General features: G+C 37.2%; 2 protein-coding genes across 10 annotated transcripts in view; both read left to right on the top strand.

The window, feature by feature from the left end:
* The first annotated feature begins 29869 nt into the window (after window positions 1-29869).
* Window positions 29870-110233, top strand: PPM1B (protein phosphatase, Mg2+/Mn2+ dependent 1B). Of its 4 annotated transcripts, none has more exons than XM_060168944.1 (6): window positions 29870-30295; window positions 76727-77586; window positions 91873-91990; window positions 96862-96973; window positions 97367-97424; window positions 108480-110233. In XM_060168944.1, exons 2-6 carry the CDS (start codon window positions 76741-76743, stop codon window positions 108507-108509), a joined length of 1164 nt encoding a protein of 387 aa, XP_060024927.1. In that variant the 5' UTR covers window positions 29870-30295; window positions 76727-76740; the 3' UTR covers window positions 108510-110233. The 4 variants fall into 4 exon arrangements, with proteins under 4 accessions (XP_060024927.1, XP_060024928.1, XP_060024926.1 ...); XM_060168945.1 differs by lacking the exon at window positions 108480-110233 and adding an exon at window positions 106583-107635 and having other exon boundaries at window positions 76727-76869; XM_060168943.1 differs by lacking the exon at window positions 108480-110233 and adding an exon at window positions 106583-107635.
* Window positions 110234-134322: 24089 nt separating this feature from the next.
* SLC3A1 (solute carrier family 3 member 1) overlaps window positions 134323-144179 on the top strand; it is a 36462-nt gene continuing 26605 nt past the window's right edge. The window contains exons 1-6 of one of the 6 annotated variants that reach the window (XM_060169856.1): window positions 134323-134457; window positions 134670-134746; window positions 138121-138213; window positions 139162-139623; window positions 142356-142535; window positions 142673-142827. In XM_060169856.1, coding sequence (XP_060025839.1) covers window positions 139194-139623; window positions 142356-142535; window positions 142673-142827 — 765 coding nt within the window. In that variant the 5' untranslated portion in view covers window positions 134323-134457; window positions 134670-134746; window positions 138121-138213; window positions 139162-139193. Of the gene's footprint in view, window positions 134458-134639; window positions 134747-138120; window positions 138214-139161; window positions 139624-142355; window positions 142536-142672; window positions 142828-144179 lie in introns of those variants that run through there. The other 5 variants (XM_060169853.1, XM_060169849.1, XM_060169852.1 and 2 more) reach the window with 5 other exon arrangements.

Here is a 144179-nt window from a genome sequence, read left to right as displayed (position 1 = left end):
TAATCCAACAAGAGGATATAACATTTGTAAATGTTTATGCACCCAACATAGGTGTACCTAAATATTAAAGTAAATATTAACAGGCCTAAATGGAGAAATAGACAGCAATACAATAATAGTAGGGGACTTTAATATACCACTTACATCAATGGACAGATCACCTAGACAGAAAGTCAATAAGGAAGCATCGGCCTTAAGAAACATGGTAGAACAGAGTGACAACAAATATTTACAAAACATTCCATCCAAAAGCAACAGAATACACGTTATTCTCAAGTGCAATATGGAATATTTTCCAAGATAGACCATGTATTAGGTCACAAATCAAGGCTTTATAAGAGAATTGAAATGATATCAAGAATCTTTTCCAACAATGGTATGAAACTAGAAATTAATTACACAAAGAAAACTGGAAAATTCACAAATGTGTGTAGGTTAAACAACATGCTACTGAATTGCTAATTGGTCAAAGAAGAGAAACATTTAAAAAATACCTTGAGACAACTGAAAATGGAAATGTAACATACCAAAATGTATGGAATGCAGCAAAACACTTTTAAGAGAGAAGTTCTTAGTGATGAATGCATACCTCAAGAAATAAGAAAAGCCTCAAGTAAACAACATAACTTCACACCTCAAGGAACTAGAAAAACAAGAACAAATGAAGCCAAAAGTTACTAGAAGGAAAGACATAAAGATTAGAGCAGAAATAAATGAAGCAGAAACTAAAAAGACAAAGAGATCAATGAAACTACAAGCTGGTTCTTTGAAATGATAAACAAAATTGCTAAACCTTCAGGTTGACTCACCAAGAAAAAAAAAAGAGAGAGGATTCAAATAAATAAAATCAGAAATGAAAGAAGAGATATTACAACAGATAACACAGAAATATAAAGGATCATAATAAAATACTATTAAAAAGTACATGCCAACAAATTGGACAACCTAGAAGAAATGTGTAAATTTCTAGAAACATACAGTCTACCAAGAAGGAATCATTATGAAATATAAAATCTGAACAGATCAATTACTAGCAAGGAGCTTGAATCAGTAATCAAAAGCCTTCCAGCAAGCAAAAGTCCATGACCAGAGAGCTTCACTGGTGAATTCTACCAAAGATTCAAAGAAGGATTAATACCAATTCTTCTCAAACTCCTCCAAAAAATAGAAGAGGGGGAAAATCCTCCAAACACATTTTATGAGGCCAGCATTCCCCTGATACCAAAGCCAGACAAGGATACTATTAAAAAAGAAAATTACAGGCCAATATCTCTGGTGAACATAGATGTAAAAATCCTCAACAAAATATTAGCAAACCAAATTAAACAATACATTAAAAGGGTAATACACCATGATCCAGTGGGATTTATTCCAGGGATTGCTAGGATGGTTCAACATCCGCACATCAGTCCATGTGATATACCTCATTAGCACAATGAAAAATAAAAATCATGTCATCATCTCCATAGATGCAGAAGAAGCAGTTGACAAAATTCAACATCCATTTATGATTAAAAACTCTCAACAAAGTGCATATAGAGGGAATTTACTGCAACAAAATAATGGCCATATATAACAACCTAGAAGAAATGTATAAATTTCTAGAAATATACAATCTACCAAGAAGGAATCATTATGAAATATAAAATCTGAACAGATCAATTACTAGCAAGGAGCTTGAATCAATAATCAAAAACCTTCCAGCAAACAAAAGTCCAAGATCAGAGAGTTGACAGTTGACATTATACTCAATGGTGAAAGGCTGAAAGCATTTCCTCTAAGGTCAGGAACAAGACAAGGATATCCACTCTCTATGATTTTATTCAACATAGTAAGCCCTAGCCAGAGCAATTAGGTGAGAAAAAGAAATAAAAAGCATCCAAATTGGAAAGGAAGAAGTAAAACTTTCACTATTTGCAGATGACATGATGTTATATATAGAAAGACTATATAGACCTAGACTCCATCGAAAAACTGTTATAACTAATAACTTAGGTAAAGTTGCAGGATACAAATTTTTTTTTTTGGCTGTGTTGGGTCTTCCTTGCAGCACATGGGCTTTCTCTAGTTGCAGCAAGTGGAGGCTACTCTTCGTTGTGGTGTGCGGGCTTCTCATTGTGGTGGCTTCCCTTGTTGTGGAGCACAGGCTCTAGTTGCACAGACTTCAGTAGTTGCGGCATGCAGGCTCAGTAGCTGCGGCAGATGGGCCCTAGAGTATGCGGGCTTCAGTAGTTGTGGCACATGGGCTCAGTAGTTGCAGCGTGTGGGCTCTAGGGCATGCAGGCTTCAGTAGTTGTGGCACGTGGGCTCAGTAGTTGTGGCACATGGGTTTATTTGCTCCACAGCATGTGGGATATTCACGGACCAGGGACCGAACCCATGTCCCCTGTGTTGGCAGGCGAGTTCTTAACCACTGCGCCACCAGGGAAGTCCCAGGATACAAAAGTGATACACAAAAATCTGTTGTGTTTCTTTACACTAATAACAAACTATCAGAAGGAATTAAAACAATCTCATTTACAATTGCATCAAAATAATACAATACCTTGGAATAAGTTTACCCAAGGAGGTGAAAAATGTGTATTTTAAAACTACAAGACATTAATGAAAGGAATTGAAGAAGACACAAACAGAAAGATATTCCATGCTCATGGATTAGAAGAATTAATATTGTTAAAATGTCCATTACTACTCAAAGCAATATGCAGATTCGAGACAACCTCTAACAGAATTCCAGTGGCATTTTTCACAGAGATAGAACAATCCTAAAATTTGTACAGAACCACAAAAGACCCTGAATAGCCAAAGCAATCTTGAGAAAGAAGGACAAAGCTGGAGGCATCATGGACCCTGATTTCAAACTATATTACAAAACTATAGTAATTAAAGCAGTATGGCATCGGCATAAAAACAGACACACAGATCAGTGGAACAGAATGGAGACCCCAGAATTAAACCCACACATTTGTGGTCAATTAATTTACAACAGATGAGCCAAGAATATACAATGGTGAAAGGATAGTGTCTTCAACAAATGGTACGGGGAAAATTGGACAGCCAAATGCAAAAGAATGAAACTGGACCACTATCTTACACTATACCCCAAAACTAAATGAAAATAGATTAAAAATTTGAAAGTAAGAGCCTGAAGCCGTAAAACTCCTAGGAGAAAACATAGGTAGCAAACTCCTTGACATAGGTCTTGGCAATGATTTTTAAAATCTAACACCCAAAGCAAAAGCAATAAAAGCAAAAATAAACCAGTTGGGACTACATTAAACCAAAAAGCTTTTGCACAGCAAATAAACCAACAGAAAAATGAAAAGGCAACCTACTAAATGGGAGAAAATATTTGTAAATCATATATATGATAAGGGGCTAATATCAAAAATACACAAAGAACTCATACAAATCAATAGCAAAAAACCAAACAATCTACTTTAAAAATGGGCAGAACATCTGAATAGACATTTTTCCAAAGAAGACCTACAGATGGCCAACAGGTACATGAAAAAATGCTCAACAACATTAATCATCAGGGAAATGCAGATAAAAACCACAATGAGATATCACACCTGTTAGAATGGCTATTATCAAAAAGACAAGAAATAACAAATGTTGGCACAGATGTGGAGCAAAGGGAAACCTCATGCACCATTGATAGGAATGTAAATTGGTGCAACCACTGTGGAAAACAGTATGGAAGTTCCTCAAAAAATTAAAAATAGAACTACCGTATTATCCAACTATTCCATTTCTATATATTTATCTGAGAAAAACAAAAACACTAATTCAAAAAGATATATACACATCCATTTTCATTGCAGCATTATATACAATAGCCAAGATATGGAAACAACCTAAGTGTCCATTGATGGATGAATGGGTCAAGAAATTGGGTACACATATGCAATGGAATATTACTCAGCCATAAAAAGAATGCCATTTTTGATAACATGGATGGATCTCGAGGGCATTATGCTAAGTGAAATATGTCAGACAGAGAAAGACAAATACTGCATAATCTCTCTTATATGTGGAATCAAAAAACAAAGCAGGCTCATAACTACTGAGAACAGATTGGTGGTTGCAAGAGGTGAAGGGTAGGGAGTGGAAGAAATGGGTGAACTTTTTTTTTAGTTTAAATAAATTGAATAAAAATTTTAAAAAATAGGGCTTCCCTGGTGGTGCAGTGGTTGAGAGTCCGCCTGCTGATGCAGGGGACACGGGTTCGTGCCCCGGTCCGGGAGGATCCCATATGCTGCAGAGCGGCTGGACACGTGAGCCATGGACGCTGAGCCTGAGCATCCGGAGCGTGTGCTCCGCAACGGGAGAGGCCACAACAGTGAGAGGCCTGCGTACCGGAAAAAAAAAAAATTAAAAAAAATAAGTTGAAAACTCAGTAGATGAATTAAGCTTCAGAGTAGAAACAGCTGAGAAGAGAATTTGTAGAAGAGTCCAGTTCAAGCTTTTAATCTTGTAACTTCAGTTCCGTTGAGGGCAATTTCAAAATTCCAGATTTGTTCAAAGCTGAATCTTCTTTGCTTCTCTAGCGCAGGCCTGCTTCAGGCCTCAGAGCCTGAGGTCGGGGAGATGGCCTTGTCAGCTGCCTCTTTCCTCCCAAAATACCTCCCCCACTTCTGTGGGCTGTTTCTGACCTCTGCCACCCTGCGCCAGGGGAAAAAGTGATTAGGGGGAAAGGGAAACAGTTTTGTATGCCTGGTACTGTGTCATCTGGTGTCAGTGCCCTCTGGGTATGAAGACTATCCAAAGACAACACTTTTTCTCCAAAGATGACACTTTCTCTCCAAATTTTTTCCCAGAAGTACACCGTCTTCTTCCACATATTCTGACTATAGCTCCTTGTTGCAGACAGCACTTCTCTGGCTGTCAGCTTTTGATAACTCCCTCAAATCTGGACTTCTGGTGGTTTCTTTCCCAATTGGGGAGCAAGAAGACAAGATTCCTTTTCAGATGATCACAGGCCAGTGCTTTTTGTGGATTCCACTTTATTCCCTGAAACATACTACCCTTTGTCTCCTGTATGTGAAAGGCCATTTTACACCCAGTATGGCCCTGCATACAAGTGAAGCTTCAGCTGTGTCTGCAGCCTTCACATTGGCAAGGATCAGACCCAAGTCCTTCTTCCTGAGACTCCTGGAGACAAGTTCTGGGAGGTCTCCTTGAGGTACTTCTCATTTGGCTTGAAGTGAGGGGGGAGCACACTTCTCCCTGACCCCATGTGAAGGTGGGGGGAAGAGAAAGCCCTTTCCAAAGAAATCCTCACCTTCCCATCTTCTCTACCTCAATCTCCTTATACTGTCAAGGTCAATGGTGAGTTCATGAAAGACAGAGTATTTACACACTTAGCAGGTCCAGAGTGACTTGGGAGTACTGGTTACCCATTGTGTTGATTTCAGCTTTGGGAGCCTGGCCAAAAATGAAGAGAGAAGTGCCATTTGAATATCTTGTTTCATTGGATCTTATCCCAAATAATTAAAATAATTACATTTTTTTACTGAAGCAAAAAAATGCAAATAAGATGCTATAATTTCTTTGATGTCAAAAATTCAAGACTGAGGGCTTCCCTGGTGGCGCAGTGGTTGAGAATCCGCCTGCCAATACAGGGGACATGGTTCGAGCGCTGGTCCGGGAAGATTCCACATGCTGCGGAGCAGCTAAGGCCGTGCACCACAACGAAGAGTAGCCCCCGCTCGCCACAGCTAGGGAAAGCCTGCACGCAGCAACGAAGACCCACCGCAGCCAAAAATAAATAATAAAATAAAATAAATAAATGTATAAAAAATAAAATTCAAGACTGAAAATGCAAACCACATAAGGGCAGAAGATATTTGCAATGCATATTACAAAAGTTAATGCATATTATTCGGACTACATAAAGAATTCTTACAAAGAGATAGAAAAATGGACAAAAACTTGAACAGGCCCTTCAAAAAAGAGGATATCCAAATGACCAGTGAACATAAAAATGTGCTCAAGCTCAGGAGTTATCAAGGAAAAGCAAATTTAAAACACAATGAGATACACACACACACACACACACACACACACACACACCATTATGCACTCACCAGAAGAGTTAAAATAAAAAACGGAAAATACCAAGTATTGATGAGAATAAGGAGCAGCTAAATTTTTCCTACACCAGTGGGGTGAGGGTGTAAATTAATACACCCACACTGCAAAAATGCCTAGCAGTAACTATTAAATCTGAAGTTTTGACCCAGCAATTTTATTCCTTGGGTATTTACTCAATAGAGCATGCATGTTGTGCTCTAAAAGATATTCTCATGAATGCTTCTATCAGCGTCATTCATGACAGCACCAAACTGAAAACAATTCAAGTATCTGTAGATAATAGAATGGATACATAAATTGTGGTATATTCATGCAATGGAATACCATACAGGAGTAGAAATGAATGAACTACTGTTACAATAAAATAGATGAATCTCATTTATGTAAAGGAAGTTGAACACAAAAGTATTCATACTGCACAATTTCATTTATATAAAGTTTGAAAACAGGCAAATGTATGGTATTGAAAGTCAGAAGTGTGATTTCCTTTTGGGAAGAAGGAGGGAATAGTGATTGGGAGAGGACAGAAATGTCATATCCAATTTCATGCCCTATTGGTATTACATGGTGTGTTTGCTTTGTGATTACTCATTGAACTGTACCCGTATGATTTGTGCACTTTTCTGTACCCATTTTATACTTCAATAGAAAAGCAAGTTTTTTAAGGGGGGAAGAACATTCTATAAGAAGACAAAGATCAAATGTGGGTCAGAAATATTAATAAACACTGATTTTGAGTCTGTGTTGTTTCCTTCCTAGATTAATGACAACGAACTGATCTCTGTGAGGCTCAGTTTCTTCATTTATGAAATAGGAATGATGTAATTAATCCTTCCCCAGAGGATTGTTGTAAATGTCAAACGACAGGATATATATAAATGTGCTTTGAAAACTGTAACAAGCATCAGTTACAATAGCAGATATATATAAATGATAAAAATTTCAAGGCCAATTTTTCTTCACAAATTGTTCTCTTTCAAAAAATCATATAACACCCAACTGAGAATCAGGTAACGGAGCCCTCCCATACTATTTAATCCTCATGAGTCACAAACAGATGTACTATATGGCCACATAGATATGTGAGTCTACAAGATAAATTTAGAAGCTTTTCACGGTAACAAAATATTGGCATCTTAACACAACTGACTTGTCTCGGTGGACAAGTGTAGGAAAGACTCTTAATCTCGATATCTCAACTATTTGGTTGCAAATCACAGAAACCAACTCAAGCTAACTTAAGCAAAAAAGAATGTGGAGATGTCTCAAAGAACTCAAGGGTAGTAAAGCAGTTGGGCTTCTGGAATCAGAAACTATTCAGCCTTGAAGAACGTGGCAGAACTTGCTCTCCTGTCTCAGCCGCGCCTCTTTAAGGCTGTCTGCTTCATTCTTCCCTCACAACAGACTGGTTCTCTCTCCTTCCCTGTGCACAGAATGGGGAAGGATGGTCCTAAAACAGTTCTGAGGTGACAGCCTTTCCTCTCAAAAGACCAGCCTAGCCTGATGGGCAGTTTCTTGGCCTCAAAGAAAATTTCCTGGGAGAAAATCAGTTTAGCCTGGCTTGGGAAGAATGATCACTCTGGTTTGGTCAACTGGCCAGAAGTACAGTGTCATTTAGTACAAATGTGTTCAGTGCAAGTAGTCCACTAGGGGACTACTCCAGTGGGCAAGACGTAAGTTTTCAGTAAAAGGGAGTTATGAGCTGGGAAGACATCCATAAAAGCTTTTGTTGCAATTTCCTATAGATTTTAACTGTAGTAGTTGCATCAACCAAGTTGCCTGCTTTCTACCTTTCCTCTTCTTTGAGAGTTGTTCCCACAACCCTGCTGAGAATGGATATCAAACCACTTGACTCTTGCTATCCAGGTGACAGCTGACTGGGCCAGGGTTTAATATCTGACACATTACAGGCCAATCATAGTTTTTCTGTCTGAAATTTGGAAATGGGATGTGAAAGCTGGGTCAGTTACTCATGGGTCCTGGACTTGTAAAACCATGGAAGGTTGATATTGGAGTAGCCATGCTAAGGCACATTCAGGCAAGGGAAACTGACCTACAGATACACAGTGAGATAGAAGCAGCTGACTGGAGAAATGGAAGAAAGACCATGCTGGTTTTAAGAAAAAGACGCTGACTGGTTTCTGACCTTCCAATTCCCAGGTTCAGTCTCGTGCAGTCTTAATCACCAGTGTGCAGTTGGGTTCCATGAAATCATCTTGTCTGTTTATTGCAGATACCAAACTAGCTCAGTCAACTTGAGTAGATTTATATTTACTGTAACCAGGGCAATCTGAATGAATTTGAAAACATCAGGGCCCAGCAAGTGTCCTTTCTACCCCACACAGACATGAAGTTTTTTTGCTTTGAGCTCTGGCCACAGTTGTACAAAATCAATGGCTCTTTTTAGATTTTCCAGCAAGACATTATTTCATGCCTACCATGTTTAGCATAAAAAGCATTAACAAAGAAATAAGACACCTGGTCGTAGCCTCAGGGGCTACAATCTAGTTGAGACGAGAATACAAAACACACCTAAAACAATTAGAGACTAGGAAAAAACAGTATATAATTAAGTGTTAAATTTCAGGACACAGAAACATTACTATCATACAAGAGACAGATCAAGATCCTTGTGGCTTGAATGGGCAGAGCTGAGAGAGGAGGGGAAAGGGTTCCACAGTGAGCAAACTAGCAGGACTGGAGAAGAGGGTTCCCATGGCTAATTGGTAGGAAATTTGCTTAAGAATAGTTCTCTTATTTCTGATTACTAGCTTCTAGTTGGTGGAGAGTTCTCTTGTAATGTTGGGAAATTATGAAAGCACATTGCTTTAATTGATGTTGTTCTTCTCTGTAATCTCATAGCATTTTCAATGCTCAGTCTGCTTTCACTCACTTCAGCTTAATATAAGGAGATTAAATTTCCTGAGGCCAATCAGCTGTTTGTCCTACTCAATGAAGTATTTTGTAAAAAACATTAACAATTGTGTCTAAAAATCTTACTTTCTTTATTGTATGTTGTCCTGTATGATGATGATTAATCACAAATAAACCAAATACAGTCATCTAAATATGAACAAACATGTGAATATTCATGTAGCAATTAAAATTCACAAAGTGTTTTGCTTTATAAAATAATCACCCTACAGTAAGTACATCTGGGAGGATCCCACGTGCAGCGGAGAGGCTGGGCTTGTGAGCCATGGCCGCTGGCAAGGTTAACACCAAATAAAGGTCATTGTTCATTAATTATACAGGTCAATTCTGGAATTCTAATAATAGTTTCATAATAATGTCATAAAAGAATGTACATATATATATATTTTTTTTGCGGTACGTGGGCCTCTCACCGTGGTGGCCTCTCCCGTTGAGGAGCACAGGCTCCGGACGCGCAGGCTCAGCGGCCATGGCTCACGGGCCCAGCCGCTCCGCGGCATGTGGGATCTTCCCGGACTGGGGCATGAACCTGTGTCCCCTGCATCGGCAGGTGGGCTCTCAACCACTGCTCCACCAGGGAAGCCCAGCAGGCGGATTCTTAACCACTGTGCAGCCAAGGAAGTCCCATAATTTGTTATTTTTTAAATGTCATATTTTAAATTTATAATTCAGGCATAAATACTATCTAAACAAAATTTAAAACATATTTAGATTAAAATGTTAATTTAGAATAGTAACACTTTTGTCTTAAATTGTTTTTAGAAGTACTTTTTAGAAATCATTTTACATAAGAAACTCAAAACGAGGGTTCACAGATATTACTTTCAAAATATAACTCAGAAGCAAAGCAAGGTAAAATGTAGTGTAAAACTCCAGTCTGGACTTTCTTTTGCAATTCACTTGGCAACAAAATATTCAAAGAAAGAATCATACATAAGAAAGTTTACCAATCTTGAAATACCCCATTCTTAGACAAAAAATAGGGACTTAGGGGAAAGGAACCGGCATTTATTAAGCTTCTATGCTATGCTAGGCATTTGCATAATTATCTCATAGTAACCCTTACTTTACAAAGTAGATACGATCTCCTTCTTATGTAGTAGAAAATGAACCTCATAGCAGCTAAATAACTTCCTCAAGGAGTCCTGACTGGTGATTGCTGGAACCCAATTATTATCTTGTAAATTCACAGTTTTCTCTTTTCCCTTCAGTAGCTATTTTATTTGAAACTGTGTCAACCAATGATCAGGTTAAATTTCAAAATCTCAGAATCTCAGAACAGGAATTTCTTTTTCTGTAATCATGTGAAACTGAAAAATGTCTGTCTTACAGAACTATTTAACATTGTTAAAACTGTTTCTACAACTCCCTATCTCTTTTAAAAGTCGATGAAATAAAGAAAGAGGGAGGGAGTCAAGATAGCATACTAGGAGGACGCAGAATTCGCATCTCCTCACAACTAAGGCACGTACCAGGCACTGTGGGGGACCACAAACACCTAAAGGGACGGGAAGAACCCCCAGCAACTGGTTGTTTCCATTATAGTTTTACTCTTACTAATATATTCTTTATCTTTCTAATTTTATTTCCTTTTTTATTCTTTGATATTTTACTGTTCCTTTTTTCTTTCTTTCTTTCTTTTTTACTGCGCCACAAAGCTTGTGAGATCTTGGTTCCCAGGATGGAGGCTGGGCCCGAGCTCCTGTGGTGGGAGCTCTGAGTCCAAAGCGCTGGACTAACAGAGAACTTCAGACCCCAGGGAATATTAATTGGACTGAGGCATCCTGGAGGTCCTCATCTCAGCACCAAGACTCAGCTCTATCCAACTGCCTGCAAACTCCAGGGCTAGACGTCTTAGGCCAAACAACCGGTAAGACAGGAATACAGTACCACCCATCAAAAACAAGAAAAAAAAAAAAAGAAATGACAAAAAAATATGTTACAGATGAAGGAGCAAGGTAAAAACCTACAAGACCAAATAAATGAAGATGCAATAGGCAACCTACCTGAAAAAGAATTCAGAGTAATGATAGTAAAGATGATCCAAAATCTTGAACACAGTATGGAGAAAATACAAGAAACATTTTACAAGGATCTAGAAGAACTAAGGAGTAAACAACCAGTGACGAACAACACAATTACTGAAACTAAAAATACTCTAGAAGGAATGAATAGCAGAATAACTGAGACAGAAGAATGGATAAGTGAGCTGGAAGATAAAATGGTGGAAATAACTGCCAGGGAGCAGAATAAAGAAAAAAGAATGACAAGAATTGAGGACAGTCTCAGAGACCTCTGGGACAGCATTAAACACACCAACATTCAAATTATAAGGGTCCCAGAAGAAGAAGAGAAAAAGCGTCTGGGAAAATATTTGAAGAGATTATAGTTGAAAACTTCCCTAACATGGGAAAGGAAATAGTCAGTGAAGTCCAGGAAGCACAGAAAGTACCATACTGGAAAAACCCAAAGAGAAACACGCCAAGACACATATTATTCCAACTATCGAAAATTAAATAAAAAGAAAAAAATATTAAAAGCAGCAAGGGAAAAGCAACAAATAACATACAAGGCAATCCCCATAAGGTTAACAGCTGATTTTTCAGCAGAAACTCTGCAAGCCAGAAGGGAGTGGCAGGACATATTTCAAGTGATGAAAGAGAAAAACCTACAACCAAGATTACTCTACCCAGCAAGGATCTCATTCAGATTCAATGGAGAAATTAAAACATTTACAGGTAAGCAAAAGTTAAAGCACCACCAAACCAGCTTTACAACAAATGCTAAAGGAACTCTTCTAGGCAGGAAACACAAGAGAAGGAAAAGACCTACAATAACAAACCCAAAACAATTAAGAAAATGGTCATAGGAACATACATATCGATAATTACCTTAAATGTAAATGGATTAAATGCTCCCACCAAAAGACATAGACTGGTTGAATGGATACAAAAACAAGACCCGTACATATGCTGTCTACAAGAGACCCACTTCACACCTATGGACAGATACAGACTGAAAGTGAGGGGATGGAAAAAGATACACCATGCAAATGAAAATCAAAAGAAAGCTGGAGTAGCAATCCTCATATCAGACAAAGTAGACTTTAAAATAAAGACTGTTACAAGAGACAAAGAAGGACACTACATAATGATCAAGGGATAAATCCAAGAAGAAGATATAACAATTGTAAATATTTATGCACCCAACATAGAAGCACCTCAGTACATAGGGCAAATGCTAACAGCCATAAAAGGGGAAATCGACAATAACACAATCAGAGTAGGGGACTTCAACACCACACTTTCACCAATGGACAGATCATCCAAAATGAAAATAAGGAAACAGAAGCTTTAAATGACACATTAAACAAGATGGACTTAATTGATATTTATAGGGCATTCCATCCAGAAACAACAGAATACACTTTCTTCTCAAGTGAACATGGAACATTCTCCAGGATTGATCATATCTTGGGTCACAAATCAAGCCTTGGTGAATTTAGGAAAATTAAAATCATATCAAGTATCTTTTCTGACCACAATACTATGAGACTAGGTATCAATTATAGGAAAAAAACTGTAAAAAATACAAACACATGGAGGCTAAACAATATGCTACTAAATAGCCAAGAGATCACTGAACAAATCAAAGAGGAAATCAAAAAATACCTAGAGTCAAATGACAATGAAAACACAACAACCCAAAACCTATGGTATGCAGCAAAAGCAGTTCTAAGAGGGAAGTTCATAGCTATACAAGCCTACCTCAAGAAACAAGAAAAATCTCAAATAACAATCTAACCTTACAGCTAAAGGAACTAGAGAAAGAAGAACAAACAAAACCCAAAGTTAGCAGAAGGAAAGAAATTATAAAGACCAGAGCAGAAATAAATGAAATAGAAACAAAGAAAACAATAGCAAAGATCAATAAAACTAAAAGCTGTTTCTTTGAGAACAAAATTGATAAACCATTAGCCAGACTCATCAAGAAAAAGAGGGAGGGCTTCCCTGGTGGCGCAGTTGTTGAGAGTCTGCCTGCCGATGCAGGGGACATGGGTTCGTGCCCTGGTCTGGGAAGATCCACATGCTGCAGAGCAGCTGGACCCGTGAGCCATGGCCACTGGGCCTGCACATCCGGAGCCTGTGCTCCGCAACGGAAGAGGCCACAACAGTGAGAGGCCCGCGTACCGCAAAAATTAAAAAAAGAAAAAAGAAAAAGACGGAGACAACTCAAATTAATAAAATTAGAAATGAAAAAGAAGTTACAACAGACAACACACACAAAAAAAAGCATCCTAAGAGACTACTACAAGCAACTGTATGCCAATAAAATGGACAACCTGAAAGAAATGGACAAATTCTTAGAAAGGTATAACCTTCCGAGACTGAACCAGGAAGAAATAGAAAGTATGAACAGACCAATCACAAGTAATGAAATTGAAACTGTGATTAAAAATCTTGCAACGAACAAAAGTCCAGGACCAGATGGCTGCACAGGTGAATTCTATCAAACATTTAGAGAAGAGCTAACACCCATGCTTCTCAAACTCTTCCAAAAAATTGCAGAGGAAGGGACACTCCCAAACTCATTCTACGAGGCCACAATCACCCTGATACCAAAACCAGGCAAAGATACTACAAAAAAGAAAATACAGACCAATATCACTGATGAATATAGATGCAAAAGTCCTCAACAAAATACTAACAAACAATCAAACAACACATTAAAAGGATCATACACCATGAACAAGTGGGATTTATCCCAGGGATGCAAGGATTCTTTAATATGCAAATCAATCAATGTGATACACCATATTAACAAATTGAAGAATAAAAACCATATGATCATTTAGATAGATGCAGAAAAAGCTTTTGACAAAATTCAACACCCATTTATGATAAAAAACTCTCCAGAAAGTGGGCAGAGGGAACCTACCTCAACATAATAAAGGCCATATATGACAAACGCACAGCAAACATCATTCTCAATGGTGAAAAACTGAAAGCATTTCCTGTAAGATCAGGAACAAGATAAGTATGTCCACTCCTACCGCTATTATTTAACGTAGTTTTCGAAGTCCTAGCCACGACAATCAGAGAAGAAAAAGAAATAAAAGGAATACAAATTGGAAAAGAAGAAGTAAAACTGTCACTGTTTGCAGATGACATGATACTATATGTAGAGAATCCTAAAGATGCCACTAGAAAACTACTAGAGCTAATCAATGAATCTGGTAAAGTAACAGGATACAAAGTTAATGCACGGAAATCTCTTGCATTCCTATACACTAATGATGAAAAATCTGAAAGAGAAATTAAGGGAACACTCCCATTTACCCTTGCAACAAAAAGAATAAAAAACCTACCTAAGGAGACAAAAGACCTGTATGCAGAAAACTATAAGACACTGATGAAAGAAATTAAAGATGATACACACAAATGGAGAGATATACCATGTTCTTGGATTGGAAGAATCAATATTGTAAAAATAACTGTACTACCCAAAGCAATCTACAGATTCAATGCAATCCCTATCAAACTACCAATGGCATTTTTCACAGAACTAGAACAAAAACTTGCACAATTTGTATGGAAACAGAAAAGACCCTGAATAGCCAAAGCAATCTTGAGACAGAAACACAGAGCTGGAGGCATCAGGCTCCTGGACTTCAGACTCTACTACAAAGCTACAGTAATCAAGACAGTATGGTACTGGCACAAAAGCAGAAATATGGATCAATGGAACAGGACAGAAAGCCCAGAGATAAACCCACGCACATATGGTCAACTAATCTATGACAAAGGAGGCAAGGATATACAATGGAGAAAAGACAGCCTCTTCAATAAGTGGTGCTGGGAAAACTGGACAGCTATATGTAAAAGTATGAGATTAGATCACTCCCTAACACCATATACAAAAATAAATTCAGAATGGATTAAACACCTACATGTAAGGCCAGATACTATAAAACTCTTAGAGGACAACATAGGCAGAAGACTGGCAGAAGACCTAAATAGACATTTCTCCAAAGAAGATATACAGATTGCCCACAAACACATGAAAGAATGCTCAACATCACTAATCATTAGAGAAATGCAAATCAAAACTGCAATGAGGTATCACCTCACACCAGTCAGAATGGCCACCATCAAAAAAAATCTACAAACAATAAATGCTGGAGAGCGTGTGAAGAAAAGGGAACCCTCTTGCACTGTTGGTGGGAATGTAAATTGATACAGCCACTATGGAGAACAGTACAGAGGTTCCTCAAAAAACTAAAAATAGAACTACCATACGACCCAGCAATCCCACCATTGGGCATATACCCATATAGCACAATATTCATTGCAGCTCTGTTTACAATAGCCAGGGCATGGAAGTAACCTAAGTGTCCATCAACAGATGAATGGATAAAGAAGATGTGGCACATATATACAATGGAATATTACTCAGCCATAAAAAGAAACGAAATTTAGTTTTTTGTAGTCAGGTGGATGGACCTAGAGACTGTCATACACAGTGAAGTAAGTCAGAAAGACAAAGAAAATACTGTGTGCTAACACATATATATGGAATCTAAAAAAAAAGAAAAAAAGGTTCTGATGAACCTAGTGGCAGGACAGGAGTAAAGACACAGACGTAGGGAATGGTGAGGACACGGGGAGGGGGAAGGGTAAGCTGGCACGAAGTGAGAGAGTAACACTGACATATATACACTACCAAATGTAAAATAGGTAGTTAGTGGGAAGCAGCTGCATAGCACAGGGAAATCTGCTTGATGCTTTGCGACCACCTAGAGGGGTGGGATAAGGAGTGGAGGAGGGAGACCCAAGAGTGTGGGGATATGGGGATATACGTACGGCGTATAGCTGATTCACTTTGTTATACAGCAGAGACTAACACAACATTGTAAAGCAATTATACTCCAATAAAGATGTTAAAAAAAAAAAAGAAAGAAAGAGGGAGGACTCTTTTAGATTAAAAGCATGTAAAGAGGGCTTCCCTGGTGGCGCAGTGGTTGAGAGTCCGCCTGCTGATGCAGGGGACACGGGTTCGTGCCCCGGTCCGGGAAGATCCCACATGCCGCGGAGCGGCTGGGCCCGTGAGCCATGACCGCTGAGCCTGCGCGTCCAGAGCCTGTGCTCCGCAACGGGAGAGGCCACAACAGTGAGAGGCCCGTGTACCGCAAAATAAATAAATAAATAAATAAAAGCATGTAAAGAGATTGACGGGACCCAGGGCACACTACCCCAAAACATGGAAAACCATTTCCTCCTCTACAAGATATAACAAACAAATGCAATGCATACAACTTTATTGGATCCCGTTTAGGAAAAAAACAAATAGAAGAGATATTCTTGGGACAATGGGGGAAAATTGAATAAGAACTGGATATTGAATGACATAAGTGAATTAATTACTAATTTACATTGGGTAACATCTTCCGGAAAAACCCGAATGAACTTTTTGGCCAACCCGATATTTAAGAGGTAAGTGTTATGATACCTGCAATTTATTTTTAAATGATTCAGCGACAGTATAAAATATGTATAGATAGTTCTTTTGTGAGTGATGAAATAAATATGGTAAAATCATAAAAATTGTTTGATCTGGGTGGAGAGTATACAGATATTCATTGTAATTTTCTTAAATTTGTCTCCATGTATGAATAAGTTCATAATAAAAAGGTTAGAGAGATAAAAATCAAGTGTGTAAACTTCTGCTTAACCTCAGTTTTTTTTTTAAGGACACCACAAATTATGTAAATTAAATAGATGAACTTCGGTCAACTGTCCTACAAATTCAAATCAGTTTCATTCAAAAAGTGAGTTTTATTCATTTGTTGAGTATCTACTCAGTTGATAACATTGCATTCATGCAATGCTGATTCAAAAGTGATGGAGAAGACAAGAATACAGCGTTTGGGATTAGGATTAGCACATGTTAAGAAATTAGGATAATAACGAGTGTTGGAGAATTTAAGAGTAATGGGAGATCTCTGAGGACTGCACTAGTGGGATCTTGAGCCTATCCTTTAAAAATGGGGAGGATTTGAAAAGGAAGAATTAAAAGATTACAGTTGAGTGAATCAAAATGAGCAAAGACATGGAAGTGAGGAGGAGTTTACATGTTTTATAAATCAAAGATATAAAACTGTCATTCTAAACTTCAGATCTCTTGGAGAATACTGGTACTTCTTCATTGAGTTGGCATAATTCCAGACTAAAAGTAAGAAATGTGGTCAATGCCACAATATTACAAGTAAATGCATGATTTCCTTTAGGTTTTTTGAAATATTGAAAATAGCTATGTTAACCAAAATTTCAGAAATGGAGACCTAATTGAAATTAAAAGGTGCTTACTTGGGGCCTTTATAAGCCTCCCCCACTTTGTATTTGGGGTTTGTTAGGACTGCAGCCCAGGAGACACAGATTCAAAAAGCACTTGATTATACAAAGCGGAGGAGGCTTTTAAAGGCGAAAACAGCAACGGTACATTAATTACATGAATTGTTTATCAAGAATTATAATTGGAGCTGGCAAGAAGTACAGGTGCTTGTTACATAATGATTAGTTGGGGTCCAAAATGGTTGCAGAGTTACAAGGGGAAACTCTGAGACCCATAAGGTTGCAGTTGGCAGGTGCTATTCTGAATATGGCAGGTGGTGTCCTTGGGTCTGGTACAATTCAAAGAAAGTTCAAGGCCTCAGAGATGGTGCAGAGATGTGTCTAAGACTAGATCCTGAATGGCTGCCCAATGCTTTTTTGTATGCCTGAACTGTGAGCTCTTAGGTTCCTTTGATTAACTTTGCACACCATTAGAGGTGCTAGCTACTAATGCAGGGGCTGGTAACTTTCATTGCCAGTAGCTGTTAGGTTCTTTAGGTGTGAGGAGATGTTGGTCTGAGCTAATATGGTAGCCAGTAACTAGTGGCAGCTGGTAAAATAGGCCTCATGTAAAAGCTAATCTGGGCCCCTCCACGAGGGCCTCCAACATATAAGGGAGATGAACAGATGATCTCTCTGCACATTGTACGGAATTAGGCAGGCCATGAAGTCATTCTCAGAAGTATGGTCCCTGGTTCTTTTTTTTTTTTTTTTTTTTTTGGTGGTACGCGGGCCTCTCACTGCTGTGGCCTCTCCCGTTGCAGAGCACAGGCTCCGGACGCGCAGGCTCAGCGGCCATGGCTCACGGGCCCAGCCGCTTCGCGGCATGTGGGATCCTCCCGGACCGGGGCACAAACCCGCGTCCCCTGCATCGGCAGGCGGGCTCTCAATCACTGCGACACCAGGGAAGCTCGTCCCTGGTTCTTATAAGCATTATCTTAGCCAATTTTAATGACGTTCTTTTTCACATAAAACTAAGGCCTACTTGAAACCTGCTGAGTTATCGAGGGTTATGAGGTTCTGATATTCATAAGCTAAAATTAGTGATTTGTTAGAATTTAGTGAGGACTAATGCAGTGTTCTTCTAGGAAGATAGGGTGCATGCAAAGCTATAGCATATGCACATAAATGGTTGGCGGAAATTCCCACAATTTTCAGGAAGGACACTTTTGTTATCATTGCTTCATCAGTATTCTTTTAGGTTGGTTATGGTTTTCCAAGGTTGCTGTTCTTCCATTCCATGCTCAATTAAGCTTCAATAGGGGTTTTGATTAACTAACAACATGCAGTACTATATGTTTGCATCAGTAGTGTTTTAGCATGGAATTTTACAATATTTAGACTTCAGAATATGTACACATTGTTTAAATAATAAATAAGTCATACTAGAATTGCAGAAATAGATGCATACATAATCTCCCCCAACTTTCCCATTGAGTGCTACTTCCTTGTTATCTGTCTGCAACTCTTTTTCCATTGGGAAATGAGAATGAGTATATAGGAAAGCAAGTATAGGGTGTAGATTTTTCTAGAGTTTTCTCTACTGCCTAAAGCTGTCATTGGCAAAAACTGTTTGAGACCAACAGTTCTGTTCCTATTACCTGCTATTAATAAATGCCAGGGCTTTCTCTTTTTATGAACAAAACAGCAATCTAAATTATACAGGGTAAATTTGACAAATACTATGATCTATTAATATTAAAATATCCATCTGTTTACATTTCTTCTCTAGAGTATAAAATTGCTAATCTGAGAAACAAGACACTGATGGCATTCAGACAACAGAACTTTTCTAAAAGGATTGTTTTAATGGTCAACTGTTAAAAATCAACCCAATGAAGTGATGTAAGAATTATTTGCTGTAGTAGTAGTTAGAAGTGACAGCATGATCTACTTAGGATATAAATGATGGCTTAATTTTTCTGAGAAACTACTGTTTCAAAGTGTTAAATTGAAATTTTATATCTGTACATATGTTACATGAATATATAAAATGTATATGAATATTAACTATTAAGCTTATAATAGATAAAATGGTAAAATGTCTCTTTTTTTTTTCTTTCATCATGCACTTTAGGATACCTAAACTCCAGAAAATTCTTTGCTCTGTTAAAGATTAAGCCACAGAAATTTAGCATGAGTGATTGCTCACTGTTCTGTGTAATCTGAGTTTACAGGTGTTTTTTCAGTTATGAGGATGGACCATAAAAGATGCTGTTGATAGGCTGATTGGTCTAAAACTGACAGAGGTGTGTTTGGCCCAGGCAATTTTTAAAAAGGAATTGAATTAATTCTTAATATTGAAAAACTGGGAAATTTACATAAAAGTCCAGATGTGAGGTTTCTCTTGGGAAAAAAATAAAAAAGAGGAATGCTTTTGCCACTGGGCCTTTATTCACTACTTAGCCAGAGTGGTGAATTAGCTGGCCCATTAGCTGGATACCTGTTATTCCCTGACACGGATACTGAGGACCAACTGCCATTTAATATCATGCTAGTGCTGTATGTTTTCTTATACTCACGTGCTTCACTCAGTTACTTCTTGGCCTCTGTAGGCATTTGAGTATAGGATATCTGAGTTAACTTACAGAGACCTTGGGATATTTATGGAATTTCACCTACTGTATTATCATGTAGACTCAGTCCCATATAAAAGTGGGAGGCGGGTACCAATTTCAGAATGCTGCCCCTGTATTTTTAAGGAAAATCCAACTACAGTTGATTTCTATTCAAGTATAATTTCATTTGTTAGCTAATGTTATCGTGTTCATTAAAAATACACTGCCTTAAACATTTTTCCAGTTATGTTCTGTGGAACTCCAGAAAATGGTGACTGGAAAACAAATGCCTCTCTAGTCAATTAAGTTAGGGAAGCACTGAACAGTAGTGTCTCCTCTTGATTCTTAATGCATAGAAGCGTAGAGAAGGCTCTGAGAAGTCCTGGAGCAACTTTATTTAATGGTTAATCAAATAAACAAACTTATTTGGCAGAGGAAGATTTCTTTTTCTGAAAAATTATTCACTGAAAAATCTTCACTTGGAAAATGCCTCATCCATCCCTCCATTCATTCATTCAACAAATAGATATTGAATACCTACTATGTGCTAGACTCTGTGAATAAGACAGAGATGGCCATGACCAATATTTTTACATTATATGAGCCCCTCACTTCTCATGAAGGCATTAACTGCACTATTTTTTGTTTTGCCAGTAAGAGTAACTTTGTTAATGGAGAGAAAGAAAAAGTTGGAAAGAAACATTGACAAGGGCTTCCCTGGTGGCGCAGTGGTTAAGAATCTGCCTGCCAATGCAAGGGACACGGGTTCAAGCCCTGGCCTGGGAAGATCCCACATGCCGCAGAGCAGCTAAGCCTGTGCGCCACAACTACTGAGCCTGTGCTCTAGAACCCGCAAGCCACAACTGCTGAGCCCGTGTGCCACAACTACTGAAGCCTGCGCACCTAGAGCCTGGGCTCTGCAACAAGAGAAGCCACTGCCATGAGAAGCCCCCACACCACAACAAAGAGTAGCCCCCGCTCGCCACAACTAGAGAAAGCCTGTGCACAGCACCAAAGACCCAACACAGCTAAAAATAAATAAATAAATTTATAAAAAACCAAAAAAACACTATAAAAACATTGACAAAACTGGCTTGTTATGGGGAATTATATAGAAGACTGAATGGGGAAATCGCAGTGCCTTGAAAGAGGCAATAAACTTGAGCAAGCTTTGGGGAAAAGAAATCTTATTTGGGGCATATGTATCAATTAGGATGTTTTGGGCTATGAATAATAGAAAATTCAACCAAAGAGACACATATAATAAGGAAAATTATTCTCTCCCTTACTGAGAAATTCAGGGATAGAATGATTCCAAGGTTGTTTAATTCAGTAACTTGATTAAGGTCCTTTCTACATTTCCTCTCATGCGCAGTGAGCTGGTCTTTCTCCTCAAGCTTGCCCCTCCATAGTCACAAATGGCTGCCACAGCTCCAAGCATCACATCCTTATAAAATAATAATAATAGCTAAAATTTACTTCATACTTTTATTTATTTATGTATTTATTTATTTGGCTGCATTGGGTCTTTGTTGCTGCACGCTGGCTTTCTCTAATTGCGGTGAGCGGGGGCTCCTCTTTCATTGCTGTGTGCGGGCTTCTCATTGTGTTGGCTTCTCTTGTTGTGGAGCATGGGCTCTAGGCACACAGGCTTCAGTAGTTGTGGCTCGCGGGCTCTAGAGCGCAGGCTCAGGAGTTGTGGTGCACAGGCTTAGTTACTCCACGGCATGTGGGATCATCCTGGACCAGGGCTCGAACCCATGTCTCCTGCATTGGCAGGCAGATTCTTAACCACTGTGCCACCAGGGAAGTCCCTACTTCACACTTTTGATAGGCCAGATACTGTTCTAAACACTTTACATATATTAATTCCTTTGTTCCTTACAACAACAACGCCATGAATTGTTTCTGTCATCCTATTTTACAGATAAGAAAATTGAGGTGTGGAAGTTATGTAACTTGTTCAGAGTTACCCAGCTAGTGAGTGGCATCACTGAGATACAACTGCAGGCAGTTTGGCTCCAACAAAAGAGCATACCTTTTTCATGTTCCCTTATAAGGGTAAGAACAACTCTTTAGAACCTCCCGTTTCCTGCCTCTTGCCCCTCAAGTGTCACTAGCTAGCCTGATTTGCATCACATGCACATTCCTAAACCAAATCACCCTAAGGGGAATGAAATTATCATAGATAGTTTAGACTAACCAAGAGTAATCTCTGGGGCTGGAGGGTAACTAAACCTCCCCCTAGACATCAACTAAGTGAGGTTCTTCAAAGGAAGGGGCTTCCGCTCCACATTTGAGGCTCAGATTCACTGAGGCAGTAGCGGGAGTCACAAGAATGGGACAAATTTCTGAGGAAGATGGTATAGAAATCAGAGGGCTAAAAACTGAAACTTAAAGAAGTTCAGGGGAAGGATGGTTGAAGCAATATAGTCCAAATGTTGAGAACTGTTTAAGCTATGTGGTAGGTACATGGGGTTCGTTATGTAATATCACTGTCTATTTTTGTGTGTGTCTGAAAATTTCCCTAATGAAAAATTTTGAAAGACAAAGCAAAACAAAAACCAACCATGGAGACTCTGGAAACTCTCACTTGGAAGGGACTTCCTGTCCTTGCTTCCCCAGCCCCTCTGCGGCCTTGTACCTTCCGTAACCCTTGTCTAAGGTTTGAACCCACTCTGGGACTTTGAGACAAGTTCTGGTCCCAGGCAGGGAAAACATAAGAAACCCTAGTTTGGCCTCTCACTGGTTTGGTTTCCATTCATTTCTGCTGCTGATCTCCCCTCGCTGTTCTCCGATTCTCTGGCTTCCTCTTCTGTCGCCGTTTCTACTTGGCCTCAGAGCCTGAATTTCTCAACCCTGATCTTCAATCTTTCTGTGGCCAGGTCCCGATAAGATACCTGCCTCTGGACTAGTTATCTAACTGCTGGGGTCTCTGCTATTTTCCAGAAACATAAGGCCTTTATCTAAAGGACATTAAATGTGGGCCTTATGAAACATTTTAAACTAATAGCATTCAAGTCCGGCATGTCTCTTTCATCATGAATTTTTCATTTGAGAGTTTTCTTACAACTGTATCCCTCCATACTTGTCGCTAATATAACCAACCTGTGACTTTACTCCTGTGCTCATCACCTTGATGACTGCTTCATCCTGATAGTCTGCTTAGATTCTCAAGATCAGCACTCGTATCCAGCTTTAATAGCAGGAGATAAAGAGCTTTCAGACAAGGTAAACAGGAAAGGAGTACTTGCAGGTGTGGAAGAAAAATAAGGTGTAGCCCAATGTTTCCCTTTAGGTTTCTGAAACATGAGCAAACTACCAGATTGCATAAGCAAATGGAAGTGCTACCAAGAAGCAAAAGACGAAAAGTTGGCAGAAATGTACAGTTTACTGTAAAAAGAAAACAAAATATAACAAAGCAAATGAATAATGTAAATGAGTTTGGGCATAAATGCTCAACATAAATGCCTGATAGTAGTTTTATACAGCCAAGCATGTTTAAACATTTTGTAGTTTTGCAGAATTTATATCGCTGGGCTCCAAGTAAAAAGTGTTTCTGATAACACCCCCTGTGTTGTAACCATAATCTCAATGATCTCTTATGCATGACACTCACTTTAAAACACAGAGGCGCATCTAGCTCTGAGGCAGCCAGCTTTGGCCTCCAAGGCTGTGGGGATTGCATGCAGGATGGCGAGAGCTTGATCAACTTCCTCTCTTCAGAGGAAGCAGGGCAGGGCCTGCCCAGCCTTGGCAGAGTGGTGTTGAGGAAGGGGAAATCATCCAGTGAACCACTCGAGATCCCCCGAATTCAATTCAATAAGTGATTATTGAGCAGCCACTGTGTACGATGTACAACAAAAGAAGTAATGTCTTTGCTGAACTGGAGATTACTGTCTCACCAGGATTATTACTCCTCAGAGTTCTTTTCTTTTCTTTTCTTTTTTTTTGCAAAGGGTTCCTTTGGTGAATCCTGTGGATCCCTTCCCAGGATAATGTTTTAAAATACATAAAATAAAGTTCATAAGATTTCAAAGGAAACCAGTTATATTGAAATAGTCATCAAACTTATTAAAGAAGCAAATTTGTGATACAGTGGTATATATGTTTCTTCATGAATAAAAAGATCTAATGGTGAGTCTAATAATTCCTGTAATTTCAAAATAGTGTTGATTGTAAATATTTCGAGAGCTCTGTAACAACTCTAATGTGATATAAAGAGATCAGTAATCTATGATGATGATAAAGTCACAGTACAGTTACTGCTACTGTGGTATGTTGTCTACATTCATAAGAAAGAAAGGCTAAATTTCAGTTAGAGGTTAATAAAAATAAATGTGTAACTTTTTTCCCCTCCAAATTCATAAACTTGTGAATTCAATCCCCTTGGACTCTGTGGACCTCAGGTTAAGAACTTCTCATTGGGGGTGTGTGTGTGTGTGTGTGCACATGTGCTCATACACGTGTCCTTCAGACGGGGTAGCATGTTGGAATTATAAATTACCTAAATAATTAAAATATGAGGTAGGATAGGGTAAGTGCGGTAGGATTGCAGCAGCAAAGTGCTACAGGGATTCAATAGGGAGAGGAAATCTGAAAAGGCTTAAAAATAGGTAAAGGGGAAGAAAAGAGAGTGGAGAGAAGGGAGGCAGGTATATTAGCTTCTGGGTCATCCTTTTCTTCCCATCCTCCTACTCCTCAGCTCATTAAACTACCACTGGCTTACTTTTGGAGCTGGCCCTAGGTGGAGTATGATTTAGAGCAGTTCTCAAACAGTCTGATGTCAGTATCCCTTTGCACTCTTATAAATTATTGAGTATCCAAAGAGCTTTTGTCTGTGTGGGTTATATCTATAAATATTTATTATACTATAAATTAAAATTGAGAAATTTAAAAATATCAATTTATAGTATATGTTACATAAATAGCATTTTTTGGTGACACATCACTATTTTCTGTAATAACAAAAATATTAGTGAGGAAGGAGACATTGTCTTATATTTTTGCAAATCTCTTTAAACTCTGGCTTAATAAAAGACAGTTGGAGGGGTTTCCCTGTTGGCACCATGGATAAGAATCGGCCTGCCAATGCAGGGGACACAGGTTCGATCCCTGGTCCGGGAAGATCCCACATGCTGCGGAGCAACTAAGCCCATGCGCCACAACTACTGAGCCTGCACTCTAGAGCCCATGAGCCACAACTACTGAAGTCCGCCTGCCTAGAGCCCATGCTCTGCAACAAGAGAAGCCACTGCAATGAGAAGCTCATGCACCACAACAAAGAGTAGCCCCCACTCGCTGCAACTAGAGAAAGCCCACATGCAGCAACAAAGACCCAACACAGCCAAAAAAAAAAAAAAAAATCCTAGTTAAAAAAACAAAAAAAGACAGTTGGAATCTGTATTTGCTTTTGCATTCAGTATGTTGCAAAAGCAACATACTGTTATATAGCCCCTGGAAAGCTCCACTGTATTCTTGTGAAAGAACAGGAGTGAAACAGGTAAATAATGTCTTAATATCATTGTGAAAATAGTTTTGACCTTGTAGACCCTCAAGGGTCCTCAGACTTTGAGATCTTTGATTTAGGGATTTCTTCGAACATTTTTCTTCTTTGTTTTATGACTTGAATTTTCTTCAACTACGGAAAAAGACGAATTCTATAACTAGAAATAAATGATATGTGTGTGCTTGTTGTCTTCAAATATATGTGTGTTGGATATCTCTTGGTGTCCCTCTAGACATCCAGGTGTCCCTCCATTTCTCCATCTTGTTCTGTGACCTATATGGATAGCATCAACAGGCTCCAGTTGGGTTTGGCCAATGGGTAGCACCTGTGGGAGATCAAAGGGAGGGAGGAGAGTGAGGCTGGGGTATTTATCCCCTACTTGAAGAGGGCTTACTTTGTCCTTCACCACAGGTCAGAGTTCTTGTCACGGAACCCTCTGCATACAACGCTTTCCAGGTACAGGTTTCTGGAAGCCCTTCCTACTCTCATCCCTTCAGGAACAGAGGTGATACCATGCTTCCCTATTACTAGCCTGAGGGGATTAGACTTTATGATTTATCTCTACCCTGCCTGCATCTTTGAAAATAGTCCCTTTATTACACTCTCCTCAAAATTCCTAATTTGGTTGCACCAACTGTTTCTTGCCCAACTCTGATTCATGCAAGCTTTGAGAGTTACATGACCTTAGGGATAAACTTCAGTTCAAGTATCATCCATGGCACCAGATCCACTTAATCTTAATGGAAGTTAGAAAGCTGTGAAGCCCTGGTGTCTCAGAGCCTAAGGTCTTTAATGGCTTGGGAATGAAAGAGCTAGGTGCGTTGAGGACCTACTGGTATCTGCAAAGATTTCTTGGTTTTGCCTCTGCTTGATTTTACTTTCATCTGTGCGTGCATACATAAAACAGAAACATGGCTGCAAAACTATGTTTGGATGAAGACCAAATATATATTTCTTATTATACCACAATATCAGTTAATTAATTCCACAGGCAGCAATGCCTATCACCTACCATAATACCTGATTCACAGTGAACGCTTAATACATATTTGTAGAGTGGAGCTGGTGAAATTATTTTAAGAAAACAGGTTTATTAGTGGAACATTTCCAGTGGTTAAGAAGGGAGAGGATCATTCTGCTCAAATCAGACTACTTGAAGTTTGATTCTGAAGCTCCTTGTCAGAGAATATAGAGAATATAGTCATCTGCATATAACAGGCACGTAAATATGCTGAATGAATAAATGAAATTTCTTCTCTATGACATATATTCTGATTCAACTGTGACAGGCACTGTATTTGGTGCTATTATATACCATATCTCATTTAATCTTTAAAATAGTCACGTGAAGTAGGCAGCACTGGATTACCAAGTGTGGGCTTAGTGCCCCAGCAAAACTGGGGCACCCAAATTTGGAAAAAATTGATATCTGATGTCTTATTTAAAAAAGAACTTGAGAATACTATAGTCAACATTGGAAAAATTAGAACCTTTTCTACATTACGTTTAGTATTATTTCCATTTTAAATTATGTATTGGGGAGTGCTTTGTATTATTACTGAGAGTGTCTAAAGCTCTTCATCTGACTTTGGAAGATGTTGTGATTGCTATTTTACAGAAGGGCAAACCAAGGCTTGTTGACTAGCTGAAGATAGCTTAGTTACTAGCTGAAGCCACATAGCTAGTTTGTAGAAGAGCCCACTATGATGGTACTCAATGTTTCTGACACATTATATGTTATAATGGTACACAACAATTTTGTGAATCTTCTTGGACCTTCTCTATTGTTTTAGTGTTTTAATTAGATAAAGTATATAACAAAGTTAACCTAAAATCTTTTTGATCCCTGTTATATTCTCAGCACCTAGAACAGTATTCAAAACATCCTTATTTTTAGTGATTCAAAGAATGCATGATGAGCCCAACTAAATGATTGTGCTTTGTATTAATTTTGAGGTCAACCAAGGGAAAGTGAGAAGGACATCAAGCAGACCAAGAAAATTCTCTGATGCCCTTTGCGGTTGCTTGGATTCTCAAGACAAGGGTCCCTAGATGTCTCCATTTTTATGATCTTTAGCATGATTCCTGTTTTGGAAGCTGGGATCCTAGATTCCCTTACCCCTATATAAGGTGTGTCAGGCAAAGGAGTATGATTTAAAGAAACAGATTTTATAAGTCATTGAAGAAATATTTCCTGAGGACTGTATGATCCCATACTGATAATAAAGGGGACAAGGGAGAGGCAAAATCTAAATGGGTCTACTTCTTTTTCTTATTATCTGTCTTCCCAAGGTGCAGAAGTAGGGAAACTGAATTTTAGTTTATGGTGTCTTCATTACCTATGCTAGAAGGTCTTAATTTTTGGTGTTCATAAAAACCACCTTGGGGAATCGTTTAAAAATTCAACTAAGTCTTGTCCCCAGAGTCCCTGATATTATAGATGTGAGTGGACCCAGGAATCTGCACCCCAGGTGATTCTGATGCTGGTGGTCTAGCCACCATGCTGTAAGAAACACTATCCTTACACAAACTTGAGTAGATCAAGACATCTGAATTGCAATCAAGTCTTTATTTCTGCCATCCTCACCATGGCTAGGACAACTGCCCTATTCTTAAATTTGCCCTTCTCCCGCAAACACTGACAGCCCTTAAGCTGAACAGCACTCTGTTGGATCTTACCTTAAATTGTCTACCCAAACCAATTTACACCGAAGTATGAATAAGGTTTAAATTCTTTTTCAGGGAATTTTCATTAAAAAAAAAAGTGTCTTAAGGTACTAGAATGCCTTCATTACACTCTAGTTATCATTCTTTTGTTGGGGGTGGAGGAGGGGCAGATTAACCTGGCAGTACCTTTTAGTCTAATTCAGTTGCTGGAAGAATTAAGTCCACTTCCCTCACCCTCCTATTGAGTCATTCATTCTAGACTAACCCTGTATCTTTGTGAAGCCTTCCTCCGTAAACTTACTCACAGGAGATCCTTTACTTCACCGTCACCACGTTTCAGTTATAGCACCCATCATCTTATACCTAATTTTTGTACTTCAGCTCTCCGAACAGTGTCTGGCAAATAGCAGGCGTTCAATAACTGTGGAGCGAACGAATGTCAAAGACTAGGCCAAGAGTTTCTAAAATCAACGTTGACAAAGAAACAAAACACGGAAATGTCAAGGGCTGAATGCCAGGCAGTGCGAGCCGAGAAGGAATAAAAATAACCCCTAACAGCACAGAATCCTCCTGAAGGGATCGCCTGTCTCATTTTCTCACGTCGCTTTTTGTCCTCTCCTGACACCCCAATTTCCCGCTCTCTAACTCATTTTCTTCGCTTCTGGGGACAGGTTAGGCAGGTATCCCAGTTCAGCTGCTCTGATTGGTCGGCGATGATTTCATTGTTAGGGAGCATCCGGGCCTTTCCCCTCCCCGCAACACCCCCTCCAGAGCCCTGCCTCCCGAGGTTCCCTCTCCCGCGTGCGCCCCACCCGCTGGCTAAAGCAAAACAACCGCCTCTCCCTAGATCGCTTCTTGTCCTCGCCTGCGCCTTCCCTTCCCGTCTCGACGTCTAAGAGAGGCGTTTATATCCTCCAATGGGGGCCTAGTAGGACTTTGTTTGCCAATCAGCAGCCAACCCCCTGCAATTCCGGGTGGGACTAGGCCTCCACACCTATAATTGGACAGCCCGCTGGCTCCTTTATGGCGTTTGTTTTACGCGAGGCTTGGAGGTCAAAAATAAAGGGACATGGTCCTCACAGAACGAGAAGCCTCCGCAAAGACTCTGGGTTTGACCGTTTCCGAAGACTAGCCAATCGCTTTTCGAATACTTCCCCGCCTTTTGCGCGTTCATTTAAAAAAAGCCGGTGTGACGGACTTGGAAATTGGTTCCGTGACGGACATGTAGAGAAAGCCAATGATTGAGAGTTCGGGCCACCCTTTATACCAATAAGAAAAGACTATCGCTAGGACTCGGGCTTTGAGAGGCGGAGCGCAGGTGGGCGTTATTTGATTGACGACGGTCTCTACGTATGGCTGTTAGGGTGGGTTGGTCCCTGACGTCCGGAGGTACAGCAGAGGCGGGGCTGAATGAAGTAAAGGGTAATGAAGGGTTGGGTCTCACTCAGTGGGCGGTGTTTGATGGATAGTTGACCTTGCCAATTGAAGGTGGTCACTGATGCCCAATGGGAAATTAGGAACACAGAGGAGGGGCATTGTGGGCGGGGAAAACTAAGGACGGCGGCACAGGGGCTGCGGGACTGGGAAGGAGGGCGGTGATTGACGGGCCGTCCAGCAAACCGGGTACAGCGAGATACAGCGCGGCGTGCCAATGGGTGGGAGCTGGGGGTGGGGCTCTCCGAGGGGCGGGGAAGGACAGGGTGCGGGGAGGGGGGTTGCAGAAGGAGCCGAGCGGCTGCTGCTCAATGGCGGAAAAGCCGCCGGTGTTCTGACCGCTTCGTCCCCCTAGCAGTTGCGGGGGAGTTTCCTGCCGGCGCGGCTGGAGTCTCTGTTTCTCAGGGTTCGGTGGCTGGAAGATGCTCCAGAGAGACGAGGCTGCGGCGGAGGAGGTGGCGGCGGCCGAATCGGCAACGGCGCTAGGGTGGAGAGAAGGCGGCAGCGGCGGCGGCGGCGGCGTGCGGGGCCCAACGGTGTAAACAGCCCCGGAGGCGGCGGAGGCGGTGGCTAAGACCCCGAGGGGGAAGCGGCGGCTGAGCCAGGGTCGCGCCTCCGTTGGAAGCCTGGGCTGAGTGCAGCAGAGGGGTTCTGCGGCGGGCGCGAGCGGACGCTCTAGACCTCGCCTCCCTCCCTCGCCCCAGGTAAGGCCGCTGGGCGCCCCGCCGCAGGGGGAACGGCTCGCGGGCACCGCCGAGGCCCCGGACCGTTTTCGGGGTGCCGCCGAGCTGCGGCCGGGACCTCTCCCCGCTTAATCCTAGCCTCTTTCCCTCGGCCGCGGAGCCCAGAGGAGCGGAACGCCGGGCCTGGCTCCTGGCTAGGCCCCTTCCCCAGCCGCCGCCTCCGCGCTCGGCCGAGGCTGGGAGAGGTTCGGGGCAGGGAATTTTAGTTTGCTCGAAAGCCTGGAAGTAAACTGCTTGTCCCTGTTCTCTGCGAGCATCTCTTTCACCTGAAAGCACTGGGGCTACTCCAGGCCGTAACTCGTCCCTTCCTGGTGCATGCCTGTTTGAAAACACTACCTTTTCCCATTTGTTTCCTCATTAGCTTCTGCCTTCCTCTGCGCTCCATTTCACTTCCTCGTTAAATCTTCTTTCTCGCTCTTCTGTCTGCGCGTCTCACCACCTCCTTCCTCCTTAGCGACTTTATTTAAATCGTTTCTCTTTTTCTTCTCAGGAGACTCCGGTCTTCTCTTCCCTGTCTTCCCCAGCAATCCTTTTCGGGTGTCATTCTTTTTACTAGTGAAGTTCTTAAATGAAACTGCTATCGTCAGTATCCCAAATCTACCAGAGGCCCATTAAGAATAGACTCACCAGCTTTAAGTGGCAGATCAGTTTCTGATTTCACCGAGCCTAACATCCTTTTTAAAAAATTGTATTATTAAATGTAGAGTGTGGAAATAGCCCTGAAGTTATGTTTAAAATGAAGGGCTCAATGAGTGTTGGAAATAGTTATTTCATTTTTCAAGTTGCATGACCTCTAATGTCAGATTGAGCAGATCTAGAACATTTTTGCCCATCTTGTTTGGCAGAATGCTTCTTAAGCGTTTTGATAGCGGCTCACATTCATCACTATTCAAGTTGGCTTAAAAACAATTTGAAAACTTTAGAAAAAAGACATGAGAACAACTAGGAAGCTGTTTTGATGAAGTCACTGTTAAATACCTTTTAAAATAGGCTCCACATGTTTAATGTATCAAAATAAAGTTGGTGGGAGTCTTGTAAAAAGGATTATTTAGGAATTTGAGTAGTCTTAAGAGTTATGTAGCTATTTTGGGAAAAACATTCTTTTTCTGTTAACAAACGTTTACAACTCCTGTGATGTGAGAATTACCGAGATTTACTGTGGGATTAACACAGGAACTCATTTTATTTGAGCTACTGCATGGATGTGGAAGTGGTAAATTGTTCAGGTTAGCGTAGATCAGTATGTTTTAGGAGATGCAGAAACATGTTATCAACACTGAATGTTAATAGACATTATTTCATTTACTTTCTCTGTTGTGCAATAGCAAAGTTCCTATTGTTGGCCTGCTTTTAAATAGAGCATTTCTAAATAAATGGTGAGGCAAGTTGTTCTAATTATTATAGTAGTCTTTTCCAAGTGTATAGCCTTTTAAAAAGATACAGTTGCAGTTTTACTATTAAAATGGTAATTTCTTTTTTAAAAAAATTTATTTATTTAATTTATTTATTTTTGGCTGCATTGGGTCTTTGTTGCTGCCCACGGGCTTTCTCTAGTTGTGGCGAGTGGGGGCTACTCTTCGTTGCGGTGCGGGACTTCTCGTTGCGAGCAGGGGCTCTAGGCATGTGGACTTTAGTAATTGTGGCTCACGGGCTCAGTAGTTGTGGCTCGCGGGCTCTAGAGCTCAGGCTCAGTAGTTGTGGCACATGGGCTTAGTTGCTCCGCGGCATGTGGGATCCTCCCAGACCAGGGCTCGAACCCATGTCCCCTGCATTGGCAGGTGGATTCTTAACCACTCTGCCACTAGGGAAGCCCTGAAATGGTAATTTCTTAAAGGAATAATATTGTAGGTTTCTTGAATGGACAATGGGTTGTTTCATTAGAACTTTTATTTAGTATTTAGAACAGATTTTGTTAGTCAACAGATTTTCTTTCAGGGATAATCCTGATTTTTACTGTGCTTCTTACCTTCTCTCAGTGTCTTCTTTATCTTTTTTTTTTTAAATGGTTGTTTGTCTTTTTTCCTCTTCATTTATTTTTGCTCTCATAAAAAGTCTTACTACAGTTTCTGCAGTGTTTATGTTGCACTGTCAGCATGGAATAGTATTTTTATTTGATCTTTCATACCCATTAGTTAAGATTTCCCCAGTTTCTTGGACATTACCCTTTGGATTTGTTCATGTTGTGATTGTTCTCTGTGATGTGACCATCAGAGCTTTCAACACCTGTTTTCTTATACTGGGTGATTTCTATAAAGACTCCAGGAACAGGTGAAAGCCTTTTCAGTTTGTCTGATAGGTCAGTAAATATTAGCTTATGTTAGTAATTCACATGTAATTACCAAATCCCTTAAGATTACAGCATTTGAAGGAATAATATAGTGTCTAAAATATCTGTGCTTCTAAGAACGCCTCATTCACAAGTTGACGAGGTCAGAAAAAGTGGCTGTCGTTGAAAGTTTATTTTCTTATAACGTACATTTTTTTTTATGGAGTTTTTGAATTAAAATGTGACGCTGATACACTATCTCTTGGCATTCGTGGAGGAGTAGAATTTGCCATAGTATTGTTTAGCGATTGTGGAGTTTCATTGAAAACTGGCTGAGCCAGTAGTGGAAAGATTGCAAACATGTCCTTGTAGATGGATTGGTAAACATTTATTGCACGTGATACTGGGAGTGAATGTTCCCCCCCATACTCAGTGGTGGTAGTTACATGTATTATCTACATTATATGAATATTTGTATATTATACGTAATTATTTAAAAGTATTTTTTGACATTATCTAGCATAGAAGGTAAATAAAATAGAACTCTACAGTAGTCCTTCATAAGATATTAATAAGGTGAATAAAATTCACTTATTAAAATATACATGGCATTTTACTTTTTTGTGAAATATGCCTTTCACAGTTCACTGATTTAAGGAAAAATTAGTAGGGAAACAACTGAAGTATCAGAGTTCTAAGAGTTAAAATTTTTTTAAGTTCCAAAATTCTAATAGGAAAATTTATTTAAGTAATACTTAGGTTAAAATTACAATGAGTGGTAAGAGAATTTTGGGGAATATGGATTTTTGATGATTTTTCACACTGTGGATTAGGAGGATTGAGTAATTGGGGATATGAATAAGATTCCTAGAAATTGAGAAAACTACAAAAGTGTAATCTGGATTACTACCCATCTCACTATCCTGTACTCAAACTGAACGGTGAAGGTAAAATAGTGTCGATTTGGGGAGTATTGATTTTTATAGTTTTTGCTTGACTGTCATAAAATTTATAAAGTAACAGAGCTTGTCATCAGCTTCTAGCAGCTGATCTAACAAGTACAGGTGAAGAAAAAGATACATGGGGGCTTCCCTGGTTGCGCAGTCGTTGAGAGTCCGCCTGCCGATGCAGGGAACACAGGTTCGTGTCCCGGTCCGGGAAGATCCCACATGCCGTGGAGCGGCTGGGCCTGTGAGCCATGGCCGCTGAGCCTGCGCATCCGCAGCCTGTGCTCTGCAACGGGAGAGGCCACGGTAGTGGGAGGCCCGCGTACCGCAAAAAAAAAAAAAAAAAAAAAAAAGATACATGGGGTTCATAATCTGTTTTTTATTCTTGTCTTTGTTGGTGATACTTCTTTACATCAAAACATTGATTTAAAATAAAATAACTTTTGATCTTTCCAACTAATTTAAGTATGCTTATATCTCTGATTAGCCATTTTTGAATCTTTTTTTCAAATGAAACATTTCTAAGGTGATTTAACCTCCTTGTTTAGATTTGACTTGAGTTACACTTTTCAGCATTCTGTCTCTCTGGTTTGTCCCCAGACCAGACCACCACCATTTAGACTAGAGTGATTTGATTAGGTAGTTGAATCAGTGTTATAAAAATAAGTCTTCACTGAATTCTTGATAAAGGTATAAAGCTTTCCAAAAGTGTAGTCTATCTACTGTAGTTTCATTTCTCAGGTGTTATGAAGATTTTGAGATTTAGTTTTTAGTATCATCTAGCAACCTAGGAAACAAATACCATGTGGTAGCTCATACCTTTTTTTTTAAGTTTTCAAGTGTTTTATTTCTCCTCTTAAGTTTAATGTTAATGACAGACATAAACATTTTGCTCTGAATTATGGTAAGCCATGACACAGAATTTCTCAAGTAAATTTTTTTTTTCTTTTACTACAGCTAACTTCTGACCACATCTGCAATATCTTAACATGATACCCTTCGTAATAACTTACTGAAGAACCCAGTAGTTTAACAATCAATTGTAGTTTTAGCTTGTTCATATATTTAGACATTTAACATGATTTGTAACATTTAAAGCATAGTTTGCCAATTTCATGCTTTTATGACTTAATAAGTAGTTTAATAGTAACTTGCTAAAAATGGATTCATAGTTTTCTTTTGGAGTATGTTAAAATATCAAGATTATATTTATTGGCTTTAAATTGATTTATTTCTTGAAAATTAAAGATCTTAAAGTTAAGAAACATAATGCTAGTTGGAAAACTTGTTTTGCATCCTTTTGAATAAAAGAAGATCTACTAAAACATGGTCTGAAGTTTAGATGAGAGAGAAACATTGCAAGACTTGTATTTAATATTAAGGAACTTGTTTTACTTTTAGAGATGGGACCAATTACTGGTAGTGATATAGGGAGGGTAAGACCTGTGTCTGGTATTGCTGGTGCTTTTTGTCTATGTAGAATGATCTCCATTTCAAAATAGGCTGTGAATGAAAAGTGCATTTGTATGAAAGAAATATGAAAAACCTTTTCTTTCATGGAAAACTGTTGTCAAATGTGGTTATGTTATTAGGTATAATCAAGTTTGTTATATAAGAAAAAAGCCAAGTGTATAGAGTTTGTTTGATAGGTAGTACATACCTGAGAAGTAGGTTTGATAAATTTGTGAAGTTCTGAAGGATTTCAAAGAACTTTTAAAAGCTTGAGGGTAATGTCACTGATTCTTAAGTATAATTGCATTTTCTTGGTGTAGGTATGTATAAGTGCGCTCCTAACCTTGAAAAGGGATGGTTAATAGATGTTCTTATGAATAGGAGAATCTAGGAGTGTCCATATTACTCATGGGTGCTTAAGCTATTTTGGCAAAGAGTTTTTCTTTTTCCCTTTTCTGATTAAAGCAATCAACTCTGAGTTAAGGAACTGGTGCTATCTATTGAACACAGGTGGCCCTTCCTAGTCTCTTACAAAGAGCAAATAATTAAACTCAAAGCAACTCTAAATGATAGAATGTGTGGGAGATCAAGTTTAGATATGAGAGGCTTCTTGTTACTTTTACTTCTCTAGGCTACCAACCCATTGAGAAGTAAAAAAATTCAGTAGAGCTTAATAGTATTTAGTCTGTGGGCTACCCTCCTCTTACGCCCCAATTATTCTTGCATTCAGAGTGCCTTCTAATATGCAAGGTTCCATTCCAGGCAGGAGGCCCAACAAAATAGACACAATCCCTGCCCTCGGAGATCTTCTGTTCCGATAACAAACTCTTCCTTAATTTACATTACAACTCTGCTTCCTTTGTGGATGATTTAATTATGAGTGGGATTTGGCATGTATGGTGTTTTCTACACTTTGCTGAGAAGCTATGATTAGAGCTTTACTATTTTTGACAAGAGAGAGGGAAGAAGAGTTTTTCTGTAACTGGACAAAAACTGGAATATGAAAAGAGGAAGTAGGAAGGGGGAAATATTGTTGTACCTAAGATTAAAATGTGAGCCAAAGATAAAAAAAGAAATCCCTACATTAGGCATGAGGGAAGCTGGGGGAAACACCATGTACTGTCCAACTTTGGATAGAGGGGTTCTTGGACAGGAGAATGGGAGAAAAGATGGGAAAATGGGAGGAGGGTAAACAGGTCTTTTAACAAGTCTGGTTTAAATAACTTGGGATGTACCTATAAAATATATGTTATTATTTGTGTTTAGAAAAGACCCTGTTGTTTCTCTTCTTTTGCGAATATAGCTGAAAGATTAATGGTTGGCCAGTAGTGTCTGAAATACTGTCACTGATTTGTGACTGCTGTTCTGTCTCTAGTTATAAGACCGTTCTCTTGAAGATAGCTGATGGAGTCAATCTGTCTCTTAGGTTTATTGTGCTCATATTGATCTGTATATAGCCACTGCGTCCCTTAATTCCGTAGTTGTGGTATATTACTTGAAGTTGTGTCTTTGTCTTCCTGCATTGTAAGTTTCTGGATGAGGATGTCCTCTTGCACTTATGATGAAGTAGGTGCTTAGTTTTCTACTTCTGTTCTTTAACTTTACTAGTGATGATCCAGTTTGGTAAAGATGGCTCTTCTTGAGTTTACGCAAACATTGCACACTTATAAGCATGAGAGATCTTTGATGTTTGTTTTTGTTTTAATGCATAATGGTCTTTTGCTTTCATTAGTGAGTCATTGAGTTAGAGTTTCATGTGATCTTGCTTGCTGCAGTGAATTGAGATCGGTTTTTTATTTTAAAGCAAATCAACTTGTGTTTATTTCAGTGCCCCAATGTAAAAATGAACACTAGTTCCATTCATGACCTAAGATACCTCCTTTATAGCACTCAAATAAGCCTTCAAATTTCTAGTTTCACTTTTAATGTGTTTATCACTTTTATCAAAATTGATGTGCAAAAGAACTTGTACTTTTGAATATATTAAATTTAGTACTGTAATTCAGACCAGGTTCATGAAGCTGTTCAACATTTGGACATCTTTGAGTGCCTGTATTTTAGATGGAAAAACAAGACAAAAACAACCTTACTTGATTTCTTAAATTATCTCTTATAATTGAGTTTGTTTATATGATTCAGAATTTAATTAAAGCTTTGGTGGTTCTAGGTCCTAAATGTAAGGAAACTGAGTTTAACTTCTTTATGTTCAGCTCTTCTGGAGTGTTTTGAATCAAAATGTGAAAGTGAAATGGTAACTTTTAGCTCAGTACATAATAGAGTTAAGTTTTACTTTCATTTTGTTTTTGTTTTATAAAATCTAACTCTAGTTCATAAGGGAAGTAGAGGCTTATAAGGATTAAGTGATGATTTAGAATGTTATTGCTCTTATCTTACATCTTGAGTCTTTTTCTCAGAGGTAGGTTTGTATTTTAGTTCAGGTTATTTGCTGTTGTACTTTTGATTTGTGTTGCTTTTTCTGCCTCTGTCTTTGCTTACTTGATTTTTATTTAAGTACAGGGTGGCTACCAGGTCTGGAAACACAGATGCATACACAATAAATGGTTTACTGATGTTATAGAATATGTTAAAATAATATTTATGTTTTCAGACTTTATGACCATCCTACAAAGTAGAATTCATGTAGGTGGGTCTTTTGTTTTGGTTCGGATATATATTACATGGCCAAGTTACGGAGTCAGGTATAAGGTATATTTTGAATATAAAGGAGTAGAAATGCATAGTTAATTATAGAGAGCTGTCTGGAATAACACTGACCCTGGGTTTTAAGAGGACTGAAAACGATCTAACAAGGTAAAAATAAGTGTGATGGTTAACTGGTTGTGTGATATTTTGTCTAACAGAGTTTGGGAGATGCTAGATAGCAGTAGCTTCAGGATTATACTTGAACGATGGTCAGAGGTGCTGGCCAAACAGTGATGACATTAAAAGAGTATGTTTTTAGGCCTTAAATCTGTTATCTTCTTAGTCACCTAAGAATGAAAACTGGTCTACATCCACAGACCTAGGTGAGAATTACTGTTTCACAAATGTGCATGAGGCGTCTTTTCCAAAGATTTAGATACATATTTCTGAATCTTTGCTACTCTATGCTTTTAGGTAATGCTGTAGGATGCTTGGCACTGTTTTGTTGCATATGTTTGTATGTGTATATTAAGTGTAAGAAAGCTTTGTACTAGGAGTGGGCTATGTTTTTGGAAAAAGTTCCAAAAGGAGGAAGGTGATTGGAAGCATAGACTCTAAAGTCAGACCACCTGGATTTGAATCCCTCTTCCACCACTCTGTAGATGGGTAATTTAAAGCAAGTTACTTAATGTTTCTAAGCCTCAGTGTTCTTGTTTGTTAAGTGAGGATATTTCATAAAATTGTTGGGTTGGGGTATTCCAGGTAGTCATTACCATAGAGCCTTGGAATATTTGAGTGCTTTCTCTTATTGCTATACTAAATGATATATGGTAAACCAGGAGGCAGAAGACCCTGTTTGAGGTTCCCACTGAACCTTTTAATGATCCTGTGACTTTGTGAGTTACTTATTCTTTCTCCAATTTAGTGGCTTTAATCTGTAATGTAATATTTTTGCATTAAGGCAGAGGGTTGGACCATCTGATGTCTTGAGGTTCTTTTGACTCTTAAATTAAGAGTTCTGGGCTTCCCTGGTGGCGCAGTGGTTGAGAGTCCGCCTGCCAATGCAGGGGACATGGGTTCGTGCCCTGGTCCGGGAAGATCCCACATGCCGCAGAGCGGCTGGGCCCGTGAGCCATGGCCTTTGAGCCTGCGCGTCTGGAGCCTGTGCTCCGCAACGGGAGACGCCACAACAGTGAGAGGCCCACGTACTGGTTAAGATGGAACTTTTACATGCACTTTATAATAATTAAAAGTTTAGGGGCTTCCCTGGTGGCGCAGTGGTTGAGAGTCCGCCTGCCGATGCAGGGGACACGGGTTCGTGCCCCGGTCCGGGAAGATCCCACATGCCTCGGAGTGGTTGGGCCCGTGAGCCATGGCCGCTGAGCCTGCGCGTCCGGAGCCTGTGCTCCGCAACGGGAGAGACCACAACAGTGAGAGGCCCGCGTACCGCAAAAAAAAAAAAAAAAAAAAAAAGTTCTGTTTTAAGATTGTCATTTTCTACCAAAGTGTAAGCAACACAGGGACAACAACTGTGTTAGTTTTGTGTGCAGATTTATCCATGTATCTATATTATATTCTATAAATAGTTGCTGAATAGATTTTCCCATAAAAACAGTATCTTTCAGGGGGAGGAGAATAGAGAGTAAGAAGAGGGGAGGGAGGTTTGCATTCCTTCTCAAAGATTTGATGCTTAACGTGTTAAAGGTATGAACACAGATTTCCTGCTATTCAATTTTTATTTAGTAAGTAAATATTGTCTGCTAGTGTTAGATACTTTGGGGGACAAAGATTATCTGAGTCTGCCATGTGTGGTATGAGGAAAGGAATAAACGTGTATATGAATTATTATACAAAGTGAAAAGTAAAAATGCTATAAAGGAATTATCAGTATGTTTTATATATTAAGAATCTTTATAAAATGTATAAAAGTCAAATGGCAGTATAATTAGATTGTCTTACCTTGTAATTGCCTTGTTCTCACTTTTAGAAATCAGATGCTTAAAAGGAAAAACATCAGGGTTGTGAACTTTAGGAAAGTTTAGGACCTTGAGAGCTTTTAGGGAAACTTAAGACTAATATTTGTGGAGGAGATTGATGAAAAAAATTTAATAAGTATATAATCTCATTGCATTCTGGTGTTTTTATTATGAAAATTTTTAATCTTATGGAATATTGTAACAGTACATTGAGTTCATATATGCCACCACCTAAATTCGATGGTATTTTATATTTTTGCCCTATTTGCTTCATCCATAATCTTGCCGAACCATTTAAAAATAAACTATAGACATCATGTACTTCACCCCTAAATACTTAAGTATGAATCTCCAAAAAATGACATTTTCCTCAATACTTAAAATATTTTTATCGTACGTAACACAATTATCTAATCCCCAGAAGTCATGTAATCCCCAATCCAGATGTATATAGTTTTTTCCCCTCCATACCAAGGTCCAGTGAGGATCTTGTATTACATTGCATTTGCTGTTGTGTCTCAATTCACTTTTAAATTTAAACACCAGTTTTAAAAAATGACTTTCTCAAGAGACCAATTATTTTGTAAAATGTCCTGTATTCAGAATTTGTCTGTTTTTTTTAAACTTGTTTAAAACTTAACTAAAGACTGCGTTGAATTCAGGTTAAACATTTGGCCGGGATACTTCATAGGTGATGCTGCTTCGTATTACATCACATCAGGAGGTACAAAATGATTGCGTCGCACTATTTGTGGTACTAAGTTTGATTGCTGGGTAATTCATGGCATACTTTGTTACTATAGAAATCCATTTCTCCTTCAGACTTTGACTTAATGGATTTATTGATTTTTTAAAAAAATTATATTTATTTTATTTTATTTTTATTTTATTTTATTTTTTGGCTGTGTTGGGTCTTCTTGCTGCGTGTGGGCTTTCTCTAGTTGTGGCGAGTGGGGGCTACTCTTCATTGCGGTGGCTTCTCTTGTTGTGGAGCACAGGCTCCAGGCGCGCAGGCTCAGTAGTTGTGGTGCACAGGCTTAGTTGCTCTGCGGCATGTGGGATTTTCCCGGACCAGGGCTTGAACCTGTGTCCCCTGCATTGGCAGGCAGATCCTTAACCACTGCGCCACCAGGGAAGCCCTTGATTTCTTTTTTAAAGATGGATCTTGACAGGGGTTATCAAACCGTAGCTCACTGGCCAAATTTGGTATGCTGCCTGTTTTTGTAAATAAAGTTTTATTGGAACACAGCCATGCTCATTTGTTTGCATACTGTCTGGCTGCTTTCCCACTACTATGGCAGGGTTGAGTAGCTGTGACAGAAACCATATGGCCCTGCAAAGCCCCGAATATTTACTATTTGGTTCTTTAAAGAATAAGTTTGCTGACCCCTGATTTGTATTTTTCTGTTTTTCTCATTATGTTGCTAGTAGTGGTATAAAATTGGTGTTTTATATAATTGGTGTTTAAGTGTTGCCTCTCCTGCATCCTGATGTTATTCAAGGTATAAAGGTTGCTTTTCGCATGATTAAAATTGTGAAGTTTTTGCTTATGTCCCCCAAACCATAAAGTATACCCAGTTATAGTGCTATACATGGTATACAAAATCATATATTAAAACAAATATTTCAGGCATAAAAAGAATAAAGAACATAAAGTACCCACTACCCAGCTTATTTTAGGGTATGGAACACTATCGGTATAGTTGAAGCCCTTCTGTAATCTTCCTGGATACCATCGTTTCTTTCCCACTGTCTTGAATTTTGTGCCTACCCTCACATATACAATCTCCATGTGTATCTATGTGAAAATAGCGTATAGGACTGTTTTAAGATAGTTTATAGTTGCTGAGCATGATTGTATATGGAATTTTTTAAATAAAATTAGCTTTTTTTACTTAACATTTCTGCAAAGTTTTTCCTTGTTGATCTATTCCTCTTTTTAAATAGTATTGCATAGTATCCCATTGTGTGATCATAACACATTTTGTCTAGTGTTTCTGGATGAACATTTGGATTATTTTTGTATTTATATACAATCGTGCTGAAACATAATTTACATCTTTTTGTATATATGTGTGAGAGTTTCTCTAGAGCACAAAGTTAGGAGTATAACTGCTGAACTTAGGTTATTCTTATCCTACAACCCACCTAAATATTTTGAAATTCTCTCCAAAGTGGCTGTACCAGTTTATACTCTGGCCAGTGGTATATAAAAGTGCCTGTTGCTCTATGTCAATATCAGTGCTGTCCTATATAAATATAATGTTGGTCATACATGTAACTTAAAATTTTTTCGTAGTTACATCATGTATTTTATGTTTAACAGCAAGTCTCAATTTGCATTAGCCACATTTCAGATTCTTACTAGTCACAAGTGGCTAGTAGCTACTGTATCAGACAGCACAGCTCTATATCCTTGTCTCCATTTGGTACTGAGAATCTTCCCCCCCTCAATGTAATGAGAGAGAAATTATGTTTCATTGTGACCTTAATTTTGCATTTTCCTATTACTGTGAGGATGAACATTCTCATATGTTTATTGGCCATTTAAATTTCCCCTTTTGTGTATTTGCTATTATCATTTCCCCTATTTTCTATTTTCTTGTTGGTTTTTTTCTTTCTTTAAAATTTTATTTGTTTATTTTTGGCTGTGTCAGGGCCCTCGGGTTCTTCGTTGAAGCAGGCGGGATCGTTTGTTGCCGGCGGGTTTTCTCTTCTCTAGTGGTGGTGCGCAGCCTCCAGGGCGTGTGGGCTCTGGAGTTGAGGCACCGCGTGGGCTTAGTTGCCCCGCGGCATGTGGGATCTTAGTTTGCTGACCAGCGATAGAACCGGTGTCCCCTGCATTGTAAGGCGGATTCTTTACCACTGGACCACCAGGGAAGTCCCTGTTTTTTTCTTAATGACAGAATCTTACAGGCATAGATATGGATTTACTTTGTCATTAGAATGCTGGTGTTTTGTTAATCGTGTTTAAGAGTTTTTACGGATTAATTAGACAGTATCTCTATAAAATGACACATTAAACATTTTAACCTAAAGCCAGTTTTAAAATGACTCCAAAAGTATTTGGATTGAAGTGAATCCTTGGAAGAATAATGCTTGAATGGTTATATGAGGGAGAGAAGGGGGACACAGTGATTGCTTTATACTTAACAATCCTTTGTGTATATTTGTTTTCCTTCCCTTTGCTCGGGGCTTAGTCTTGCTGCTTCTTTCCTTGACTCTAATCTCAAGGACCTGTAGGAAGAGCTAGGCGGAGTGGATTCTGGCCTGGAGTCAAAGATGCTTTTAAAAAGGGCTGTAGGGCTCCACTGAGGTAGGGAGTTGGGGATGCTTTATGCTGCATCTGGAAACAAACCAGGTGACAAATTCATTAGTGTGTCCTCTGTCTGCAGTTAAGTGGATGTAGTTGTCTGGGTGCTTTAAATGTGAAACGCAAAAAGTAAAATTCCTGGAAATCCAGAACTGCCTGTACTTAATAAATGTTACAGTGGATGATAGGGGTTAATCAGTCTTCCAATATAATATTTTTGTGAATGTTGGAATGGCTGACAGGATATCTTTTCTTGAAGAAGTATTTTTTACCTTACTGTGTATTTTACTCAATACTTGCTAGGTGCCAAGGTCACAGATTAGGATGTGAGGGGATAAGGAAGGTGAAAATGTTAAAAGGAATATGAATGATTGTATAGGAATGGTGAGAGGGTGGGGTGAAAGGTTGAAGAAGGCATCAAGGAGGAGATGTTATTTCATAGGCGTGTTGAATGATTTGGTTAGCTTAAAGAGATAGGGCAAATTGTGAGGTGGGAGTAAGCATGATGTACGTGGCCTGTGTAAGTCCTCGGCTGGGCAGGTTAGAGAAGGTTCCAGACTGGATATTTTGTACTCAATTTTAGTTGGGGAGTGGGAAGCAACTTTATCTTTTGGGAACAGGTAAGGTATGTTTTAGGGAAATCAAGTTGGTGGTAATCTGTAAGGTGGATTGAAGGAAGGGGAGATTGAAGTCAGGGAGACCAATTAGGAGGCTGTTAGATAATCCAGAGAATAGGTCATAAGGCTCAAGATTATGATGGAGGACAAGTGAGATACTTAAATGGAAGATGTGTTGGGACATGGTGTGCAGTGACTGGATTTATATAAAAGATTTATGGTTTCTAGCCCAAGTTACTAAAAGAGAGATTACGAATAGGTAGATTAACAGGTAGTTAATACAAATAGTAGTTAGATTGGGATATGAAGGTGGTTTGGGGGCAGAGATGAAGATTTTGGTTATGTTATGTTTAAAGAGCTGTGTACAGCAACCAAGCTTAATGATTAAAATCCAGACTAAAATTCATCTGAGAAGTCAATCTAGAAGTGATGGTTGAAGCAATGAGATTGGATCAGAGGGCAGATACTATGTTTTGGGTTGAAGGCTAATTACTGTTTTGGGGGGCCCACTTCCCTCTTGAATTTAGGAGGCTGAAGGAAAAAGTATGAACATGAATGATTGTGTTTTGAAAGTCAGCAGAAGTGTCAAGAGTTTCAGGAAGGGAGGAATTATCAGTAGTGTGAAGTGCCACAAAGTACCTTGTCTTGAGAAGCCTCCTTTTTAGGACCAGACTGATACATGAGCTAATTTTTTTGAGCAGGAGCCTATTCTGCCAAGCAAAGCATCAGTGTTTGAGTTGTTTTGCCAGGAATATTGGGGACTTTTGTACTGATATGGTTATATATTGTATCTTTTTCTTATAAATTTATTTACTTTATTATTTTTGTCTGCGTTGGGTCTTTGTTGCTGCGGCGAGCAGAGGCTACTGTTTGTTGCAGTGGCTTCTCTTGTTGCGGAGCATGGGCTCTAGGCACGCGGGCTCAGTAGTTGTGGCATGTGGGCTTTAGAGCTCAGGCTCAGTAGCTGTGGCACGTGGGCTTAGTTGGTCTGCGGCATGTGGGATCTTCCTGGACCAGAGCTCGAACCCGTGTCCCCTGCATTGGCAGGAGGATTCTTAACCACTGCGTCACCAGGGAAGCCCTGATAATGGTTATATATCTTGAGAAAATATTCTCTGTATGAAACATTCTAGATAAGTTGTTCATACTATGACCATGTTCCAGGGTAAAGTAAATTCACTTTGGTGAATATTAGGATTATGATTGTACTTTAGAGTCATGTTCTGTTCTACTTCACTAATTTCTTATAAACATAGCACTAAAATGATTAGATAATCAAACCTGCAAATAAAATTTTCTCCAAAAGCTTCATGAAACCTTTGCTCTCTGATTTTTATTTATTTATTTATTTTTACTTTTTGTAATCTGGAGTCATTTATTTAGGATGGAGAAGAGGACAAAGAACAACCAGAAGTAAAATCATGTAGCCCTGAACTTATTTTTTGTCATTGCTAATTGAAAAACTATTGGGATTAGGAAGAGCAGTTATTTTATTCGTGAGCTGCTTTGCTGAAGTTAAGAAAGGTCATTTCTGTCAATATGTATGAAGTCAGTCTTGTAGTAAAATGAACAAGCATAAAATCATGACAAAGTCCAAGCTACCTTTAGCCCTTGTTTCATCATCCAGGTAGTCAAATACAGGTAGGACATGAACTCCCTCTGATTTCAGCAGCTTGAGCTGAAAAAGACAGTGTTAGGGTCAAGGGGGAAAATGCTTTAACCTTATAATATCAAGCTTTTAATGGACACATGCAGGTAGCTGGTGATGTGTTCTTTATACCAGCCTAAACTACTTTCTTTGGGCTTTCCTCAGCCTTCTTCCAAATCTGAGGGCCCAAAATTTTCAAGAGCCATGGAAGCAATAAAAAGGAACAAGCTAATGATAAACACAACATGGATGGATCTCTGAAACATTATGCTAAGTGAAAAAAGCCAGACACAAAGGAGTACATACTGTATGATTCTGTGTACATGAAATTTTAGAAAAGGCAAAACTACTCTGACAGCAGATGAGTGTTTGCCTAAGTCTAGAGGTGATGGGGAGATTATCCTCAAAGGGGCACAGAGGAACTTTTTGGAGTGATAGAAATGTTCTGTATATTGTGGTGGTGGTGGTTACACAAGTGTATATGTTTGTCATAGCTTGTCAAATTGTATATGTAAAATGGGTACATTTTATCATACGTAAAACAATAGCAGCCGGGGTCTTCAGCAACAAGGACAAGTTGGGCAGCAGAATGGAACTTTATGGATTGGACTCTAATCCGAGGTTTTTGTAGTGAAGTGACCTGTTTTTTGACAGTAAAGCTATCTAACACTGGTGTTACCTCTTCATGTGTCCTAATAGGGAGTTATACATATGAGAAGGTAATTCAGACAAATGCAGTGGTTTTACTATATTGGGAATATAAGTAAACATGTATATATATAAAATCAACTAAAATGGTCTGATAATATCTAGTTTATTTAAAACTTTTTTTTGGTTTGCTGGTTTCAGAAGTCATTGAAAGGATTTCAGAAATGAAAAAAGCTTTTAAAGAATATTTAAATAGTATAGTTTTGCCTAGTTGGAAAAACTTCAGAGTTCAATACATTATCCATAGGACAGTCATTCTCTTAAACATCAGATATTTTCTAATGTCAGTTTATATATGAATAGTTGATCTGGGACATAAAGTGTACTTTTTTTTGCTATTTGAACATATCTGATTTTTATGTATTATGTTGCTTATGATAGACTAAGGTATGATTTGTGGATTATAATGATAATAATAGGTAATACTTGTAAAGCACTTTATGCTGGACACTGACCTATGCAGTTAGCCTGCACTGTCTTTTTCAGTTACTACAACTGCTCTGTGATATAGATGCTTTTATTACTCCTGTCTCTTAGATGAATACATCATGGCTTTGAGGAAATTAAATAATTAGGTCAGGGTGAGACAGTAAGTGGTTGAGCTGGCATTTGAATTCAAGTTTACTTCGTTTTAACGCCCATACCTTTTTGTTTTTATTTTTTTTAATGTAAAAAAGAAGTCTTGAGGGGGGAGTGGTAATTTAAAAGAGAGGGCATGACTTGGGGTTTCTGCAGATCCTGTGACTCATAATAAGTGTACCTTTGGTACCAAAGAATCTAACATTCCTAGCTTTTGATACCTCATGATGGCAGGCAGTGCTTCATGGATCTGGTCATGATGGCCGTTGGGAATGAGGTTTCTGTCATTCCTAAGGTCTTTCACACAACATTCTGGCTCTGTGCCTTCAGGAGACCCTTTCTCCTCTTTCGCTTCCTCATCCTCACGTGCTTATGTCATTGTCTCAAATCAGGTTCCCCTGGAAGGCCTCATGGGAACAATATTTCCTGAGTTCTTTCATGTTCATAAGAGTTTGTTTATGCTCTTGTACTTGAAAATCAGTTTTGCTGTATGTAAAATCTATGAGAAAATTTTTTTCTTTGCATATCTTAAAGTATCATTGTTTTCTGGCATAGAGCATTGCTGTCAGTTTGATGAAAATCTGACAAAGCCTGAATGCATATTCTTCACAGTTCAGATATGCATGTAGTCTAGTTTTTAGAGTACACTGTACATATCCAAGCAGTGATATGTTTTTGTTTTCTCATTAAATTGGCAGCTAAAACGAAATGCCACTGTCAACAAAGCTGTTTCCATTTTATGACCTACTTTTTCCTTACTGAAGGACTATGGGAGGGATTAAGAACTGGTACTGTTACCCCAAATTTGAAATTTTTAGCTATGCTTTTGAGTTAGAACAAGAAATCTAAGTTATTCTCGTATGTGGTGAACTTCACTTATAAATTCATTTCACAAAATCTGACTTACTGAGTTGTTTTCATAATCTAATCTAGAGCTATAGTTTCCAAATTTGGGGAGATTCTTAACACTACGCAGCATATTTTCATCAGTAACATCTCTTTATTACTGGAGCTGGGTGTAGTCAAGGCCTAGTTACCCAACTATAATGAAAACTGTTAAAACTATCAATTTAACAATTATTCAGACCCTTTTGAACTTTCCATATCTACTATTATTTCAAAAATCTTAAACAAATGCCACTCATATAAGAATTCACCAGAGTTGATTTGGAGGCAGAGAGAACTTTTGATTTAATTCTGAAAGCATTAAGAATTGGAAGGAAGGATGAGAGCCAAATGCTGTGTTTAGTGAGAGGGAAAAGTATTCTTCCTTTGCTTCTTATTCAGAGACTAGTGTTTAGGATTTGATGCAGATATTTGTGAAAGAATATGTTCTTTAAGGCTCTGGATTGGTATTAATACTGTGTGACTCACAAGTCCCAAGCAATAAGCTTTGTGGGGGTTTTTTATTTTTATTTTTTTAACATCTTTATTGGAGTATAATTGCGTTACAATGGTGTGTTAGTTTCTGCTTTGTAACAAAGTGAATCAGCTATACATATCTATCTATCTATCTATCTATCTATCTATCTATAGCTATACAGATATATCCCCATATCCCCTCCCTCTTGCGTCTCCCTCCCAGCCTCCCTATTCCACCCCTCTAGGTGGTCACAAAACACCGAGCTGATCTCCCTGTGCTATGCGGCTGCTTCCCACTAGCTATCTATTTTACATTTGGTAGTATATATAAGTCCATGCCACTCTCTCACTTCATCCCAGCTTACCCTTCCCCCTCCCCATCTCCTCAAGTCCATTTTCTACATCTGCATCTTTATTCCTGTCCTGCCCCTAGGTTCTTCATAACCTTTTTTTTTTAGATTCGATATTTGTGTGTTAGCATACGGCATTTGTTTTTCTCTTTCTGACATACTTCACTCTGTATGACAGACTCTAAGTCCATCCACCTCACTACAAATAACTCAATTTCATTTCTTTTCATGGCTGAGTAATATTCCATTGTATATATGTGCCACATCTTCTTTATCCATTCATCTGTCGATGGACACTTAGGTTGCTTCCATGTCCTGGCTATTGTAAATAGAGCTGCAGTGAACATTGCGGTACATGACTCTTTTTGAGTTACTGTTTTCTCAGGGTATATGCCCGGTATGGGGTTGCTGGGTCATATGGTAGTTCTATTTTTAGTTTTTTAAGGAACCTCCATACTGTTCTCCATAGTGGCTGTATCAATTTACACTCCCACCAGCAGTACAAGAGAGTTCCCTTTTCTCCACACTCTCTCCAGCATTTATTGTTTGTAGATTTTTTGATGATGTCCATTCTGACTGGTGTGAGGTGATACCTCATTGTAGTTTTGATTTGCATTTCTCTAATAATTATTGATGTTGAGCATCTGCTCCGTTTTTCTTTCTCAAGATTGCTTTGGCTATTCGGGGTCTTTTGTGTTTCAATACAAATTGAATATACAATTCAATACAAATTCAATACAAATTGTGCCATTTTTCTAGTTCTGTGAATAATGCCATCGGTAGTTTGATAAGGATTGTATTGAATCTGTAGATTGCTTTGGGTAGTATAGTCATTTTCACAGTGTTGATTCTTGCAATCCAAGAACATGGTATATCTCTCCATCTGTTTGTATCATCTTTAATTTCTTTCATGAGTGTCTTATAGTTTTCTGCATACAGGTCTTTTCTCTCCTTAGGTAGGTTTATTGTTAGGTATTTTATTCTTTTTGTTGCAGTGGTAAATGGCAGTGTTTTCTTAATTTCACTTTCAGATTTTTCATCATTAGTGTATAAGAATGTCAGAGATTTCTGTGCATTAATTTTGTATCCAGCTACTTTACCAGATTTGTTGATTAGCTCTAGTAGTTTTCTGGTAGCATCTTTAGGATTCTCTATGTATAGTATCATGTCATCTGCAAACAGTGACAGCTTTACTTCTTCTTTTCTGATTTGGATTCCTTTTATTTCTTTTTCTTCTCTGATTGCCGTGGCTAAAACTTCCAAAACTATGTTGAATAATAGTGGTGAGAGGAGACAACCTTGTCTTGTTCCTGATCTTAGTGGAAATCGTTTCAGTTGTTCACCATTGAGAAGGATGTTGGCTGTGGGTTTGTCATATATGGCCTTTATTATGTTGAGGTAAGTTCCCTCTATGCCTGCCTTCTGGAGGGTTTTTATCATAAATGGCTGTTGAATTTTGTTAAAAGCTTTTTCTCCATCTATTGAGATGATCATATGGTTTTTCTTCTTCAGTTTGTTAATATGGTGTATCACATTGATTGATTTGCGTATATTGACGAATCCTTGCATCCCTGGGATAAATCCCACTTGTTCATGGTGTATGATCCTTTTAATGTGTTGTTGGATTTTGTTTGCTAGTATTTTGTTGAGGGTTTTTGCATCTGTGTTCATCAGTGATATTAGCCTGTAGTTTTCTTTCTTTGTGACATATTTGTCTGGTTTTGGTATCAGGGTGATGGTGGCATTGTAGAATGAGTTTGGGAGTATTCCTCCTTCTGCTATATTTTGGAAGAGGTTGAGAAGGGTAAGTGTTAGCTCTTCTCTAAATGTTTTATAGAATCTGCCTGTGAACCCATCTGGTCCTGGGCTTTTGTTTGTTGAAAGATTTTTTTTTTTTTTTTTTGCACTACACGGGCCTCTCACTGCTGTGGCCTCTCCCGTTGTGGAGCCCAGGCTCCGGACGCGCAGGCTCAGTGGCCATGGCTCACGGGCCCAGCCGCTCCACGGCATGTGGGATCCTCCCGGACCGGGGCACGAACCCGTGTTCCCTGCATCGGCAGGCGGACTCTCAACCACTGCGCCACCAGGGAAGCCCTGTTGAAAGATTTTTAATCACAGTTTCAATTTCAGTGCTTGTGATTGGTCTGTTTATATTTTCTGTTTCTTCCTGGTTCAGTCTCGGAAGGTTGTGCTTTTCTAAGAATTTGTCCATTTCTTCCAGGTTGTCCATTTTATTGGCATAGAGTTGCTTGTAATAATCTCTCATGATCCTTTGTATTTCTGCAGTGTCAGTTGTTACTTCTTCTTTTTCATTTCTAATTACTGATTTGAGTCTTCTCCCTTTTTTCCTTGATGAGTTGGGCTAATGATTTATCAATTTTGTTTATCTTCTTAAAGAACCAGCTTTTACTTTTATTGATCTTTGCTATCGTTTCCTTCATTTCTTTTTCATTTATTTCTGATCTGATCTTTATGATTTCTTTCCTTCTTCTAACTTTGGGAGTGTTTTTTCTTTCTCTAATTGCTTTAGGTGTAAGTTTAGGTTGTTTTCTTGAGATGTTTCTTGTTTCTTGAGGTAGGACGGTATTGCTATAAACTTCCCTCTTAGAACTACTTTTGCTGCATCTCGTAGGTTTTGGGTGGTCGTGTTTTCTTTGTCATTTGTTTTAGGTATTTTTTGATTTCCTCTTTGATTTCTTCAGTGATCTCTTGGTTATTAAGTAGTGTATTGTTTAGCTTCCGCGTGTTTGTTTGTTTGTTTTTTTTTACAGATGTTTTTCCTTTAATTGATATCTAGTCTTACAGCATTGTGGTCAGAAAGGATACTTGATATGATTTCAGTTTTCTTAAATTTACCAGAGTTTGATTTGTGGCCCAAGATATGGTCTGTCCTGGAGAATGTTTCATGTGCACTTGAGAAGAAGGTGTATTGTGTTGTTTTTGGATGGAATGTCCTATAAATATCAATTAAGTCCATCTTGTTTCATGTGTCATTTAAAGCATGTGTTTCCTTGTTTCATTTTGGATGATCTGTCCATTAGTGAAAGTGCTGTGTTAAAGTCCCCTACTATGATTGTATTACTGTGGATTTCCCCTTTTATGGCTGTTAGCATTTGCCTTATGTATTGAGGTGCTCCTTTGTTGGGTGCATAAATATTTACAATTGTTATATCTTCTTGGATTGATCCCTTTATCATTATGTAGTATCCTTCTTTGTCTCTTGTAATAGTTTTTATTTATTTATTTATTTTTTAATAGTCTTTATTTTAAAGTCTATTTTGTCTGATCTGAGAATTGCTACTCCAGCTTTCTTTTGATTTCCATTTGCGTAGAATATCTTTTTCCATGCCCTCACTTTCAGTGTGTATGTGTCCCTAGGTCTGAAGTGGCTGTCTTGTAGACAGCATATATACGGGTCTTGTTTTTGTATCCATTCAGCCAGTCTGTGTCTTTCGGTGGGAGCATTTAATCCATTTATATTTAAGGTAATTATCGATATGTATGTTCCTATTACCATTTTCTGAATTGTTTTGGGTTTGTTATTGTAGGTCTTTTCCTTCTCTTGTGTTTCCTGCCTAGAGAAGTTCCTTTAGCATTTGTTCCAAAGCTAGTTTGGTGGTGCTGAATTCTCTTAGCTTTTGCTTGTCTCTGAAGGTTTTAATTTGTCTGTCGAATCTGAATGAGATCCTTTCTTGGTAGAGTAATCTTGGTTGTAGGTTTTCCCCTTTCATCACTTTAAATATGTCCTGCCACTCCCTTCTGGCTTGCAGAGTTTCTGTTGAAAGATCAGCTGTTAACCTTGTGGGGATTCCCTTGTATGTTATTTGTTGTTTTTCCCTCGCTGCTTTTAATATTTTTTCTTTGTATTTAATTTTTGATAGTTTGATTAATATGTGTCTTGGTGTGTTTCTTCTTGGATTTATCCTGTATGGGACTCTCAGTGCTTCTTCAACTTGATTAACTATTTCTTTTCCCATATTAGGGAAGTTTACAACTATAATTTCGTCAAATATTTTCTCAGTCCCTCTCTTTTTCTCTTCTTCTTCTGGGACCCCTGTAAGTTGAATGTTGGTGCGTTTAATGCTGTCCCAGAAGTCTCTGAGACTGTCCTTAATTCTTTTCATTCTTTTTTCTGCTCCGCAGTAGTTATTTGCACTATTTTATCTTTCAGGTCACTTTTCCATTCTTTTGCCTGTTATTCTGCTATTGATTCCTACTAGAGAATTTTTAATTTCATTTATTGTGTTCATCATTGTTTGTTTGCTTTTTAGTTCTTCTAGGTCCTTGTTAAATGTTTCTTGTATATTCTCCATTCTATTTCCAAGACTTTGGATCATCTTTACTATCATTACTCTGAATTCTTTTTCAGGTAGACTGCCTATTTCCTCTTCATTTGTTTGGTTTGGTGGGTTTTTACCTTGCTCCTTCTTCTGTGTGTTTCTCTGTCTTCTCATTTTGCTTAACTTACTGTGTTTTGGGGTCTCCTTTTCGCAGGCTGCAGGTTCGTAGTTCCCATTGTTTTTGGTGTCTGCCTGCAGTGGCTAAGGTTGGTTCAGTGGGTTGTGGAGGCTTCCTGGTGGAGGGGACTAGCGCCTGTGTTCTGGTGGATGAGGCTGGATCTTGTCTTTCTGGTGGGCAGGACCACGTTCAGTGGTGTGTTTTGTGGTGTCTGTGACCTTATTATGATTTTAGTCAGCCTCTCTGCTAATGGGTGGAGTTGTGTTCCTGTCTTGCTAGTTGTTTGGCATAGGGTGTCCAGCACTGTAGCTTGCTGGTCATTGAGTGGAGCTGGGTCTTAGCGTTGAGATGGAGATCTCTGGGAGAGCTTTTGCTGTTTGATATTACATGGAGCTGGGAGGTCTCTGATGGACCAGTGTCCTGAACTCTACTCTTCTACCTCAGAGGCACAGGCCTGACACCTGGCCGCAGCACCAAGACCCTGTCAGCCACACGGCTCTCTCTGGGCTTCTATTTTGACAGCAACAACGTGACTCTGGACAGTGTAGACCACTTTTTTCACCAATTGGCTGAGGAGAAGTGTGAGGGCGCCCAACGTCTCTTGAAAATGCAAAACCAGTGCTGCGGCCGTGCCCTTTTCTAGGATGTGCGGAAGTCTTCTCGAGATGAGTCTGGTAAAACCCAGGAGGACCCTGTGGAAGCCGCCATTCTTAGGGAGAAGAACCTGAACCAGGCAGTATTGGATCTGCGTGCCCTGGGTTCTGCCTGCGCAGACTCCCACCTCTGTGACTTCTCTAAGCAATAATCTTTGAGTATTTGTGTCTTCCCTCAGCTTTGAGAAATTGTTTTTCTTGTATTCCTTCTTTGTTAATTAGTTCTCTTGTTCTGTTTCTGGAATACTTATTTCATCCGTTGTTGTACTTCCTAGATTGAACCACTATGATGTGCACTTTTTTTTTTTTTTTGTATTTGTCATACAATCTGGGAGGTTGCTTTGACTTATTTAAACTCCCAAACACTCTCCAGCGAGGGTTTTTTTGGTGTGGGGGTGGGAGTGGTAGAGGTAATCATATATTTAAATCTGAAGATCTATTTCTCATCCTGTGTTCCATTTTCATAGCATCCTGTTCTTGTTTTATGGAAACAAGAACCAATATCTTATTCAGTTTCTAAGGATTATGACTTCTGATTTTTTAAAAATCCCCTTTTGTTGTTGAAATTCCCTTTACAGTGGTGTCTTTGTCTCCTCCCCTGTTTATCATGGTCTTTGCATTTCATGCTGCTAGGTTTCCTTATATGTCTAATCATCCTTGGCTGTCTGTTCATTCTTACTCTTAAATATGAGCAGAAAATTCATCTTAAGTTTCTGATTTTTGTTTGGGGGTAAAAGTCTGACAGAAGCTTTTCTGCATACGGACTAGGTGTGAACAGAGGGTGAGGTTAATGGTTCTCTATAACTTTCACTAGCTCCCCCTATTTTCATTCATGTACAGTCTCCCATTTTACTGTGTCCCCGTGCAGGCTGTGTCTGAGTTCTGTCCAGGAGTCTCTCCCCACTTCTAATTTGTTACTGGCATATTCTAACTGCCAATCCTTCCATTCTGTTTTGTTAATCACCATGCTTCCATCTGCTTTATACCTTGCAAAGATTTTTAATATCTCTTCCCATGGATGGTGCACCTCTTACTTCCCTCTCCTGCCTCCTAAGTTGTCATTGTTTTTTCTACTTTAAAAAATTCTTTTACTATCATTTTGAATGGTGTATTGGGAGGGATTGGAGAAAATGGCTGCATTCCATGTCTTGAACTAGAAAATCGTTTATCACTTGGGTTAATATATCAGTATGAATCATTATTTTCGTTACAAAAATATTTCACTAAAAATTAAGCTACCATAGGGCATTTGTTTGTGCACAGATCATTATTTGAAAATAGGAGTATAGAGAAATTTAAAAATACTGGATTTTGAGAAAATACTGAAACTTTTAAGTCTCATGTCTTCTTTCCTATAGCACTTTTGAAGCTTTTCTCCCATTTACTTGTTCCCATTTTTTGAAAGATTTTTTCTTTTCTTTTGAAAATAATTTTAAAGAACTCTCAAAATTTAGTAGGCTGATGAAGTTAAATGAGTTAATCTCTTATTTATAAGTGTTAGACCAAGCGTCTGTTAAAACAGAAGTGACATTTATTTTGGCTAAACAGTTTCTGTTCTACATATGTGTTTACATAGCATTTTCACACTCCATAAATTGAACAGAGCAAGTGGGTTGACTAAATTTTACTGTAACATTTGTCAAGGAAATGGGTATAGATGACCATTCAATAATAAGAGAAATTGTTGCAGAATTATTCTGTTGAAATTTTATAGGGGTGTGCAGCTTTTTGAACAGCATGAAAATTTTCTTGCAGCGTGAAAATTTAAATTGATTCTTGACATAAGGATTTATGTGCCCATCATCAAGATTTAATGGACATTAAATTTTGCTGTTTGCATCAGACTGCTCTCATAAAGAATGAAAATGTTACCAGCTTTATCTGAGTATTATCTCACCCTATCTCCTCTTTCCTAGAAGTTAACTATTATCAAGTGGGTCTTGATAGTAGTTTTAGTTTTTATACTGCTTAAGCATGTTTTTAATACCTTTGCTGTTTATTCGCACATCTAATCTATTTATTGGTTTGTAAGTTTTATAATTTTACATAAATAGCGTCACACTGTATGCATTTTTTTTCCAGCTAGCTTTGTTTTTGAGATTTATTCATGGTGATACATGTGCATGAAACCCATACTTTTAACTTCTGTATATGTTACATTGCATCAGCATCACTGGCTGCTTCTCCTTGCATAGAGATGAGAATTTCTCTAGGGTGAATAGTCTGTAAACCAACAATTCCATGGGAAGTTATGTGCATCTGAACTCTACCAGATATTACTCTGAGATTTCTGATGCTGTCTGGTTCCTGATTCTCTATGTGTGACCTGTTCCCTCTGGGAATTTTCAGGGTTTTTATGTCACCAGTGTTACGAAATTTCGGTTACCTTTTTTGTTGTTCTTGTGGTTGTACTTTCATCAGTTACTAGGCACTTTCAGTCTTGACATTTATACTTTTTAGTGCTGGGAAACTTTTCTGAATCATTTCTTTGATAAAGTTCTTCTCTTTGTTTTTCTTGTTCTTTCTATTAGTTGGACTGATCTGAAAATTTTCTTAGTTTCATTCTCTCCTATTTTAAGTCTCTCTGTTGTTGTTTTTGGCTGGGTGTGGGGGTAAGGTGCAGAGAATCTTTTTGGGGTTGTTTTTCCAACTTGATTTTGTGACCTTTTATTGAAAAACGTCTGTCCTCATTTTAGTTCCTAAGAGTACTTTATTTTTCTCTGAAAAAAATTTTTTATAACATCTCATTCTTGTTTCATGAGTACAATACTCTTATTTCTCCTGATGATTTTTTTTTTCTACTCTCTTTTCTCTCTGATTCCTTTTTGTTTCTTTGATTCTGTTTTCCGTGTTGTATGTTTTCCTTCTATGTCTGGTAATCTTTGGATGCCTATTCATATTTGAATTTGGAAGCCTAATGTGAATGGATGGAGACTGTCATCTGGCAGGCCTCCCTGTAGGGTGACCTGACGATTTTGTAGAGTGTTCCTGTAAGTAATCTGTAAGGGATTTTACTGAATTTTCCTCAGAGAGCAGTAGAGCTGTTGCCTGCCTGAGGTTTATAACATTTCTGGAAGTCGAGTTGAGAAAGAAGGCTGAGGGTTTCACTAAGACTTTTTTACTCTGACTCTCAACTCAATCTGTCTCTGAATCCAGAGCCTTTGTAGTTCAGCCTTTTCAAAGTAAACCTCCAGTCTTTTCCTGTGTGTAGTAGTTTTTTTTTTTTTAATATTTATTTATTTGGCCGTGCCAGCTCTTAGTTGTGGTGTGTGCTATCTTTAGTTGCAGTATGCAGGGTCTAGTTCCCTGACCAGGGATCGAACCTGGTTCCCTGCATTGGGAGCATGGAGTCTTAGCCACTGGACCACCAGTGAAGTCCCCCATGTGTAGTAGTCTTAATACATGTCTGCAAATTGTTTTTTAATCCTCCTATGTAAGAGGTGTGTCCGTGTCCCTCTGCACTGGCCTTAGTAACTTGCTTGTAACCTACAGCATGTAGCTCTGGTGACACTCAGAAGAGGCCATGCAGCTTCTGCTTGGTTCTCTTGGGACATTCCCTCTGGGGAAAGCCAGGTGCCATGTAAGAAGTCTGACTACCCTAACCTAGTCAAACTGGAGAGACCACTTACAAGCACTCCTGGGGACGAGTCCCACCTGAATTCCTAGCCAAGAGCTTCTAGCAGCTGCTAATCATTAAATGAGATTTCAGGTGACTACCGTCATCCCTTGGTATTGGGGGGTGGGTGTCGGAATTGTTTCCAGGACTGCTGACAGTTAACCAAAAAATGGTGAAGTATTGGCATATAACCTATGCACATCCTCCCGTATATTTTAAATCATCTCTAGATTACTTATAATACCCACTACAGTGTAAATAGCTGCCAGAGCATGGCAAATTGAAGTTTTGCTTTTTGGAACCTTCTGGAATTTTTTCCCCCAATTATTTTCAATCTGCAGTTGGTTGAATCCACAGATCCAGAACCTGTGGACATGGGGGACTGCCTGTGTCTCCCCAGCCATTATCTGTGTGCAATAATATGAGAAACCCCAAGTGAGAACTGCTCAGTTGAGCCCTTAAAATTAATGAGCCAGTATTGGTTATAAGAATAACTAAAGCTCATACTTACTCAGGGTCCCATTTAAGATATACCACATTACATTTAATCGTCATATCTCCTTAGGTCCCTCTTGGCTATGTGAGTTGCTCAGACTTTTCTTGTTTTTTTTGACCTTGACAATTTTGAGGAGTACTGGTCAGGTATTTTGTAGAATGTCTCTACTGAGATTTGTTTAATGCTTTCTCATGATTAGACTGGAGTAATGGGGTTTGGGGAAGAAGACCACAGAGATTAAGTGCTATCTTCATCGCATTGTATCAAGAGAACATACAGTGAACATGATTATGACTGTTGATGTTGACCTTGATCACCTGGCTGAAATAGTGTGTCAGATTTCTCCACTGTAATTACTCTTTTTGCCCCCCTTTTCATTTTGTGCTCTTTGAAAAGGAAGTCCCCAAGCCCAATCTACACTTAAAGGGTGGGACGTTAAATAGTCCATCTATTTGAGTGTGGAGTATCTACATAAATTACCTGGCATTTGTCCACACTGGAGATTTGTGTGTTCTCTTATTTATTCATTTATTCAACCATTTATTTTTATCAGTATGGACTCATTAATATTTATACTTTGGGTTATAATCCAATACTACTTTATTTTGTTGCTCAGATTATTCTAGCTTTGTACAAAAAAAAAATTTTTTTTTGTTTGATCTACCATAGGCCAGGAGTGGTGAATTAATTCTGTTCTGTTATTTCTGGTTCTTTACCCTTGTGTTACTGGTAGTTTTTACTTATGTATTTTGGTGTAGTGTTATTCCACTTATGGAAAAACAGAAGACTTTTAGGAAAGACAAATAGGTCTTTAGGAAAGTAGATGGGAGTTACGATAGTCTGACAGTGTTTGATTTCTCATCTCAGGTGATAGGAGTCAATGTCCTCTATTATTGGAAACCTCCCTTGAAAGTGGCATTTTTGTCTAGTTAAATTCTTTTGGAAGACTCTGCTTTTTAGGTAGATAAGGGGAGTGGGGTTTAGACAAAGCCTCTTTCTGCATCTATTGATTTTCAGATGTCTTGAAATAATTTTTATGCCACTGGGAGATAATTTGCATCCCTTCACATGTTTGAAAGAACAACAGTTGAGTTAGAGATAAAACACTCTGTCATGCTTTGCTTCCTTGAAGTCTGACACTGTGCCACTTCCCTGTGCATAGCACTTTGGAAGACTGAAAACTAGCCTGATTTATCTTTTCCTCTCCTGCTTTAAGTGGCTTTATTTAGAAGGGTGTGGGAGAGTGAGGAATTGAATTCTCATGGCATTCTTTAATTGCCTTTAAAATCAAATAGCTTAAATATAGTGGCTAGTTTTTCCTTAAATTGTAAATATGTTTCCCCCACATCCTTTGTAGACGTGGCTGTATGATATTTCATCCTGTAGATGAGGGTTTATTAGCCTCAGCACTGTTGACATTTGAACTGTTCTTTGCTGCAGGCCTGTCCTTTGCAGGGTAGGATGTTTTACAGCCTTCCTGGACTCTTATTAACTAGATGCTACTGATATTCCCTCCCCACATCAGTTGTGACAATCAAAAATGTCTGTAGACATTGCCAGATGTATTCTGGGGGCCAGAATCTCTCCTGGTTGAGAACCACTGCTATAGATATATTCCATTCCTCTGTTGTTAGAAATGCAAGTTATTTTTATATTCAGTATAAATAACACTGTAATGAACATCATTATACACAAAGATTTTTCTCTTTTGATCTGTTATTAATGGTGAATTACATTAATTTCCAAATATACAACTATTTTTCTATTCCTATTATAGAGGATTTTTTCATATGCTGATAGATTCTATTTGCTAGTATTTTTAATATTTTAAAATAATAACAATATTTATGTACAATTGGGGTTGTTTCTTTAGGTAACTTCTGAGAAACGGAACCACTGAGTCAGAGTTTCCAATTTTATAATCTTGGTATTTTTAGGATGCATTTCTAAGCCACCCTAGCATGATGGGCAAAGTCACAGGTAGAAAGATTTTTCCATAGCCAATTTATAATCCTTGTTTTATCCACACTTTAAATTTTGAAATAATTTTAGATTTACAGAAAAGTTACAAAGATAGTAGAGAGAGTTCCTGCATATCCTTTAACCACTTTGGTCAGTGTCAACTTCTTACATTACTGTGGTGTATTTGTCTAAACTAAAAAACCAACATTAGTACTATTCTATTAACTGGACTCCAGACTTTATCTGGATTTCACCAGTTTTTCTGGTAATTCCCTTTTTCTGGGCCAGGATTCAATCTGGGTACCACATTATATTTAGTACCCTTGCCTTTTAGGTCCCCATACATTGGTATAACTATCTTTGATTTTTAAAAAAGAAGGAAAAGTTTGTAATGCATCAACTACTTAAGCCTTGAGTTTAAGAAGATGAATTCTAGGCTAGTCTGCTTTGGTCTGAATCCTGACATGCCACCTAAGTTGTATTGTCTGGATACACTGGGTATCTCACTTTTCTCAATTGTAAAATAATAATATTAATAGTGCTAACTTTACTAAGTTGTTATTCGATTTAAATGATATAGTGCACATCAGTCTCTTAATGTAAAGCCTGGCGTGAAGAGCTAACAAAAAAACTAAGCATTTTTATTATTGCTGTTTATATTAGTTTTTTAGTCAAAAGAACAACATACTAATCTTTAGAAACCCTTGGGGAAAATCTTGTCCACGGGCCTGAGGCATCCCTGACACTACCTCTTCTGTTTGATAGGAAGCAGATGGGATTGACAGATTGTGTTATTCTTGTGCAGGGCTTGCCAATGTCCATGTGCCCCCTCTAAGAAATAGTGTGCCAAATGTAGAAAGGAGAGGGGGAATTTTGCAGTATCTGAATGTCCTTTGTTGAAATTTTATGATTTGCTTTGTTTAAAGATTTTTGGTTAAAGGTCTCTTTGAGAATTCTTTGCTTTTTTGATATTTGTTTTTTTAAAGGGTAGAATTTAAATGAGTTAATGTTTGTGAAGCATTTAAAACAGTGCCTGCCACAGAATGAGTGTTGTGGAAGTATTTACTTATTCTTCAGTGCCTCAAATAAAATAAAAGCATATTATGATTACTTGTTATAATGAGCCTCTGGAGCAAAAATTAACTGAAATAAGAGGTGAGAGGACCATTAACCCTCTCAGATTAGTCACCTGGTTGTCCTTGAAAGGGTTTGGTTTCTGACCAAAACTCTCTGCAGTCCGCCCCCTCATGCTGTTGAGACAGCAAAAGATTCTTACCTTTGGCCAAGAGCCTGATAAAAGTGTGAGAACTATCTGGCATTTGTAATTATGAGGGAATAAAGGCAGAATGAAGTGCTTCAGGCATTTTTTTTTTCTCTACATGACTTGCAATTTAAATATCATTACAATTAAAAGTATCTAAGTGTGGTTGCTCAGGAATAAGTGGTCTTAATTTTGGTAGAACCTAGAGAGACAGCATTAAATTAGTTTTGAAACATTTTGGTTATGGAAAATTTCAGGCGTACCTAAATGTTGAAATAACAATGTAAATTGAGCCCCCATGTACCTATCACCCTACTTCAACAGTTATTAACATAGAGCCAATTAAAGATAGTATTTTTAAATTGCTGTGAACTCTCATAACATCATCAGTCTAACAGCAATCATATTCATTTTTTGTATATTTTCCTTTATATGTACAAATTTTACATTATTACATGAGTACAATTTTTGTATTATGTTTCTTTCTAAGTAGTATTAGCAATAATCATTTTAGTGGGGATCACAATTTTTATTTTATGCCCCCGACTCCCCCTTCTTTATTAGCTCCTCTTTCCATATTCTATTTTGACTTTAGCTTAGAAAGGGCACTCATATTTTTATGTTGCAGTAGATGCCAAGATGATGCATATTGGTTTCTATGTATTTATAAACAATAGACATCTTCTAATATAGAGGTGTCTTTTTCTCTTTAATCTTTGGTGGGAGTAGGTGAGGAGTGCGTGTAAATTTTTAAAAGTTAAATGATTGAAGGACAACTGTACTCCAGTTTTTAACTTAATAGCATCCTTTCAGCATCCCTAATAAATAGCAATCTTTTAAGAAATGTCTTAATGTTAACCAGACACCTGCTAGATCTGCCCTCTGGAATAAATGAATATGCCATTTCTTCTTTTACAAGGACACGGGGACTTATTACCTCCTCTCTAGTCTAAGCAGTCCCAGGTTCTTCAGATGTTTGTTATATGATGTGTTTTTTGAGCTGCCTGCTGTTCTCATTCTTCTGCTTGGGATATATTTTAATTTTGTCAATGTTCCTCTTAAAATGTGGTGCTTCAGAACAGAATGTGTTGTTTTATATCTTTGGTAAGTCAGAGTACTGAACCTTATAGCTTTAATGAGCTTGACTTGGGAACCATGGTTCAGCCTCCCATAATGTGAGCATTGTCAAATGCAGATTATTTCTAGTAAGCCAGCTACTTCATTTGGTGCTCACTTGCTCATTCAATCATTCCATAAATATTTATGGAGTGCTTACCATGTGTCATGCGTAGTTTTAATCATATTGTCAGTGAGCAAGACAGATGTTTCTCTTCTCTTGGAGCTCACATTCTGGTTGGTATCAGAAAAGTAAAGAATTTAATGAGAAACTGTTTCAGGAAGCTATGAGTAAAAGAAAACTGGAAAATGAGCTGTGATATTATTAGGGGAATACTTTAGATTGGGTAGTCAGGAAAGGTCTCTTCGAGTTGACAGCTGGGCTGAGATCTAAATGTCAAGAAGGAGCCAGCCATGCAGGTATGGGGGTGGAGAGGTAAGGGCGATTCCAAGAAGAGAAAACAGTAAAAACAGGAGTCCGGAGATAAGGGAACAAGCTTGACATGTTGAGTGAATAGAAAAGTCCACAGTGGCTAGAGAGTGTAAGGTTGAAGACCTAAACAGGGGTCAGATCATAGAGGGCTGTAGTAAGTTTGGGTTTTCTTTTAAATTCAATGGGAAGTCAAGAGTGACATGATTTCATTACATTTTGAAGAAAGATCACTCTGGTGAATGAATTACAGAGATGCAGAAGTGGAAGCAGGACCACTAGTTACAGTAGTATTCTAGGCAAGAGACGATGATCACTTTGGGATGGTGCAGCTACAGATGAGAGATGTGGACTGATTCTGATTCTGGATATATTTGCAGATATAACTGATAGGATTTGCTAATGAAATAAATGGTGTGTTTGAGAGAATGCAGAGTTAATGTTCTGACATACAGATATTTTTGTTCATGTGAGGAAACAGATTTGTTTCAACTCTGGAGGAAGAAACCTGGCATATTTTATTTTATTTATTATTATTTTTTTTTTTTGCGGTACGCGGGCCTCTCACTGTTGTGGCCTCTCCTGTTGTGGAGCACAGGCTCCGGACGCGCAGGCTCAGCGGCCATGGCTCACGGGCCCAGCTGCTCCGCGGCATGTGGGATCCTCCCGGACCGGGGCACGAACCCATGTCCCCTGCATCGGCAGGCGGACTCTCAACCACTGCGCCACCAGGGAAGCCCCACTGGCATATTTTAAATATTTACTATGGTGTGTGTTGTTGATGGTTAAGAGAATGGACTCTGGAGCCAGACAGCTTGGTTACAATAGCTCTTCTGCCTACCTTGGACAAGTTACTCAGCCATTCTTTGGCTCAGCGCCCTCATCTATAAAATGAGGACAATAATAATATCTACCTTATAAGGTTGTTGCAAAGATTAAATGAGTTGATTGATATAGGTGTATTAGGCTTCAGTGGCTGCTAATATTAAAGAGCCTATGTAAATGTTAACTTTTATTATTTTAAAGGATTTTGCAAGGGTAATTTTGAGTCGACATAATGTTAGCCATATGCTGACTTTATACACCGATCCCTATGTAAGATACAGTTCTGTTTAATTGGAACTTCGTATTTTTTGTTTTTCCTCAGGGACATCTGTAATTTTTTGTTTACTGCCATTGTGAAAATATGAAAAAATTATTTTTTGTTTTCCTGTAGCTCTGTGTTGCTAGCTAAAATCTGCTTAATACTGCATTTGTACCAAGTCTCTTTCAGAGTGTGCTTATACTACAGTATCTTACACTGAAGAAATGTCTTGCAAGAGGTACCAGAAATATTGGGTTTTTGCTAACATGCCTCGTAATACAGATTTTATATTCCTGTTTAGAGAAGTATCTGTTAATCCTATTTCTGTAAAATTATAAAGTACACCATGAGAATTTTGTTTTCACCTTGTCTCTTACAGAAGTGCAGTTCATTTAAGTAGAATTTGATACTTTTATTTATATCATAGCAGTACTAAATATTTAGTCTTGTTCTAAATTCTTTTCAGAAAGGGGCTTTTCTGTCTGTTAGTGGTATATACATCTCTTTATGAATTTATGATATGCTTTGCCCTAGTTTGATGCTAACTTATAGAGACCATTAATTACATCTCAGTTTTTATCTTGCATTGAGTGTAGAATTTATGCTTTTTATTTATGCTTTTTATTTATTCTTTTTAATAGCAGGATTCACCAGTGGGTTTACTACTTCAGGGAAATGACAGTATATTAAAATGAACAGGATGTATCTGCTAGGTGTTAATGGCTCACTCACCATGTCAGTATGAGTGATTGTTTCTTTGATCTGTTTGCAGGGAAAAAATAACCTTTGGGTATCAATATATTGATATTTATAATGGTTTACATTTTTATAGATTATAGCTTTTGATTGCTAAAGAAGGATTCACTATAAAGGAATTTTCCTAGTTGAAATAACATTCATTAAATGTCATTAAATTTGTTATTTAATTTTTATTACATTTACATGGTTTAAAATGGAAAAGGTACAACATAGTGTATAATGGAGAGTACATCTTTCATTACTGTCTTCCAGCCTCTTGATTTTTCTTTCCCAAAGGTATCAGTTCTTTGTATGCTTCCAGAAAATGAATACATACATTGATGCATGAATATATACAGCTATACATGTGCACACACGTGTATATATTCTTTTTTAAAAAACTGTAGGGTGTTATGATTTATCATTTAGTATGTATCATAATTCATCCCTATTAAATAAAATTATCAGTTCCCAAATGAGTGATACTAAGATTTTTTTGTGTGTTTTACTTCTGCCTACATATCATTTTGTACACGTAGGAGTAAACCTGTAAGTAAATTTTTAGAATTTGGCTGAAGATTATGTGCAACTGTAATTTCTGGTAGACTTTATTAAATTGATTTCCACTGAGATTGTACCACTCTGTTGGTGCCAGCAGTGTATGTTTCTGCATCATCTCGTCAAGAGAATGATTACCAAACCTTTGATAATCTGACACATGAAAAATGTTACCTTAGTGTAGTCTTAATTTTCATTTCTTTTTTGAGTGTTGGGTGCAGTTTAAGATCCATTTGTGGGTTTTTTTGGTCCATTTTTCTATCATGTTGGTCATTTTCTTACTAATTTATGGGACCTTTTTTATATTAGGGAAATGAGCTCATGATATGCAATACAGTTCTTTATTTCTTATTCACGTAGTGTGCTTTTGTTTTACTTTATGCTTCCTTAATTTAGTGTGTTTTCTTTTTTAATTAAAATAAACATTTACACAGTTTAAAGAACCAAATAGTTCTATAAGCTCCTCTTCTTGGAGAAGATTCCCCAGAACCATTTCGAACTCTTGCCGCTGATTCCTTTGGAATTTATCTTCAGATTTCTAAACAACTGTGCTTCTTGATTTTTTTTTAGTTCTAGGAATTATCTATCCCATTATGGAAGGTGAGATTTAATCACTCCATTACCCCAAACACACACACACACACACACATATACTCCACATACCCTTCTCCCCACCCCTGACCCCCCCCCCGTTCTTCCTCATGTTTTCCAGATAGGATTACTTTTTATTTCCTGCACAATTTCTTGTTTTCCTTGGAGTTAATAAGTTTTGTTTGGTGTGCTAATCATTAATTTAACCCCCAGTTTTCCCCCAGTTGAGATCAGTGCCATTCTGATTCTTGAGCTTTTGTATGAAACTTTTTTCTTTCTCTCTGAAAGCATATAGGCTCTGCCTACCTCCAGTGTTCTGAAATTTTTGATAATGTGCCTTTGTAAGTATCTGTTTTCATCCATTGTGCTTGGCACAGGGTGGGCCCTCTCAGTCTTGAAATTGATGCCCTTCAGTTTGGAAATTTTTTTAGATTATTTAAAAAAATTACTTCTCTCTGACAAAGCGAGAGAGAGGCATGGACATACATACACTACCAAACGTAAGGTAGATAGCTAGTGGGAAGCAGCCGCATAGCACAGGGAGATCAGCTCGGTGCTTTGTGACCGCCTGGAGGGGTGGGAGGAAGGGAGACGCAAGCGGGAAGAGATATGGGAACATATGTATATATATAACTGATTCATTTTGTTGTGAAGCTGAAACTAACATACCATTGTAAAGCAATTATACTCCAATAAAGATGTTAAAATGAAAAAAAAAATTACTTCTTCTCTTCAATTTTCTGTGTCTCTTAGTCCTGTTATTTGGCTCTTGAACCTCCTGGACTGATCCTCTACTGTTTTACCATGTCTGCCTTGTGCTCTAATTTCTGGGAGTTTCCTTCAATTTTTATCTTCCCAGCTTTCTCTTCTATGATTATGTTTTTACTTTACAGGAGCTCTTTTGTTCCTCTGAATGTTCTGTTTTTCCTTTTAATAACATCCTGTTATTTCATGAATTCAAAATCTTATCTTTCTGAAAGGAGTTTGCTCACTTGCTTCTTTCCTCCCTTCTTTCCTTAAATTTTCTTTTCCTAACCTCATCCCTTTCTCTTCCAAATTGCCCTTTTCTGCTTGTTTTGGCCCCCCTCTCTTCTTCTAGGGAACTTCTTCTATGTTTGTCCATGGACTGTCTGCTTATATTTTAAAGTGGGCATTGAATAGCTGATTGGAAGCTCTGTGCTTGTCCGTGGGATTTGTTGGCTGTGGGTTTCACTGTAGGGTGATTTGGCTGAAATATTTGAGTAACCTCTAATGTTAGCACCTTTTGATCTCCCTTTTGGGCTAGTGAGATTCTAAAGAGTAGAAAAACAAGGGTATACATTTGATTGCCATCATTTTGAAAATTCAAGTGTCTGAAAAAGGTTAGTATGTCAAATAATAAGTATAAACTTTCACTTATGTTTTTTAAGTGTAGCTTCCAGCCCTCATCTCTGCCTGGTATTCTTCAGTTTCCAAAGTCCTGTTTTACATTCTTCAGAAATAAGCCTTCTCTTTGGGGAATGAGCGTTGTATTCATTCATTCTGCTACACTGAACGGGAGAGGAGAATTCTGGGGAGTCCAACTACTTCTTCAGTACACTTTCAGTCAGTGCTCCAGTTTGTAGCCCAAGCTTCACTTCCACTTCCAGAGGAGTTTAAGCTAGTTTGCTTTTTTCTTTCCTCGCAGCTGGCTTAGTTTGTAACTTAGCATTCCACTAAGGGTCTTGGTTCTTCTGCTTCCCAGGCTTCACGTGTACTTGTTGCTGTCTCCACTCCCATTAACTTTATCTTTATGGATATAAAAGGTCCCTTATGAAGTGTAGCAGAATTTTAGAAGAGAAACAAATGTTTATGTTCAGTCCTTCATCTTTAACTGGAAGTCCTTTACGTGAGTCATTAAATATTTTAGCTCATTCAGAGATAAGCTTGGATCAGGTAAAGCTAAATGTCTCAGCCTTTTTGTGGCTGTTGTTTTTCATCTGTTTGTGCTATCAGAAAGTTCTTCGAGAATCTGATGAATGTTTCGAACTTCCTCTGAGAAAAAATAATTAAAATAAATACACAGTATTTTGTATACATTTTATTTTTTAGAATTTACATTCTATCAGTTAGGGGTATTCTCTACTGAAATGTTAGTCCCTTCTTTTGCCAAACAGTGCTCAGCAACATGGAGAAGGATTGACTTCCTTTATGTAGAATGTAAAACTAAAATTCCACCAAAGATAGCCGTGCCAAACCAGTGACTCCTTTAAAAAAAAAGAAAAAGAAAATCCAAATTGGGTAAATAAGAAAAATATAATAACAAGCAAGTATAATTCTGTGAAAAGGTAAATTTCAGCAAGAAGACTGCTTTTGGTTTGAATAAAATGTTGACATTGAAACTTGGTTCCACATGACATGAGCACATTTAGAGTGGTGTAAATGTTAATATTTAATATAAGGCTTATCATAAAACAGTATATAGTTAATTGCCTTGTGTGTGAGAGACGCTACTTCCAAGAGTTCAGAAGGATGATAAATACTTTTGATTGGAGTGTTTTATAAAATTTCATATAAGAGGATGTGCTTGACTTGGAGGTTTTGTTTTATTTTTTTTTAAGTTGGAGTAGAGGATATGGTTGCTATCATTTTGGAAGCTTTGGGGAACAAGCCCACATAACTTTTAACTTTCATTTAGAAATTGAGAAATCTGGTTCAAGTTCCTAAATCCTTTTTTATTCTTTTTTTACATTAATCAGGTATTGCATATGAGATATGAACTTGGCCAGTGGTACTGTTCTATCTATTATGGGTTGTATTTTGGTCTTACAGTGTCATATATAATCTTTTACCTGTTGGTAGCTGGTAATTCACTTACTAATCAGACTCCCAAAACATAGAATTTCAGAACAGTAGATGTTCAATATTGTTGTGTATAGCTTTTTTTCTAAGAAAACAGATACTTGGTAGAGCAAGGAATCAAACCCAATGTTTAGGCATTCTTTTTCTTGTTTCCTACAGTTCACTGTCTTGAGATTATATGTTTATTGTATGTGTATGTATTTTGGGTACAAGTTGGTACTCTTATTTATTATCAGAAAATATTTAATTTTTTAGGCGCTATGGGTTTCTTGGTTCTTTTGAAGTCTAGATAGATGTGGGTACTCAAGCGCATAGTTTTCTAGGATTTCTGTTGCATGAAGGTTTCCCAGATCATTTCAGTAAAATATGGCACTTGGTCCTAATAATCTCTTCTAATAGATACTTTTGTAATTCATATGAGGAAGTTTTCATGGCCAAACCTTATAGGTGATTCTATGAAGGGAAACTGTTAAATGTCATAACTGTTAAAATGACTTTATGAGTATGTGAGAGTAAACTGTTACTTCTTAAAAAAAAAAAAAAATCCAGGTCCAAGCAGGTAGAGGTCAGTCCTCTCATTCCCAGCTCTTTTTCTTAAGCCAAAATTTATCTCTCCTTTGGGAGACTCTGTCCCTTTTTACTATTGCCCCTCAGTATTGACTGAGGCAGAGAGCATTCAATTTACCTTCAGTGCCCTCTCTAGAACATGGGCATGAGACTTTTCCTACTTAATTTGACATGAGTTAATTGAGATAAGAACTTTTAAACTTTATTAAAGGTAGAGGAACTCCAAGGGAAAATAAACGTAGAGCACAATAGCCAAATACATAATCTAGTCTGTGCCTAGCCTGTGTACAGCTTCATTCATATGGTATAATTCTTGGATTGCCTTCATGTAGTGGACACCATTTAAGCATCCATTATTCCAGATTCCACTCCTGGATGCTGTCCTCCCTGGAAGTCTTCCTTTGAGAGAATGAGGGTCTTCTATAACACAGGAGTGATGAGTTCAGGGACTTTTTTTTTTTTTTTTTTTTTTTGGCTTGAGTCCTTTCTCTTTTCGGTAATGTAAGAAATGTCTATTTTCTTTATGGAATCTATTCCAGTTCTAGGGGGTGTATGGACTAAGGGTAAAGGCCACATAAGAAATTTATCACATTTATTGGGGATGGAAATGTTGCTTTGTTAAACCACTTCTGTCCAACTAATTTAAAAAAATCTTCCAACACTTATTTAGTATTTGTTTTGGCAGGAAGATAAAGAAACAAATTACTATTTTGGGAAATAGGTATACACAGAAGGACCGTTAATTATGCAGAGTAGCATGTGCTAAGTGCTAAGTGGATGGTAAAGAACTGTTAATGAAGTTTAGTAGAGCACCTTGGGGGAAAGGATTTCTGGGAAAGATAGGACCCAAATCTGACATTTCAGGAAGGATGTAACTGTGCAAGGATGGGAGGAAGTTAAGGAAGGAGAGGGCACAATTTTAAAAATAATTCATTGTCTAAATTATGGTAGACGAAATACTCCTGCTTTTTTTTTTTTTAAATATTTATTTATTTATTTGGCTGCGCTGGGTCTTAGCTGCGGCACGCGGGATCTTCATTGCCGTGTGTGGGATCTTTTAGTCGAGGCATGCGGGATCTAGTTCCCTGGCCAGGGATCGAACCCGAGCGCCCTGCATTGGGAGCACAGAGTCTTAGCCACTGGACCACCAGGGAAGTCCCAACAGTCCTGCTTTTGATTTTAGACTATATTAGAATCAGTTAGTACAAATGTTCAGTATGATAAGTGTTTTTTCCTTCACCTTTATATTTCTAAGTTACTTGTTATTTGAAAAAATGAAGCTATATTCTTTGAGGACCTATTGTTTCCTACTGTGCTGTCAATTTTGTTTATAAATATGTAATATAGGTGGGCTAGATTTTAAGCTGAGGACAGCTTTGAAGTAAGTTGGTCCCTCTTACTTGATTGATGAGAACAAATCAGCCAGTCTGCCAGCAAAGGCAAGGGAACTAGAAATTTAAATTCAAAAGAATTTTTAAAACACAATGCTTCAGATAATTTTTCTTGTTCTTTGTCAGAGTTTATCATCAAAATAAATGATTAGCCAAGTGCACTATGTTTAATGTTTTTAGGAATAGTAGAGAGTTTTATCCAGGGAATCGGGTGTTTTGTAAGTCGAGATTAGCTTTTGTTCTTCTCCAGCAACTATGAATCCACTTCTTTAGATGAAGTTCTATTCCCTAGATATGTTTAGGGGGAAAGGGAGAAAAAAGCCTCTGTTATATGGATCATTTGACTTAAGGAGTAGAGATGACTTTGAGTGAGCTAAAGAGGGGTTTAGAAAACGGGAACCTAATACTCAGTTTTGAAAGTGTTTCATCTGGTGATGAGTAGTGTTAGTATCGTAGTATGTGCTTTTGCATGTATTTGACCTTATTTTGAACATTATAGTAATATTTCAATTTGAGTATTTAAACAGCCCTTTAAGTTTCGTTTAACCTAATTTTGGCTTGTTATGTGTAAAGATTGCCCACCCTCTTCCCTCACCCCCTTTCAGAGTTGTTTTGTAAGCAAGCTCAAAGGTATCAGAGTCTTTTAATGTGGAGGCTTATTCCAGAAAAAAATGTCAACTCCAAATCTACCTATCTAAATTTTAGGGCCTCTAGAATTTTTTTCCCAGATTTGTTCTTCTCAATGAAAAGCAGTTATTATCAGTTTGGTTTGCTACTTGCTTAGGCAAGAAGGGCATGACACATCTTTGAGTTCCCAAATCTGTGATTCTAAGATAAGTAGACAGTGGACATCTCAGTAGGAAATAATGTTATTCTTAGAATTTCAGTGCTTCTGCTTTGCTCCTTGAAATGCTCATGTACACACACACACACACACACACACACACACACACACACAACCATACCAAATTAATTGTGCTCTTACTCTTCTTCTGGTCTTTGTATATGCTGGCTATTTCCTTCTCCCACTTGCACCTTTTAGGTCTCAGCTTAGGCTTCTTCCTTTGGAAAAATTATAACTACATAAGACTTTTTTGATACCTCTTCTTGGCATACCTGTATTTATCCCATTATAGCCCCTGTATCACAGTGTGCCTTCAAAACCTGTGCACTGGTCTTTGTCTTCCACCAGACTACACATTCCTTTAGGGATGGGGGGCATCTTATTCCTAGTACTTAATACAGTGCCTGGCAGGTAGTAGGCAGTCAGAAAATGCTTGAGTGAGTGTCTAATGTACTGTTGTTAAAGTATGTTTAAGGTATTCCTGTGGCAAATACAAGTAGGTATGATTTATTGCTGTATTTTATGTACTGATTCTGAATGAAAAATTTTAGAATCAGCCCAGAATTGAATGCTATATACTATATACACACATGTGAAACCTTTTAAGTGATTATTAAAAATGTGATTACTTAAGGTGATTATAGCAAACTACTTAAATAAAAAAGACAGCCAGTAGTCCCCAGTCTTCCGTGTATAACTCCTTTTAAAATACCATTTCTCAGGTGCTTGCTTTATAGTACAATTACTGTGTTCCATTGATTAAGCAAGTAAATAATAACATTATGCTGCTGTGAGTTCAGTAATGTATTTATCTCAAAGAAGGCAATGGAAAAAGACAGATGTGCAGAGAATATTGCTCATTCAGTCTTTAGACAGTGCTTGCTATGCATATATTCTCTCTCAGTCTTGTAAAACCTCTTAGGCCCGCAGAGTTGTATAGACCAAGTGGTCTCTACAGGGAGTATGCAGGACCATCCATCAATTGTCTTTCATCTTGAAAAAGGCAAATTACATTTAATATAGTGATTGACACTGGCTTCCCCACACTGTTAGTATGTCAAATGGGCTGGTGAGAGATCCTAAGGAACGGTAGAATTTTTACTTCCTCACTTGTATTCATTGCTGTATCACATTGAAGTTTACATGTGATTACATTGATTTTCCATGTGATCTAGTTTTTTGTTATTGTTGTTCTTGTTTTGGTTTTGTTTTTTTAATTTGTCTTTGGCTGCATTGGGTCTTTGTTGCTGCGCACAGGCTTTCTCTAGTTGCGGCGAGCTACTCTAGTTGCGATGGAGCTACTCTTTGTTGCGGTGTGCGGGCTTCTCATTGTGGTGGCTTCTCTTGTTGTGGAGCACAGGTTCCAGGGGCGCAGGCTTCAGTAGTTGCAGCATCCGGGCTCAGTAGTTGTGGCTCACGTGTTCTGGAGCGCAGGCTCAGTAGTTGTGGCACACGGGCTTAGCTGCTCCGCGGCATGTGGGATCTTCCCGGACCAGGGCTCGAACCTGTGTCCCCTGCGTTGGCAGGTGGACTCCCAACCACTGAGCCACCAGGAAAGTCCCTCCATGTGATCTAGTTTTAACTAAACAGTCTTCAAAAAATGAGCAAGTGACTGTAAAAGATTCCTATCAAAACATTAGATTGATTTTAATTATAATAGAGCACATACAAGCACACAGTGTAAAAAATGTTAGAACTCCTAATCCCAGTATGGGCTCTTATTATGGGGTAAAACCTGTAATATAATCAGATCTCAAATATCAACCTCTCAAAATTTGAGATTGTCAAAGATTATTTGAAATGTGGATCTCTATTTACTGTTGTTGAAACCATAGCTTGCCTAAGTGTATAGTGTGCTTGACGTATGGCTAAATCATAGTATAAAATCATAGCAAATTAGCAAGACATTTTAAAAATTGCATTCGGAGGGTAAAAACTAACCTTTATGAGTTTTCCCCCCCCCCAGAGGTGTTTGATAGAGCCATATAATATTCAATACAGTAACTACAAAGTTTCACTAAATTTAATTATAAATGTTTACAAGGCCCTTTGAGGTTTCTTGCTGAGTAGTAAAAGACAAAGCATACCACTGGGGAAACACTAGTTTTTCCTGCCTTGGTCAAAATGACTGAAATAATACGTAGAATATGTGGCCCCAAATTAAAATACATTCCTTTGTCATCACATGCCTTTGAAGCATGTAGTAATCATTGCCAAGTTGAAGAAACCAGTGTGAGAACTATTACACATGGGAGATTTAAGATTGACTAAAATATAGGTGTTTGTAACATACGTTCCTCTTAGTATTTGCTAAATTTTGTTTCAGTAATAAAGTCTGTTTTTTTGGGGGGAGTGAAGAGTAAAAGCAAAGAGATGCTAGACAGATGTATATTCTCAACAGTAAATGCTTCTTTAATAAAGATAACCTTTTTTGGAAGAAAAATCATAGTCACTTAAGGTGAAAATTGTTCACTGCAACATTCATAGGAAAATTACTGCAGCAAAGAAATTGAACCAGGAGTTCAGAGCTATTAGGGTGTCATCAGTGTAGTTAATTTTATAAAAACAAGACCTTTAACTTTAAGATTCAGTGAGCTATTTACAGTGGTGATGCCAAAATATGCAGACGCTCAAGCCCCCTATATAAAATGGTGTGGTATTTGTATACAACCTATGCACAACCTCCCCATGTACTTTAAATTATCTCTAGATTACCTAATACAATATAAATCCCATGTACAAGTTGCTGGTGCAAGGCAAAGTCAAGTTTTGCTTTTTGGAACTTTCTGGAATTTTTTTTCCCTGAGTATTTTCAACTTGTGGTTGGTTGAATCTGAGGGTGTGGAACCAGCTGATACTGAGGGCTTACTGTGAATGAAATGAGAAATGACCAAGAAGGTACAGTCTGCCACATAGAGTTTTGATGATTATCTCATAGCAAAGTTTTTTGCTTTTGAAGAGTTAGAGAACTTAAAATAGTAATTGCTAATTCCTATGCAGATATTTTTGGATAAAAGAAAATACACTCTTAATCATGCCATTCAAGATGAAGCTTACTTACTAAGAAAGTAATTGTCTTAAAGAAAGTAGTGTTAGTGAAAGAACGGTTGAGAAACAAATGTTTGGAGATGGTTTGTTTTGTGATTTTTGTTGGGGGAAAAAAGATCATCTATATAAACTTTAAGCACTTGGGAATTTAGTTATATGTTCTAGGAAAACACATGTGCACCACGATTGTTCAAAACAGCTCTGTTTTATACTTTAAAAAAATGAGAACTCATATTGATAGTGGAATGGATAAAAATTGTGGTACAAACATACAGTGGCATATAGTGAATGAACTACAGCTCTATACATCAATGTAAATGAAATACAGTGTTGAGCTGGAAAAAAAAAGTACTAGAGTAAAACATACTGTATTTTACATCAGTGTAAGGTGTCAAACATATAAAAGTAAACAACCACACATGAATATGGTTAAACTAGAAGAAATACTAATTATAAAATTCAGGATAATAGGAGGCTTCAGTGGTCTTGATAATGTTCTATTTCTTAAACTGTATGGTAGTTTTAGTACTCTTTAGCTGTGTGTATACATTATATAAAATACATATGATATTTCATGATGTTTAAAGAATTAAATCACTATGGGACAACCGTAACTTTAAAATGAGATCAATATTGAACGTAAAAAAATTTTTACTGATTTGTGAAAGAATGCAGTCGCAGTTACAGCCAACAGGTGTGCTGGTGACCGAAGCTCAGTCAATTAGATACTTAGATACCTGTTTCCCAAACCTTGAATCTTGAGAAAGTGACTTTCAGAAAGAAATTAGACGGAACGTAGAAGATCACTGCAGCAGCAGGCAAGGCTGTTCTTGGTGTAACTTTCACAGTGTTTGGCTGCCCAGCCTCAGGGCTCCTTTGTTTCCTGATGGTTTTCCAAGCTGGCGTTCCAGGCTTCCTTTGATTCTTAAGGTCTCCAATAGCTTTCTATTGAAGACCCCTCCTTCCTTCTCTCTTTATCCCTAAATTAAAAACAAATTTGGAAATAGAAATTTCCAAACTATTTTTAAAACTCTTCTAAATGAGGAACTCTTGTGAATTTTGAGCCCATTTCTTGAAATGTGAAACAGCAGAACCTTAATTCGAAGAACATCAAGATAAGGGAAATGATAACAAATTTTTTTTTTATAATTGGTAGTTGGGATTGAAGAGTGGGTGATAAATACAGTCAACAATTCAGTTTCATTTGCGTTTAGCTATCTTTATAAGGGTGTTTTTTTTTTTCAGGTGAAATAAGCATTAAAAACAATCTAAATTAAAATGTGCTTAGAACTAAGCTTTCAAATCATTGTATCAAAATATCAAACCAATGTGCTAACAAATAAGCATATTCTATTACATTGTTCTCAATACAAAATATAATTTTTTTATCATACTTGAATGAAATTAATTTTTAGGTCTGAGTAAAATCTTGTCCTTCCAAAATTCCTTTTTATAAATATCTGTGTTTGTAATTTATTAGTACAGTATTATATATAACTCATGAAAATTTATAAAATTGCTGTAATTTATAAATATTATATATGGTGGTTCATTGGGTTTTTAGGAATAGGAATATTTAGTTTTATTGTAAAGCTAGGTAATGGTTACAGCTGAAAAAGATATCTCACAAAGATACCTAGATCCAAATGAAAGTCAGTTGATCTAGACTAGTGTGTCTCAAAATGTGATTCTTTAGTCACCAGCATGCTTTTTTGAAGATCCCATCTGAGATCTACTGGAAAAAGAAAAAATTGAGGGAGTGGGGATAGGGCCATGGAATTTGCATTTTGAGCAAATAATAACAGCAAACATTTTATGGTGTTTACTGTGTCTCAGGAACTGTTCTAAGCACTATATGTTAACTCATTCTTCACTGCAACCCTGTCAGGTGTAGGTACTATTGTTATTATTCCCATTTGACAGAGAAGGAATTTGAGGTACCAGTGACTAGGAAACTCAAGATCACACACCTAGCAAGTGTTAGGGCCAGGATTGTATGTGGAAAACGTACCAGGCATTCTCATCCCCACTGTTCCAGTCCAAGTCATTTGAAATTGGAAAAGCTTTATTCTAAAGTAATAGTAAAGCTGAGAGGGAGGGTGATGCATAGTGGTACTTTACAGTTCTCTCTGTGGGCTTTAAGTCTTTGTCAGCCAGCACTGAGTAAAAGCTGTCCTAATGTTACTTCATGGATTGTGAAACACGCAATATTAAGTAGTATGTTCTTCAGCACATCATTAAAGTTATATTTGTTTTTATGGGTTAATGGGCTTCAGTCAATCCAAGTAAAGTTTTTTATTTGATGTGCAGTAAAACCTAAGTAAAATCACATGTTTGTAAAACTGAGATTTTATGTTTTAATTAATTTGGGGGGTTGTCTTCAGGATTACTGGGGGGAAAATACTTGATTACAACACTTGCTTTTGGAAGTCTTTCTAAAATATATTAGCATGCTTTTCTACCTTAGTAGATTGAACAAGATGTTGCATCGTTCTGAATATTCTCACTCCTGCGGCTTATATATTGAACCCTAGAGTTATAAATTGAATTAAAAAAAAAAAACTTAACCAGGTTTTGTTTCTTGGTTTCCTTTCTCCTAGAATGGTGGTTCTCAACTTGCTCTACGGACAAATCACCAGGGAGGCATTTTTAAAAAGATATTCATATCTGGGTCCCATCCCCAGAGACTCTAATGTGCTAGGATTGAGAAACTACTATTCTAGAAGAAGGGTATACGGGGACATTTTCTTGGTTTCTTTTTTGTTGTTGTTCCAGTAAATTTTGATAATACTGAAAAATATACTTGATCAGGAGTTACTAGAAAATAGATAAAATATTGTATATAAATGCTCTATCAAATTTAAACATGTAACACCTACAATTTTTTTTTCCTTTCAGATTCATTACTAAACATGGGTGCATTTTTGGATAAACCCAAAACTGAGAAACATAATGCTCATGGTGCTGGGAATGGTTTACGTTATGGCCTGAGTAGCATGCAAGGATGGAGAGTGGAGATGGAAGATGCACACACAGCTGTCGTAGGTATTCCTCACGGCTTGGAAGACTGGTCGTTTTTTGCAGTTTATGATGGTCACGCTGGATCCAGAGTAGCAAATTACTGCTCAACACACTTATTAGAACACATCACTAATAATGAAGACTTTAGGGCAGCTGGAAAATCAGGATCTGCTCTTGAGCCTTCAGTGGAAAACGTCAAGAATGGTATCAGAACTGGCTTTTTGAAAATTGATGAATACATGCGTAACTTTTCAGATCTCAGAAATGGCATGGACAGGAGCGGTTCAACTGCAGTGGGAGTTATGATTTCACCTAAGCATATTTACTTCATCAACTGTGGTGATTCACGGGCTGTTCTGTATAGGAATGGACAAGTCTGCTTTTCTACCCAAGATCACAAACCTTGCAACCCAAGGGAGAAAGAGCGAATCCAAAATGCAGGAGGCAGCGTAATGATACAGCGTGTTAATGGTTCATTAGCAGTGTCTCGTGCTCTGGGGGACTATGATTACAAGTGTGTTGATGGCAAGGGCCCAACAGAACAACTTGTTTCTCCAGAGCCTGAGGTTTATGAAATTTTAAGAGCAGAAGAGGATGAATTTATCATCTTGGCTTGTGATGGGATCTGGGATGTTATGAGTAATGAGGAGCTCTGTGAATTTGTTAAATCTAGGCTTGAGGTATCTGATGACCTGGAAAATGTGTGCAATTGGGTAGTGGACACTTGTTTGCATAAGGTATGTAAGTCTTTTTTGTTATAATTAAAATGCCCTATTAATTTTGAAAAGACACGGTAAGTAAAATTAAGCAAACTTAGTTTTAAGGCTTTTAATATTTTTATTAGGGAAGACCTATATATTTAAAAATTATTTTCTTCACCAGAAATGAAACCTTTTTTTTTGGTTGCCGTCCTCATTTGTCTTAATCTTCTAATTTGCAAATTAAGTTTAATAAATTTGTGGCATTTGTTGTCATTTAAATAATTTATGGCTTTTTGTTGTGGCAGAGGCATCTATACACATTTGTGACTTTTGATTAAAATTCTCAACATTGGTAGTAGCCGTCTTGTTTTTTTTTTTGCAGCGGGGGGCCGCACTGTGCGGCTTGTGGGATCTCAGTTCCCTGACCAGGAATTGAACCCAGGCCCCGGTAGTGAAAGCCCAGAATCCTAACCACTAGGCCACCAGGGAACTCCTGGCAATAGCTGTCTATGCAGCAGTTTCATAAAAAAACATGTAGAGAGGGTATGATTCTATATTAGATATACAAAAGATCAAGAGCCACATAGTATTGGAAGATACACCAGAAGCCTAGACTAAGTAAAGTTTTGTAATTTAGTTCTGAGCTCACTAGCAGCTAAGACAAAAACTGAAGTAAGAGTTGTATATTTCTTATTCTGTAGTAAAAGAAGCTTTTTCCTAGCATAAAATCTAAAAGGAATTTACATGTGACTGTATATAAATAATATATGACATGGTAGATAATATTTTTAGAGGAGATAATCAGAATTCTTTTCATACAGATGTTTTTATCATTACTGATTAAAAAACCAAAGAGTAATATAAAGTGCAATCTTGTTAAGAATTCCTTTGGAACACAAAAGTTTAATTTACATTTGCAATATTTTATGAATCTTAACTTGATACAATAATAGGGAAGAAAATACAGATAATTAGCAGTTTCCTTGGATGTCTTTAAAATGTTCAGTAGTTTCAACTGGGTTTTTGACAGCGTCTACATAGCAGTCAATTAAAATTTTAGTTATCTGGCCAGTGCCTAAAATATATAAGTATTCTGTGAGTCTGAAAGGCTATCAAGACAAAACCAACCTTTGGTTATGTGATACAAAGGTTTTGCCTTACTTATTCTGTCTAGATTAGAGCCACTCTATTTCCTCACCATGTAAAATGCTGGGGAAGATACAGGCATAGCCAAAAAGTTTTTCAAAGGATCTCTGAGTCTATGGAAATGCCCAGGTTTTTTTGAAGTATCTACTTCTTTTCCATAGAATGGGAAGAGACAACTTCAAAAAGAGAAAATGTAAGGGCTGGTGTTTCCAGCTTTTTTCTGAAAGGATTTTAATGATGGTATCTCTAGCTCTTCTGTTTTTTGTTTATTTGTTTTTGTATTGTATCCTTTTTGCTTCTCTAGATGAATTAAACACAGAAATATTGATGGTTGTCAGTGCTGGAATAGTACGTGGTTCTAAAGATGTCTATCTCCTTGGACTCTATATGGAGAGCGTCTGACCTGCAGCTTTTTGAGACAAAAGCAAGCATATGTTTTTGCCTAACTAGGAAGTGAAAACAACATTTTTCCCGATTATTAAAAAAAAAAAAAAAGTTATTGAAAAGCAAGCCAGATAATACAGAATATATATATTTTTAAAATTTATATAATACAGAATATGTAAAGAAACACTCAAACATTTTGCCACCCACCTAAGTGGGCTATCTTCATAATTGCAGTATTTATTTTTTCAGTTTTTTGCCTGCCTCTGAATGTGTATATTTTTATAAAAATGAGATCATTATATTTGTTATTCTGTAGTCTGCTTTTTCATTCAACAATATATTGTAGAAAGATCTCCATGTCTGTATGTATCTATCAAAATCATATTTCATGGTTGCATAGTGGAGTGTCATGTAGTTTTGAGGGAATAGCCAGAAATCTATTAGATCTGTAATTTGGAGTAAAGAAAGAAGTTTATATTGTGGATAAACTGCACTCTGCCTTCCATTGAAACGATGTTAGTTTTCAGGAATTTTGACCCAACCCTTCTGAATGGGGTTTGAATGATTCTGGTGGTATATCTTCATTTGATAGGTTTCATCAGTTTAAATTGATTATTTTTTTTTTGTTGATGGTGTTAAAAGATTCTAGGCAGAATCCCAGAATCTCAGAAATGATAAATGATAGTCATAGAGGGACAAGGGGTTGGAACACCAGCCTCTTCATTTAACTTAGTTGAATGAAGTTGGCCATCGTAGTTCCCTTTGAATGAAGTTGCATTTAAATTGAAATCAGTTTTGAGAAGCTTAGTTAGCTGTTTTGTGTTGAAACACAGCAGACATATGAATTTTTTGAACTGCCACATGCTACTTATGGAATTAGATAAGCTTCTTATCCATTCCTGTTTTTCTGACTCCATAATTTTGTCATTCCACTTGTTTGTATTGTAAAACCAAGGGTTAGCAATATTATAAAACAATAGGATTAAAATAGAACATATGATTGCTTTGAATTTAGTCTGAAAGATTGAATTTAAATTTTAAAATCCATGGAAAGCAGGTAGGCCAGTGCTAGCCGTTAGCAATTGCTCAGTAGGTGTTAGCTGCCTTTTTTTTTTTAATGGTGGAATAAATTTATTTTTTAAAAAAAAATTTTAATTTTTTTATTGGAGTATAGTTGATTTACAGTGTTGTTAGTTTCTGATGTACAGCAAAGTGAATCAGTTATATATATCCACTCTTTTTTAGATTCTTTTCCCATATAGATCATTATAGAGTATTAAGAAGAGTTCCCTGTGCTATACAGTAGGTCCTTATTAGTTATCTATTTTATATATAATAGTGTATATATGTCAGTCCCAATCTCCCAATTTATCCCTCCACTCCACCTTTCTCCCTTGGTAACCGTAAGTTTGTTTTCTACATCTGGGACTCAATTTCTGTTTTGTAGATAGGTTCATTTGTACCATTTATTAAGATACCACATATAAGTGCTATCATATGATATCTGTCTTTCTCTGTCTGACTCACTTCACTTAGTATGACAATCTCTAGGTCCAGGTGTTAGCTGCTTTAAGAGAAAAGATAGAGTAGATCCGGTTTTTAAGTAGGTTTTTTAAAGATATTTTCCTGATAATAGATTTAAATTAAGTGTTGGGAATTCCCTGGCGGTCCAGTGGTTATGACTTGGCACTTTAACTGCCAGGCCCCAGTTCGGTCCCTAGTCAGGGAACTAAGATCACGCAAGCTGCATGGCGCAACCAAGAAATAAATAAATAAAGTAAAATAAAAAATAAATAAATGAATTAAGTGTTAAAATTTTTCTAGCACTTCTAACGTTTGTCATTCCCTAATAGTTTACAGGGACTTTTATATGTTAACTCATGAACTCTTGGGAGATTATGATAACCATCAAAATCACAATAGTATAAAAAAATTGCTTTTTATGAGCCAAATGCAGTATACTCTAAGCACTTTACACATACTTTAATTTATTTTTCACAACAACCATAAAAGGTAGTTAGCATTATTATTGTTAAAGATAGTCATTTTTCAGAGTTGCTATTTAACAATATGAAGCTACAAGTGTTGGATGACTCTGGTCAGGTATTACCCTATTTAGATGATTAACTCTAGGGAAGAATGGTCCCCAAGAAAGCAGCTTCCCCATTTTACTGCCACTGCTGCTAGCATTCGTGGTGTTTATGCTAACTAATATCAGGTCACATAGGATATGTGACAGCTGTTTGCATAGCCTTTCATAACTTATAGATCACACTCATTTATCCTCATAGTAACCTTCTCAGGTGAAAAAAATTAAAATTTTAATTTCCAATTTGCAAGTAAGGAAATGGAGGTTTGTCATTAAAAGACTTTAAGAAAAATAAAGAAAAGGAAGAAAGAAAAGCTGTAAGTCAGATATTTGGTGAGTTTTGAAGCAGAGTCTAGAATCCAAGTTTTCTGACTTAAGTTTTGTATATATGTCGCCAAACTTTCCCAGAGGATTTGATGAAAAATTTTTTCCTAAGGGAAACATTAAGACTTTCCTTTTCTTTTTTCAATAATTACAAGATTAAAGAATTTTTAAACAAATGCAGTGATGTTTCAAGTAAAGTTATTAATCTTTATGTCCCTCCTTGTCAGTCTCATTCCCCTTAGGTAACCACTGTTTACAGTTTGCTATATATCCTTCCAAATAATTCTCTGTGTTTATTCATACAAATAGAAGTATAAAAACAAGGTTTTCTTTCCTTTTTAAAAAATTTTTTTTATATTTTATTTTTTTATTCAGCAGGTCCTTATTAGTCATCAGTTTTATACACATCAGTGTATACATGTCAATCCCAATCGCCCAATTCATCACACCAGGACCCCCCACTCCCCCGCCGCTTTCCCCCCTTGGTGTCCATACGTTTGTTCTCTACATCTGTGTCTCAATTTCTGCCCTGCAAACCGGTTCATCTGTACCATTTTTCTAGGTTCCACATATATGCGTTAATATACGATATTTGTTTTTCTCTTTCTTACTTACTTCACTCTGTATGACAGTCTCTACATCCATCCACATCTCAACAAATGACCCAATTTCGTTCCTTTTTATGGCTCAGTAATATTCCATTGTATATATGTACCGCATCTGCTTTATCCATTCATCTGTCGATGGGCATTTAGGTTGCTTCCATGACCTGGCTATTGTAAATAGAGCTGCAGTGAACACTGGGGTGCCTGTAGACACCTGAATTATGGTTTTCTCTGGGTATATGCCCAGTAGTGGGATTGCTGGGTCATATGGTAATTCTTTTTTTAGTTTTTTTAAGGAAACTCCATACTGTTCTCCATAGTGGCTGTATCAATTTACATTCCCACCAACAGTGCAAGAGGGTTCCCTTTTCTCCACACCCTCTCCAGCATTTGTTGTTTGTAGATTTTCTGATGATGCCCATTGTACCTAGTGTGAGGTGATACCTCACTGTAGTTTTGATTTGCATTTTTCTAATAATTAGTGACGTTGAGCAGCTTTTCATGTGCTTCTTGGCCACCTGTATGTCTTCTTTGGAAAAATGTCTATTTAGGTCTTCTGCCCACTTTTGGATTGGGTTGTTTGTTTTTTTTAATATTGAGTTGCATGACCTATTTATATATTTTGGAGGTTAATCCTTTGTCCATTGATTCGTTTGCAAATACTTTGTTCCATTCTGAGGGTTGTCTTTTCATCTCGTTTATGGTTTCCTTTGCTGTGAGAAAGCTTTGAAGTTTCATTAGGTCCCATTTGTTTATTTTTGTTTTTATTTCCATTACTCTAGGAGGTGGATCAAAAGAGATCTTGCTGTGATTTATGTCAAAGAGTGTTCTTCCTATGTTTTCCTCTCAGAGTTTTATAGTGTCCGGTCTTACATTTAGGTCTTTAATCCATTTTAAGTTTATTTTTGTGTATGGTGTTAGGGAGTGTTCTAATTTCATTCCTTTACATGTGGCTGTCCAGTTTTCCCAGCACCACTTATTGAAGAGACTGTCTTTTCTCCATTGTATAACCTTGCCTCCTTTGTCATAGATTAGTTGACCATAGGTGTGTGGGTTTATCTCTGGGCTTTCTATCTTGTTCCATTGATCTGTGTTTCTGTTTTTGTGCCAGTACCATATTGTCTGATTACTGTAGCTTTGTAGTATAGTCTGAAGTCAGGGAGTCTGATTCCTCCAGCTCCGTTTTTTTCCCTCAGACTGCTTTGGCTATTCAGAGTCTTTTGTGTCTCCATACAAATTTTAAGATTTTTTGTTCTAGTTCCATAGAAAATGCCATTGGGGCTTCCCTGGTGGCACAGTGGTTGAGAGGCTGCCTGCCAATGCAGCCGCCTGCCAATGCAGCTTCCGGTCTGGGAAGATCCCACATACCATGGAGTGGCTGGGCCCGTGAGCCGTGGCCGCTGAGCCTGTGTGTCCGGAGCCTGTGCTCCGCAACGGGAGAGGCCACAACAGTGAGAGGCCCGCGTACCGAAAAAAAAAAAAAAAAGTGCTGTTGGTAATTTGATAGGGATTGCATTGAATCTGTAGATTGCTTTGGGTAGTATAGTCATTTTCACAATATTGATTCTTCCAATCCAAGAACATGGTATATCTCTCCATCTGTTGGTATCATCTTTAATTTCTTTCATCAGTGTCTTATAGTTTTCTGCATAAAGGTCTTTTGTCTCCCTAGGTAGGTTTATTCCTAGGTATTTTATTCTTTTTATTGCAATGGTAAGTGGGAGTGTTTCCTTAATTTCTCTTTCAGATTGTTCATCATTAGTGTATAGGAATGCAAGAGATTTCTGTGCATTAATTTTGTATCCTGCAACGTTACCAAATTCATTGATTAGTAGTTTTTTGGTGGCATCTTTAGGATTCTCTATATATAGTGTCATGTCATCTGCAAACAGTGACCATTTTACTTCTTTTCCAATTTGTATTCCTTTTATTTCTTTTTCTTCTCTGATTGCTGTGGCCAGGACTTCCAAAACTATGTTGAATAATAGTGGTGAGAGTGGACATCCTTGTTTTGTTCCTGATCTTAGAGGAAATGCTTTCAGTTTTTCACCATTGAGAATGATGTTTGCTGTGGGTTTTTCATATATGGCGTCTATTTTGTTGAGGTAGGTTCCTTCTATGCCCACTTTCTGGGGAGTTTTTATCATAAGTGGGTGTTGAATTTTGTCAAAAGCTTTTTCTCCATCTATTGAGATCATCATATGATTTTTCTTCTTCAGTTTATTAATATGGTGTATCACATTGATTGATTTGCTTATATTGAAGAATCCTTGCATCCCTGGGAAAAATCCCACTTGATCATGGTGTATGATCCTTTTAATGTGTTGTTGGATTCTGTTTGCTTTTTGCATCTATATTCATCAGTGATGTTGGTCTGTAATTTTCTTTTTTTGTAGTATCTTTGTCTGGTTTTGGTATCAGGGTGATGGTGGCCTCATAGTATGAGTTTGGGAGTGTTCCTTCCTCTGCAATTTTTTGGAAGAGTTTGAGAAGGGTGGGTGTTAGCACTTCTCTAAATGTTTGATAGAATTCACCTGTGAAGCCATCTGGTCCTGGGCTGTTTGTTGAAAGATTTTTAATCACAGTTTCAATTTCATTACTTGTGATTGGTCTGTTCATATTTTCTATTTCTTCCTGTTTCAGTCTTGGAAGGTTATACGTTTGTAAGAATTTGTCCATTTTTTCCAGGTTGTCCATTTTACTGGCATAGAGTTGCTTGTAGTAGTCTTTTAGGATGCTTTGTATTTCTGTGGTTGTCTGTTGTAACTTCTCCTTTTTTATTTCTAATTTTATTGATTTGAGTCCTCTCCCTCTTTTTCTTGATGAGTCTGGCTAATGGTTTATCAATTTTGTTTATCTTTTCCAAGAACCAGCTTTTAGTTCTATTGATCTTTGCTATTGTTTTCTTTGTTTCTATTTCATTTATTTCTGCTCTGATCTTTATGATTTCTTTCCTTCTGCTAACTTTGGGTTTTGTTTGTTCTTTCTCTAGTTCCTTTAGGTGTAAGGTTAGATTGTTTGAGATTTGTCTTGTTTCTTGATGTAAGCTTGTATAGCTATAAACTTCCCTCTTAGAACTGCTTTTGCTGCATCCCATAGGTTTTGGATCGTCTTGTTTTCATTTTCATTTGTCTCTAGGTATTTTTTGATTTCCTCTTTGATTTCTTCCGTGATCTCTTGGTTACTTAGTAATGTATTGTTTAGCCTCCATGTGTTTGTGTTTTTTACATTTTTTTCCCTGTAATTCATTTCTAATATCATAGCGTTGTGGTCGGAAAAGATGCTTGATATGATTTCAGTTTTCTTAAATTTACTGAGGCTTGATTTGTGACCCAAGATGTGATCTATCCTGGAGGATGTTCTGTGCGCACTTGAGAAGAAAGTGGAATCTGCTGTTTTTGGATGGAATGTCCTATAAATATCAATTAAATCTATCTGGTCTATTGTGTCATTTAAAGCTTCTGTTTCCTTATTTATTTTCATTTTGGATGATCTGTCCATTGGTGTAAGTGAGGTGTTAAAGTCCCCCGCTATTATTGTGTTACTGTCGATTTCCTGTTTTATAGCTGTTAGCAGTTGCCTTATGTATTGACTTGCTCCTGTGCTGGGTGCATATATAATTGTTATATCTTCTTCTTGGATTGATCCCTTGATCATTATGTAGTATCCTTCCTTGTCTCTTGTAACATTCTTTATTTTAAAGTCTATTTTATCTGATATGAGTATTGCTACTCCAGCTTTCTTTTGATTTCCATTTGCATGGAATATCTTTTTCCATCCCCTCAGTCTGAAGTGGGTCTCTTGTAGACAGCATATATATGGGTCTTGTATTTGTATCCATTCAGCAAGCCTGTGTCTTTTGGTTGGAGCATTTAATCCATTCACGTTTAAGGTAATTATCGATACGTATGTTCCTATGACCATTTTCTTAATTGTTTTGGGTTTGTTTTTGTAGGTCCTTTTCTTCTCTTGTGTTTCCCAGTTAGAGAAGTTCCTTTAGCATTTGCTGTAGAGCTGGTTTGGTGGTGCTGAATTCTCTTAGCTTTTGCTTGTCTGTAAAGCTTTTGATTTCTCCATCAAATCTGAATGAGATCCTTGCCAAGTAGAGTAATCTTGGTTATAGGTTCTTCCCTTTCATCTAGGTGTACCATGCCACTTCCTTCTGGCTTGTAGAGTTTCTGCTGAGAAATCAGCTGTTAACCTTATGGGAGTTCCCTTGTATGTTATTTGTCCTTTTTCCCTTGCTGCTTTCAATAATTTTTCTTTGCCTTTAATTTTTGCCAGTTTGATTACTATGTCGGCATGTTTCTCCTTGGATTTATCCTGTATGGGACTCTCTGCGTTTCGTGGACTTGCGTGGCTATTTCCTTTCCCATGTTAGGGAAGTTTTCGATTATAATCCCTTCAAATATTTTCTCTGGTCCTTTCTCTCTCTCTTCTCCTTCTGGGACCCCTATAATGCAAATGTTGTTGCGTTTAATGTTGTTCCAGTGGTCTTTTAGGCTGTCTTCATTTCTTTTCATTCTTTTTTCTTTTATTCTGTTCTGCAGCAGTGAATTCCACCATTCTGTCTTCCAGGTCACTTATCCGTTCTTTTGCCTCAGTTATTCGGCTATTGATTCCTTCTAGTGTAGTTTTCATTTCAGTTATGGTATTTTTCATCTCTGTTTGTTTGTTCTTTAATTCTTCTAGGTCTTTGTTAAACATTTCTTGCATCTTCTCAATCTTTGCCTGCATTCTTTTTCTGAGGTCCTGGATCATCTTCACTATCATTTTTCTGAATTCTTTTTCTGGAAGGTTGCCTATCTCCACTTCATTTAGTTGTTTTTCTGGGGTTTTATCTTGTTCCTTCATCTGGTACTTAGCCCTCTGTCTTTTCATCTTGTCTATCTTTTTGTGAATGTGGTTTTTGTCCACACGCTGCAGGATTGTAGTTCTTCTTGCTTCTGCTGTCTGCCCTCTGGTGGATGAGGCTATCTAAGAGGCTTGTACATGTTTCCTGATGGGAGGGACTGGTGGTGGGTAGAGCTGACTGTTGCTCTGGTGGGCAGAGCTCAGTAAAACTTTCATCTGTTTGACTGCTGTTGGGTGGAGCTGGGTTGCCTCCATGTTGGTTGTTTGGCCGGAGGCAACCCAACACTGGAGCCTACCTCTGGGAGGGCTCACATCCAGGAGTACTTCCCAGAACTTCTGCTGGCAGTGTCCTTGTCCCCACAGTGAGCCACAGCCACCCCCGCCTCTGCAGGAGACCCACTAGCAGGTAGGTCTGGTTCAGTCTCCCCTGGGGTCACTGCTCCTTCCACTGGGTCTCGATGCACAAACTACTTTGTGTGTGCCCTCCAAGAGTGGAGTCTCTGTTTCCCCCAGTCCTGTTGATGTCCTGCAATCAAATCCCACTAGCCTTCGAAGTCTGATTCTCTAGGAATTCCTCTTCCTGTTGCCAGACCCCCAGGTTGGAAAGCCTGACGTGGGGCTCAGAACCTTCACTCCAGTGGGTGGACTTCTGTGGTATAAGTGTTCTCCAGTCTGTGAGTCACCCACCCAGCGGTTGTGGGATTTGATTTTACTGTGTTGCGCCCTTCCTACCATCTCACTGTGGCTTTTCCTTTGTCTTTGGATGTGGGGTATCTTTTTTTGGTGAGTTCCAGTATCTTCCTGTTGATGATTGTCCAGCAGCTAGTTGTGATTCTGGTGTTCTCGCAAGAAGGAGTGAGAGCACGTCCTTCTACTCCGCCATCTTGGTTCAGGGCCTCTTCTTTCCTTTTTTTGTTTTTTGCTTTTTACAGAAATGGATCATGTTATGCATGTTACTTTGCCACCTGCTTTGTTTTTCTTAAATCATAAAAGTCAATATTCCTTTAAGTTATTTTTTAAAAATAACAATTTGATTTCCCTTAATTCAATTTATATATCACCTATTAGAAGCTTATTTATTTTGAAACATGAGATATAATACCTGATACTTGGATTAAGTTAGGGGAAATTAATAACATTTTCCAAAGGCAATATCAATCCAAATTATTGATAAAACATGGAAAATGTACTTAAATTGTATACCTCCAAAATAATTGTTTAGCCCTGAACTCAGGAGTTTTTCCATTATAGTTTTCAGAAAATATGATCATAAATAATGCTACTTTAAAAGTAGACATAGATAATATTAGAGTGGGGTGTGGCTGGGTTTTTTGAAGTATGGAAGAGAAGGATGTAAAAATACAGTATATGTAGTGTAGAAATCCCCCAACTTTCTTTGTTGATGGTGTCTTGAGTATCTCAGTAAGTTTTTTTACAGTGCTACTTAGCCGTATTAATACCTAATAGTTATGAGTATTAAGTAGTTAGAGCCAAACTTAATGAGTATACAAAATAATTAACAAATAATACTCATACATTGAAAAAATGTTTTATTTCATTCTTTTAAAAACTACAGTTACATACTGATGACATGTGTGCACCTGTTGGACAATGCACAACTTCTCAAACCTTGGAATCATTAGGCACTGTCACACTTGTTTCCTGTATCACATTGACTTTTATGAGGACTTGCTTTTTAATCACAGTAACTCCCAGAACCCCAGCTTTGGAAAAATACGATGTCATTGAGAGGAATATAGTGCTGTCTAATGTTAAAAGTGTGAACTACCTTGAGCTAGTTTGTGAGGTGTCCACAGATGTTGAGTATCACTGTGTCGTCCCCTTCCCCCCCCGCATTTAAAATATCTCTGAGTGCACTGTGGCATCCTGGGGCTTCTTGGCACACTGTTTAGAACCACGGGTTTGGTATTAGAACCAGACAGCTGGGATTTGAATTATGCTCTGCCACTTAGTGCAAAGCCTGGGTTTGTTCATCTTATAAAATAGAGGTAATAATATCTTCTTCATGGAGTTGCTGAGAGTAAAGCTTTTGGCAAGTGCATGAACAGTATCTGGTTTACAGTCCTCAATAAATTTTAGTTCTATTGATGATGGTTATGAAACGGAGGTGGATTTGTATGAAGGGAAATAGAGGTTCAAGCAATAAAGAAATGGTGGGAGAATTGAGTATTCTTGAAAGGAAGTGATGATAGGATGCATCTTTCATGGATGGCTGAAAATTTGGGCTGTTCCTTAAGTTTGGCTGGTTTTTGAGCTCTGTGTAAATGAGATAACTGCAGTGAGCTGCAGGTTAAAAAATTTGATTTAAAAAATGAGGGATATTTATGGTTCACTTATCAGATACTCATTTACTAACTTTGGTAGTGTTAGAGATTCTGTTCACAACCTATTTCATATGCTGTGTAAAGACTTGATCCAGAACACTTCTTTGTAACCATGCAGCATTCATCTTTAAAGCTAACAGCATCAAATTATTTAATGATTAATTTTAGATACCCTTACTTATAGCAGGGGCACTGGCTACTTTGATCTATAACTGTCTATTAAAGCTCTCATTCCTTAGAGTACTACTGCTGTGCTATTGTCAAAATTAAAAAATGAAAAGGGGCTGAAATAATTAGTTTTAAACATCTGGCTAATAGCCTTAGTTGTTCAACTTGATTTTTTTTTTTTGAATCACATTTCAATTCTGGAATTTGCAGAAAATTTATACTGAATATGCAAGGATGATTTATTTCTAGAAAACTGAAGAGGCATAAAGGGAAGTATCTTTTTCAATTGCTGTATAAAAATTACTGAAACACACTCATACTTTGCGTTTAGGGGAAAATCCTCTTTATGTAGAAATAGAAACACCATCATTGAAATCACACGTGCCAAGGTTAACACCTAACATCTAAATTATTTCCTTTAAATATCTTTGGGTACTTAAACTTCTTGAAACTATCTTTTAGTTAATTTTCCAAATGATAAGATGTTTGTTTTATAACTTATAAAAATCTAATGGAAACTATATAGATAGATTGATTAGGAATGGCTAAACAATCATGCTGTTGTTAACAAAATAGAGAATGGTTAGAAGAAACTGGATTTCTAAAAATGTAAGGTGTGAATTCTGTTTATTCATGAAATTGCTTTAAAAAATAATCATTGGTATTCAAGTGATGCTTGATTCTTGAATATCTGTGGTATAAAGATTTTGCCTGACCTGAATTTATATGGTAAATCCTGATTCCTGTGGAATGTATTGCTGTTTGGAACCATAGGGTTTATATGTGGGATATGTGTGTGTATATCTTCATATATATATATATATATATATATATATATATTTTTTTTTTTTTTTTCATATAGCCAGTGTAGTATTTCTAATATTAAGTCATTATGCAAGTTTTGGTGGGTTTCATTAAGGAGTAAAATTCTTTTGGGCCAATTTGGAAATCCTAATTCTTTTTCCAGATATTGAGAACTGGGTTATATACTCATCATGATTCTTTCTACTAAAGCATCAGAATTCTGTGCAGAGGGTTATTCTTTTTGAAGCCTTCTTAAGACCCAGCCTTTAGTGCCTTCAAACTTTGCTCCACTGAGTTTTAGGAGATTGTGGCAGAAGTTTTTCAAGACCTGCCTATCTTTGGCTATGTCATGTGGGTCCCAAAAAGGTGGCAAGTCTTAACCAAACAATGCCTGCCTAGATTCTGGCCATGATGACTGAAAAGACTAGACTAGCATGGGTGTGACCTTGGCTCTTTTCACTTGGGTTGGCAAATCCCACCGCCATTGACTTAGTTTCTTAGAGTGGTGAATAAAATTTTAAAAAGGGAGTTAATGGGCTTCCCTGGTGGCACAGTGGTTGAGAGTCCGCCTGCCGATGCAGGGGACACGGGTTCGTGCCCCAGTCCAGGAAGATCCCACATGCCACAGAGCGGCTGGGCCCATGAGTCATGGCCGCTGAGCCTGCGTCCGGAGCCTGTGCTCCACAACGGGAGAGGCCCCAGCAGTGAGAGGCCCACGTACCGCAAAAAAAAAAAAGGAGTTAAAAAAATCACTATTCCAAGAACAGTTTCATTCTGTTCTAAAAAAAAACTCAATAAAAGTAATATATCTATAAGAAAACTAGTGAGAAAATGTTTTAAATTTATTGCTTATAGTCTCACGGTAATAGAGTACTATATATTGTTTCCTTTTCCTTTTGTGATGGTGTGATTAAAAAGGCAGCAGTAAAATTTGTCCTTAAATTAGCAGTTTTAGCTACTCTCTACAAATCCTTACACTGTAATTCTGTGTAACAGTCTGATGTCATTTCTTCAAAAGTTATTACATCTGACTACAGTGTATCTCAGTTTGATTGTTTGATAGTGTACCCTCAGAAGAGTTTCCAGTTTAACTTTTCTTCTCTGCTTGTTCATTTTAGTGTCTTGGGTATCCTAATGATCAACAATTTTCAGCCAAGTCAGTTCAATAGAGTTTCAGTAGCACTGCTCTGATGCAGGTTAATTAGCTAGGAAAATAATGTATATTTCTTTGGGAGGATGCATTTGGGGCTTAAGTCACTTTGGGAATATGCAATCTTGAGCGGGAAACAAAGTTTTTAGAAGATTTAATATATGTGAAGATATCTTCATTTCTCAGGTTGTGGAATGGTGGTGGATAAGAAAAGGTACACGGAATCAAAAGTCATAAAATAATTATGATCTATGCATACCTGGAGTCCTTGTTTCTTCAGGATGTGCTTCAAATAGTTCTTTGGAATGAAAATGAATGTGTTGAAGGTGTACATTCTAGATGATTAAATAAGTAATTGCTTATTGTAATTAAATCTGTTTTGAAGTAAATAATAGAAAGTTGGTAGACTATTGAAGTATAATTTTTCTTTTTCTTTTTTTTAATATACAGGGAAGTCGAGATAACATGAGTATTGTACTAGTTTGCTTTTCAAATGCCCCCAAGGTCTCAGATGAAGCAATGAGAAAAGACTCAGAGTTGGATAAGTACTTGGAATCACGGGTGGAAGGTAAGACAGATGCTTTTTTTTTTTATTATTTAGAAGGAAAGGAAGATTATTATTCCTTGTTTATCAAATAGTTCTTTTAAAATTTCCTGCAGCTTTTGGACTAAAAATAAATTATTATTCAGGAATGAGGGAGAGGAAAACCTAGTCTCTATCTTCAACATAATTTGCTAATTTGTTTGGGTTTAAATCTGTTATCTTACTTGTTTACATATGTTCCATCTGTTCTTTTTCCCTTTTTCTCCTTCCGTCCCTTTTGGGTTAATCAGTATTTTCCATTCCATTTCATCCCTGCATTTGCTTATCAGTTATACATCCTTTTAAATATTCATTTAGTGGTTACCCTGATAGAGAATACATGTTAGAGTCTGTGACAGGATCTCCAACTTAATACTTCATTTTGATTTTATATGTGCTGCTTTTTAGATATAAAATTACTTTTTATGAAGTTATATTATGTCAGTTTTATTTATTTATTTTGCCTTGATATCATTCTTAACAAAGTTCTTTCCTCAATTCAGAGTTACATTTTTTTTTTTTGAACAAAATGTAAAATTTTGTTTTATATATTTTTAACTTTTTATTTTATATTGGAGTATAGTTGATTAACAATGTTGTGATAGTTTCAGGTTTACAGCAAAGTGATTCAGTTACACATGTGCATGTATCTATTCTTTTTCAAATTCTTTTCCCATTTAGGTTGTTACATAATATTGAGCAGAGTTCAGTGTTACATATTGACCTATATTTTTTCCTAACACCGTTATGGCTTGATTATTATTATTTTTTAATAGTACACTTGAATGATATAATTAATGATTATGTTGTAGTCAGCTTGTCAGATTTGTCCTATTACGAGTCATGTTTTAGATGAACAGTAGCTATAGTAATTGGTAATAGTTTTGAAATGCAAAAATTTGCAATTTCAAATGTGTAATTACCAAAGGAAAACTACCTTCTCTTGCAGATTTAGAGAGCGGGGACAGATGTATCTTTTCTAGCTTTACAGCTATCTAGCCACACACCATAAACAAAGGTGCATAAAGGTTTTGTTTTTGTTGGTCTGCAATTTCTTCAGCTCTGAATTGTCAGTGAGTTCTGTTTTCAGGGTAATGGAAAGATAAGAAACGTGGGAACACTTTGAAGACAATGTCAGAGGCACTCTTATTCCTGTTGATAATATCATAATTATTAAGAGGAGCTGTTTATAGGAGTTTTTAATAATACACGTTTTCTAAAAGGTCTAGTGATTTGGGTGGGGGATTGCTGGCTCAAATTTACCAGAAAGCAAGAAGAATTTTCTTTCTTTTTTTTTTTTTAAACATCTTTATTGGAGTATAATTGCTTTACAATGGTGTGTTAGTTTCTGCTTTATAACAAAGTGAATCAGTTATACATATACATATGTTCACATATTTCTTCCCTCTTGCATCTCCCTCCCTCCCAACCTCCCTATCCCACCCCTCTAGGTGGTCACAAAGCACCTAGCTGATCTCCCTGTGCTATGCAGCTGCTTCCCACTAGCTATCTATTGAATTTTCTTATTGTCCTATTTCTTCATTCACAAAGAAGAAACTAAATAGTTTTCATTTGGGGAAGAACTCTAAAATTTGGTCAATTACTAGTTATATGACTCAACCAACTTGCCTAATCTCTTAAGGCTCCAGTTTCTTTATTGTGAACTAAAGGTAAAAACACCAACCATACAGTTTGTTTTAATAATAAATGAGATAACTTTAAGTACCTGGTACGGTGCCTAAGTCCTCAGCAAACTGTAGGTTTTATAAACTCTTCTATAACAGCTAAATTTTAATTTCTTCTGTTTATTTGTTTGTTTGTTCATTCATTCATTCATTTATGGATGCATTGGGTCTTCGTTGCAGCACGCAAGCTTCTCATTGCAGTGGTTTCTCTTGTTGCAGAGCATGGGCTCTAGGTGCGCAGGCTTCAATAGTTGTGGCATGCGGGCTCTAGAGCGCAGCTCAGTAGTTGTGGCGCACGGGCTCACTTGCTCCGCGGCATGTGGGATCTTTCCGGACCAGGGCTCGAACCCATGTCCCCTGCATTGGCAGGTGGATTCTTAACCAATGTGTCACCAGGGAAGCCCCCTAAATTTTAATTTCTTAAATGTGTGGTCAGTTCAGCTCAATGTGGGTTAACATTTAATATTAATTTTCTTCTGTATAGTTTTAAAGTTTCCAAAATATATGTTATATGGCAAAGATGACAGATATGTAATAATATGATATGGTCTTGGGGGCTATGGTAGATACTTGATTATTAATCATTCAATCAAAAAACACTTAAAAATCATTGAAAAAGCAGCCACTACAAATCAATATGCCTTGGTACCTAATTTCTTTTTTATAAGGTAGCGTTGTTCAAGAGCATTATATTTCTATTAGGGTTTTAGATCATGTAATCTGACATTAAAATTTTGAGGTGAAATCATTCTGTGTATTGGCAAGTCTTTGTATGTGTTTTTATTGGGAATGCAGAGGGGAGGTATAATGTTAAACAGGGAATAGCCTTTAACCTAAATTGATTAGATATTTGGTGAATACCTTCTACATGTATTCATTTCTTCAGCTGTCCCTGTGCATGTGTGTTACTGGGAATGCAGCAGAAAACAAAACAAATACATTCTTGATCTCATGGAGTTTATAATGTAGTAGAGACCTTTTTTTTTTTTAATAGAAGAAAAACAACAGTAAGCAGACAGTAACAAGGAATATTGGTTAGGCAGTTCTCTGAGGAAAAACATTTGAGCAGATACCTATATATGGAAGAGAGTGGCTATCTGGGGAGGAACATTCCAGCAAAGGGAGCAACAGGACTGAGGAGGGAATATGCTTAGAGTGTGTGGCTAGATGAGAATGAGCTGGTGGAAAAGTGAAAGATGAAGAGAGATTGCTAAGAAGCAGATCATGTAGGGCTCTGCAGACTAAAATGAGGTCTTTGGACTTCATTCAAATGGTGCTGGGAAGTCACTGGAAGAGTGCGAGAGTGACGTGATCTGACCTTTTTTTTTATATAAATTTATTTTATTTATTTATTTATTTTTGGCTGCATTGGGTCTTCGTTGCTGTGTGCAGGCTTTCTCTAGTGGAATGCGGGGGGCTGTTCTTCTTTGCAGTGCATGTGCTTCTCATTGCAGTGGCTTCTCTTGGGGCAGAGCACGGGCTCTAGGTGCGCAGGCTTCAGTAGTTGTGGCATGCGGGCTCAGTAGTTGTGGCTCGCGGGCTCTAGAGCGCAGGCTCAGTAGTTGTGGCGCATGGGCATAGGTGCTTCCCAGCATGTGGGATCTTCCCAGACCAGGGGTCGAACCCGTGTCCCCTGCATTGGCAGGCTGATTCTTAACCACGGTGCCACCAGGGAAGTCCCTTGATCTGACTTTTAGAAGGATCTCTCTCAGTTGCCATGTGAAGAAGAGATTGTAAAGAGTGGACAAGAGAGGAAGCCAAGAGACCAATTAGGAATCATGCATTAAAGCAGGTGGCAGATGATGGTGGAGGACTGGACTGCAGGGGCACCAGTGGGTTGTGAAAATTGGCTGGTGAAGTGCTAGACTGCAGTGGTTCTCAGTGGCCGGTGTGGGGAGGAGGATGGATTTTGTCCCTCATGAGACATGTGGCAATGTCTGGAGACACTTTTGGTCTCAGACTGAGAGGGTACCACTAGCGTCCAGTGAGTGAGGCCAGGATATTGCTTAACATTCTGCAATGCATAGGACAGCCTTCAAAAAATTGTCAAAAACATCAGTAGTGCTGAGGCTGAGAAACCCTGCACTGTAGAGATACAAGTGTAACATAGAAAAATTACAGTCCTGCCTTCATGAAGCTTGTGGTCCGTGATCTAGTAAATATCATGTACAGTTGGAGTATCTAGCAATACACCTATGCCAGGTGTGGGTCAGAGAAGAATTTGAGAAAGTGACACATAAAGTTGAAACCTGAAGTATAAATACACTTTAACCATACAAAGAGGCTGGTTGGATTGATGTAAAAAGTGTTGCAAACCAAGGGAGGAAGTATATGTGAAAATCTAGAAGGTTTCTTTGAATAGCACCTTTGGAGATACAGGTAGGAGTCGGAGCAGAGTTGAATGGGAGCAGTGAAAATCAAGGTCACAGTGAAGTCCCTGTGAGGGACACATGGGAAACAGTTTGGAGTTTGCATCTTGAGGGCTGCTTAGGACTCTGCTTTTTTGTTGTCTTAAAAGTAAGTTTGCTGTTGTCTGATTTTTGAGGATTTTATGTCTTAATACTGGCCAAATGATCATGCTTTAAAAATCTGTTTTCCATAAATTGTAAATATAAGTGAAACATGGAAATGTTTTGTTTTGTTCTAAGTATTAGCAAGTTCTGAGATTTATTTTCCTTTTCTGTTTTAAATAAATTGTGGAACACAACTAAGTATCAAAAAACCTATAAAACAGTTTTTAATTTTCCCCTTCTTATAGTCCTTATCTTTCCATTGCTTTTGTTTTCCTGTAATTATAGCATTAATAACTTTTATATTTTTACAGAAAATAATAGATCAAAAGTGTTTTTCCATGTGGCTGTGCTGTGCTCATAGGGATCATTTTTACTGATTATAAACCATTTCACTCAGTGGCTATACCAAAATTTTCTTAACTGTCCTTTTATTGGACATTTAATTTGTTCCAGTTTCTGCTTTTATGAATAATGCTAAAATGAGTATATATATGCAAATAACTTTTTATCTTACTTTTTTTGTTCCTTGTGTTGTGATAGTAAGGTAATATTTGCATTTTATATTTTAAAATAGGTACTACCAAATAGTACCTCTTGTTTCACTGTGTGAATTCTGAGTTATCACATTAATTTAGGAACCCTTTTTAAAAACCTACAGAAATTATGGAGAAGTCTGGTGAGGAAGGAATGCCTGATCTTGCCCATGTCATGCGCATCTTGTCTGCAGAAAATATCCCGAATTTGCCTCCTGGGGGAGGTCTTGCCGGCAAGTAAGTAGAAGAAAAAGAACAAATTTTGACTTCATTTATAGTTAGTAATTAAATAATTTTTGGTAAGAAGTACATCAATTATCTAAAGATGAAATGGGTTGATAGTTCTTATACTAGAGAAGAACTCTAAAATTTCATCGAGAAGAGATTTTCTTTTCAAGGCATTATTTATTATACTGTTTGAGGATGAAGGTCCTTCTTTCCTTGGTAAATGAGAACAAATGGATTGTGCAGGATCAAGTTCTGAGTGAAATGCAGATATTATGTTCTTGGCAGGTATTTAATGAAGCAATTAATTTTTGAGTGTAGTTAAGATATGAAGTATTATTTAAAATACTCAGAAGCTTAACAACTGTATGTAATTTAATAAAACTAAAGCATATTTCTTTTTAGGCGCAATGTTATTGAAGCTGTTTATAGTAGGCTGAATCCACATAGAGAAAGTGATGGGGTAAGCTTTATTTTATTTCTTAAGTATTTTAAATAATTTTATAATACAAATACTGGAAATTATGACTGCTTTTCGTTTTAAGGAGTCAGTTAAAATTAAAGGAAATATATTGAAGTGGAAGGTAGAGATAAAGTTCTGTTTTGTAGATAGGTTTGTTTTCATTTAATGGGCATCAAATACCTTTTTGTGTGGGCTGTACTTACTTCTTCCCTGTATGTCTGCCTTTCCTTCTCTTTCTCCCTTAAATATTAATTTTGAGGCAAACAAAGAATGTGCTTTTAAATATGTCAATTTCTCCTCCAGCAGGCTGTTAGCATCACTGGAAGTTAGCAATAGTGATGTTATTATTTTAAAGAGTAGACCTTTACCTTTCAGTGCCCCTTTGTGCCCAGTTGAAGACCTGAGGATAATTCATTTTTAACATTCTTGTTGTGCTGTGGGTATATCTGTTGAACTGGGATAACCATTTTGTTGTATCCTGCTGTGCTTCATCAGAGCAAAACTCTTTGTCCCTTTACCTTCCTTAGAAATACTGATCAGCTGCTCCTGTGTAAGTTTTTTGTTTTATTTTAATACTAGTACGAGCAGGCAAAACAGTGTCCTTTTTAAAAAAACTGCCCTAAATTTCAAAGTCAGTAATTCAACTAACTGTCTTCTCATAGACAAGTTATGAGTTTTCAATCAGAGACAGATTATGAGTTTTCAAGTTTTTGGGCATCTAAAAATGAACAACTTAATTTTAACATGTATGCTTCAGAGATTTAAGGGAGCCAAACATAGTAATGAAACTTGTTGAGAAGAAATAGACTCACCCTCCAAGTCTCTAGCTCCTCTTGGCAGGTCTTGAGAGAGACATCAGCCACTGGTAGAAATTATGTATCATCTCAATTGCATTGTTTTCCAGGGTTCATTATTGTACAGCAATATCATATAATTTCTTTTTTCTTAACAATAAAAGTTATACTGATAAAAAGGGTAATTTTTATAATTAATGCATTTTAGTTAGTTGAATAAATGATACTATATATTGCTAATAACAGAATTTATACCTTGGCCTGGAGCAGTGATTCTGAGACTCTTTTGTGGCACGTCCCTTAAAGTATTAAGAATTGTATACAAAGATGTGGAAATTAAAAATAAAGATATGTCATGTGATGCATTTGAAGAACCCTAAACCAAACAAGTGAGGATAGGATGTTGATACAACTAAAAAGATGGTAGTAATTGGGAGGTAGAGTAAAGAGAGTCTTACCTCTTCAGCTAGATTATAGGTTCCACACAGCACCCATCACCAGGTTTGGAGGAAATGAGACCTCAAATAGTTATTGATTCATTATTAGCCATGTAAGTACTCCTGTTCCCTCATGTGTTTGAAAATGCAACCCCAGTGTGTAATCTGAAAAAATTATTTCATAATATACTTGCTGGATTTCTTGGTCTCTCAAGAACATTGGCAGCTTTTACTCCAAAAAAAAAAAGTTTGTAACCCAGAATTTCTGTTTAACATCTACCAAGGATGAATTTTAAACTTTTTTAAAAAATAGAAAATACTTATTATACATAGTAGCTATATAAACAGTGAATAAATAGGCAACAGAACCATGAAACTCAGAAGAGATGCTCAGGATATAAAACTGGCCTTAAAGACCATTATTATTTGACTGTAAATTAAGGGGATGTATAGTTAATCACCTTTATATATAAGCTTTCTAAGACTAAACACTGACAATCCACCGTGTAATGAATTGATATGGGAGGAGACTATGAAACAAGGCATGGTCCCCCATCCCTACTCTCAATGCACCTGGCAGTGTAGATATAAACATACAAATTAATTAATAAAAGGGTTTCACATCATTTACTAAAGGATAAAAAGAAATGACAAAATATAGAATGTGATTAATTGCCATGTGAATTGTACAGTAATTGCTTGGGAAGTCAGATTTTCAGAGAAAAGATTGGTTTTGAAGAATGGTTTGAATGGCAGAAAGTAAAGGAGGAGGATGATAGTTCACATGGATGGTCAAGGCAAGAACAAAGTTTAAGCTATCTTTGAAAGAGAGGACATCGTTTTGGCTAGAGCAGAGAATTGCTATGGTGAAAAATAAGAATTCAGGATGCCAGAAGTATTTGTGAAGAGACTGGACACACCTTTTGAACTTTGTATTTTAGAGTGTAGAGCCACCCTGTGTTTGCAGCATAAGAATGACAGACTCAAAGGAGTATCTGGTATTTTAATCTGTTAGAAACATATGCAGTATTAGATTAAAGAGATGCTGGAAGTCAAGTAGTTGTGAAATGATCACAGAGATGATAAGTATAAACTCATCATTAGTAGATAGATGTGTGGATTAGAGAAACTTCCTTGTTTACTGTAAAAACTCACTTTTGCAGCCCAGAATCCTATTTTGGGAAACATTACTTTACCCTTTCAGAATAATCACAACCTTAGAAAAATGTTGAACCATAATCACAAGTAGAAGAAATGTACTAAAGAGTACAAAAGAAACAGAAAACTGAAGAACTTATAGAGGTTTGATTAAATTCTTAGCTCTTAACTTTACCTACGATAGCAGTGAGTTAGACACAGAAGTGCTCCATAAATGCTTCTCAGCTTGGTTAGATCCGTGCCATGCGGAAGATGCTGCCAGGAAGTACACAGTGGCAGGGGCTGATGTAGTTAACTTGCAGAATGGGAAAGACAGAGGTATGGTAGAAATACAGAGGAGGAGAGAGTTGGGAGGTGTTATTTTTTTAAATAACAAAAATAATTTTTTATTCAGATATTTTTTAAAAAATGAATGCTCATCAGAGTAAATCAGAGATTAGATTCCTAAAATGTCTACTTTATGTCCAAGATAGAATTGTTCTGCTGTGAATGCCTATAAGTAGTACCATTAGAAATAGGGATTTATTCATTTTTCTTATATTAAAAAAATCTTTTGATTAATAAAAGTATTTTTAAAAGCTCAGTTGGATATAAGTCAAAGTAAATCATTTAAAATATATTCAGAAAGTTCATTATTTAGGGGACTCTTCTTAAGTTGCTTTACTAAATTTTTGTATTTTAGTTCAACTTTCTGGAATATGTTCAGTCTTCTTAATATAAGCAATACTGATATTTTCCCAGCTTTAAAATCAAAATCTGTAGAAAAGAGTTAAGCATGAATTCTTAATAAAGGGGTTCGTGAATCCCCCAAAAGTTTTTGCAAATGTATTTATGTGTGTGCATACACATTATTTAATGATTTAGAGTAAGTCTGTGGTTTTCATTAGTTCCTCAGAGGAGTCTGTGACTCCCAAAAGAATAATCACCCAGAGGATCAGAAAAAGTAAAACTGCATTTTGCTTTAAGTTGTTATATAAGGTAGGGCTCTGGAATCCCCCCTCCCCCGACTGCCCTTCTTTTAAAATGCTAGTTAGCTTGTTTTTAATTGAAGAATAGTTGATTTACAGTGTTGGGTTAGTTTTAGGTGTACAGCAAAGTGATACACAGTTTTCTGTTTTGTTTATGTATTTACATATATATATTCTTTTTCAGATTCTTTTCCGTTATAGGGTATTATAAGATATTGAATATAGTTCCCTATGCTATACAGTAAGTCCTTGTTTATCTAAAAAAATGCTAGTCTGGTTTTATTACTAGAATTTAAATTCTTTGGGATCTGGGACTTCATCTGATTTGTTTATGGCTATATCACAGCACCTACAGCAGTGCTGAGCTCTCTCACCTGACATACACTGAGAGCTCAATAAATACTAGTTAAGTTAGAAATATTTCTGTTTCTTTCTTTCTAGTAGTTTGCAAGACTATCTTTTTTTTTTTTTACATCTTTATTGGAATGTAATTGCTTTACAGTATTGTGGTAGCTTCTTCTGTATAACAAAGTGAATCACCTGTATGTACCCATATATCCCTATATCCCCTCCTTCTTGAGCCTCCCTCCCACTCTCCCTATTCCACCCCTCTAGGTGGTCACAAAGCACCTAGCTGATGTCCCTGTGCTATGCAGCTGCTTCCCACTAGCTATCTATTTTACATTTGGTAGTGTATATATGGCTAAGACTATCTTTAAGTCATGTATTTTAAAAAATAATATGAGGTTACTAATTAGAAGGAAAGTTTATTTTTTGAGCTTTATATTTTCCATGCCAAAAGGTTCACTTCTTCCCTCAATGGAGACTTAAGATGCTTTTGAATCAGTATACCACTGATCAGGTAGCTATGTAAGTTGATGATTTTCCAATGATAAAGGGGGAACTTGTATTTACCCAACTCCTACTTGTGCTAAGTCATATCTATATATCTATATCTAAATATTAGTTATAGGTAATCTCCTCAACACCCTTCTCTTACAGAGAAGACTAAGAATTGGTGCAGAGTAGCTTGCCCAGGTTGCAAAGCTAGATAAATCGAGTAGCCAGAATTTGAATCTAACTCAGAATGACTCCAAAAACTATTCCCTTTACACCTTTCCATGCAGCCTTTCTAAGATATTTAGAGATTACATATGTGTCTGTACCCCCACCTCTGTCTGTTGTGCAAGAAAAATCATTTCCCGTTCTTTAGTGAATCTCATGTTTAATAGTCTTAAAATACTCTGTTTTTTGATGAGGAATATTTTATAAACTTGTTGAGACTAAGTAGTGAAGCCCAGTGTCTTATTAGTTATTTTTCATTTAAATACTCATTTTTATTCTAACTAAAAAAACATTTTAAGGCATTTGGATTTTGAGAAGGGGAGGGAAGACAGGACAAAAGCCCCCCAAAATCTCCCTGTTCTGTTTTCACATTATTAAGTTTTATATACAGTCTTCTTTTTAATTTTATTTCAAATAGATCAATTATATTTTTATATCACAGTTTTAGGATTTTGTGAATACTAGGTTTTTTGTAAATTGTTTCTTGTTTACTTTTTCACTTGTCAAAGCATTTTTATGGAGAAGACCTACCTACACTGTTTGAAAATGCACTAATTTTAGTCACTATTTTTTTTTTATTCTTTTTTTTTTTATTCTTTTTTTTTTTTTTTTTGCGGTACGCGGGCCTCTCACTGTTGTGGCCTCTCCCGTTGCGGAGCACAGGCTCCCGAGGCGCAGGCTCAGCAGCCATGGCTCACGGGCCCAGCCGCTCCGCGGCATGTGAGATCTTCCCGGACCGGGGCACGAACCTGTGTCCCCTGCATCGGCAGGCGGACTCTCAACCACTGCGCCACCAGGGAAGCCCTAGTCACTATTTTTTAAGGTGTCATTTGACATACCACTTCTTGTAGCTATTTGGTCTTGACCATTTAAGTGACTTTTTAAAATTATTTCAGATTGATTGAAGTTTACATGATCCTTGAAGATAACATAATTTATTAGATTCTTTATTAGTCACTGTTAATTGTATCTCATGAAGTCATATTTGAGAATCTTCTAAAAATTATTTTTAACCTGATAAGCAGGGCATGGGACTCCAAAAAACATAGTAAATATACTAGCATTCTTCACTTTCTCTCCACTGTTTTAGCTAATCATTTGAAGAATTTCACTAATGACAACTATTTTTTAAAAATTGCTGCAAATAAATATTAGCTAGTTAAATTCCATTTAAAAAAATTTTCCCCTCTTCTCTTTGCCCTCTGCTTGATGTATCCATATTCCTGTGTCTTATTTGGTGTAAGGCAGTGTTTTCATAATGAGAAATTTGATTCTCAAGCTGTGTAAGTCTACATGACAGTAAAACCTTAAAAACAAAATCTGAGGGAAAAGTCCTAAATTCCCATTTCTGTAATTGCCTTAAATTTATTTTGCAGAATAATTTAAACCATCCCATCTAATATGATTTTTTTGTCCTATAATTTTATTAATTTTTCTGTGACAAGGAAATGCATTATAGACTTCAATATGAAATAATTTGTGGTCCAGTTCTACAATAATTTTAACCAATATTTATTTAGTAAGTGTCTATTTATATGAGGCACTTAGTATGCAAAAACTGTTACCATAGTGTATTCAAAAGAACATTCAGAGGGACATTGATGTTAATTACACCTGTACAGAAATCTGAGTTCTGTCACTTACTAGCATTGTTACCCTGACAAATAACTTAAATCTTTCTGAGCCTTAGTTTCTTCACTTATAAAAACTAGAGTTGCAGTATCTATTACGTAGGGTACCTGTAAGGATTAAATGAGATTATGTATATAAAGTTCTTAGCCACAGGCATTAATTTTCCTTCTCTAGGTGGTAGGGAGGATACAGAAAGGAATCGAAATTATCTTTATCTCAGAGATTTTACAGAGATTTGGAGAGACTTGTGAACAGTTGCAAGGTGGAATTAATTGCTGTGGTAAATCTATAAACGTGATGTGCTTTGTGTGTGAATTCAGGTAAAGAAGGTGCAGCTAAACAATAGATTCCTTTTCTGATATTAATGAGAATCCATGAGAGAGTTGTGTAACATTATTTTGAGGAATCAAATGAAATGGCTGGGGAAGAGGTTTCACCCATCCATTGTCTATCTAGCACAAAAAGAAACTGTAATTTGCTATAATATAAAATGACTTAAATGTGGTCATTAACTCAAATTCTTTTCAATTGGCCATTGTAAATCCATCCCTACTTAATTTACAGTTTGGGTTTTAATGTGTTTTTTATAAAGCAACTACTTTTCTCTCCCCAACTACCACTATTACAGCAATTCACAGAAACAGATGATTACTGTAATAATAAATGTGTCAGATGGAGAGTGAGATACATCCAAATACAACAACCTTTGATCCAACCGTATCAATAAGCTCAAAGAAGTAAGACAGTTTATCAGTGGTTCTCAACCTTTGCCGTGTATCAGAATCACCTATCAGGCTTTAAGAAAATCACCCCAACCCACTGAATATGAATATCATGGGATGGAGCTTTGGCATCTGTATAATTTTGAAAATTCTACAGGTGATTCTGATGTAAAACCAAGGTTGAGCTCTCTATGTGTAACTGTCCACTTGAAGCAGATTTTGTTTGTATCCTAGGGAGTTGTCAAAGGGAGTTGTTGGTTTGAGGGGTTTTTATTTGGAGGGCAGAGAGGAGTCTTATGCCCTTCATTAAAAGTTCTTTGTGATATACTCTCAAATAGAAAATTTCCTTTTGGTAGACCTGATTAAAGACTGATAAGGTTTACGACTAGCAAGCATTTATCTCATTGTTCCATCTTAACCTTTCCTGAGTAGATTCAAATGAGAAACTTTATTTAGGGAAATAACATTTATTTAGTACAGAAGGAAAGGTAAGGGGGGAAGAAAGAGAAAAATCTTAACAGAGAGCACACTTCATTATGTTCTCTCCACACAATAAATTTTGCAAATTAAAAAAAGTTATTTTGATAGTTAATATGCTTGATGTAGAAAATTGGAGAATTCAAAGAAAAATAAAGCTTCTGAAACTTCACTACCCATTATTATCATTTTTATATTGCTGTATTTCCTTTCTTCCCAGACATTTTACATAATAATATCCTAAAAAATATGGACAGAACACACATATACCTACACATAAAACATATGTTATACACAGTATCACCTCTTGCTTTTTGCCACAGGGGCGATTTAAAAAAAAAATTCCAGTGCTCTGATTTTTCTAATAAACATTGCCATTTATTATGTGGTTATAGTAGTATTATCTTTGTTGTAGAATTATAGAGTAACAGCCTCCAAAGATGGTTAAGAGTTTGTAACAGATCATCTATATCAGTAACCTTTTTGTATTTTATTTTCCCAACACTTTATGATGAAAACTTCCAAACATATAGAAAAATTGAAATAATAAAGTGAACACCTGTACACCTTCTACCTAGACTCATGTTTTAACATTTTACCGTATTTGCTTTCTCTCTCTCTATGTATACGTAGATGACTTTTTTTTTTTGGACTGAACCTTTGACAGCAAATTGCAGATATAATATTTTAGCTGTAAATATTTTGGCATGCAGCTCTTGAGAATGAGGACATTTTTCTGTATACATAACCATAACATTATTATTATACCTAAGAAAATTGATAATAAATTTAATATTATCTAATATTGAGTCCAAATTTTCCCAGTTGCCCATAGAATGACTGTTATAATTGTTACATGGTCTAGTCCAGTTGTTACCAATCAAGCACATTAAGCAAGCCTTTAATGAAGCTCCCAATTTTTTTTCCCATTAACACTGAACATGAAGAGTCTAAGCCAGCTTTTTATAGGATGTCCTACATTCTGGATCATATGATTGTTTCCTTGTGGTGCCCTTTCACGTGATTCCCTGTTTTCCTGTAAATTGGGACTTAGCTTTATTAGAGTCATATTAAACATTTTCGGCAAGAACACAGGACATAACTTTGTACTCCCTAACGCATCACATCAGGAGTCACATATTACAAGGTTGACTTGCTTTTAGTCTGTCAGCATATCAGTATGATCAGCTTGGATATTAGAGCTTGTTCTGTAAACAAGATTAAGTAGCTACTATTGTAGAAACCTGTAGGTTTTACAAAATTCAATAAAATATAAAAGAATTGAGTAGTTTACTATTCATATCTTATTATAATGATTAAAATGACTGTCTATTTTAATCTAGAGATGTTTTTAGTAAAATATTTAAAGACAAAAAGTAAATAGAAATTTTATCCACAGAAGCTTTACAATTCCCGCAAAATCTAGTTTAAATTTATATAATTTTACATTTTGTATCTCCTCTCCTTCCTGTCATTTAGCAGAAATGAAGAATCTAATGGCTTGCTTTTCTGTCCTTTCCTATTGCTTTAAACACTAATTTCCTTTTGTACTAAATAATTATATCCAATTATTGTTTTTTTAATTAAGTAAGCCAGTTTTAGGAGATGCTTGTGTTGGTGTTGAATTTTAATAGCCAAGTAAATTTCAGATTAAGCTTCAAATATCGATATGAAATAAAACATAAACTAGTTCATGATCATTTGCTAAAAATTACTTGAGATATTTCAATTGGAAATTTTGTTAATTGACACAAGTAACACTTGATACTTATTTAACGAAATGTTCTCGTTCTTAGACTATATTACTCATGGTAGAGAAATGAGTGTTTTGCTGTGATATGTTATGAAATACATGTGATATCCTAGTTTGTCTACTGACACTGGGGTCTTGAATCTTAAAAAAAGGCCTCCGATGAAGCAGAGGAAAGTGGATCACAGGGGAAATTGGTGGAAGCTCTCAGGCAAATGAGAATTAATCATAGGGGAAACTACCGACAACTTCTGGAGGAGATGCTGACTAGTTACAGGCTAGCTAAAGTAGAGGGAGAAGAAAACCCTGCTGAACAAGCTGCTACAGCTACTTCTTCGAACAGTGATGCTGGAAACCCAGTGACAATGCAGGAAAGCCATACCGAATCAAAAAGTGATCTTGCTGAATTAGACAGCTGTACTGAAGATGCAGGGACAAAGATGAGTGGTGAAAAACTATGACTTTACTTTGTGGTAATATTTTTGTGATCTTTGATTTGATGGTTTTTACTTAGGAAGTATAATGTATGCATTTATATAACCGTTTTGTTATTTGAATCTTGGTAAACTAGTTTTATTATAGTCATATAGCCTTGTTTTTTAAGAAGGCCTTTGCATACATCTTTATCAGATAGTTTAAAATTGGCTATTTAGAGTACTTTGAATTTAATAAAATTATATGTCATTTCATATTGTATGCCAGAAGTGAGGCTACCAGTTATTAAAGTCAGTAGTTAAATTCATACTCGATAGGATTAGAGATTACCAATTAGCAAGATTACTTTACGTTGTGGAAGAACTTGTTAATGTAGAATTATACTGCTTCACGTATTAGTACACTCATAGTTAGCTTTGTAATAAATTTATGTTTTCTTTAGTAATTTTAGTTCTTCAAAGAATGGCAGATGCTGGCCTGTAATTTCTTTTTTCAAGGATGATAATTTGTGTGTTCTTTGACTTGTTTATATTTTACATCTCTGTAGTTTTATTTTTTAGTAGTTCTGAGGTACTGGATGTGTGGTTATTTTTCCTTTCTCTGTATTCTTTATGAGACATAATTTTTGAAAAACCTATGTATTATTCATACAGCTTTGGTTTGTATATTCTGTATAGCCTAACTACATACATCAAAATGTATGTCAACCAAGTGTTTAGAATGAAATTATAAGTGTTTAAGTCCAAATAAAGCATGTGATGTGGAATAACCTATGCATGTTGTACTTATTTTTAAATTAATTTTTTGAAAACAACCAGGTTTGGTATATTGGAAAAATACTCATTCGAATTTCATTTGTATGTATATAAAATTTAGAAAACTTTGGCTAGGTGCGGTTTTCATTAATTAAAAGGAAAAAATTTTTGAGAAGTCTTGCTTACTCAAAGTAAATCTATTCTGTTTTTTATCCCCTTTTTGTGATACAAAATATTAATCTTTGGACAGTATGGACACATGTAGACATGTCAGAAAATTGCCGTGATGAGCTTTTTAAAGATTGTAAGACTGTGAGTTTTGCTATAAGTATTCATCAGATATAAATGCAAGAATTATAAGATATTTTAAATAGTGGCACATATGAGTTTCACTTTTGCTAAAATGAATTTTTAAAATACAGATGACTCAGTCACATGGGAAAGTATTTTTAAAAACAATTATTTTGTGTATGTAGAACATTTTAACTTATCTTTTTCATGTTTTATATTTATCATATGTCTAAAGTTGCTTAAGGTACAGTTGAAACTTTGGAATCTTCGGATGTAGCTGTTGTTTTTTTGATCTATTTTTCCAATGCCAGAATATTTTTAAGTGGTTTGAGAAAGAGGAAGGCATTTGGTGGAAAGGGGAGAAAAAACCCAACCAGTTATCTATGTTAGGTAGATCCATGTGTGTATACACACAATAAACAGTACACACACCTCTATGTAAAAATTACCTTTTCAAACAAAGAAAGGAAGGTAACTTGTTCATCTAATTTTGTTTTCTTTTGAAGTTCAATCCAACCTGGAAGTGGTGTAGGTAAATAATAATAATATTCTTCCTTTTCTCTTCCTGTAGGGTGCTGGAGATCTAGAAGACCCATGGTAGCCTTATAAGCCTTCTAAAATGCTTTTGATTCTGAAAATTGGGGGAAAAAAACTTTTAATCACAATTTTCTTCAGTACAAGGGAAAAAATATTCTTGTGGATTCCCAGCGTTTTGTGATATGAGCAGAAAATCATTAGCATTTCCCATCATTTGTTCATATTTGTGTTTTCTGGTAATTGCCACTTGTAGCATTGCCTGTACTACAGTATTTTTTGCCAACCTCAGGCATACTGGTTACATCTATATTGAACTTTTGACCCTAGAAACCAATGGAGTTATTTCACCACAAATAACGAATATGCCTGAGGTGCATGGGAATATAGTTAGCTGTACTCTGAAGATACATTATGTGTTTTTTTTTTTTTTTAAACAAGACACACAACATATAAGCATGTAAGAGTAAAGAATTGTATGAGATGTTCCTTTTTTCAGTTCACCAAGTTGGAAGCCTTTTGCAGCTCTGTGACTTAAAATTTCATTTGAGCAATTTACTATAGGATTTATATTTATTATTAATTGTTATTTAATTTTTTTCCAATTTTACCTGTATTACCAAACTGGGTTCTCCAATAATGTCCAAATTGTAATGTTGCCTGCTTCAAGATAAAGTGTATTTGGCAATAATATTATAAACCTTTACAAATTTTATGCATGTACCTACCACATCCTTCAACTCTCACTAGAAAAACCTCTTGAAACCAAATGGATTAATTTATGGCTATTTATAATTTGCTTTGACATCTCACTGCTGCAAATTTTTTTAAATGAGATTTGCCTTTATAATGTAAATTGTGATTTTTGTTTTACATGTGGGTTTCTATAGTTTTAATTTTTCAGCTTTTAAGATACAACAAGTTTTGTGTAATTTGGTATAATTTTTTAATTGTTTACGTTATTTTAAAAGCTCAGAATATCACTGAAATGACTATAAATACATTTAAAATTATCTATTTTAGATCTAAGGAAATATTACAGAGATATTTTCATGGGTTCAGTAACCTTTCATTTTATAACATTGGGCACGGTACGGAGTGGCTGTCACATAAGGTACTTGAAGATTATTAGTTTAATTCTATTTTTACAATAACCTTGAATCCTTGAATTCTTTTGAGTTTTGCATGTAGCCAGTTAATGCTGAACATGAAGAGTGAAATATTTATCTAAAAGAAGCTATTGGGGTAGGAGAAGCAATGAATGTATCCATTTGTACATGGTTTACATGTTGTGGATGCTTTGTAAACATTTTCTATCTGTTTAAATTGTGTTTCAGCAGGATATAATTGCCCTTGTGTGTAGTTAAAATGAGTCATCATCTGGTCCTGTGTGAAATGGAATTCATGGTATTTTCTGTAACATTTTCCTGAAGCTGTTTCTGGAGAGCCACACATTTGAATACAGCTTTCTTGATCATTTGATTTATTGTGCACCTGATTTTTGGTCTAAAAAGGAATTATTGCCACAACATATTTTATTTATTCTTTAGATTTTAGCCTTGTAAGTTGAAGTGCTTTACATGATAATGTTAAAAGCTGTTTGTCCCTTGACTGGGTTTGGGGGGTTGTTAAAAGCTAGGGAATGAAGAATGCAAAATGGTTTGTTGTTCAAACTGTCCACTCTGATCCAACCCTGTACTGATAGTACCTTTCCAGTATGATATTGTGATGTTTCATACAATGCAGTGAACATAACCAACTTGTTACCTAAATAAAGAATTGATAAAAACAGTGTGACATATTACTATTTCATATGATACTTAAAAATAAAAGTCCAGTTTTGAATGTTATTTTAAACATTTTATATAGTTAGAATATTTATTGTGAAAAATTTCATACAGAACCATGTAGGTGAATTATAATTCTAAGTAAGAATTAACCAAACGCTAAAGGACAATACTAAGTAACCCCTTATCCACTCCAAAAACATTTTTTATACTACTTTAAAAAATCTTTCTTAGGGGGTTTGGTGGCCCTGGAAATATAAATAATGTGTGAGTTAGCAAAAGAAAAGCCCATATTCAATACTTATTAATCTGAATTCCCTAGTCTAGCTGTTCTCAACCATTTTGGTATCAGGACCCATTTATATTTCTAAAAATTCAAGATCCCAAAGAACTTTTGCTTTTGTGGGTTATATCTGTTGATATTTATCGTATTAGAAGTTAAAACCAAGAAATTTTACATCACCTGTTAACATAAATAGCATTGTTTTATGAAAATAATTATTTTGTAAACTGTGAAAAGTAGCACTGGTTTTCATTTTTGTAAATCCTTTAATGTTGTACTGGATTCTCCTATCTGCTTCTGCATTCAATTTGTTGCAGTGTGGCACTGTGTTCGAAGTATATGAAGAAATCTGGCCTCACACAAATATGTATTGAAAGAGAGTATTTTAATAGCTTCAGATAATTGTGGATATTCCTCTTTGATACATTATCAAAACTTCGGAATGGGTAGTTTCTTGAAGGTTAGTTGCAGTGTGAAATCTGAAACTTTATCAATCAGTTTTGTTCTCTGTTACATTAAAATCCATTTGATCTGTCTTGCAGTGTGAATAGTAGATCTTTGACTTTTGCGTGATTTTATAATATCATGCATTGGTCATTTGGAAAATACTGGTTCATTGAATTATGCAGTTCTTTAGAACATTGACATCTTATTATGCTGTGTTTATAATGTTAATATAACTGATCTCATCAGAAAAATCTTTTAAGTATTAGAAAGCTGTCAAGCTCACAGTGATGGATACAGATTTTTCAAAATTCTAGCTTTCATTTGAAAGGGGAAATTTTATCATTGGCAACAAATATTGTCAGTTGTTTTCCTTAAGTGACAGGGCTTTCTTCATTCATTTCAGAGAAAATGTCTGCTGAACAACCATAGTCTGTGAGTCATTCTTTTAAGTAAAAACAGTTTTCATGAAAAGTGGCTACTAGTTCAGCACACATCTCAAATAATCACATAAGAGACAGCCATCACACTTCAGCATGCTATATAGCCAGTACTTCTCATTTCATCATATAGGATATTAAAAAGATGTGTACTCAAGGGTAGAGGTGTAATGAAATTTTTACTGCTAAAGAACATTGTTAACTGGAATTGACTAGTTTGATGCTACTTTTTTGGTTCATGCTGGGGTGCCTATAGTTTTGCCCACCATTTCTTTTGCACAGTCAGTGCAAATGTCAGTACTTTGAAAAAGAATAAGTATTAGTATTATTAAAATAGTTTTGATTTCTTGGACCTCCTTGAAAGGTTCTCTGGGACCCCCAGACCTTCAGAGTTGCTGCCTCATCCTTTTGGACAACTTGACAATGTCATTTATTCTAAATATTAGTGTCATAGTAAGTGAATCTTAAGACATACAGATCTGACATAAAATTTACTTGGGGGAGAGAGGTGGTGTTTATATGTTTACTGTTACACTGATACTTAGCAAGATAAACAAGGTGGAGGCTTTAATATTATGTTGTTTTTTTTTCTCCCAGAAAATTCCTATGATGGGTTTCAACTTGGAAAATTTATGACTTAAGATTGTTTAACAGTAGAGTTTGGTTTTTGTATGGCTTATATTTGAATTATTTAAATCTTTTAAAAGGTCTTCAATTATTGTAGATTTATGTTATTTCTTTGAGAAGGTCTCACTAAAATATTGAATTTTTAAATTCATATTTTAAATAAAATCATTTCACCATGACTGAGATGTCATTTCAGGTGGGCCAGATAAAGACAGGACTTTTCTTTTTTAATGGTGATTAAGTGGGTCAGGGTTTTATGCTGAATTTTTTTTGTTGTTAGATTTAAAAATTTTCTGAACATTCAACAAGGTTGGGGAAAGTTAACCATGGAAGTGTTTTTTTTTAAAAGCACTCTTGGGAATTTCCTGGGGGTCCAGTGGTTAAGACTCTGCACTTCCACTTAAGGGGGCATGGGTTTGATCCCTGGTTAGGGCGGACAAAAAAGAAAAAGCACTCAATTTCTGTTACACATTTCTTGCCCAGTTATGAGGCATGGTAATTATATTTACTTAAGATACTTATTACTTGACTTTTTGGTTTTAAGTGTGTTTGGATAGCGAAGAATGACTGCAACTCTCTTTTCTCCCTAAGCCAGGTTTATTCTCAGATGTGTAGGATTCAGTCGGGTCTTGTCTTTTCATGGTCTGTCAAGCAATTTATGTTGCTTGAGTTAAACTGAGTTTTTATTCAACTTCAGTCATTGAAGTTAACCTGAAGATGTCCACTGTATTTCTTTTGCTAGCCAAATCTTATCCTTCTCCAGAATTTAGATTGCATTTTTAAATGACATCTCGTATTTATACTTCTTCTTCCAAATTGCCTTTATTTGTATTTTGAAATTAGTCTGGTTTGATAAGGGAAAGCATTTGATAAAGATTTTAGGACACATTCTGTTTTGGGTAGCTAAATAGTATTATTGAAAAAATACCATGTGATTTTCACATATTAAAACAATGCACAGGGCTTCCCTGGTAGCGCAGTGGTGGAGAGTCCGCCTGCCGATGCAGGGGACACGGGTTCGTGCCCTGGTCCGGGAGGGTCCCATATGTGGACCCGTGAGCCATGGCCGCTGAGACTGGGCATCGGAGGCTGTGCTCTGCAACGGGAGAGGCCACAGCAGTGAGAGGCCCGCGTACCGCAAAAGAAAACAAACAAAAAAACAATGCACAATGTGCGTAAAATCTGTAAGATAGTCAAAAGCTAGTATAATCATTAAGACTAGAATTTAAGTTATTTCAAAGCAATCCTGAGAGTTACTTGCTTTTGCAAATAAATTATTAGGTTCACATTATAACAATTTGCATTGTCTTTTTGTTTTTGTTTTTTATGGCCACACCATGTGGTTTACAAGATCTCAGTTCCCTGACCAGGGATTGAACCTGGGCCCACAGCAGTGAAAGTACCAAGTCCTAACCACTGGACTGCCAGGGAATTCCTATGCATTGTCATTTTTTTATGCTCAATTGCTGTGTAAGATTTTTTTTTTTCTATTCAACTTTGGGGATTATTCTGTAAACCTTAATGAAAATGATAAGCGTTTATTTTTGCCCATTGTTCTGGTGACTTATGGATGTTACATTGTAATTGGAAGTAAAACAGTGTAGCTACTAATACAGAGTAAGTTGCTTTTCAGGCCGCATCACTACTGATTCTCGCTTCTTGCTGGCTTTCCTGGCAATGGTATCTTCTCTCCCTTATTTTCTTTTTTAAAATTAATTAATTAATTATTGGCTGTGTCGGGTCTTCGTTGCTACGCACGGGCTTTCTCTAGTTGCAGCAAGCGGGAGCTACTCTTCGTTGTGGTGCGCAGGCTTCTCATTGCAGTGGCTTCTCTTGTTGTGGAGCACGGGCTCTAGGCACGCAGGCTCAGTAGTTGTGGCTTGTAGGCTCTAGAGCGCAGGCTCAGTAGTTGTGGCACACGGGCTTAGTTGCTCCACGGCATGCGGGATCTTCCGAGACCATGGATTGAACCCATGTCCCCTGCATTGGCAGGTGGATTCTTAACCACTGCACCACCAGGGAAGTCCCGCATATTTACATTTTAAACTGTAGACTGGTATCACATGCATCACTCTGACCTCCTTCCTTCGTCCAATAAGGTTGGACCAGTAAAAGTGCCCTGGCATGCTCTGTTGGAGCTTAAGGCAAAAGGAAAATTAAGTAATAATTGTCACTTTAAATTTTTTGATATTTCGTGCGTCATGGTTTTTGCATTCATTTTGATTCTTGTAACTGTTGGCATTAAAATATTTATCTTGATTACCGAATTTAGGCACCTCTTATATTTTGTCTTCAAGGCAAGTGCCTCACTTGTATCACCTTAGCCCCAACTGATAAACATGTTAATTCTTGGGCCTTTGAAGTGACTGTCTCTAGACAGTTTTCCTGTTTAAAGGCAGACATTACCACAGAGGAATAACTCTCCCTACTAGTCCTCTTTAGCATAGATCAATTTTTTTTTTTTGAGGCACTTAGAGAAATGAGGGAAAGGCCGGTATAAGAATAGAATCCTGTGCTCTAGAAGTGGCTAGTTGCTACTGACTTTGCTTCCTTAGGCGGTGAGCCATCTTCTTATAGTTTGAAAACGTAATGCTGAGGGAAATAGCAAGTTCCAAAAGGATGTCATTTATGGAAAAGCTTAAATCTCCAAAATATATTTCTAAGTGAACTTTTTTTTTAATATTTTAGTATCTTTGAAATTGAGAAGTGTCTTAAGTCAATGGCATCTTACAATTGCCATTGGCTAGGGAGCTCTCATGGCATAGTTGCACCAACTTGTCATAACTTCATATTTTAATTTCATAATTAGGTTTTGTCAAAGTCTAAGTCTTAAAAACCTCTGTTACAATAAGTATAAAATAATCCTAAGTGTTATTAAAGCATTGTTTCATTGTTTAATTGGCAACATTTTTTCTTAGTTTTACATAAAGGAATGGTGTGTAAAATAATGAAATCGTAAAGTTGATGAAGTATGGTACATAATTTATAGACACATAATATGTATAAAACATGCATGGGAAAAATACACATTAATTTAGGACAGTAGTTACTTCAGAAGCATTGGGAAGTGTGAGAGTTTTATTTTCTCCTCCCTCAAAAATAAAGTTATAAAAATGTTAACATCTGTTAAATCTGAGTAGTAAGTAAGGGTGTCTTACATTCTTTTATGTAATTTTCTGTATGTTTGAATTTTTAATAAAATTTTGAATTAAAAAGTAAAATACAGAAACTAAATGAATTCAGTTGTTCTGGGTTGCCTTCCAGGAAGCAGGCACCAATTTATAATCCCAACAGTATACAACAATGATGCTCATGTTTTATGCTTTCTTGCCAGTATTGCACATTGCCAATCTTGTGGGTAAAATATTGTTATTTGTGATTTTCTTGATTTAATTCTCAATTATTTGATTACTAGTGAGATTGAATTTTTTTCTCATTTTTTTGGTAATTGTATGTCTTTTATCAAAGCTTGTTCACATAAGTTGCTTATTTTCTATTAACACATTGATCATTTTTTATTGATTTGTGAGAGCTCTTTATGTATTTAGGAAATTAGCCATTATTGTTACATATGTCACAAATTATTTTCCTGAGTTCACCAGTTGCCTTTCAGTACTGTTTGTTTGTGTGTTTGTTTGTTTAAATAAGGATGTCAAGGCATGGATGGGACCAAACAAAACACATCTAACTGATACTGAAACCTCCTAATTCCTGAAAAGCTACAAGCTCAATGACAGGATTTTTCCCCAGAAAATCTTATATCATGCTACTCTGTGTCCGTGCTTTTTCTTACACAATAACTTTTTGTTCCTATGCCAGCTTTTCCTGTAGGCAGAATAAAGGCTTTCTAATCACTGTGATTGGAGAGTCACTAGAGAGAGCTAAGATGCTGTCATCTGAAGAGTACTGGATAGTTCTCCTTGGTCAAAAATAATTATCTTTTATTCTCCATATGCTGTTTTAAGAATAGAGTGGGGTGTATTTTTTGTTTTACTTTTTAAAAAAAATTGAAGGAAAATTTACATGAAGTAAACTGCAAAGATGTTCAATTTGATGAGTTTTGAGAAGTGTCTCTTGATTTTTACATTGAATAGTGTTAGAATTGTATCATTTTCTTTAACAGTTTGAACCTTCAGTTGTATACTTAGACAGCCTTTTCACCTTCTGAGTAAGTATTTACATATATTTTCTTTTACGATTTTGACCTTTTTATTGTAAATATATAATACAAATAGAACTTACTTGGAGTATTACTATAGTGCAAAAACCTAATGTAATATTTTCCATTATTCCCTCAGTAGCTAATACATAAACCAGTCTTTTTTGTTTGTTTGTTTTCCGATTGTCTCTTTTTTTTTTTTTTAGTTCTTACAGTTTTTTTATTGAGGTATGATTGACATATAACCTTATATTAGTTTCAGGTGTACAACATAATGATTCAATATTTGTATATATTGCAAAATGATCACCAAAATAACTCTAGTTAACATCTGTCTGCATATATAATTACAATTTTTTCTAACGATAAGGACTTTTAAAATTTACTCTTTGCAACTTTCAAATAGACAATACAGTATTATTAACTATAATCACCCTCCTGTACATTACATCCTCATGACTTTTTTTTTTTAACATCTTTATTGGAGTATAATTCCTTTACAATGGTGTGTTAGTTTCTGCTGTATAACAAAGTGAATCAGCTATACATATACATATATCCCCATATCTCCTCCCTCTTGCGTCTCCCTCCCACCCTCCCTGTCCCACCCCTTTAGGTGGACACACAGAACCAAGCTGATCTCCCTGTGCTATGCGGCTGCTTCCCACTAGCTAGCTATTTTACATTTGGTAGTGTATATATGTCCATGCCACTGTCATACAGAGTGAAGTAAGTCAGAAAGAGAGAAACAAATACCGTATGCTGACAGATATATATGGAATCTAAAAAAATGTTTAAAAGGTTCTTAGATTATATTTTTAATTCATACCTTCTTAGTAGACAGCTGACTTAATCACTTACAAAAACCATTTCAATTTCTATCATTTCCACCAGATGGCAGTCTTGGGCACATCCACTTGTAAACCTGTTGAGAACTTTGGTGACAAGAAAGGCAGTGGCTGGCAGACCTTACAAGGCCTTAAAATTACAGGAACAAAAAGGTTTTTTGTAAACATGAAAGACAAACGAACCCAACATTATGTAATTATAGTATTTATACTGCTGTTAACCTTTAATCTTACAGCCCATTCATTAATGGAGGCAGAGAAGAGCATCGCTGCACCCTTCAAAATCATATTTTGCTCTGTCCACGTGTTAATTACCTGTGGCTTCTTGGCAGTACTTTTGCTTTTATTCCAGAGACTTTCATGGTTAAGGGCAGGCTTTAATAAAAGTCATTATTGTTTCCCTTCTAAAAGCACCATTTAAATCAGAAGTTACTGGATTTCTAAATGTTTATGTAAGAGCATCTTGTGACTGATTTTATGGCGCCCAGATCTCATCTGAAATATGAGGTACAGTGTTTATAGTTAATGTAAAGGGAAATAGGTTTGTAAGTGGCTTATTCTACATGAATACAAATCTTAATAACCCCCCTAAATTAGACACTTTTTAGCTTAACTTTGATGACTTCAAAGACCTGCCTTTAGGAATATAGAAGGTAGTGAATTTCTTGATCAGGCAAGGAATTGGCTCAAGTATTTTCTCATAGATGCTTTTTCCAGTGGCCAAAAGAGAGTCCTTTTGGACAACAATACATCATCTAGGTAAGCTCCCCTTTTGTACCTTTTATTACAATTCCATTTGCTAATTTACTTATTTTATATTTCTTATTGTGTTATGAATGAACTGTTTTTCTTCCAATATATTTTTAATTCATACCTTCTTGGTATAATCAGGGAGTAGTAATTGACTGACTGAACAGTAACTATATACATTCCCTTTCTGAGAGATTTTATTTCCACTCTGAGATTGAAAGGTACGAAAAAGTATAAGAACAAAAAGAACAGGTTCGGTCCTTATGCAGAATGGTATGCCAAGGTTAATTCTTGCTTTTCCAAAGAAAATTGATGTAAATATTCTAGGAGGTAATATAGAAAAAATGTTGACAGACAGTAAATAATTTCTTTTAGGGTAAATCATGAAAAAGTTTCCTTTTTAAATCCCTGATGATTCTAGGATATAGTTATGTGGAACAGCAAATTTCTTTCATGTATTACATGGATTTATTCATGTTTTGTGTGATCTCTGAGAATGAATGTTGAAATGGTCTTAAGGGAATCTCAGCTATGCAGTAATTATGCCTAGAGCTTTTGTGTAGTGTACCAAGACATACCTTTAACGAAGACAAGTTGAAATCAGTTAGAATTAGGTTCATGCCACATATTTTCAAATAGTTATGGGTAATCTAAATTATATAGATAAAGCCATAAGTTAAATACAGCTGGAAGATTGGCTATGTAAAATTATCTTTGAAAAGGAAGCAGTTCCCTTCTAAGAACCCATGTTTGTATATATTTATATAATATTTTTTAGGGCTCTTGGCTTTTTCAGGGTGGGACACACATGAATCTGGCAGTTAAGACAGTGTTCCCTATTATAGTATAACAGCGTATACAGTACGCTAGTCAAATGTCTTTCACAATCAAAAGTTTACACGTCAATGCTGGCTGCTTTAACACTTGGGAAAATTTCACTATTAGAAAGCAACACACTCACAAATGTTTGTCAATTTGAGAGAGAAATTGTGGCCCATAAAACAACTCTGAATGTTTTGTAGTTTTACATCCTCAAAAGTTTTAACATAGTAGTTCTGAAGAATTGTCATTTGTGTATTCTTCAAAGAGAGTAATTTTATAACTGGACAGATCTTTAAATACATATTTATGAAATCTCAAAGTTGGAAAATCCCTGACTACCAAATGGGCCGCTGATCCAATTCTCCGGGGACCAGAATCTACCTCCATTTTGGGGGCAGCTCTGCCTGTCCTGGTTGGTTCTGTTTCTTCCTATCATTTGTCTTATGAACCCCTTGGGGCCAAGCATTTAACCATGGCTGTTATGATGACTCCCAGTATCTTCTCTTTTCTGTCACCAGTTACTTCACTGATACATTGCGGCTTCAATTGGCTTTACCATTCAAACCCCAATTCTGCAAAGGCTCTAGTTTTCTGTATCTTAAAGTATACAACCCAGAACTGAACATTTATAGGTAGTAGAACTGTTATCTTTTGTTCTAGTTAATGCTCTTCTGTTCTTCTATTTAACATTCAAATACTGAACTAGCTTTTCTGACACCCACATGAAACTGTTTCAGTCTCTGAGGTTAATTATTTTTACAGATGTTAATAGTCTTTCCCCATCCTACACTTGTGCAGTTGGTGTTTTGTTTAACCTGCTTTGCAGGACCTTCATTTATTCTAAGTTTTCTTGTGTTAGATTTATTAACCTTTTGAAATATTTTTGAATTCATCTAAGATATATATGCTATCTTATTCTTTTTGGTCACTCCAAAGTTTGATAGGTAAACACTCAATATTGAATGAAACAAGTCTGAGGACAGTGGCCTGAGAAACTTCTCTTTGATGTGATACAAATTGCCCAGTCTATTAATCAGCACCCATTAGGTAAGAATTTCAGCAATTTACTGATTCATCTATCAGCCCGTTTCTCTCCAAGTTTGTCTATAAGAATATCATGGGATCTTACATTCCTTTCTGAAGTCCTGCATTTCCCAAATGTTAGTCAAGTAACTGCCCCCAAAAGTTCATGAAGTTAAGTCAAACCTGTTGGTACGTAGTGAACAATGTTCTCTTCCAAAAGGCTTAAAAAACATTATCATTATAAATAAGGATCTATTCTAGGGCCTTTCCTGGCCCTAGAAGTTGTCCCCATTTTTTACCTCTTCCAAAACTTGGAACGGCATTTACCCTTTCTGATATTGTGGCCAACACCCACTCCACACTTCTGTATAACTACAGTGGGCCACCCAGAAATATTCCCAGATTTTCAGTATCGTTTCCTTGTTTTCCATTAGCATAAAATAGGAAATCGAGTTCTTATTGGCCCTATCACTTGTGTGTAATTCAACTTATTTGGAATTTTCATTTTGACCCGATTCCTGTAGGCCCATGCAAATTTAGGTGTTTATTTTTACTTGCGGTGTTTCTTATATCATTTATGAGTTTTTGAGATTCTGAACTTGTTACATTTCTTCCTGTGTAAACTTGTGGTTCTTGTTTTTGTTTTGTTGTTTTACTTCTTTTAGGTACATCTCTCTTTTAATTCTTATGTATATGATTCTTCAATTTAAAAAGTATTTAAAAAAATAACCCTGATGCACTTAAAAAAAAAAATCAAATCTACAAACTTGGCCTACAGCCTGAGGCCAAGTGTAGCATGTGGACTGGACAGAAAAGAACAGTGCCACGTCCAGAAGATGCTATTCACATCACAGACATTGGGTGCTCTTCTATACAACTTCCTAGCAAGTGGCAGGAAGGTGTTCTTACGAATAAAATTAATATAGTTATATTACAACAAATATCTGTCAGGTGGGAAGTAAGGTGACTTGAGAAAGGAGTCCTTTTTAGAGAGTTTTTTTTTTTTTTTTAATTTATCAAGGATGCCACATGGGCCAGCAGCAGCACTGGAGCCTGGTATTTATTCTAGGAAAGGAGATGATGTAGCCTCTCTCTTTACATTCTTCCCTACCTATATTATATCCTCTTTCCATTAAAAAAAAAGGGAAAAGGTAGCACTGTAGGAGTGTGGCAGAGGAACTGAGGAGCATATAGGTGATTGTAAAGGACCAACTTTGGCTTTCTAGCCTTGAGTTCAGACTTCTTGGAAGAGCCTCTCTGTGATACACTCTGGCCACCTTTTTTTTCACTTGTTTTTCTTGACTTTTTTGATTACTAGGGCTCCAAAAATAGCAAGTAAGAAAGAAGATATTAGAATGGAAGAAAATGCCCCAGTTGTAGACAGCTTTATAAATTTCTGCAGGTATATGAATTATATATAATGTATATATAGGTAGTATATTTCTTGGCACACAGTTCTGTGTACATGCTATACTTCAATAAAAATTTATTTAAAAAAAGAAACTTGGCTGGTGCAGTAAACTTCCTATATATTTATTTTTATTTATGTGAAGGTTTTGTTTGTTAATGGAAGACATGAAAATATTGAGTAGATGTGATGGGTATGCTTTAGATAGTATGAACTGAAATATAGATTATGTGTTTTGTGAAAAACTCAGGGAAGTGGGAGGTAGAGGGCAGCCTTCAAAAAATAGGCAGCATTTTAATCAGGGTAAGCTAAACTGATATAACAAACAGAACCAAACCTGTAATGGTTCAAAAAATAGGTTATTTCGTGCTCATGTATAGACCAAGTTGAGTGTTCCAGGTAAGTGGCTTCTTTCTTCCATGTAGTGATTCAAGTCTAAGACTTTTTCCATCTTGTGGCTATATCATCACCCAGGGCCTTGCTATCTGTATCCAACCAGCAGAAGAGGAAAGTGAGCAAGGAAAAGGTACACCTGCTTCTTACAAGTCTCATTAAACTTAAGGGGCATTGAAATCATACAAGACATATATTTTCTGACCACAATGGAATTAACCTAGACATCAATAAAAGAAAAATAAGAACAACACACTTAAATAATCAATATGCCTAAGAATAAATTGTAAGGGAAATTAGAAAATATCTTGGCTAGAATGAAAATGAAAATCACAACATATCAAAATTTGTGGGCTACAGCTATGACAGTATTTAGAGGGAAATTTATAGCTTGAAACACGTATTAGAAAGAATGTAGGGTCTCTAGCTAATTAAATTTTACTTTCCAAATTAAGTAACTACAAGTGCAAGAAAAGAAGAAAGAAGAATAAGAACAGAAATCAGTGAAATAGGAAACAAAAAAGAAAAATCAGAAGCTGGCTCTTTGAAAATATCGATGAAATTGATAAACTTCTAACCAGACTGATCCGGAAAAAAAATTATCAATATCAGAAATGAAAGGGGAAATCAACTATATACTCCAATAAAGATTTTTAAAAAAGGAAACGAAAGGGGAGATACCAGCATGGGTCCTACAGACATTAACAGAAAAAGGGAATATTATGAAATATTTTATGCCCATGAAATTGATACCATAGAGGAAACATTTGAAAGTTAATCAGTGTAATTCCACCCTGGGAGTGAAAAAAGAAAAACCATATCTCATTACATTCAGAAAAAGCATTTGACAAAATTCAAGACCCATTCCTGGTAGAAATTCTCAGCAACCTACAAATAAAAGGGAACTTGCTCAGCCTGATAGAGGGTAACTATGTAATACCTAAACCTAATACCATAGTTAACGGTAAAAGACTAAATACTTTCCCTCTAATACACCAAACAAGGCAAGAACGTCTGATCTCACCACTTGTATTCAATACTGACTGGAGGTTTTAGCCAGTGCAACAAGACTAAAAAAAAAAAAACAAGACAAAACAAACAAAACATACAAATTGGAAAGAAAGATACATAAAACTATTTGCAGATGACATGATTGTGTAAGTAGAAAATGATAAGCTATAAGTAAGATACAACTCAAGCTTAGCCAAGGTCACAGGATACAATGTCAATGTTCCAAAATATATTTCTATATATACTAGGAACAAACAATTGAAATGAAAAAATAATGCCATAGCATCAAAAACCATGAAATACTTGGAGATAAATTCCATGAAGTATGTGCAAGACCTGAACACAGAAAACTACAAACCATTTTTTTTTTTTTTTTTTTTTTTTTGCGGTACGCGGGCCTCTCACTGTTGTGGCCTCTCCCGTTGCGGAGCACAGGCTCCGTACGCGCAGGCTTAGCGGCCAAGGCTCACGGGCCCAGCCGCTCCGCAGCATGTGGGATCCTCCCGGACCGGGGCACGAACCCGCGTCCCCTGCATCGGCAGGCGGACTCTCAGCCACTGCGCCACCAGGGAAGCCCTACAAACCATTTTGAGAGAAGACCTAAATAAACGGAGAGATACCACATTATTGGATGAAAGTTTTAATATGGTTAAGATGTCAAAGCCAAATTGATTTATAGATTAAATGAAACCCTAATCAAAATGCTTAGCCATTTATTTGGTAGAATTTAACAAGCTGATTCTAAAATTTATATCTAAATGCAATTGGATCTCAAATAGTCAAAACAACTTTAATAAAGGATTAAATTGGAGGATTTATAATGCCTGATTGCAAGAATTACTCTAAAGCTACAGTAATTAAGATAATGTGCTTTTGGAATCAGTGTGTGTGTGTGTATATATATATATATATATATATATAGACACATATACATATGTGTGTGTGTGTATATATATAATCTGTGGAACACAATAGTCTAAAACTAGATACTGTAACTATGTAACACCTATATGGTCACTTGATTTTTCACAAAGCTGACAGTAATTTGGAGACAGGAAAGTCTCTTCCACAAATAGTTCTGGAATAAACACATACCTATATATTTTTTAAAATCAACTTTTATCCCCTTATGTCACACAAAAATTAACTTGAATCACAGACTTAACTGTGAGAACTAAAACTTCTAGATGAAAACATTGGAGGGACTTGGGTTAGGCAAAGCTCAGATAAGAATAACTTCTGCTCTTCCACAGAGAGACACTGTTAAGAAAATGGAAAGGCAAGCCTAAGGCAAAACATCTCTGATTAAGGAGTGGTGTTTATAATAGATATATTTTTTAAATAGTAAATATTGAAAAATTGAGGATTTTACCAAGGAAAAAATACAAATAGCACATAAGCACCAATGCTCCAAGTTACTAGTCATTAAGGAAGTGCAAATTGTAATACTGCTACAACTCACTAGAATGACTATAGTTACAAAGACTGGCATTGCCAAAAGTCAGCGAGAATGTGGAGTAAGTGGAACGCTCACATATTGCTCATGGGTAGGTAAAAGTCCAACCGTTTCAGAAGACAGTTTGGCAATTTCTTATAAACTTAAATATTATACTAACCTTATGACCCAGCAATTCCACTCCTCAGTATATACCCAAGAGAAATGAAAACATGTCCACACAAAAATCTACATGAATGTTCATAAAAGCTTTATTATGGTCCCAAACTGGAAACACCTCAAAAGTTCATCATTGGTGAAAGGATTAAACCGCATCCATACAATGAATGCTAATTAGCAATGAAAGGAACAAACTAGTAATTCATGCAACAACATGGGTGAATCTCAGAAGCATTATGTTAAGTGAAAGAAGACAGACACAAAAAAACATCATACTGTATGATTTCATTTATCTACAATTTGAGAAAAGGCAAAATTTAGTGACAGCAGATGAGTTGTTGCCAGGGGCTGGTGGGAGGGACATGAGGGAACTTTTGGGGGCTATGGAACTGTTCTATACCATGATTGTGGTGGTGGTTACATAACTAGACATTTGTCAAAACTCATCCAATCATACACCTAAGAGTGGTTAAGTATGTATTTTATATGTCATGAATCTGACTAAAAGAAAAAAATAATAAAAAGAATTAAGAATGTGTTAATGTAAATTTGGGTTTATGGGTGTTTGCTATAATATTCTTTCAGATTTGTTTTATATTTAATAATCTTCATTTTAACATATTTCCAAAGATATGAACTTGAGATAAAATTCACAAGAGAAGAATAGTCCAAATTTTATACTGAGTTACTTTTCACATGTGCTCCTCTATGTGACCTGCTTAGGGTAAGTAACACCAGGGATTTACTATTTATGTATTTATTTAGTAGTTATCTGTATATATGAATGTATTTTTTATTTGATTAATTACTTAATGGTTTTCTTGAGCAGCTGCTGGGCTGATGGGGTTGGATGATCTATTTAAATGGACTGAATTATATGATGTTGATGGATATAAATTGATCAAGTCCACTTTATTATATAATCCCATCTGCTACCCTCTCCCAACAATCAGGAAGTCTTACTAATAAAACATAAAGTTAAAATTTTGTAAGAGTAATTAAAATTTTTATTGAAATCCAGCTATAGAAGATGCCCATAGTTGATTTCCTCAAGAGCCACAGTTTTGTAACCTTTTAGAACTCTCTCTTTTGCATGGCATCCTCACTAATGCAACATTCCCCAAACCAAAAATAATTTCATTTACTACATATAAGGAGTAGAATGCCTCCATTTTAATTTTGACTTTCATTTTGGTGTTTCCTCAAGCTTAGGAAAGTAGAATTCTACTCTTTTAAGCAAGACTATTGCCTTTCTGGTACAAAGGTATATAGGCTTAGGGTTGCATCCTTAGAGGCTTTTGGAGTGATAACTCTTTCTTTTTAAATTTATTTTATTTTTGGCTGCGTTGGGTCTTTGCTGCTGCGCGCAGGCTTTCTCTAGTTGTGGCGAGCGGGGGCTACTCGTTGCGGTGCGCAGGCTTCTCATTGCGGTGGCTTCTCTTGTTGTGGAGCACGGGCTCTAGGAGTGCGGGCTTCAGTAGTTGTGGCACACATGCTCAATAGTTGTGGCGCGGTCTCTAGAGCTCAGTAGTTGTGGCGCACGGGCTTAGTTGCTCCGTGGCATGTGGGATCTTCCCAGACCAGGGCTCGAACCTGTGTCCCCTGCATTGGCAGATGGATACTTAACCACTGCGCCACCAGAGAAGCCCAGAGTGATAACTTTTTAAAAATAATAATCCCTTAACATATTTAGTTATTGCTCTTTATTCTGTAGTTCTAGGTTGACAAACTTTGTCTGTAAAGGGCCAGAGAGTAAATATTTTAGGCTTTGAGGACCAAATGTTCTCTGTCTCTCAACTCTTCTATTGTGGCAAGGAGCCACAGATATAAACAAGCGCAAGTGGATGTATTCAAATAAAACTTCATTTACAGAAACATGTATTGGGCTGGATTTGACTTGGGACAAAAGTTTGCTGACCCTGGTTGGAAATTATAAACACCCCCCAAAGCAAATCCATTACTTGTTGTGACAAAGGGTTCGTAGACTCATAGGTACTTCTGTGAAGAGAACTAATAATGGTAATGGTACTTCTATGAAGAGAACTAATAATGGTAATGATGGGGTTCAGGACATGTTACCCCAAAATATGGCACCTTGGCATATTGAACATTTTAAGCTGAAGGAATTTGAGAAATGGCACATGCAGTAAGGATGTTCTGACCTTCCCTGAAGCAGGTCATAAAACCCTCTTGTGAGAGATTTATGCCCTCCCCATACCAGGAGGAAAGGAGCATCTTTATCTCTGAAGACAAAGGGACACAGAGGACTCTGAATAAATATTAGCCTTGCTAAGTTTCTCCAGTTTCCTACACTTACCTCATACCTTTTGTCCTATTATATCTTTCCATTCTTCAGCAAACTTAGCATAAAAACCCATTTCTTCAGGTTCTCATTCCCTTATGAAGGCTCTCATGATAATACTTACATTATATGAATTTGTATGCTTTTTTCTTGTTAATATGCCTTTTGTTACAGGGGTCTCAGTTGAGAACTTAAAAGGGTAGAGGAGAAAGATATTATTCCTCCCCTACAATAATAAAGTGTTCATTAGGAAGGCTCCATATCAAAATCAGGGTATGCATATTCTGTGACTCTGTGTGATGAACTGTGTACAAAACATCTCTCATTCCTGGAAAATATGAAGATATTTGTCCAAGATAGCTAACAAAATATTTCATGTATTCGATTATGACTTTGCTTGGTAAAGTTTGCCTTAGTTACAAGTGTAAATTTCAGAGAGTAGGTTTTACTTCTATTTTGTTTCCCCTTCTATAAGACTATACTTTTTTATATTTAGCAAGTAACCAAAGATGACTACTACTCTTGTTAAAATAGTCCAACAAATCAAATTCACTTCTGTTGAAGATTTAGTTCCACAATTTTTCATTCTTGGTTATAAGGAGTAGATAAGGACATGACTAACATCAGTGACTAGAACCTATACAACTTGTGGTGCTCCCTATATTGAGATCATTTCCCCCGATTTAAAGCTGAGTTACTAATTAAGGACTAACAAATGATCAATTATGATTCAAGTAAAAGTACTATCATTAAGTAGAACTTGGAAGAACTAAGAGTCCTTGTCCTCATGGTCTTATTCAAATTAAACAAATATATTTTTAAAGTGGAAATAGAGGAAATAGAAGCAAGAAGTATATGATGGTAGATATGAGCTGCCGCTTCTTGCCAGTTTTTACTATGAAAGAGAACTAATATTTATTAGTTTTAGTACTAATATTTTAGAACTAATATTTATTAAAACTAGTATTTCTTATTTAGTGAGAGAACTTTCCAGTTGCCTCTTGGGATAACTGAGGATGGAGGAATTACCTTTAAGCAGATCATTCTTGTTTTGTGAAGAATAATTTGAGAGGTTCCCTTTAGTTCTGTAAATGTAGTGAGTAGACCCCATTGTCCTGATAGTTAATACTTGATAGTAATTGTTATTATTATAATGTTAACAGTAGCAACTTTTATCAGTGACATAGGCCTTGCTCTGCAAAGCTCTTTGCTGGGGAGGAACCTAACCAACCTTTACAGGAGGAACCTATTGCCACTGGTAGGTAATTTGTATATGCTATTTAATTAAATTTAAATCATTTAAATTTAATTTAAATTTAAAATTTATGTGTATTTTATTTAATCTTCATAACAACACTATGAAGTAAGTGTAGCCGATGAAAAAGCTGAGATCCATCTAAAGAGACTGAATGAATTACCCAAGACCACAAAGCTTAGAACTGGCTGATCTGGGATTCAAACACATGTCTATTTGGCCCCAGACTTTCCCATTTCACCGTGCTAGTGAAGATAAGTTACCATGAAATTGTAACTCCACCCACAAGAAGAGAGGAGAGCACTTTACTGAATTTATTGATGAGTTCTAGTAGTTTTTTTGTGGTATCTTTAGGATTTTCTATGTCATGTGCAATGACCGTTTTACTTCTCCCCTTCCAATTTGGATTCCTTTTATTTCTTTTTCTTATCTGATTGCTATGGCTAGGACTGCCAATACTATGTTGAATAAAAAGTGGCAAGATGGGGCTTCCCTGGTGGCGCAGTGGTTGGAAGTCCGCCTGCTGATGCAGGGGACGTGGGTTCATGCCCCGGTCTGGGAGGATCCCACATGCCGCGGAGCGGCTGGGCCCGTGAGCCATGGCTGCTGAGCCTGTGCGTCCGGAGCCTGTGCTCCGCAATTGGAGAGGCCACAACAGTGAGAGGCCCGCGTACTGCAAAAAAAAAAAAAAAAAAAAAAAAAGTGGCAAGAGTAGGCATCCTTGTCTTGTTCTTGATCTTAGAGCAAATGCTTTCAGTTTTTCACTGTTGAGTATGATGTTCACTATGGGCTTGTCATATATGGTCTTTATTATGTTGAAGTACATTTCCTCTATACCCACTTTGTTAAGAGTTTTTATCATAAATCGATCTTGAGTTTTTACAAAACCTTTTTCTGTACCTACTGAGATGATCATATGATTTTTATTCTTCATTTTGTTAATGTGATGTATCGTTTGATTTGTGAATACTGAACCATCTTTGCATCCTTGGAATTAATCCCACTTGATCATGGTGTATGATCTTTTTAATACACTATTGAATTCATTTTGATGAGGATTTTTACATCTACGTTCATCAGTGATATTGGCCTGTAATTTGTGTTTGATATCTTTACCTGGTTTTGGTATCAGGATGATGCTGGCCTCATAGAATGATTTCAGAAGCATTCCTTCCTCTGCTTTGGAATAGTTTGAGAAAAATAGGTGTTAACTCTTCTCTAAATGTTTGTTAGAATATTCCTCTGTTGCCTCATTTTGCCTGATTCACTGCTTTTATTTCTACGTATTTGGTAGGTTGGTTGCATTTTCCAGTCTTGGAGAAGTGGTCTTATGTAGGAAACATCCTGTGGGGCTCAGCAGCACACTCCCTTGCGGTCACCAGAGCTATATGCTCTAGGAGTTCCCTCTATGTGAGCTGCTTGAGTCCTTCTGTTGTGTCAGAGGGTACTGTGGGTGTGCTGGTAGGTGTGGTTGGCCTCTGGTCCGGTTGGTGGTCAGGCCCTGCCTAGTGCAGAGGCTGCCAGGCTCTGGTGGGCAGGATTGGGTCCTGGCATGACTGGCTGCTTGGCCAAGGGAGTCCTGGTCTTGGTGCCAGCCCACTGGTGGAGCAGGGCCATGTCACAAGGCAGCTGGCTACAGAGCTCGTGGGAGGGACAGGGGTGCTTGGGCTAGTAGTGCTGGCTCACTGGTTGGCAAGCTGGATCCCAGGTTAGCTGGCTGTAGGGTCGGGGGTCCTGGAGCTAGTGTCAGCCTGCTGGTGGGTGAGGCTGGTTCCTGACAATGATGGCTGTGGGATCCATGGTGTCCTGGAGCTGGTATTGGCCTGCTGGGTAGGTGGGCCAGGTCTTGACATGGCTGGTTATGGGGCCACTGTGGCCCCAGGGTTCATGTAACCCCACTGGTGGGTGAGGCTGGTCCCAGGGCTAGTGCTGGCCCACTGGTGAGTGGGGACAGGTCCTGGGCCCTCTGGTGGGCAAGCCCAAGTCTCAGGGAGACTGCAGGTTCAGGTGGCTCTCAGCAGCCAACCTGCTGGTGGGTATGGCCGTGTCCCACCCAGCTAGATGCCTGGCCTGGGGTGTCCTAGTACTAGAGCCAAATGGCTGGCGGGCGAGACCAGGTCCCAGCGCTCATCAGCTAGAGGGAGGATTCCAAAATGACACTTGCCAGTACGGTGTCCTCATGTTGGGATAAGATCCCAGAAATGGCTGCCGCCAACATCTATGTCCCCAGGGTGAGTCCCAGTTGTCTCCTGCCAGGAGACAGTTTCTCGGTACTTGGGACCGGGGCACGAACCCGTGTCCCCTGCATCGGCAGGCGGACTCTCAACCACTGCGCCACCAGGGAAGCCCTTTGTGGTTCTTTCATTTTTAGTTGTAGATCTTTTCTGCTATTCTTCATGTGGTTCTCATCCGTAGTTGCTCTGCAAATAGTTGTGATTTTGGTGTGCCAAACTTATGTGGGAGGAGGTGAGCTCAGGGTCTTCCTACTCTACCATCTTGGCCTGAATCCTAGATTATTTGTTAATATCTTTATTGAGCAAAATAAAATGCTGGTACCATATTTTGATTTCCAATTTTTTTTTTTTTTGGAATTTTCCTTGCCTATAAAATCCCAAAGTTTGGGCATCATTGTTCTAATTACACACAAACTAGCTGATGGAATATTTATTGTTTAGGACACAGATTATTTTTTTCAGGACTTCCCTGGTGGCACAGGGCTTAAGAATCCGCCTGCCAAGGCAGGGGACACGGGTTCAATCCCTGGTCTGGGAAGATCCCATATGCTGCGGAGCAACTAAGCCTGTGCGCTTCAACTACTGAGTCTGCTCTCTAGAGCCCACGAGCCACAACTACTGAGCCCGTGTGCCACAACTACTGAAGCCTGTGTGCCTAGAGCCCATGCCCTGCAACAAGAGAAGCCACTGCAATGAGAAGCCCATGCACCACAATGAAGAATAGCCCCTGCTCGCCGCAACTAGAGGAAGCCCGCCCACAGCAACGAAGACGCAATGCAGCCATAAATAAATAAACAAAACAAAACAAAAAAAACACTGTTACAACTCAACAGCAAATAATGATTTATTTGCTGATTTTTAAAATGAGCAAAGGACTTGAATAGACCTTTCTCCAAAGATGATATGCAAATGGCTAACAAGCACATAAAAGATGCTCAATATCACACATCATCAGGGAAATGCAAATCAAAACCACAGTGATGTACAGCTTCACACTCATGAGGATGGCTACTTTCAAAAACAAAACCAGGGCTTCCCTGGTGGCGCAGTGGTTAAGAATCTGCCTGCCAATTCAGGGGACACGGGTTCGAGCCCTCATCCGGGAAGATCCCACATGCTGTGGAGCAACTAAGCCCGTGTGCCACAACTACTGAGCCTGAGCTCTAGAGCCCACAAGCCACAACTACTGAAACCTACGCGCCTAGAGCCTGTGCTCCGCAACAAGAGAAGCCACCACAATAAGAAGCCCTTGCACGCAACAAAGAGTAGCCCCCGCTCACCGCAACTAGAGAAAGCCCACGCGCAGCAACAAAGACCCAATGCAGCCAAAAATAAAAAAATAAAAATAAATTTATTTTTTAAAAAAGTATTGTGAAGGTACATGATAGATTAATTGCATTAAAAGCCCAATTAATGGCTTCCCTGTATGTCCTTTGCTCTGTAACTTCTCACATTGGCTCTGGCCTTGGTACATCAAGTACAGTCAAAAAGATGCTATGTGACTTCTGAGGCTAGGTCACAAAAAGGATGCAGTTTCTGCCTTGCTTTCTCTCTTCATCTGGGACAGTCACATTTGGGACCATGCCAGAATGCTATGAGGAAGCCCAAAGTAGCCAATGTGGAGAGACAGCATGGAGAGACCCATGGGTAGAGAACTGAGACCCCCCTAGCTGACCCCCTAGCCAGCATCAACTTCACCAGAAAGATAATGGGTGGCAAAAAAGCACTGAAAAGATACTCAACATCATTATTCAAAAGGGATGTGCAGGGCTTCCCTGGTGGCGCAGTGGTTGAGAGTCTGCCTGCCGATGCAGGGGACACGGGTTCGTGCCCCGGTCCGGGAGGATCCCACATGCCGCGGAGCGGCTGGGCCCGTGAGCCATGGCTGCTGAGCCTGCGCGTCTGGAGCCTGTGCTCCGCAACGGGAGAGGCCACAACAGTGAGAGGCCTGTGTACAGCAAAAAAAAAAAAAAAAAAAAAAGAGATGTGCAAATTAAAACAGCAATGAAATACCACTACTTACATACTAGAATCACAAAAATTAAACAGACTGAACATAGCAAGTGCTGGCAAGGATGTGAAAGAACTAGAACCTCAGACGCTGCTGAATGTAACGTAAGATGGTGCAAGCACTTTCTGAAATAGTTCGGCAGTTTCTTACACGGTTAAACATAGACAATGTACACCTTCCATATGATCCAGCCATCTGCTCCTAGGTGTTTACCCAAGAGAAAAGAAAACTATATCATTACAAAAATTTGTACCTGACTGTTCACAGCAGTTTTATTTATAACAGTACAAAACTGGAAAAAAAATACATGTTCAGTTATCAACAGTGGTGTATATTCATAGAGTTGAATACTACTCCATGATAGAAAGGAATTAACTAAACACTGGGATACCACTATAATCATATTGGAATGGCTTATATCCAAAACACCGACAACTCTAAACATTAGCAAGGACGTGGAGCAACAAGGAACTCTCATTCATTGCTGGTGGGAATGCAAAATGGTACAGCCTTCCAAAATAGAAGACAGTCTGGCAGTGTCTTGCAAAGCAAAATAGAGTCTTACCATAAAATCCAACCATCACACTCCTTGGTATTTACCAAAAGGAGTTGAATACTTATGTCCACACAAAAACCTGCACGTGATGGTTTACAGTAGCCTTAAAATTGCCAAAACTTGGAAGCAACTAAGATGTCTTTCAGTAGGTAAATGGATAAACTCTGGTACATCCAGACAATGAAATATTATTTGGCACTGAAAAGATCTATTAAGCCACAAAAAGACATAAGGGAAACTTAAATGCATATTACTAAATGAAAGAAGCCAGTCTGAAAAGGCTTATACTATATTATTCCAACTATATGACATTCTGGAAAAGGCAAAGCTATAGAGACAGTAAAAAGATCAGTGGTTGCCAGGGGTTCAGGGGGATGGAGGGATGAATATGTGAAGCACAGGGTATTTTCGAGAAAGCGAAACAATTCCATTATGACACTATAAAGGTGGATACATGACTGTGCATTTGTCAAAACGCTCAGAACTGTACAACGCGAAGAGTGAACCTTAATGCAAACCAGGGACTATAGTTAATAATGTATCAATATTGGTTCATCAATTGTACATCAAATGTACCATGCTAATGCAAGATGCTAATAATAAGAGAAACTGCAGACGTAGAAGAGAAGAGAGGGGTATATGGAAACTCTCTGTAGTTTCTGTTCAATTTTTCTGTAAAACTACAGCTTCCTCTAAAAAAAATGTTAGTTAATAAAAATGAATGAAATATTGATACATACAAGTTGGATAAATGTCCAAATAATTATGCTGAGTAAAAGAAACCAGACAAAAGTTACATACTGTATGGATGATTCCGTTTATATAAAAATCCAGACAATGCAAACTAATCTATAGTGATAGAAAGCAGATCAGAAAGCAGGGACAGGCATAGGCTGTGGCGGGTGAGGGTGAGGTGCAGGGAGGGGTAGGAGGGAGGGACTACGAAGGGGCAAGAGGACACTTTTGCAGGTGATGGACATGTTCATTATTTTGATTGTGGTGATGCTTTCATGGATATATACACATGTTAAAACATCAAATCGTATACTTCAGAGTGCAGTTTATTGTATGTCAATTATCCCTCAATCAGTCTGTTTTTTAAAGGTCAAAGCCAAAAAGTAACCCAACCATTTACTAATTTTCATGACACTACAGTTGTTCATAGGCCAGTTTGAACACTGGTCCTGGCTGGACTCACTTAAGCATCTGTGGTCAAATGGCTGGCTGCCTGGGGACTGGCTAATCTAGAGGACCCTCGATGGGAAGGCTCCAGAGTCCTTCCCATTATCTCCCACATCCTGCAGCAGACCAGCCTGGACCTAATCTACCCGTGATGGCAGTGATCTAGAAGAGGAGCACTTTTTAAAGCCTCTTTTTGTGTCAAGTTTCTTTTTGTGTCATTGGCCAAAGCAAGCCATACGTCTAAGTCCAGACTCCGTGTGTCAAGGGACTAAGGAATGATGGGGCAAAAGACCATTAAGGGATACAGGGATGCCATTAATTAGCTACTAATACAATTAATCTATCATGTACCTTAATGTTTTAATTTGTATTCTTTAATTCCTTCAGAAAGGTACTTTTTTTCAGTTACTTTTATGTGATGTTAATTTCTTATATATAATTTGCAATCCTTTTTAATCTTATTGAATGTAATTTAGCTACTGATTTTAAAGGTTTGCATTCATTCTTTATATGTAGAAATAGTAAGGTTTTGTCCTGACATCTGTCACATTTTCAAGTTGTTAACATTTCTTTTGCTATTTGTTTTGTTATACTTTGTTATAAAAATGTTTTAAAATAGTTTAACTTCCAGCAAAAACATGTTTAGATATTTTCCTTTGATTTCAATGATTATATAAATTGAACTTCCTTCTCTAGCTGGGACAAATCTATTTTAGTGTTTCCTTCTACTTAAAACTGTTTTACAGCTGAGGTAACAGAGGCTCAGAGAAAATTTTGTCCAAGATCAAACAGAGAGCAAGTAGTGGAGGCAAGCTTGAATCTCACTTCTTCTGACTTAAAATTTCACTCATGAAACTGTGTCAAGGTAAGAACATTTGGCTAAGTGATAAAAATCTACATTTTTGTGCAGAATGTACTTTCCACTTTTCTTTTTCCCCCCTCCCCTCTCCACCTCTTCCTTCTAATCCTCCTGCTCCCCCTCCTCCCCCCTTTTTTCATCCCCCCCTTTTTCTTCAGCATAGGGTTAGGTCTATCTATCTTTAAGTAACTACTTTTATTCATTTAATAATCTACCAGGCACTGAACTGGATGCTGGGAACTTAAAGATGACTATGCAGCAGATCCTACCCTTAGATCACAGAGGCTATAAACAGGTAAATGCAATATGGAAAATCTTTCTATTTTAAATGTTTACTAATCTGACAGGTTATATACTGTAAGTTATTTTGGTGGGTTTGCTGCTGAGTGGAAGTCTTTATGAGTGAATGGATTTAAAATTCATTTAATGAATCCTAGTACATATATATTTTAAAATACATATATATAATATAAAAATACATTTTTTAATTGATTACTGCTTTCTATATGTTTGTTTCTGTTTAATTGCAGGATGTTTCTGGGTCCTGTGATAGCCTCCATTGTTCTGTTATCTGTTTTCTGGATAGTTCATTCTTCTTTGCTTTATTATTGTGATTGTGTAACTCACCTGGGATTTGAATTTCCTGAGAGATTATCTTCATTATCTCTGATTCTTTGTTTTGATTATCAGAGTTAGCTCTTAAAGCTTCCTTAGTGTTCTTGTTCCTTATTCATGTTTAGAAGTTTTAACAGTCAGTGTGTTTGGCTTTCTACAATCAATATTTCCTTCTAAGTCACCTTGAAAGTAAGTAATACTGATACCTTGTATTTGTTGGGAATTCTTAACTTTGTGGCTATCTTTTCCGAATTGCCGCCAACTTCCTCTTCTCTCCAGTGTTTCCATACTTGTTCATTGAATCCATGTTTTCTTTCTGCTTTTTGAAGTTTGCTTTTTTTTTTCTCTCTTTAGTTTAAATCTTGAGTATGGGATATTTATGAATTTTGGATGGCTGATGTTAGGAGGAGTCACCTTAAACTGAACTCTAGCACCTGACTGGAAGTTCTAGGGAGACTCCAAACTCAGGGTTTCCTAACTTACATTTTTTCTAATGGAAGAGTAATACATATTCATTAGAGAAAAATCAGAAAAAGTTTAAAGAACAAAATGGGTATCACGCATAATCTTAGAACCCAGAGATAAACACTGTAAACACTTTTTCTAATAGGACTTTACAAATGTACATGAAAAAAATTTTTTTTACATAATTAGGACAACTACTTTATAGCCTGCATTTTCCCCACTCAATGCAATAATGTGGGATTTCTTCCATGTCATTAAAAATCCTCGAAAATATGCTCAATGACTAATATTCCATAACATGGATGTACAATAATTTACTTAGCTAGTCTTGAACATTTTGGTTGTTCCCAATATTTGTTGTAATAAGTAACACTAATTAATAAGCCTGTTATTCATAAACTTTTGTCCCTGTCCTGAATTATTTCCTTAAGATAGAGTTTTGGAAGTGGAATTGCTGAGTTAAAGGATATGAATATTTTCTCCCCTCTTTTTATTATGAAAGTCATATATGCTAAGGACAGATAACTCAGGGTAAAGTATAAGTCCAAGTATAGGTACAAGAAAAGCGTTAAGTCCAAGGATTCTCATCCTCATTCTCTTATTCTCAGCCTCCAGGCAACCACTAGCTGAAATTCAACATGCATGCACAAATGTGTGTGCTATTTCTTCCCACATGATTCTGATCATATTATACTTCCTCTCCTTATCCAATTGTCCAACATCACTTACTAAAAAATCTCTCTTTTCCTCACTGACTTCCTCACTTGTCATATTCTAAATTCCCTTCTGTATAGGGAGTAGGGGTCCATTTTTGATGACTCCAATCTGTTCAATTGATCTTTTGACTTATCCTTCTTCAGTAACAACTCTTCATTTTTCTGGAGTTTTTATTTTAAAATCCAGTAGAGCTAGCCCCATTTATTTATTTTTAGCCTCTGAAAATGTTAAATGCCAGATTACTTTCCAGAATTATTATGTCAATTTACACTGGATCCTTATCAGTACTATAATCTTTTAGAAATTCTTTGCCAATGTGATTGAAAATGCTTATTTATTTCTCTAACGTTAGTGAGTTGATTTGTGTTAAATATGTTTACATTCTTTTTTCACGTTTCCTACTGACATTTTAAAATTGATATTATGAAATTTCATATATGTAAAAATATGTTGAACAATATATACATATCTTTAATGTTAAAAACATAAGTTCTTTGGCGTATTTATTACCAATGCATTTCCCAATTTGTCATAAGCTCTTCAATTAGTATGCTTTGTGATATAAAAAATTCAAAAATTTTATTCAGTCAATTCAATCTTCTTTTGTAATTGCTTTTATTGTTTAAATGATCCTCCCACCAGAGACCAGATGATTATTCCAGATTGTTTTTTAAAAGATTCTAGTTTGCATATTCTGGAAGTTCGAAGTATTATTGTTGTTATTGTATTTTATTTATAAATTTATTTATTTATTTTTGGTTATGTTGGGTCTTCATTGCTGTGCGTGGGCTTTCCCTGGTTGCGGTGAGCCGGGGGTGCTCTTCGTTGCGGTGCACGGGCTCCTCGTTGCAGTGTCTTCTCTTGTTGCAGAGCACGGGCTCTAGGGCGGTGGGCTTCAGTAGTTGTGGCACATGGGCTTAGTAGCTGTGGCTCGCGGGCTCTAGAGCGCAGGCTCAGTAGTTGTGGCTCACGGGCTTAGTTGCTCCACGGCATGAGGGATCTTCCTGGACCAGGGCTCGAACACATGTCTCCTGCATTGGCGGGTGGATTCTTAACCACTGCACCATCAGGGAAGCCCCTGTTATTGTTATTTTAAATAAAATGTGGAGAGGTCAAAATGGGACATTTCTGTCATGAAATTGTATTGTTATGATGTAGAGTTTTCTTTGCATTTGTATGATTGAGTACTTAGAACTTAAGTATTTATAATTAAAAGTTGTTTTTATAATTTAAAATTATTGTAAAACTAGGGGTATTTTTGCATTTTGTTTTTTATCCCCAAATAGTAACTGCATTTCAGTTAGCGTCTGTTGTGAAAATTACCATTATGTGTTTGAGTGATGAAGCAATTTGAAGACATAAAAGTTAAATTCCTTTAATTAAAAAAAAATACAACATGCCTAATTAATAATGATGAGAGATGCCACTTATTGGATGCATTCAACGAGCTAGATATTGGGATTTACTCATTTTTAAAAATAACTTAGTGAAAATCAAATCGCTCATTCCTCTGTACAAATTACTGCTTCTAAGTAACTCTACAAAATAATAATAATATTAAGAATTCATATAACTTTCCTCATTTAAAAGAAAAAAATTCTTATTTGATCAAATGAGTCATAGAGGTGTTTATTATATGTGCCACTGATTAAATGGAAGCCACGAATCATTGCATTCTTTTAAGGTTTGATAATCTTCTAGGAAAGCACACCTAACTTTAATGCAGTTTCCTCAGGGTTGCAAATTTGTATTTTATACTTGTCAATGATTCAACAACTCTTAATGCTCGCATTAAGAACTGTTTACCTATAATAAAGCACTTGAACTTGCTAGACATGGAATTCCTCATTCTGCCTCTCCCACTTTGAAAAGTGCTTCCAAGAATGGACAGCCATTTCCTCTTCTGAAAATAGGAAAAACTGAAAAAACTGAAGGCACCTGGGGTCAAACTGAGCATACAAATAGGTATTTATCAGGTTGGCTTGAATTGAGATAAAATAAAATAGCTTTAGTAACAAAGGTTTTGTTGTTCCCTGCCTCCAAATCCTCTTCCTCTTGCATTTATAGGAGAAGAGACCTTCAAAACAAAAAATAAAAAGCCTGTTTCCCCTTGCAAAATTTGGTGTTGGTTTCTTTTTCTCAGAGCTAGCTAAAAAGAAAAAAGAAATGTAAGCTATTTTTTTTATTGTGGTAAAATATACATAATATAAAATTTACCACTTTAAGAATCTGTAAGTGTACAATTCAGTGGCATTAAGTACATTTACATTGGTGTGCAGCCACCTCCAGAACTTTTCATCAGCCGAAATGGAAACTTTATATCCATTAAACAAAAACTCCCCATTACCCCCCTCCTTCCAACTCCTGGTAACTACAGTTCTGCTCTCGGTCTCTATGAATTTGTCTAAGTACTTCATATAAGTGGACTCAGACCATATCTATTCTTTTGTGTCTGGCTTCCTTCACTTAGCATAATGTCTTCAAGGTTCATCCATGTTGTAGCACATGGTCAGAATTTCATTCCTTTTTAAGGCGTATGTCACATTTTGTTTGTCCATTCATCCATTGATAGACACTTGGCTTGTTTCCACCTTTTGACTGTTATGAATAATGCTGCTTTGAACATCTGTGTACTCAATCAAGTAACACCTTAAATTGCAACGGAACCCTGTGTCCTCTTCCCATTTGCCCTCCTCTATGCCCATGTCCCAGTCCAGAACTGAATCCCTCAGTGTAGTGACTATAGTTACATCAGCCTCACAGGTGTAAAGAGAATTTTTTAAAACTCCCTTTACCTTTACCCTTTCTTCCTTGGCTGGGCAAAGTCCAGCCAAGTTTATTCATAAACCACGCAAAGCTCGTTAACACGACCAAGCAATTCAGCGAGTTCCCTTCCCACTTTTGTTACTGCAGGAAGGCACTCCGCAGGGATAAGATTGTGAAACATGGCTGAGGATAAAGGCAAGAGAGATTCCATTGGAATGAGTATGAAGGGAGGCCGGACAAACAACGGGTTTGTACAAAATGAAGACATCTTGGAGACGGACCTGGACCCAGGCAGCCCAGAGGACAGCCCACAGCACAATGCCGTGGACATCTTTGGCCCTGCGGAGCCCGACTTGAAGGATGTGCGGCCCTACGCGGGGATGCCCAAGGAGGTGCTGTTCCGGTTCTCGGGCCAGGCGCGCTACCGGGTGCCCCGGGAGATCCTCTTCTGGCTCACCGTGGCTTCTGTGCTCGTGCTCATTGGGGCCACCATAGGCATCATTGCCATCTCTCCGAAGTGCCTGGACTGGTGGCAGGCGGGGCCCATGTACCGGATCTACCCGAGGTCTTTCAAGGACAGCGACAAGGATGGGAACGGAGATCTAAAAGGTGCGTGCCTTGAGAGTTTGGGGCGTGTCCGAGATGAGGTTGTAGAGGACTCTTTCAGTTCTTGAAGGGCAGTATGCCTGGGTTGTGCGGTAAGCACATTCCATCCAGTATGACTGGTCACGCCATGTTTCTCCTTGTTGATGATGTTTAAAAGCCCCTCATCAGAGCCCAACAGTTCTTCCCATATGATGAAAGGTTACTTGCTGGAGCCCTTTGAGCCCCCAAAGAGCTGTTTAGTTTATTGCCTGCTAGGAACCTTTGCGTAGTTGGTCATCCATTCTAACTTCCTACGTGGGCAAGTTTCCTCTTGAAATGTGTCCTGCTTCTGTGCATTTTAGAGTTGGTTATCTCAGAGTGACTGTTTAGCATTCCTTTTCCAGTGTGCACAGTGGCTGGTTTGGCAATCTGGTGGAGAGTTTCTGATTACTGAACAAAGCATAAATAATATTTTAGAAGATTAAGTGATGTCTTTAAAATGTGTAGGCTGAGTCTCTAAAGCTTAAATTCTGAGAAATGAAGGAAAGAAGAAAAGGCATAGAGTGGGTTGGTCATTACTTGAATTAAGGATTATTTAAAAACAATATCCATATTAATAAAAAAAGTTAAAAAAATTTAAAGTTATGCTAATAATTTCCTGGTGTGTTATGTGTGGAATGTCCTAATTATTTATTGTGTAAACAAGGACACAAACCATACACAGGAACTGTCCCAGGCAGATTGGTTGATATGGTCACCCTAGTTAAGGGCAACAATAAGGAACAAATAAACTAATAAGGTAATTTTTGATAATGATATTTGGCTTGAAGAAGACAAAACAGAATGATTTAATAGAGTATGGGAAGTGGAAATGAGCTTAATCAAACTTTAAAATGTTATAAATACACTCTTGAAATCTCCAACTTTCCTGATAACTAATAAAAGGCTTTTCTTTTTCACACTCATATAATTTTTCTCTTTTTAAAGTCATCCTGCATCTTAGCTAATTGAACTATTTTCTGTCCTTCAAGATGCAGTTCAAACCCACTTCCTTCATTAATCTGTATTTAACCTCCCGATCAGTGGGTGCGCTCCCCTCCCCAGAGCTCTTGTGGTGCTTTGCAGGAGCAGCACCTCTGATACTGCCTTGTAAGTATCTGGGTGAGTTTCCTTCCAACCCCCAGCCCCCAGCATGTTCCTAGCACCTGCTTCTTACAAAGGAAATGCTTTGCAAAGTGATGTTTTGATAGAATAGAGCCCAAAACCCTAAACCCAAAAATACACTCCCCACTTCCTGGCCCTCCTCTGTAATCTCTATCTAAATTCTCCTGCAAAGGGCAACTTCTAATCACCTCTCACATTTGCCATTTCCAGTAACTTTTCCTTGAAGGACTGGCTGCTTCCTGTAATTAATAGGTATTTTTCCTTGAGGTTGAGGGGTTTTTTTTTTTGTTTTTTTTGAGGGGGTTTTGTTGTTATTACTTGAAGAAAATGTTCCAGGTTTCAGTTCAGTTTACTGCCTTCTGTCCCCTGGAATGTGGGCCTGGGAGATCCCTTGTTTACTTTGTGTCTGTTCAGCCTCTGTTTTTATCATCCTGTTCCTTTGTGCTGATTTTTGATATAAATCAAAATTCTGACTTAAATCTGCCTGAAAATTCTTGTGTTGCCTTTTGACACTCTGTGTGGTCTGACAGCCACCCACATAGGGGAACTGAGGTACAATGAGGACAAAGATAAGCAGCCTGTTACAGGGGAAGAGCCCCAAGGCCAGGAGTCAGGGGACTTTGTGCTTTGGTCTCTGTGACCTCGGACAGGCTGATTGTAGGAAGCCACATAGAGTCCCACAGAAAGTTACTGGAGGCTGAATACTAAACTCAACTCTGGCTCTGCATTTAGGACTCTGAACTAGAAGCACCGCCCCCCCCCCCACCCCATGCCACTATCTGCTAATTATCCTTCGAGGTCCCAAGTACAGTTTCATTCCCATATCTCTTCTCAGCCAACTCTAGAATTCTCTTCTGTATAAATTCTTGGCTTCAGCAATATCCAAAGGAAATAGAATGTGGATCACATAGGTAATTGTCAGTTTTCTAGAAGCCACATTAAAAAAGCAAAAAGAAACGAGTGAAATTAATTTTAATAATATACTTTGTATACTCCAACACATCCACTGTATCACTTCAACATATAATCAATATAAAAATATAAATGAGCTATTTTACATTCTTTCTCTTCATACTGGGTCTTCAAAGTCCAGCGTGTGTTTTACATTTACAGCATATCTCAATTCAGACTAGTCACACTGCCAGTGCTTGATAGCCACATGGCAAGTGGCTACACACTGGACAGTGCAGCACAGACCACTTGACTATCAGGGGCCATGTATTATTCTTCTTCGTACCTTGGCACTTAGCCCAGCATCTGGCTTGGATTAGGTGCTCAAAAACCATGTGTAGAATAAATTAACAATAGTGTAGTCTTGGTTTTAAGTATAAAATATGAACAAGCCACAGACAGATTTTTTTAAATGTTATGCATCAGTGTTAAAGGTCAAAGGTTATTGCTAGAAGATTAATTTGCTGTTGTTTGTAGAACTAGACCTTGCTATTTGAATTTCACCCATATTCAACAAATTCTAAATATTTCTGTCTCAATATAAATATTTCCATCTTAGACCTATTCCTTTTATTTTTAATCCTTCAACTAAAAAAACCCAAACTTTATTTATTTTTCATGGCTTTGACGTTTTCATTCAGGTATTCAAGATAAGCTAGATTACATCACAACTTTAAATATAAAAACTGTTTGGATTACTTCATTTTATAAATCATCCCTTAAAGATTTCCGACATGGTGTTGAAGATTTCCGAGAAATCGATCCCATTTTCGGAACGATGAAAAATTTTGAGAATCTGGTTGCAGCCATACATGATAAAGGTAAATTAATGGAAGGTGGGTGGGATGGGTTAAGAAAAGCATTTCTCCAAATGCTTAACTTAAAGCATTTTTTCCTTCACTGTTACATTATTCTACTATAATCTTGTCCTAACATTTGAAATATTTTCATTCATTAGGTTTAAAATTAATCATCGATTTCATACCAAACCACACCAGTGATAAACATGCTTGGTTTCAATGGAGTCGGAACCGGACAGGGAAATATACTGATTATTATATCTGGCATGACTGTACCCGTGCAAATGGCAAAACCATACCGCCCAACAACTGGGTAAGTACCGATGTGCTTGATTTACAGAGGGAAAATGGGCAGCTCTTTAGTGATTAAACTGGTTATTTACAAAGCCCTGTTAAAAGAAAAACAAATGATGGGTATAGTTTATGGGAAGGGGAACAAGTTTCCCAAAGAAATAGAAATAAAGTCCCAAGCCTCCTAATCATTTGATTTTGGATCTGGATTTTTCATTTTATTGTAGAGCTGATGTATTTCAGCAAATTAAAACCTATGCTCTCTATTAATGTCTTCTTCCTTTACTTCCCACTCTGTCCAGCTTAAACTCCATGTCCTATTTGTTCAGTAACTGTCTTGCTACTCTTCAGACCCCTTTGCCTTTCTGGCTTTTTGACTCCACTGTCGAACAAAACACTAGCCATAAATAAACCCAACCATCCATTTTCTCTTTACCTGAACCTCGGTATCTAAGCCTCTGGACACACTCATTGTCCCCACCTGAACTGATCCAGCCATTCGTTTGGGGGAATTTTACTAAATCCAGCTGATCAACATACCCTCCCGCCTCTTGCCTTCTCCCCATCTTATCACTCTCGGCAGCAAACTCTACTTTAAAGAAAGAACAGAAGCCATCACACCTGCCCCCATTCCCACCCTCTTCCTAGTCACTTCTTTTGCAGCTGAGACCATGTCTCTCCTGTCTGGGGTTACCAGACTTACAAATGAAAATTCAGGAAGCCCAGTGAAATCTGAGCTTTAGATAAACAGTGCATAATTTTTTAGTGTAAAATATTGCATGGGACATACTTACACTAAAACAGTATTTGTTGTTTATCTGAAATTCAGATTTAATTGGATGTCTTATATTTTATCTGGCAACTCTACTCTTGTCCCAGGACAGTCCCTCTGCCCACTCTAGTTCACCTTCTCTCCTGCTTTCTGTGGAGCCTTTTCCTCTGGATCGTCTGTCCCCCCTCCAGGGCCTCCTTCTTGACCTCCATAAACATTTAAAGAGGCTGACTCCTGGGCATCAACTTTTAGATGACCCAAGGGCACTCAAAGGACACGTGTCAAAGCGGACTGTGTGATCTTCTCCTCCAACCTCCCGTATCCCAGGTTCCATGAATGGCACTAATGTGCAGCCTGGTGAACAGGCCTTTAGCAAGTCCTGGCACTTTCATCTCCCTAATTTTTCTTTTCCCTGATCCACCACCTTTGAAAGTGATGATGACATTAGCAAACATTTGCTAGATGCTTACTGTGTGCCAGGCTCTGTGCTAAGTGTTTTATATTCATTAATTTATTTAATTCACCCTACAATCTTATGAGTTAGGCTTTAATTCCTATTTTGCAGATGAATAGACAAAGGCAGAGAAATGTTAAGCGCATTG

This window comes from Lagenorhynchus albirostris, chromosome 13, assembly GCF_949774975.1.
Source record: "Lagenorhynchus albirostris chromosome 13, mLagAlb1.1, whole genome shotgun sequence".
In the NCBI taxonomy this organism is placed as follows: Eukaryota; Metazoa; Chordata; class Mammalia; order Artiodactyla; family Delphinidae; genus Lagenorhynchus; species Lagenorhynchus albirostris.
Note: the sequence above shows the minus strand (reverse complement) of the source record. Positions and strands in the feature narration are given on the sequence as shown.

Bases quoted from the DNA above. Each gene is read 5' to 3' on its own strand.
- PPM1B (XM_060168943.1), top strand. From the start codon at position 76,741: ATGGGTGCATTTTTGGATAAACCCAAAACTGAGAAACATAATGCTCAT. The intron at 77,587-91,872 runs GTATGTAAGTCT...TTTAATATACAG, and splicing joins TGGACACTTGTTTGCATAAG to GGAAGTCGAGATAACATGAG. The intron at 91,991-96,861 runs GTAAGACAGATG...AAAAACCTACAG, and splicing joins CTTGGAATCACGGGTGGAAG to AAATTATGGAGAAGTCTGGT.